Here is a 103253-nt window from a genome sequence, read left to right on the forward strand (position 1 = left end):
TTCATATAAAGCTACAAAAATATCAGGCTTTTGGCCTTAAAATTGCTATGGATGTATGTCATGTATTTGTTACAATAGTAGTAAAAACAGACACTGTCACCGTTTCAAGGATTTTCAATGAATAGCCTGTATTTTGCTTAAATTCAAAGTACATTTGTGGGAGACAGAAAGTGTCGAGTTATTTTCAAATAAGGAATACATTGAACAATGTAACATTACACATCTTTGACATGATTGAGTAGTATTTTAGGGAGAAAAAAACATCACAATTATCTTCTACAGTATGTATGCCACTTGGTCTGTGGTACTGTATATCCGCTGTCATTTTACTTTATTTTTAATAGCTCTGGATTCTACTCTTCAGACAAAGAGGAGCCCTCTGGAGCCAGGCCTGGGGCTGGGGCTCAATGGCAAACGTCTAGTGGTCGGGCCGGCACCCATGGGGCCTGGCCAGTCACAGCCTTTGGGTGAGCGGACGGGTCCTAACTGTTTGCTCTTATGCACCAAACAGCAGTTCACAGTACCCTCCCTTTTTTGGATTCTCCAGAGGGAGTACTGGAGAGTGCTCCCCCTGTGGCCACTCACATTGGCAGCCACTGTGAGACCTGGAGAGGCGTGATTGAGAGGATTGGACCCTTTGATCTGAACTCAAGCAGTGCTTTGTTCTTGGACTTCTGTGCTTGTCACAGATTGTCCATTACAAACACCATCCTCAAGCATAAGGGTGTCCATATGTGCACTTGGCACCACGGCACCCTGGGCCGCAATTCGACGATTGACTGTATTCGTGTCATCAGACTTGCAGTCATATGTCTTGGACACTCGGGAGAAGAGAGAGGCGGAACTGTCAACCGATCACCACCTGGTGGTGAGTTGTCTCAGTTGGTGAGGCACGGCGCTAGGCAGACCCAAACGCATTGTGAAGGTCTGCCTGGCATGTCTGCCAACAGGAGTTTCAACTCCTACCTCCGGGATAGCTATGAATGACCATGTTCCGTGGGGCAGCGGACATTAACTCAGTGTGGGCCATGTTCCGTTCCTCCGTTGTAGAGGCGGCCAATTGGAGCTGCGGCCGTATGGTGGTTGATGCATGCTGTGGTGGTAATTCCAGAGCCCGTTGGTAGGCATGAGCGGTGAGGGATGCCTTCAAGCTGAAGGAGGAGGCCTATTGGACTCCGTAGAGTGGCTTGGCTCTCCCTTAGGGTGAGAAGTGTAGTTCTTCGCATTGGGAGGAGCCAGATTAGGTGGCTCGGGCATCTTGTTAGGATGCTTCCTAGCCACCTCGATGGGGGGCTAGGACCGCTAGGAGTCCTTGGGGAAGACCCAGGACACGTTGAAGAGACTACGTCTCTCAACTGGCCTAAGCACGCCTAGGGACACACAGGGAGGAGCTGGACGAAGTAGCCAGTGCGAGGGAAGTCTGGGTTTCTCTGCAGAGCAACCCGACCCCGGATTAGTGAAAGATAGATGAATGTTTGGGATTAAGGGATTCTTATGGGTTAAATGTAGTCATGCATGCATTTAGTCTTTTTCTTATTTACTATTTCTCACTGGCATTGGCATGAGGCCTTGCATTATGACGAGCATTTAGGATGGTGTCAGCTGTGCATTATGAATTCATAACAGTGGTGCTCAAAGATCACAATGATGAATAAGTCAACGTGGGGGGCTACAATTTCCACCTTACACCTCATGTGTCATTTAGCCACTTGTTGCCAAGCTGCTGTTGAGTCACACAAACACACCCACCCACAAACACACAATTACCCATGTGGGTCAAGCGAACATGACACTGTTTGACTTGACACTGTGGTGACAATGGTGACATGGATTGATTTCTACGTGGCGTGTCAGCACAATGCTTGGTTTCCTTCTGCAGTCTGCTCTTATATTTGCTCATGTCGGTGTAGCACAGTGGGTGATAACAATCATGGTGTCGAAAGTTGTACTTAACCAAGTTGTGTTCAGTGTCTGTCGGTATTGAATGTACTTTAATGTAAGCTGGATTTTATGTGTAACATAAGTTTGTCCACTACTGCCAACAACAAAAAACCCACACTATTTACCAGCCAAGCAGGTTTGGTGTTGTATAAAGTATCCTTGAGTAAAAGCCTTTAAGGGTCCCTAACATGATTCCTCAACTTAATGTATGTTATATATTGTTTGTAATTATGTTCGACTTTGTTCGATTTTACGGTAAATTTGCAAAGATTGCATTTATAGTTCATGACGCCACCCATGACGAAGTAGCTCTCGTTCAATTCCGGAAGTGACATCACTCAGTACTATCACTCAGCTACACAAACATGGCGGCGTACGAGATGGAGGATTACAGTAATTATAGCGAAGAATTGAGCGATGTGTCAATAGTTTAAGGAGAAAAAGACACTCTCAGTTAAACATATCCTTCTTGAATGCATTGAGTTTGCTCACATCCGTGTCAATTTTTATAATGTACCTGATCTGAAAACCTTGTTCAGCGATCATGCATCATAGAGTTTCTTAAAGAAATAAATCTTTTTATTAGGTTTTAGATAATGGAAACAGGCCCCTTGGCAGGCCATTTTATTCAGTATATAGTCTTACAGACGAGACTTTAAACCGCCAACCCGTATAAAGAAAAGCCACACCATTTGAACATTAAAGAACCTACCGTACTTCTGTTCGAAAAGAGTAGGGAATTTTGCCCGGTAAAGTAGGTCACAGTTTCTATCCTACAAGCTCTACTCCCTAATTAAATTGATAAATTACACTCCAGAGAAACAGGTTTTGTCATTAATAACTTCACATATTAAGGTCCAGACACTTACATGACACTTTGTGTTGATAGTGTCGTTAAACTTTAATCAATCAATCAATCAATCAAGTAGAAAAAGAAACATTTTGAGATGAAATAGAAACTTGCAGAATATGGATTTAAGCCCTACGAAACAGAGATTAAGATTGGCTGCCTTCAAATCAGAGTGGTAAGTGTAAATTACTCTGGAGTTGCTTATCCTTCAATTATTGTTTGAAATCAGCTTCTTAATGAGCATAAAGGGGTTTTTATAGCCTGTTTTATTGTATATTTCACCGCCATCGCCCCCCTCCCCCAATTAAACCTATACATTTTGCTGTGTTTAATGCTTTGCAGCCTTGTCGCTATTGTGGAATTGTGTTTAGAAGACATTATGTAAACAAGACACGACTTACTCTCTTGTGCCAACTTCGACATAGTGGTTGTTCTTCGTTGTCTTCTTTTTTTCCCTCATGTACCAGCAGATTAGCATCACTTTTCAAAATGCATTTATACTGCACTTTCAAACCAAATACTTCTTGTATAGGTGTTCCTTCGAAGCAGTCATCAGTGAAATGATCACTGCAAAGAACAGAACTCGAGGACATCCATCTGTCTCTCATTCTCTGCATTTGCTTCGTCCATTCTTGTCTTAACCTTTCCTCTTTTGGAAAAAAAAAAACAAACTTTCAGCATCACTCGGATACTATGGACATCCAGCAGCAACACTATCTTTTGGCCTGACTACTATTTTGATGAAAAATATACTGCGCCAAGTCGCCGATCTACCCCGACAAGCGTTTGTTTACACAGCTTTAGCTGAGAGTTGTCACCCAGATGACATCACTTCAGAAAATGAGGCAAGTTCGTCATGGGTGGTGCCATCAACTAAAAAATGTAATTTTTGCGAATTTACAGTTTGCTTTAAAAAAATCGAACAATGTAGAACATAATTACAAACAATATATAACACATTTAAGCAAAGTTGATGAATCGTGTCAGGGATCCTTTAAAGTAGCTCCCACCGCAGGTCACAATGTCATCTGCAAAACATCATTGTCCACCAAGTCTCCTGTCTGACCTCATCACCATGACCTGTCCATCACCACATAGCCAATAAGAGGGAGCTCAGGGCCGATCCTTGAGTCCAACCTCCACCCGGAACTGATGTGACACCTGCAGCACACCTCACTGCTGTCATGTCCTCGAGAACCCTACACACTTTTGTCACCCCAGATTTCCTAACGCCACAACTCTGAACATCACCCTTGTTCTCAAAGGTTGGCACCAATACCTCTATTCCTCAGGTATGCTATCATTCTCTAAGACATTACTGAACAATCTTGTTAAAAATGCCATGCTTGTCTCACCTAAACACTTCCATACCTCCCATCATTCCCATTATTCATCCTCTAGAGCTACTCTAACGTCTGCTTTACTGATTCTTGGAACTTCCTCAATTTACGACAGTCATAACTTCCACCCTCGTTTTCTATATTAATTCATTTCTATATTCACCTGCAGAGTCTCACTCCCACCCAGAGCCTGTTCTTGTTTCTTGTCTTCAGCAGTTTGGTTTGGTTTGGTTTGGTTTGGTTTAGTTTATTTGAACATGAAGGTTACAATGGAATACATCTCGTGAATCATTCTTTGACAGTTCCACATGTCCAAAAGGAGTAGGAAGAAGCAAAGCTTATTTAATCCTACCCCCCATCCATTCTACATCTAGTACAGTACATGTAGTTCACTTCCTGGATTCCATGTCATGTTTTCAGTGATAGTCAGGATAACACATAATAGATAACGGTGAGATAACCCTCCCCCCCAAAAAAAGAGAGAACATTCATAATAATGATAATAATGATGACAATACTAAATAAATAAATAAATAAATAAGAACAAAGCTTTTTTTTTTTTCCCCTTTCCTTTTTTTTTTTTTAAACACAACAAAGAAAATTATAATAAATAAATAAATAAATAAATAAAAATAAATAAAAAATAAAATTTAATTAAATAAATAAAAAATAAAATAAAATAAAATAAAATAAAATAGAAAATAAAAAAATAAATAAAATAAAATAACAAACCTGACAGAACAATCAGGACTCTTCTGCCTTGTATTTAGCAAACATCAACTGCTTGTATTGTTTTTTGAATTTGCTCATCTCTGTACATTGTTTGAGTTCTTTACTCAATCCGTTCCATAATTTAATTCCACACACGGAAATGCTGTGGGTTTTCAGCGTTGTTCTCGCATATAAATGTTTTAGGTTTAATTTTCCTCTAAGATCATATTTCTCCTCTCTGATTGAGAAATACTTGATTAGATTTTTGGGTAACGAGTTATTATTAACTTTATACATTATTCTAGCGGTTTGAAAGTGTACTAAATCTGCGAATTTTAATATCTGTGATTTTAAAAATAAAGGGTTTGTATGTTCTCTATACTTGGCATTATGAATTATCCTCACAGATCTTTTTTGCAGTACAGTGAGTGAGTGAAGATTGCTTTTGTAATTATTTCCCCATATCTCCACACAATACGTTAGATATGGTAATACTAAGGAACAGTACAGAGTGTGGAGTGATTTTTGATCAAGAAGATATTTTGCTTTATTCAATATAGAGATATTTCTCGCCACCTTTTGTTGTATATATTTAATATGAGATTTCCAACTCATTTGGTCCTCTGTTCTTCCACTTTGGCATAACAAGAGTCCGTGTACATAATATCACAGTCTATGCTGGGCGGTGATGCCCTCCCATGTCAATACAATCGTCCGTCGCGGTTTCTAGGTTCAAACATCACACCCTCACTCTATCGCGGTTTTTCAAATATAATTAATTTATAAATGATCACTGTTTTGTGATTGAATATGGCCTATTATTAGTCGAAAGGTATGCATATTTAAGCAAAATGTACGTATTCTTGGCATAAATTAAGAATTTTCAAGGATAAAAATGGCTAAATTGAGTCAAATACAAATACAGTTTAAGGCATTAAAAGACATTGATGAACTGTAGTCTAAACTGGTCTCTCGGTGTCACTAGTAACAAACCAGACTTGATGCTGGAACAACAGGCTTTTATTGTAGTTTTGAATGATCTCACAGTGGGTCATCATCACCGCCCACCAACAACAACTGTTGTGGCTGTACTCCAGTTCCAGCTGAATGCCTGATGTCACTTGGTCTTAACATTTGGTATTATTTATGTCTTAAATGGCTTCTTTTCTCTGATTATAGCTGCTATATTGGATAACATGAGTGTAAAGGTGACTATAGGGGTGTTATTTTGTCTAGAGGGCTCTTATAATATGAAAACTGTATGTAGAGGGTTGTGAAAATATTTGATACGGACTAAGGAATCTTACTTTGTGGACCACTATGTGGTCAGGTCTGGAACCAATTAACCACAACAAATGAGGGATTACTGTACTTTACAATCGCCAGTTTTATTCAGGTAACATCTCCTGCACAAAATGTCCAACTGTGCGCTACTTTCTCTTTGTAAATGACTGTTACCTTCTGCCAGCAGGAGGTGCCGTTGTGTTTCTGAGAATTGAAGCTGAAGAGACCGGATGCTGAGCCATAGTGGGTAGAGATGACTGATATGTGCCTGAATCTTCATCCGTCCATCTTTGTTGTTTGCTAGAAACCATTATCTACTCTATAATTAATATTATCTTCATCAAAAAATGGACCACCACCACTGGCCAGCATATGCTGCCAATGATTTGAGAACAGATTGTGGGAACAAAAAGCCTATATTCTTTAAAATTACAAGTTAAGCTGAATAAAATTTGTCTTTAATGTCTGTCACTCACTCACGGCAGGCACATGCCCGTCATATGTGTACATACTGTACACATACACGCAGGCTCGGGGAAGCTCAGGTCAACCTCGGTTCAACTTGTGGCTCTTCAATGCAACATGCCAGGGGCAGAGCCAGACATTTTTCATTGAGGCGGCCAAGGTTAAAAAAAAAAAAAAACGTCACCATTAGTCACATAGGGGTGGCAATAAGTTGATACCTGAAATGTCTCGATGGCCAGTGGGGTGGCCAGATAAGTGACCAATGGTGGCCACTGTGGCCACCAACCTGCATAATGCTCAGATCTCAGATGCATAATGCACTAGTGCCCTCTATGGGACTTGCAATAATAGCATGCACTATCCACTACTGTACATTAGTGGTTCCCAAACCCCTTCAGACATTTGACCTGAAGTCATGTACGCCCTACTGCTGTACACTTAAAAACAGAAATCCTTCTAATCTTAATGAACCTGAAATATTGAACAGACTAATTGGTAATTTTTTAAGTAATTCAAGGGTCAAAATGTATTTTGTATGGTCAAATTTTGATAGTTTCATATGAGCGCTGCTAAATAGATAAGTAATTGTCCCACATATCTTTTATTCCAATCTGATGTTGCCATCCTTCCGTATGACTGGGTTGAATTTGAGCTTCACTTTGTTTGTCCGCTCGCGATCGCTGTGATTTAAGTCTGCATATTAATTTGATACCAAATTGAAGGGGAAGGTTTAACAAACATGATAAGCATGATCAGAAGTACAAATACACATCCAACCAGTGATTCAGTCTCGTTCTGGGGGGAATCCGAGGGTTGCCAACTCCCTGAAAAATAAAATTTGATGTGTGTTTTGGAGTAATGCAAATATATGGGAAACTAATTGTTCTATAATTTAATTTTTTGTGCAAAACAGTAAAATTAACTGGAAAAAATATAGATCTTTCTTAAATACATATTTCCAGATTAACAGAATAAAATCAATATAATTCCTAGACAGTATAAATTCAATGTCCAGCTTGACACACCACGTGTTTCTGTTAATTAAACTACAGGACAAGACATAATTATTATAAGACAGCAGAGTTGTTTAAAAAAAAGAGAGTGGGCAGTCATTACAACTACTGTTAAATTAGCTGTGAACGTGATAGTGACTTCCGCTTTTCCCTGTCTGACAAAAACGCCATTGCTTTTTTGTTTAAAGACAAACTGTCACTGTGGTAAAAAGTAACATTTGGAGCGCAAAAACCAGAAGCTCTACGAAGATAACTTAAATAAAGATGCCAGAAAAGTCAAACGGCAGTACTTTGATAGATCAGACAGGCTGGCATCAATTGGCTTAGCCTGTGGCAAGCTGTTGACAATGAAATGTATTGACATTTTACGGACTATTTTTACTCTCACGGTAATACAGGACAAAGTGTGTCCCTTTTTAACTCAGTACAGTATGCGTACTTTTGCTTCTAAATATGGGATTCTGTTGTTCAAGGGCCGGCTGGCAACCCTAAGTACCGCAAAGTGCAGGATGTATCATGTTTGTGTTTCCTAATAGCCAAGTACGGATGGGGTCAAATTATGGTAAATTACGGGATGTATATTTTCCTAAATTATTGATCGTAAATCCAACAAAGAGTGAAATTATCGTACAAATATGTTAATTATCGTACGTCTGGCAACGCTGCTTGTCGCTTTTCAATGCAACCGGCATAAACGCTCAGATGCATAATACACTAGTGCCCTCTATGGGACTTGAACTGCAATAGCATGGAGTATCCACTACATAACAGAAAGATACTCAGATGTACACAGTAGATGTATAATGGATGAAGTATGTATGTAAATAGAAAAATATATATAGGCAGATATATCCGCTAATTTGACCACATCGCCATGTCTTCCATCACGCTAGTCAGCTACAGTGCAACCAACCACTTCTATGTTGGTCTATTTTTATTTTCGTTGCAATTGGTAAACACTGCATGGCTTCCTGTTCAGACTCGCTTTTCATTTGTCCAGCGGTACGTCTGTCATCCACTTCCGTCAGTTTGCTCCCTTTTGATTGGACTAAGCGCCTCACTTTTTCCCTCTCCTTCGCGGCAGTGGGTCGGAGCGGCGGTAGCCCGGGTCGGTCTAGCACGCCTAGCACGTTCCTTGCGAGAGTCGTAGCGTTTTCAAATCGGGTACGGTCTTTTTTTAAAGAAATACACACAGGTAACCTCCTCCTTCACTCTACCGCGGCTGCCTGAACGTCATTTAAAACACAACTATAAAAACCCAGCAGACTCCTCAAAAGATGGCGGTGGTTAGCGGGATGTCGGGGTCGGCTGTAGCCCGACTGGAGGGCCGAGAATTCGAGTATTTGATGAAGAAAAGGTCGGTGACCATAGGCCGGAACTCCTCACAGGGCTCCGTGGACGTCAGCATGGGACACTCCAGCTTCATTTCCAGGCGGCACCTTGAGATTTTCACGGCGGGCGAAGATGGCACCGGCACAGGGGAATTCTACCTCCGATGCCTGGGAAAAAACGGGGTGTTTGTGGATGGGGTGTTCCAGAGAAGAGGGGCTCCACCTCTGCAGCTTCCACGAATGTAGGATTGTTTTCATTATTATTATTGCTGTTGTTCTTATTAAATGGCTGTACTTGACGCATTGTGGCAATGTTGTGTTGTTGTTTTGCTGTCCGGCAGCGGCGTTGCACGTGTTGTTGACGATAACGTCACGCCGAAGCTCCATGCTAAATACGGCAGTGGCAACATGTTTACGCCTGTAGCCAAGCAAAGAAGTTACCTACATTTAATTCCACGGCGTCACCTAAATGATTTTGCAGTTGTGTTTTGTTCGGCCTGTATATTTTCGGCAAACACGTATCATCGAGACGTTGCACGTACGTTGGAATTAGCATTGCGTTTACCCCTCAATGCATGTTCGTGGGACACATTTTTACGTGAAGCTGGTGGTCTTTCTCTTTAATTGCTGTGTTTTTTGCATGCACGCCGAGTTAAAGCTTGGCGTCAACAGTTTAAATACTTGCATTTCTTTGGAATTTTATTTCAAATCTTTGTGTTTTGTTTGGTAAAGCACCTAAGCTACATGCTTAGCAAATAAGCTAAAAAAAAATCGATTTTAAAAATGTGACAGGCTACATTGTGTAACTTTACAAAATGGCCTTAAAAAAATAGGCTACTTTGAGGCCAACCAAGTTTAGTGTGGCACAGTTGTGTTACAGTAGTTCAAAACACTCTCCTGATACAGTATTATGTTCTAATTCTACAATAAGGTAAGTTATAATTTCACTAGGTATAAATCAAGAAGCTCTTGCACAATTATGTGAAATATTGGGAGTCTAAACGTCAGTCAATTTCAATATGAATATGGGAAGGAGGCCCTACATATTTTTTAAAGTCGTAACTTATACCAAAGTTATACCTAAAAAAACAACGCGGTCACTCATACTGTGTGCAAAACACATGCAGGATACATAAAATACAAGAATGAAATCAATGAAATGAGAACAGTTTCTTCTATCCCTGTGGTTGTCTTACACACCTGGAAATAGGAGGAGGACCTGTCAATAATGAGACCACTCTGCTGCTTAGTTGTCACTGTCCGTTTCATAGGAGCAGATATTTTCACATGTTCAAAGACACCATCTTTATCCTTGACGGTCATAGCGTTTGAGCGGCTTGGCTCGGGCATGCAGGTAGTGTTGATCGGCGTTTCTCCACAGTCTGAGCATTTTAATGGGGTCGCATTTCACGTTCCTTTTCTTTATCGCAATGCTATCAAAAAGTGATATCTTTCCTCAGTGTAGCAACGCACGACTATTAGGGGTGTCACAGTCTCGCAAGATTAAACAGGAAACTTGACAAGAGAAAGATATCTCGTGGGCATTAGGCCTGGGACGATAGTAAATAAATTGATTAATCACACAATAAATGAAAATGAACCGGAAAGCTTTGCCGGTCTTAATATATTGCCATGTGCATGTGTGTCTGTTTTCCTCGGGGGTTCACTCTGTGCATTGGTTTCAGTACATTGGTGCATCTGTTCCATAGAACAGCGGCCTGAACGGAGTGAGCGCTTTTGTCAGTCATACAGTCTCTTTGTCTCGGTGGGTGGAGGCGGGGCCTCTAGCATATGCACAGAGTGCAGAAGAGTGTAACGGGGCGTCATTGCTCAGGTGGTAGAGTGGTCGTCTCCCAACCTCAAGGTTGCGGGCTTGATCCTCCATCCTCCCGTGATCGTGTTGACGTGTCCTTGGGCAAGATACTGAACCCCCAGTTGCTAGGTAAATGTGCTAGCAGTGTCAAAGCGCTTTGAGTGCCTTGGAGGTGGAAGAGTGCTACACGAGTGAAAGACCATTTACTACTATATTTACAATATGTTGTCATTTTTTAAAATATGTTTTCAGTGTACTTGTCTTAAAAGTAATGTTAAAAGCTCGTCTCGTAGACCCAATCTGGTGTATCATCTTGTCTCGTGAACTGAGTGTCTCGTGACACCCCTAACGTATCCTTCCGCGCACAGTTCTTTCTTTTATTTATTTCTTATTTTAGTTTATAGGAGTGCATCGTTGCACGAAAGATAACCACAAAACATGAGGACCACTTGCATATCCATGTACTTTAAAATGCCTTCTTCTGCTTGTTTGTTTGCAGCTGTTGCTTCCGATTCCCCAGCACAAGTATAAAAATCACGTTCACGGCACTTTCCGCGGACAAAAAGGAGCAGAGGAATGTGCCCGAATCACCGGTCAAGTCTGTGCAACTTCAGATTTCACCGCTTACCATCAACATTCCGGACAATATTGCACATCTTATGAGCCCGCTGCCTTCTCCCACAGGTACCATCAGGTGAGTTTAAGTGTTGGCACCATCAATCTAGTGACTTCGTTACGATATCTGAATTTGGAGGGGCATAAAATGATATATTTCAATATTTTCATAGTGCGGCAAATTCCTGCCCTTCAAGTCCGAGGGGGGCAGGACTGTCCAGCTATCGAAGCAGTCGAGTTCTGCCCTCAGACCTTATAGCAGACAACTCCCAGTCTGAAAACGACAAGGAAGCCTCTGGCGAAGACAGCCCAAAGGTGAGTGAAGGTGATCTACGTCAGACGACACCTGATCAAACAAGACACTGATGTTGGTGTAATGTCTGTGTGAGCCTGATGCTCTTATTTCCACAACAGACTCAGACAAATGTTAATGTGCTGAGAATGTCCTTGGTTACTCATTGAAGTCTAAAAATTGCCCAACACTGACTTCAGGGTAGACTTTGGAATACAGAACTCGATTGAACTCGATTGATTGTGAGCCGGTGTGCGCACAAACCAACGGCAAAAATATTCACTTTCCTCTTTCCTATATCATCATATTTTCTTCTCTACAGGATGACTCCAAACCGCCATATTCATACGCTCAGTTGATAGTCCAAGCCATTACCATGGCCCCAGATAAACAGCTGACACTGAACGGAATATACACCCACATCACCAAGAATTACCCCTACTACAGAACGGCTGATAAAGGCTGGCAGGTTAGTGTCGTGCTCACTTTATTGACAAGTGTTTGTTTGTTCATCTGGTGACGTAAGGTAATGCAAGTTTATTCACAAATTTCTGTACTGTATGAGCAGAGCAAAAATGGCAAAAATAACACTGCTAGATAACACTGCTATGGCAGGTCTCTGGCAAGGTTTGCCAGAGTCCTCCGTGGCGTCACACCGGCTGCTCCAAGCGCGTGCCCGAATACAGTGCATCTTGCTGGGCCACAACAGGTGGCTCCCTCCGCTCTATACTGTGGTTCTCCTGATAGTAGTGGTGTGGTAGTAGTATTGTCATGATATTTGATGAGGACAAATCAACAGATACAGTTGGTCAAATCCAAATTCATTCGAGCCCTTCACACCTCCATGTGTGCACAAATTACAGTTAAATCTAAAAAAAGTAGATACAAAAGTTATCGGTTATCTGTGTCATATTGGTCTTGAGAAGCAGAATGTAATCAAATGGAGTAAACAAAATTGCACTTCAGTACATAGTGAACATTGGGTATTATTCCTTAACAGGAACACAAATGAATGAAGCTATGGGTTGATGCCTGCTGTTGCGTGGCGTCACGCGGGACCAAATAATGCCAGGACTGCTTCACGGATGTGGGAACAATGCACGTCACGTGTACTGTTGGCGTGCACTAGACGTAAACAATGCTTGACAAGGTCGTGCGGGAACGTGGTCAGTTCGTGCCAATGCGTACAGTTTTTGGTCAGGAATTGCGGCAAGTGTGTAATTTTTGCGTAAACAGAATGCAAACAGTGTACAAACTACTCTTCACGCTTTTAAGGCATGCCATAAATACATAAACGGCACGCATTGACACGGCAAATTGCGGGACAATGCGGAGGCAAAATGTAGGCAAATGCCGCTTTACTAGCCATGAGCTGGTATGAGATTCTGACGATATAACTTTGGGCAAAAATATCAGTTTGACTGTTTCACTGTATTGTAATTACAGCTCTAAAATGAAATATGCTTATTGAAAAGAGAAAAAAAGCCAAGTCAAAACAGTCATTTTTAAACCATATAATATAACACGATGAAAGTGGAAAATGTGTAAGTGAAATAAAATAACAAAAAAATAACTGAACTGCTTTTAAATAAATAATTCTCAATGCAGTCTACTGTGGCTAATCCTGCAACTCAAGTCACAACACAAGGCATATTTTCTTGGGCAGAAAAATGCAAATAAATGTAATCAAGTGGCTTAAGAAGGTCACAACATAAATAATTTAAAAAAACATGTTATTATTTCAGAGTGGCAGGTCCACAAACCTCCGTTTCCAGGTCATGTGATTGTTGTCAGCAAATGAGATGTTGCTTGTTCAGTGGAGAGTAAAGACTTTATACCACTTATTCTCCACTCCTGTCTCGTTCTGAATCACATCTCCACATTTGGTGACCCGCCACGTGAGTAATATGCCGACCGGCAATTGCGCTCAATGCTAACGAGGCAGCTAACGACGTTTGGCAACACATCGAAGAGAGAAGGAAAACAAACACGGATGTACATGTCAATATACCAAGGCCGGCAAAATGATCAAGTTTGTTTTTATTTATCGTGCGGTTAATTGATTTATTATTGATTATTTATTATTGTGACAGGCCTAAATACTGCTGCAAAGCTTAAATACAATTAGCATAGATTTGAGGCGGATGTTGGCCATTCCCTGATGGCTGTGTGCATGCCATCTCTGCCGGCCGGACATGTGTTGTCCCATTTATGCTCACTTGACCCAAGCAACTACATTTTGAATACTTTCTATTTGATATGACCTTCAAAGATAGCATTCCACAAACATTGAACTCCATCCATCCATCCATCTTCTTCTGCTTGTGCGAGGTTGGGTTGCGGGGGAAGCAGCCTAAGCAAGGAAGCCCAGACTTCTCTCTCCCCAGCTACCGTAATTAACGTAATATTATATCGGAATCTAATAATCGTAGTATAATATTACAGGGACTATAGAGTTCGCTGGTGTATATAAGTTGCACCCACTAAATTTGAAAGAGGAAAAAAGATTTGTACATATATAGGCCGCACCTGTGTATAAGCTGCAGGTGTCACGTAACATGGGATATTTAGTACACAGAAAGGTTTTTTAATTGTTTAATTAAATAAATGCTTTTACCAAACAGCACTTGCAACACGGCTAGTTAAACAATAGTCTACCTCCTCCTGGGAACTAAATACACATGTTTTCTTCCCTCTCTGAACCGAAGAGCTCCACAATTCCGTTGCTGCACACCCTGCCGCTTTTGTTGTCGTTCCTGGCGCCACTGGCGACAGTGGAACTCTCGACACCGCTCCACGCTGCCAAGATCCCCAGGAAAAAGCATCACATGCACATCTCCACGTGTTCTCCGGGATGAGGGTGTGCGCACGAAGCGCAAAATGACTGCTCCGAAGCACACGAGATGTTGAGAGACCAGAACACGACCACATATTAGCCGCATCTGTATGAGCCACAGGGCTCAAAGCGGGAGGAAAAAAGTAGCAGCTCATACACCAAAAATGACGGTACTTCGTCCAGCTCCTCCCAGCAGATCCCAAGGCCTTCATAGGCCAGTTGAGAGAGACATGGGCTACGTTCACACCGCAGGGTATGATGCCCAATTCGTATTTTTTCTTCAAATCGAAATTTTTAATGTGGTCGTTCACATGACCTAAAAATGTGACATGTTAATGTGAGCGCAAAGCATCCGGGAAGTGACGTGCATGCGCAAAAGCGCGACGTCACACGCATTTACGCAATTAAACACAGTGTTTACTTGCATTGTGTACTCTCCTTAATGCCTTTGTGGCAGTTTCAAGGATTTTGTGCAACGGGAGTCAATATTTTCTGAACCAAATGATTCTATGTAGGAGATAAAGAGGAAAGAGGGCAAGAATTTTGGCTATGGCAGTTAGTGTAGAACTTGCTGCAAGGTCTGTTCCAAGGAGCGTGTGGGTGGCAGGCAACGCTTCACTGCCACTTTTTAAAACTACTTTTCGTATGACAAGAAATTTTGCCTACATTGGTGAGTACCTTTTATCCAAGTATTGCACAGTAAACCATACCTTTCGATGACGTACAGTATAGGTCAGTATAAGCGACCTGATTGTTCACACTGCTGCAAATCGAATACATATCGGATTTATATCTACATATGAACGACGCCTGAGTTGCATTTGAAAAAATCAGCATTGGACTGTTCACAATAACATGAAAAAATCAGATACAGGTCACATATGAGCAAAACAATCAGAATTGACCTGCAGTGTGAATGTAGCGTTCACACTGCAGGTCAATTGCAATTAGTCTCCAGTCCCTCCAACGTGTCCTGGGTCTTCCACAAAGGAGGCATCCTGACGCAGATGCCCGAGCCCCCTCATCTGGCTCCTCTCAATGCGAGGAGGAGCATCGGTTCTACTCAGAGTTTCTCTCGAATGACAGTGCTTCTCACACCCAGACACCCTACGGCCGCCTGTACCCGCAATCTTATCCTTTTGGTCACTACATTGAACTCTGTGTTTAAAGTGCATTTGACAAAAACAAGGTGCATCACAGCAGTACACTAAGTCCCCAACTAACGAACAGAATTGGTTCCAGACGACCGTTCTTATGTCGAATCGTTCTTAAGTAGGGGAAAAGGTAATATTACAATGATATAGATACTACATGTACGTGTATACATATACAGTATATGTGTATGTATGTAAATATGAGTTTGGATGCAGTAGTAATATTAAACGAGGATAATTAATGAAAAAACAATAATAATGATATAATAATACGTAATGATAAATGTTATTTACCTTTGAAGAGGAGTGGTCGAGCATACGTCGTCGTGGTGGAGGAGGAGGAGATATTGAAAAAAAGGACAAGTCGTCGTTAGACTCTTCTAAAAGAGGTAGTGTTCTGTGGGTGGTGTAGAATTAAGCAGGCCTATTAACTCTTCATAAACTTTAATCACACGCTCTGTCCGGGTTGTACAATTTAGCTTTATACTGTATCTTCCCCAGTGTCTAACTCTTCCTGTGTTGGTCTCATTAGCTCTAAGGCTACATTAGCAGTGTCACAGTGCCCTCTACTGGTCAAGCATGTACAGTAGCAGTATAAATACTGATTGAGCGACTGAAAGGCAAAATAAAATAAAATATAGACCAGTCGGCCTGTGTTCGTAGCCGCGAGTGTTCGCTAGTCGTAAGTTCGTAAGTATTTCAAATTCATTAAAAATATGTTTCACCACAGCACTACTTCAAGCAAGAATAAAAATGCATCAAATACGTTTCATCACCCTACTATGTGAAGTCAAATGAACATTGTCTGGTAGATGTAACACAGCACATATAAACTCACTTGGCTAACAAAACAGCATCTTATTGATACCAGATATGCCTATTTGATCGGTGTCATTACCTGTTTTTTTAGTTGGTCGCCAGATCCCACCTTGTTTACAGCAGCCATCATCCAGTCCTTTATCATCTGTGCATCGGCTTCGCTCGTAGTTGTTTGTCAGAGTTTTTTTTATGTGCGTGTATCCGAACTGCGTGAAAGTTTTGGTGTTTCTTCTGAAAGTGCCTCCGCAGGTATTCCTTCGAAACAGCATTTAATTGGTTACCAAGTGAACACATCACCTTGCCGCCAGTGGAATATCCCTGCACAACAGTCTACTGTTAGAATTTTTTAGGGTTGGGGCATATCAGTATAGCGTTATGTTGCGTCATTGCCTCTCACGGTACAGTATCAATACATGCTGTCAATACTCTAGCTATCCGATTTTGCAGACTTTAATGTCAAGAGTTACATTTGTGGTACTGAAGTCTAAACCTGTTGTTTATGTTGTCTATATATGAAATGGACCTGGAAAAAAAAACTAGAACTGAATAATCATCAAACTGTCAAACTTAAAATACCTTGAGATGAGATCATTTTTTGTATTAAATTAGTTACATAGATGTTGATGGGTTTCTTTCCATGTTACTATCACACAATAGTAGTTGCAAAAATATCAGTGATTCCCTTAGGGGTGACACAAACACATGCACACATGCATGGGTGCAGCATAGCCAACGGTAATGCAGTAGCTCCTCTATTGTTATGTTTATATTGGTTTTCATGTTCATGCCATCTTGTTGTTCAGCGTTTTCCTGATAAGAAAACTGCAGAAGTGACGACTGTCATCTGGCAGTTTTAACTTCTGAGAAGGCAAGGTCAAGCACGTAGTGTATCGTAGCAACCTTTCTCATAGGAAATAAAGACAAATAACCTGTTCCGGGGTCCTGCGCTTTTAATAAGTTAAGAGCCTGTCAGTCAACCTGGATGCTTTTGCAGACTTATTTGTTAATCATATAAATGTTGAGTAAATGCATGACTCATTCAGATCCTTGTGTCTAGAACTCAATCCGCCACAACCTGTCCCTGAACCGGTACTTCATCAAAGTAGCACGCTCTCAGGAGGAGCCGGGCAAAGGCTCCTTCTGGAGGATAGACCCTGCTTCTGAAGGGAAGCTCATAGAACAAGCCTTCAGGAAACGCAGGCCTCGGGGAGTGCCCTGCTTCAGAACCCCCGTAGGACCCCTCTCCTCCAGGTACTAACACTAGATTGTATCAATGTTGTACTGAATCAACTCGTGTCCGCCACAAGAACGAATAACCCTCTATTTCCAGGAGTGCTCCTGCGTCTCCCAACCACACGGGGGCGCTGTCTGCTCACTCCAGTGGTGTGCAAACCCCTGACAGCCTCTCAAGAGAGGGGTCCCCAGTTCCCATGGAGCCGGAGCCAACTCCTCCACCGGCCCCCCCCTCTGTTGCCACACTACAGCCCAAACTTGCTGTCATCCAAGAGGCTCGCTTTGCACAGAACTCCCCTGGTAAATTCACCATACATTACATTAGGCATTACAGTAGATCCTTGCTTTTCTTGCTTTGTAATTTTAATGTCTGTCTATTTCTTCAGTCGCATTCACGCATTCAGTACACTGTCAGATACAGTAGCGTACAGCAACGGTGCTCTTTAAAAGTACATTTCAAAAGCTTTTCAGAGCTGATAAATAGAAGAATAGAAAAATAACCTGTGTATTCGACCCCAGCAGATGGCATTTTGAGTTGAGTTATGTTACGTCGTAAGCCAAAGCTGCCCAGTCATGTCCTTAATGTATGCATTTATGTGGTCCTATGACACTACAGATATTTTTGGGGGGTCCAGACCAGAGTAAGAAAACCACAAGTATGAAGGCTGCATTTTTTATTATTCTAGGTGTTCCTCGTCTATGAACGAGTTTGGTTCCTTCGACTGATGTAAGTTGAGTTTTAGTGTAAGTCGAAACCTCCTAACTAAATTTCAGTGATCCCTTGTTTATCGGGGTAAATTGGTTTCAGACTGTGATGAGTGGAAAAAGTAGGATTCCTTCTTTATAAATGGAATATTTTCTCAGAGCATAGAAAACCTGTTTTACGACCTTGTAAATATGCTTTTTAACATTATTAGAGCACTCTAGACATGAACTAACACCCCTATAGTCACCTATACATTTGTATTACTTAATATAGCAGATAAAGTCAGAGGAAATGAGACATTTAATAAATCCCATGCTCGTGTGTGTGGCAGGAAATGTGTGGAAGGAAGGGGTTCAGATTGAGTTTTAGCTGGATTATGGTACGTAACCCATGTTGTTATTGTGCTTGTGAGCTCATTGAAGCCTGTTGTTCCTGTGATCAAGGAGCACTTGTCTCAATTACTGACACCTAGTGACCAACGTAGAATACTACACTCACAATTTTTTTCTTAATGCCTTGTATTTGGAGTTTAAATAGTTTATTTCCTCATTTTCATGCTTGAAAATGCATAATTTAGGCAAAACAAATGTACAATTTGCTTAAATGTGCATTTTTTTTTTACTAAGAATTAGAGATGCTCCGATCAGGTTTTTATGCTGCTGATACCGATACCGATCATCCATGAGTGAAATCGGCCGATACCGCTACCGATCACATAGACTAAGTGTACATTTATAAATGAAAAACATTTTAAAAAACATTGATTTTCACAGCTTATTTCAACTCAAACAAAGCAAATATGTTTGTTTTACAGAACATTATCAATCATAAAATTTAGAAAAAAAACATACTTGAGTACTTTTCAAAATCACTGGTGAAACTTAGCAGATCAGACGCCTTCTTTAAGGAGACTTCGGATGCAAGAGCAGTTGGTGGCGCTCCAGCAGGACCCCAAGCAGTCGGCAAGCCCGGTGTCCTCCACCGGCGACGACGGCTGGCCGGCCATCCAGTCCGATGAATCCAACCACTGTTCGGGCTATCACGGGCACGTGTCCTGCGTTTTGGCTAATTAGCCACCGCCCAGCCACCGATCACAAAACTCACCACACCCTGCCATGCCCGCCCCCCAAATGCCAAACGAAAGAGTTCTGAGGCGTGTTTTGCAGTGTGCAAAACTTCTATCACTCTCACCACGACAGGAAGTCACATGATAGACATGTTGCTTTGGTTTTGTGAAGGGAAAGCGGGAGATGGTCACAATAGGCTGGCAATGGAGGCGGAGCTGATCGGCGAAGGGGATTGGCATTTAAAAGCAAATATCGGGATATGCCAATGCTTTTTCACGGAAATCTGCCAATACTGATCGGTGGCCGATCAATCAGAGCACCCCTAGATATATATAGATTAGAGTAGATTTGATATATTATATAAAATATATAGATTATAATAGATATAATAGATTATATTCAACCACAAAACAGCATGATGTATTAATTAATATACAGTTATCCCTCGTTTATTGGTTCCAGACCCGAGCGCGATAATTGAATTTCTGTGATTATAGTATTCAATGTTAATGAAATATTTTTGTAGTTGGAGCATAGAAAACCTGTTTATGACTTTGTAAATCCAGGTTTTGACATAAATAGAGCCCTGTAGACAGGAAATAACATACCGATAGTCACCTTTCCACTCCTATTATTCATTGTTTGCATCATATTGCGCAACTCTTATGCTGCAGGGATCGAGATAGCCACTTGCTAGTGAGCCAAGGAGCTAACCAGTTAGCCTCAAAATTATTTCTTCTAAACTTAAGAACACAAAAACCTGCCACTTCCACACTGACTGGGAGGATAACTTTTTTCCACTCTATCATATCAGACATGGCATGGCTGACTTCAAGCTGACTTCACGACCCAAAGCTCATGACCATAGAACAGAGATCCACCGGTAAATTGAGAGCTTTGCCTTCCAGCTCAGATCTCTCTTCACCACAACGGTCTCACACACTGTAGAGAAACCTTTCACCTGCTCAGTTTGTGGTAAAGGATTTTTTCAGAAGTCACATTACTGCAGACGCTGTGCCGATCCGCCTTTCGACCTAACACTCCAACCTTCCCTCACTTGTGAACAAGACTCCGAGATACTTGAACTCCTCCACCTGGGGCAGGACCTCATTCCCCGGTGGGTGCAATCCACCCTTTTCCGACTGACAACCATGGCCTCAGATTTGGAGGTGCTGAGTCTGTTCCCAGAAGCTTCACCGCCCCAGTAAACGCTGAAGGTCACAGCCTGATGAGCCTGATTGTCTGCAAATAGCAGAAGCGTCATGCTAAGGCCCCCAAACTCGACTCCCTCGATGCCTTGGCTGTGTGTAGAAATTCTGTCCATGAAAATTCTGAACAGAATCGGTGACAAAGGGCACCATTCCACACATGGACAGCATTTTTACACATCAATTACTGTGCCTATCTTCGATACAGCGTAGCATCCAAAATGACCCACATCATTGTCCAACCATGTACCCCAACAGGTTCCCCACTCGCTAACCAGCCCGTATTGATCGCCGTGCAACGCCAGATGCCTCAGACGACGATGAAGCCCGTGACTTACGCCATGGCAACGCCGGCCATTGTGACGACAACAGTTAGCCCCACGCCCAGCATGCAGACGGTGCACGTTGTCCACCAGATCCCGGCCGTCACCATGACGGCTGCGACATTGAAGCCTGACCCTCAGGAGAACGGAGGAGACCACCAAGAGATCAAAGGTGTCAACACGCATTTGAACATTGTCGTTTGTTGTGTTGTGTTTGGGAGCTGACGGTAGCGTCTCTACTGTGAATAGTGAAAGTGGATCCGGTGACATCCATCACAACCTCGTCTATAGGCGGAGTCAGTCGCATCATCCAGAGCTCTCAGTCCACCCCCCTGACGACAGTAACCATCATGCAACAGGCTCCACTCGGCCAGCACCAGCTTCCTATAAAGGCCATCACACAGAATGGGACTCACCTGGTCCCCATCAATTCCACTGCTGGCACAGGTGACCCCCAAACACACGACACAAAAAAGACAAAGAAAGAAATTGTAGTTGAGAAGCAACGTCCGTGTGGGGAAGTATTTTGATTCGTATCACGATTTGTGGTTGCCGATATGATTCAAGGACGATATTGGTTCATTCAGAACGATACGATCTGGAAGCATTCAGTAACTTTAAATGGAATCAGTGTGACTGTGAAATAAATACCTGCATACTGGACAATGCAGGTGAAGTTTCCTAGATTCCCGTCGTTTCTTTGTAAGGGAATCAAGTATAAATTCATTATGGATATAAACAAACAAGTAAACAACAATGAATGCCAAATGCATTCACATTTTATTGGAATAAAGTGCAACCAACCCTTCAGGTTGAATTAACAATCAATCAATTAACAGGTTGAATTAAATCAAGTCTGTGATTAATTCTGTCTGATAAAACATAACTTGAACTTGAATTTGATACCTCATTCACTTCTCTGCCCAAGTATTGAAGAAGTTATAGTACATTTCATAGCGGGAAATAGTGCCTTTGTTCCCTTTGCTGTAACACTCAGTCAGCCGGTGGTGTCCAAGGTGTAGTGCGTCAGTGAAGTCACTCTTTACAGGACAAAAACTCACAAACATGTCCTCTTTGCAGAGCCAAACTGTTCCAGGAGTAACGTTCAACGTCTTTATCATTAAAAGTGTTTCAATCCAATGCTTTATTTTCTAGTATTGATGCAGTCGTGTTACCTTTTAAACCCTGTTAGGTCGATATATGTTGTCCTGAATGGCAACTTGCTGAACACACATTGATGTAGTTGCATCATCGGAATATAAATCGATACAGCCGCACCCTCCCAAACAACACATGACAAAACGGCGGCCCCAAACACCGGCAAAAGTTGGCAACAATACTTGGAAACTCCTCCCGTACAGAGCATGAATGGAAGCAGAGCATGCTGATGCCACTGTGTGTGTGTGCCACTCAGGCTGGGTGTTTACGCCGTGTTTTACGGCTTTAGCGTAAGCAAGCGTTTTTTGATGCCCGCTGATGTCGTGCAAATAAAGTCGTCATGAAAAAATATCTTACATTAATAATGTAATTGGAATTACTTGCAGTACAGCTTTTGTAGCACTGTGTGCAGAGGCTGACATCCCATTGGACAGGTTAGCCAAGCTACATCCATTCCTTAAGTAGTGATGTATCGCATAGCAACTGTAAGGATTTTTGCAATTCATTCACAAACCCAAGAAGCAAACACTCTATGCTGGTAAGAGAAGTGCAAAAGGTACAAAATGGAATTCTAAAAAAAGAAAGCGGAATTTTGAGGGGGGAAAAAACAAAAAAATGGATCTAATAGGGCCCTACTTTCACATGTTTGAGAACACCATCTTCATCCTTGAGCAGCCAGTGCTGCTCCACATTTCTTTCACTTTCCTTTTCTTTTCTTGATGCACTGCAGTCAGAAGAGTAGTCCTTAGGTTTGGTGAAAGGAAAGGAAAAAAGTTAACTAAAAAGAACAGAAGTGACGTCCTTCCTCAGTGCAGCAACGCGTGACTCCATTATATGTTTCCTTCCACCGCTTGTCTTTTTGTACACTTTTAATCATTTATGAGTTGTAACCATGAAGCGTCCAAGCAGGGGGACTGCCTGTATGAATATGGATGATAAAAGTGAATATAAGAGGACTACGGGAGTACCTGACTTTGAACTTTCCACTGTATTATACTAACTGGATGCGAAGGACCCTCAGGCCCCAAACTAGGCCTAACTTTTTTTTTATTCTCCCACGCAGCTGTTGCAAACCCCCTCCACCTCCTGGCCACCCACGCTTCGGCTTCTGCGTCCCTCCCCACCAAGAGGCAAAACGGTGAGCTGCAGGAGCCGCCGGCAACCAAGAGGGCGAAGACGCAGGAGGGCGACGAGGGGGAGGCTCTGGCTGCCAACGGTAACGGTGGCTGCTCTGGAGATGGAGTTGGAGAAGAGGTAGTTAGTGAAGTGGTAGGGAACAAGTAGCGCCCTCCTCGTCTCTCCATCTGCATCCTGAGCCTCGCCCTCCCTGTACACGTTGAAACACCCCCCCCCCCCCCCCCCCCGCTCTCCACAGTCTGACCTCTTCACCTTCACTGGTTTTCATCTACTCTAAGGTGCCAAAAAAGAGAAGAGATTACTGGAGAATGTTCCCTTTCCACATGGAATGAAAAACCTAACACTTCCCCCCCCCTTGAAGCACAGGAAAAGAACTATTCAAATCCAAAATTCCAGATGACTTCTTTTGGACTGAAGCCTCAGCCCTGGTAGCATCTCAGCACTTATAAGTTTGTGTCGGAATGGAACACGAAAGTCACCCACGGAGGGAAGCGTGTGGACATGTGGACATTCCCGTCATCGGCAGCTAGCCTAACCTTGACCCACTTGTTGTGCAAATGCGTCTTTGGATCTTTGCTCCATTTCTCCAAGAACAGTGATTCATTGGTCAAGTCTTGATGAACACTAAAAAGAAACAAAAAAATCACTTTAATTTTTTTTTGTATGTAAACTTTGTTTGGTGAAATGAATGTAGTCTTCTGTTGTTTTTTTGTTTTTTAAAGGAAAACGGGAATTGAGTGGATTCTCTTCTACTCGTTCATGCAAATGACATTTGTTTTTCCACCACTGTACATGTAAAGACTTTTGTCATATTTTACAATAAGAAGATAAAAACAGAGTATATTCCTGTGCGTATTTGACCGTATGCTTCATTGAGATTGCATGTTAAACAGATCTAGAGATACAATGTACCTGAGCTGATTATATATGAAATATGGAACTGAAGAACATTAAGACTGATTCTATGCTTCTTGATTCTGACCAGTGCTGCACTTAACCGTCTTTTAAGTTGGTTTTTGTTTGTTTTTTTTATAATCTGCCCTATTTTCCCCAAATGTTTACCTTTGTTGAGGTCATGGCAGTATCTTTGCTCAATGCTACTCTGTTATAAAAGAGTTGAATCAGATTGTATTCTCTGTTACATGAGGAAAGATAACTTCTAGGTGTTCTGCTTCAGTTGCTGCAGTTTTAAATATACAGAAAATACAGTCATGGAAAAAAAAATATTTGACCAACCTTGTTTCTTCAGTTTATTTTCTAAACGTACACTTGTTTGGACAAATATAACAGAAATAAGAGTTGACTTTTTTTTGGCAGCGTAATGCCATAGCTAAGAACTGAAGTGATTTTGGTTATTAAGAAAATCATGGAAATGGCTCCATGTTAGCTCTTGAATTAAACTCCTATGAGCTGTTTTTTATATTATATATATTTATATATATATATATAATGTAAATGTATGTATGAGTGTGTGTGTTTCTTGTTTTTTTTCTTGACTTTTTTTTTTTTGGTCCTGTTGAAAGAAGTTCGCGTCACACTGTCGTATTAGTAAATACTGTAGTTGCATTCAGCCGGGACGGATCACTGGGTGAAAACTATGTAATACACAAGGCACACCTACGTGTGGCGCTGTAAAACAAACACACAGCCTGAACCACGTGATAAAATATAGAAGAAGAAAACGCACGCGCATAAATCGTGTCTTACTCTGCTTTGCCGGCTTGTCTACATTAAGGTTGAAGTGAAATTACTTCTGCGAGCCATTTTGGAGTATAACGCAGCAAAATACCAGGAGAAGGTCGACTCAGGTGAGTCGCGCCAGCCGAATTTGTTGACTTGTCGGCTTGACACTTCTGGTCACGTGACGGCGACGTCATCGTTTTACGCAAGAAGTGGTTTGCTTGTCTCCATGGCAACGACGAAAGGCTGAAAGGATAACACTTCAGCCGTTTTGACCTGAAAACGTTTGCGCGTGGACAGCCCCTTAGCTGTACCAGGCATTTAAATGAAGAAACAACGGTGGTCTAATAAGTTAGATATTTACACCACGGGTGTCCAAAGTGTGGCCCGGGGGCCATTTGTAGTCCGTGGCAGATTTTTTTTTATCATCCCTTGGCACATTTTAATATAATTAAACAAGAAAACTAACAAAAACACCAAGAAAAATGGAAAAAGAGCAGCAATTTTACAATAGTAAAGTAAAAATATCACAATAAAGTCAGAATACTGATATAAAAAAGCCACAAAAATTCCAAGCATAACGTCGTAATGTTATGAGGAAAAAAAATGTAACATTCACATGATTTTTGCAATATTAGTAACAACGAATAAAGTAGCCATTTTGAAAATTAGATTGAGAAAAAGTTGTGATTTTACGAGATTAAAGTCAGTGTTATGACAAAAAGTACAACAGTCGAAATGTCTGGAAAATTGAACAACAGCAAAAATAGAAAAACGAGCAGTGGAGGAAAACGTAATACATCACTTTGTCACCGATAACAAGGCTGACAAGCAGGCTGTGTTTTCTTTATGTATAACGTGTTAGCATATCTACATGTGTTGCTTTACAATATGTCAAATATCAAAGTGGCCGCCGTATCCTTTGATTCTCCCTGATGCGGCCCTCGCTGGGAAAAGTTTGAATTACATGAACACACACAAAGTGTTTGCCCCTTCCTGATTTATCCATTATCCACAAATGGGGAAAACATGGAACAGTGGTGAACCTTCCCAGGAGTGGCCGGCCAACCAAAATGGCCCCAAGAGCACAGCAACGACTCATCCAAGAGGTCACAAAAGACCCCACAACAACATCCAAAGAACTGCAGGCCTCACTTGCCTCAGTTAAGGTCAGTGTTCATGACTCCACCATAAGAAAGACACTGGGCAAAAACAGCCTGCATGGCAGAGTTCCAAGACCAAAACCACTGCTGAACTAAAACAACATTAAGGCTCGTCTGTATTTTGCCCGAAACACATCTTGATGATCCCCAAGACCTTTGGGAAAATACTCTGGTCTGACGAGACAAAAGTTGAACTTTTTGGAAGGTGTGTGCCCCATTACATCTGGTGTAGAAGTAACGCAGCATTTCAGAAAAAGAACATATGAACAGTAAAATATGGTGGTGGTAGTGTGATGGTCTGGGCCTGTTTTGCTGCTTCAGGACCTGGAAGACTTGCTAAATGGAACCATAATTTCTGCTGTCAACCAAAAAAGTCCTGAATGAGAATGTCCGGCCATCTGTTCATGATCTCAAGCTGAAAGCAACTTGGGTTCTGCAGCAGGACAATGATCCAAAACACACCAGCAAGTCCACCTCTGAATGGCTGAAGAAAAACAAAATGAAGACTTTGGAGTGGCCTAGTCAAAGTCCTGACCTGAATCCTATTGAGATGCTGTGGCATGACCTTAAAAAGGCGCTTCATGCTGGAAAACCCTCCAATGTGGCTGAATGACAACAATTCTGCAAAGATGAGTGGGCCAAAATTCCTCCACAGCGCTGTAAGAGACTCATTGCAAGTTATCACAAACGCTTGATTGCAGTTGTTGCTGCTAAGGGGGGCCCAACCACTTATTAGGTTTAGGGGGCAATCACTTTTTCACACAGGGACATGTAGGTTTGGATTTTTTTTCTCCCTTAATAATAAAATGTTTCATTTAAAAAACGCATTTTGTGTTCAGTTGTGTTGTCATTCACTAATATTTACATTTGTTTGATGATGTGAAACATTTAAGTGTGACAAAGAAGAAAAAGTGTGCATAAAAAGAAGAAATCGGGAAGGGGGCAAACACTTCTCACATCACTGTATACTGTGGATTTTTGACAGAAGCTCCAGTGTCCATTTTTTAATTGAAACAATGCAATATAAAGCCATTATTTTCCCAAAGGAACTTTATTTGTAATCCTTGATAGACATACAATATAATTAATTGCCCCTCATATTATTTTATTTCTTTAATATGAACATTCTAGTGGATTGCAATTTATACATGTACCCCTACTGATGCGAGGTAGAAAATATATTCCATAGGTTCAGAACAAACATGTATTTTTCTTCCCTAGGTTTGCATTACTGTACAGGTGAATACATGCAGATCAGTCGTGACAGAATTCTCCCGGTTACCCATAAGAACCCAGCACGCGTGTTAGCAACTCTTAAAAAGCGCCCTACAGCTTTCTGCTCGTCTTGAACTCATCAAGTCCCGGATAGGAAACATATTGGAGTGGGTGTCATGTGACTCTCGCCGGATATGTTGGGGAAGTGCGGCAAAGAGTTGGCCAGGTAAGCACATGTGAGCTCATTGCTCATTTCCAAAAGCTAACCTTTTACCTTTTAAAGCTCATTTTAAAGCCAGTTAATCACTCGTTAATAGGCTGTCAAATATAACAAGATCAGCATCATATAACTTTAAACACAAATGGTTCTGGGTTCTTATGGGTTAACAGAACACATCATTTTATCATCATCAGTGCAAGCTGGGGAGACATGCTTGGAGCAACTGCTGAGTATCTTAAGTGACAAGTGATCTGTTTCGTGGCCCTTAGCGTGATATCGTGTATTTTTCAAATATACATAATTACACCCATTTGCCTTTGTAATGCAGCATGGTGGATGTGTGATCAGTGTGGATGAGAAGTAAAACTATACAGTGCTAGCAGGCTGCTCATTAGGCTCACGCTCCCACATTTGGCTATTTTCTGTGAATAAGCCTCAACGGTCTAGCAGAACCTGCCCAGAACAGCAGATTTGATGCACTATGTACAAAACACATATACATCATCAGTGGACATCACGTAACTTTACATCAGGCAAGCGTCCGCTCGGCCAGTGCGTGCTCCTCGTGTATTGTCATTGTTTTGAAGTCACACTTTGCATTTCTTTGGAAAAGAAATCGGAATTAGACGTAGCCATTTACGTCTTTGCTTAACGTTTTAGTAAAGCTCCTTCATATCAATAATATTGAAAGGTAAGGTGGTGTGTGTTTACACAGCCACCTGACCCGCTGTGAGCGAATGTGTGGTGAAGCGAGGTGTCACTACGCCTGTAAAGTAGTTATTAGGCGTAACGATGTTAATAACAATAATAATCTCATGTCAACGCAGCGTTGTTGGTGCTTCTTGGAGGTTTTTTCAGAAGGCTTTATAGTCGGGATAGGCGTGTCCCTTTACGTGCATTCTTAGCTGCCAACTGCAGTTTGTGTCCGTTTCCCTCGTCTCTCGCCTCCAAACAGGCTGGAAGAGGGTTCACTCTGTGCATCGGTTTCAGCACCTTGTTGCGTTTGTTCCATAGAACAATGGCATGAATGGAGTGAGCCTTGGTGGGTGGAGGCGGGGCCGCTTGCAGTGCGGAGTGCAGAAAAGTGTAACGTAGTAGAAAGTAAATGAGCAGATTGCAATATATTGTTATATACTTTTTACATTTTTGTTAAAATATCTTCTTGTCTCGTCTGGTGACACCCCTAAGGTATAACATGTCTTACATTCCAATAGCAGTGTTTCCCCTACCATAATGTGGGGGCACCCCCCCCCCAAGAAGGTCAGGTTAATTCCATTTTAGTTTCTCTTTACAGTTGCACCAGATCAGAACAGTGGAGCCAAGTTCCAAAACCCCGCGAAAATCCACGAATAATGGGCACACCTATAAAAAGTCCCAAATAATGCTTGTTGTTGATACTCTAACCCAGCGGTTCTCAACTGGTTTCGCTGCGGGACCCACCAACACCCCTCAATGACAAGCGTTTTCCAACTCAAACTTCTCCAATATGTTATATGCAAAAGCAAGTGTTTGCAACACAACATGAACTCCAGCAGTCTCTCTCTCTCTCTTTATGGCCCGCTCTTCTCCAGCGGATATCTGCAGCTGTGTGTCGCGTCAGGATGTCAGTGTTAAGCGTCCTTCATGGAAAGGTGCATTCATGGAAATCAAATATAGATTTTTCTGCCCAGGCCTGCAAGCCACTTTTGGGTCACACCCCACCAGTGGAGGATCAATGCTCTAACCAGCGGTCCTCATGAGGCCGTCTGCGGGCCACATCCAACCCACCAAAGCTTTTTATTGGCTCGTCAATCATCGCCCAAATAATGTAAACCAGGGGTGTCCAAACTTTTTCCAACAAGGGCCGCATACTGAAAAATGCAAGGATGCGGGGGCCCCTTTTACATTTTTTACACCAACCCATGCAGATATGCAAAGGTGTTTATATTTGGAGAAAAAAACAGCCTGCATCAAGCATATTATTGGTATCAAGGAGTTTTTCCTCCTTACCTTACGCTTTTTGCTCGTCTTTTTTTTACAAACATTCCAACTTTAGAATATTATGTCTTTATTGTCATAATGTTGCAATATTATAACATTATTATTGTGATATTAACAACCTACATTTCCTAAAATTGCAGCTTTATTCTTGGTTTTTCATAATATGAAAAAAAAAATTGAATTTTTAGTCTTTAATATTTCAACTTAATGAATTTTTTTCTCTTAATATTCTGACTTTATTCTCCAAATAGTTATATTCTTGAGAATAGTTTATTCTTGAGAAAAGTACTTATTAAAAATACTTAATAATTTTTGCTGTTTTTCTTTAGTTTTCTTGTTGAATTGTAATTTTAGAATGTGCCAGGGCCAATTGAAAAAAAAAAAAAAGCACTTTGGACACCCCTTGATGTAAAAACCATTTGGTTTAACTAGACCGGTGCTCTTTCATGCAGTACACCCTCAGCTCTGCAGGGGGCAACAGCGAGGCGTCCACGTTCAGAAGATGGCTCCTGTTTAAACAAATATGCCGCTATCATCTCTAAAAAGACACTGAAAATTGGACTTTTAAGTCTATGGCTCTAGAGCTCTACGGTACGCTATTCCAAGCAGACTTATTTGTAGCAACATCCTGGTGACTTCAATTCAATGACATTACAGGGAAGGTGCAAGATGGGCCGAGCGTTTGGTGAGAGTATTTAATGTTGTCCTATTGTGTATTACGAGTCACGGATTAAATATTGAAGACAGGAGGGGGAAAAAGAGACAAAGCCACACTATTCTTTCCCCTGACAAACACGTTTGTGTTTAGTGGGTCTGTATACGTCAACAATTCAGCGGTGAACACGCAAATACACACATACATACAGTCCACAACGCACAATCCTAAAGGTGTGTGTTTTTTTTTTTCCACGAGCACCATTGCTCAACCTTTTCATTTGGTTTGCTTTGGATTCAGTAAGCGATGGTAAACGAGGTGATGTGTGGCGGAAGGGTTCTCTTAGCAATATTTACCTCACTGTACCCCCCTCGTGTTCCTCTCTTTGTTACAATGTGACCAAACTGGCAAGGAGAAAAGACGGTGAGCTTGGGGTGTCCCACTCGCTGCACCCCCGACCCCCCTCAGTCCACGTACATGGGCGAGATGGGAGAGGCGGGGATCTGATCCAGGATGCGGCACACGTAACTGGCAACATCCACAAAACGCTCCTCATACATGAGAATGAACGGATGTTTCTGCGTGAGACACCAACGTAAGACGAGAATAAAGACAGCACTTGCCTGTACACATTGAAAATGTCTCCATCTGCATGCACGCAGTATTCCTACATTCATCACAATGCAGTACATATGGGAAAACCTTTCAGCCAACTAAACAACGAATCAAAGCCATTTTGCGGTTATTAAAAAGTCGATTGAGACCCCTGCCATATGCTTGATTGACCCCCATTTATTCCACTACCATAGCAAACAAGCATTCAAGCGAAATATGCTGATCAAAAGTTTATGCACAGCGTTAAAAGGGCAAAATCTTGGTAAAAATGTGGATTGAATGTGATTTAGTGTCAGGTATTCACACTGTCATGATCTCTTGATGGCAAAGGCAAAAAAGCTTTCTCTCTTTGAACGCGGTGGGATTGTTGAGCTGCATCAGCAAGGCCTCTCACAGCGCTCCGTCGCTGCTGAGGCTGGACGCAGTAAGACAGTCATTGGAAACTTCTTCAAACATCCTGAGGGTTATGGAACAACAAAGTCAAGTAGTAGACCCCAAAACATTTGGGCCGAAGGATCCGATTGGCCATCCTGTAAGACACGGGACCATCCTCAGGCTAAATGAAAGTTGTAACTGGTGCAGAGTGCAGTCCAATAACCATCAGACGCCATCTGCAGGGGCTACAAAATTGGCCGTTTGGAATTTGCAGGAGAGCACCAAAATTGGGACATTGAAAGGTGGAAGAAAGTTTTATTCTTTGATTAAAAAAGAAAAAGTAATCGTAATTGTCCCGACGGCTTCCACCGTTACTGGCATGACAAGGGGATCCCACCTGAGATGTTTCCCACACGGCACAGTGGAGGGGGTCCATCATGATCATTCAATGGAACAATGGAGCCTCAGGTTGTGCAGGGGCGTCAAACAGCAGTTGGCTATGTGGAGATGTTGCAGAGGGCATCCCTCATGACTGAAGGCCCTCGTCTGTGTGGTAATGACTGGCTTTTTCAACAGGACAACGCTGCACTTCACAATGCCCGCTTGACAAAGGACTTCTTCCAGAGAAATAAACGCACTCTTTTGGACCATCCTGCGTGTTCCCCTGATCTAAATCCAACTGACAACATTTGGGGATGGATGGCAACACTGGCATCAAGCATGCCCAAGCCCATTTTAACAAGATTGGTAAATGGCTTTTAGCTTGTATCGCGCTTTTCCACCTCCAAGGCACCCAAAGCGCTTTGACACTGTTAGCACATTTACCTACTGATGACGCAGCATCAGGAGCAACTGGGGATTCAGTATCCCAAGCCCAAGGATCACGGAAGGACGGAGAATCGAACATGCAACCGTCAGGTTGGGAGACGACCACTCTACCACCTGAGCCATGCCACTGCATGGCGCATTACTGACCCCTTTTCTCAATGTTTTACTTCTATTTCAGGGGGTTTGGGGTTTTTTGGAGCTATGGTCTTAAACTTTTGATCAGCTGATGACCTATTTCACATTAATGCTTGTTTGCAATGAACTCAGAAATGATTTTGTGTTGCTCCCATTTCTTCTTTTTGCATTTTGAAGCTCTACGTCACATCCAACAGTGCAAAATGTAAATTCTTTCAATTGTTCAACCGTCCTTAAAATTTTGATCGAGTGTAAGTTTCTTACTGATATATAATAATATAAATATAAATATAATACTGATTAACATTAACAAACAGGAATATTCTTATTGCTTAACAAGTCTGGAGTAACGCGTGCATGGAAACGTACTGACTGTGTCCTGAGATTTTAGAAGTTCAGCAGAACCTTGGTTAGAGTCATTAATTCATTCCAGACCGTCCGACTCTAACTGAAATTTTGACCACAGGAAATAATGTAAATCCAATTCATCCATTCCAGAAAGCCACAAATGTTAACAAAATTGTAGTTTTACATGCAGAAAACAATTGGAAATGCATATAAATGATGAATGAAAGGCATCAATGAACATTTAAGTTAACTTTGACCTTCACTGAAGACGTGATTCTTGACATGACTGTTCCCAAAGACACGATGTGGTAGCAAGATCAACCACCACCAACCTTCCCTTTTTTTCTTGAATTCAATAGTGTTTCTCACAATGCTGGCACTTTCAACTTTCTTTGGCTACATTTTGGCTTATTGAGGTGATAACCACGATGAAACAAGAAATAATCCATGTCATAACAGAAAGGTGGTGGTAGTTGATCGCGCTGCCACGTCGTGTCTTTGGGAACAATCAATAAAGGTAAAAGTAACCTTGAATGTTCATTTGTCCCTTTCGTTCATCATTTATATGCATTTCCATTCCAAACTGTAATTACAAAACTGTAAAAACATGTTTTATGTTAACATTTTTGGCTTTGTGGAACAGGTTAACTGGATTTACATGATTTCTTATTTGAAAAATGTATTCAGCTAACGATTCGCTTAGCGTCGAACTTTATGGAATGAATAATGATGCTAACCAAGGCTCCGCTGTACGTACCAAACCCTTATTATGGCGTACCGTTACACTCCTAGTACCTAATAAAGTGACCTATATAAGTGTCTACTGCCACGGAAACAAAGAAGTCAAGAACTTACCAGCAGCTCCTTGTACTTTGGCCTTTTGGATTCGTCCTTTGTAAGGCTGGGAGAGAAAAGTGCAAGATTAAAATCCACAACAGACAAGTAAACTGTTGAATTATGCTTGACTGTGCGGTGGTGTTAGAAAGCTGCCACAGCACGGAGTGGAAGGGAATGTCACAACAAAAAAAAAAAAGGTGTATTTTACAGCGCGGATGAACTGTACGTCTTGGCGGATGCAGGGCGGGAGAGTGACCAATGATACGACCCTCCTTCCATGCTGCTTACCATAAGTTAACAAAATTGATGAACTTAGGGGAGAACTGCCTCTCCTCCGAGTTGTTGAGCTGAGGAGGTTCTCCTTTCACCACTTGTGTCAGCTGATCAAAAACGCTGTTCCATTTGGGGTACGGGAACCTTCCAGTGGCCAGCTCATACTGGAAGCACAGCACAAACCAGACGGCTTCGGACAGCTGCTACAAATCCTAATAGCACTTTAGTGTAGTAGAAAAGTAGAAAAGTAGGAAAGGGCATGGATGATGAGATTCCTACCACGGTGATTCCCAAGCTCCACACATCAGAGCGGACATCATAGCCTTGTCTTGAGGCACTGGGGTCTATCCTTTCAGGCTGAAAAAGACAAGCTGCTGGTTTACAGGGGGATTGGACCGATAATGGACATTTTCATGTTCAAAATGCATCGGTAGGGGAAAGAGCGTACTTACTGCCATGTAGGGCCTACAGCCGGCATCTCTGGTCTTTGCTATGGAGTCCACAAGCTGGCCGCTGATCCCAAAATCACACAACTTGATGTTACCCTTTCGGTCCATCAGAATGTTGGAAGGTTTGATGTCTGGGACGGTAAAGAGCAAGAACAGCGGGAGTTCAAGCTCAGATCAGTAATTCGTGGAGGTGTTTACAACTGATCATCTGCTCTCTAGCTCGTGTGAAAGAGTGATGGCACTTGTTGAAAGACACGTCCATGTGGATTCATTTGGAGTCTTTCTGCTGCGTTTTATTATGAAACGCTGTGAAGTGGAACTGTGGAGGAGATGTGTGCACACGTTCGTCAGCCCAATCCAAATACAGTCACCCCTCACTCCTTTGTGGTTCAAACATTGCGCCCTCACTCTATCGCTTTTTTCCAAAAATTCATTAACAAATGATTGGTGTTCGGTGGTTGACTGTGGCCTATTAGTCCAAAAATATGCATATTTAAGCAAATCCTACGCATTCTTGGCCTAAATTAAAGCATTATCAAACATAAAAATGGTGAAATGACCTAGAATGCAAATACAGTATGAGGCATTGAAAGTGTCACTAGTAACACACAAGCACCAGACTTGATCGCCGGAACAACAGGCTTTTACTGCAGGTGTGAATGATCTCACATAATAATAATAATAATAATAATAATAATAATAAGCAAGCTTAGAACGGGCCCTCGCACCCCACGCAACTCAGGGATCAAGTAAGTTGGAGGGCGTGCGCATTCCATTTCCTTTTGGCACTGAGACGAAGGCAGGAAGTGACCTATGTATAGCTTCAAGGTGCAGCCTTCATCATATGTTCCAATTGTGACCAAGATCTGATCTTGTAGTTCTTAACGTTTATAGTTTATTGGCAAATGATCTGATTGATCAGCAAAGTTTGTTGCCACACTCGCCCACATTTTATGGGACAGCCTAAAATCCTTCGCAATAGAACATCGGCCATCTGTCCAGGATCCACGATTTCATTTGCGCTCATTTGGTCAAAGTGTCTAAGACTAGCTGGTTGAAATACAACCCGTTTTTTCCTCTAAAATTGCCACCAGAGACGTCTGAAATTGAGAACATGGCTTCTTGAGGCTTTTTCGAGCGCCCTGTCACGATTGACGTCTCCACCGAATCTGGTGACGTCCTGTGAAACTGGTGGCATGGGATAATTTTTTCAAAATGTAAAAAGGCAGCGCTACTGAATGCATTTTGTTGTTCGTGTTCGGGACCACCGAAATATCACATTTTTCTCCAGACATGACACGTTTGCAAATTTTGGGGAGTTTTCATGAACGTTAAGGCCCTCAAAAATGTGAGGAAAGTGCCAGCATAATAATAATAATAATAATAATAGTAATAATAATAATAATAATAACAACAATAAACATAATAATAATAATAATAATAATAATAATAATAATAATAATAATAATAACAACAACAATAATAGTAATAAGCCGTTTTATGAAGGCCTTTGCACACCGGTGATCGGACGACTACAACACCAACAACCATCACAACATCAACAACACAGGCTACTGTTGTGGCCATAATCCAGCTAAAACTCCAACTCTGAACCACCGACGTCACTTCCTGTCCACATGTCCGGAACACATTTATTGCAACACACATGAGCACGACTCTTATTAATGTCTTAAATGTCTTATTTTCTCTGATTATATCATGAGCACGACTCTTATTAATGTCTTAAATGTCTTATTTTCTCTGATTATATCTACTCTATTGGGTGATACAATTGTAAAGGAACTATAGGGGTGTTACTTCACGTCTACAGGGCTCTAATAATGTTCAAAACCATATGTAGAAGGTACTATGAAAATGTTTGATTGACAAATAAGGACCCCTACTTTGTGGAAATTAACTTATCACGGTCAGGTCTGGAACCAATGAACCGTGATAAACGAACTGCCAGACCGAAGCTGTAAGCTTAGGTGGCGCAGTTTGTCTATTTTGAAAAAGTCACAGTTTCCCAACAATGAACGGCCTCAGCTGACCAATCATGTTTCAGCTCACCTCTGTGAATGATTTTCAAGTTTTCTTTTAAGTGGTTCAGTGCTTTGACGGTCTGTTGAAGAAGAAGACACAAGTCAACAGTGCGGTTCTGATCGCTGAGATGGCACGAAATTGAAGGAAATGAAGGGCGAGTGTACTCACTGCTAAAGTGATTTTGCCTAATATTTCCTCTGGAATGACATCATCTAATGCACAATATACATATTTATAAAATTTGTCTAATGAGGTAGACATAAGCTCCATACAGATCCAACAGTCCCCCTGGAACACAAATACAAAAGGTCACAGCTGGATCCAACCTAAAGCAGGCAATGCTTGCCCATTGGTGACGTTCTAACAACATTACCACATGTGGTATTGGGCGTACCTCTCTGAAGAGAGCCCCGTAGAACTGAACAATGTACGGACAATCGCTACTCCTCATCACCACGTCGAGATCCATCAGCAGCTGCTTTTGCTCCTTTTCATCCACAGTGGAGCGAATTCTCTAAGGGCGGAAGAGAGACATCATTTCTTATCAGGTATAAACTAAGGACCAAATGCACTCAATCCAAATGCATGCACTGTAAAATCATCCATCTTCCGCTTAGCCAAGGCCGGGTTGCGGGGGCGGCAGCCTCAGCAGAGACTTCCCGCTCCCCAGGTACTTTATCCTGCCCCCCCGGCAGATCCCGAGTTGTTCCCAGGGCAGTTGAGAGACATAGTCTAGCCAACGTGTCCCGCCTCTTCCTCGAGGCCTCCTGTGTGAGCCAAATGAGCTTGACACTTCCTGTACGTACGTCGTTTAATATTTCTGTCGCATAACCCAATTGAACGGTTGCATTTCTTTTTGCAATGTAGCGAGCAGCACCGCCTGTGAGCGTGCACCATTTTGCACTGTTTTGGTTATATTCGCCGACCAAACGCCGAAGTAAGCTTTGACTGTCGGGACGAAGGCTTCGCTGTGAGAAAAAAAATGTCCATGTTGCTCGTCTGCGTTCATGCACTCACCTGTTTCTGTTTAAAACCGAAATATTCCCAGACTGGGGCTGTCGGCTGTGGCATTCGCCTCAGAAACCATGGTTTCTGTGCCTTCATTCACGTTAGCGTATGCTGCCTCACGAAGCCCCGCCTCCACAAAAGCTCAAAGGTGAGGGTAGGAACGTCAGTCGACCGCTAAATTGAGATCTTTGCTCCCTCTTCACCACAACGGAGCATCACTGCAGACTTGCAGTATATTTCACATACCGGTACTCTATTTGCTGTATATCGTGGTTGTCCAATCAATACGGTGGGAAAGATAATATTTAATCTCCTGCTGATTTTATAAGTTTACGCCCTTACAAAGTCCATTTTTATGATAGGTTTTAACAAAAACAGAATGTAAATATTTTCAATGCTAATTTTAATTGCAGGAAATGCAACTTGCAAATTCATTGCTAAAATAAACCTAGCATAACAATGGACTCTTCTTGTCTTTGGAAGGGGGTAAACTTCCACTTAATTTCCCCCACTGCATCCACCAGGTTAAGAAGTCACCTTGACTGCCATGATCTGGCCTGTGGGTTTGTGGACCATCTTGTTGACCGAGCCGTACGCCCCACGGCCAATCTCCCCGAGGTCCCTCAAATCCTCCGCCGTGAAGTCGCAGTGCTGCTCAGGCGAAATCTTGAGCTTCCCCGACGACTCGATGCTGTGCGTCCTCAGCCGCTCTCTTGACGATCGTGACAGCGGGACATAAAAAGATAGGATGGAGCCATGAGATCGTGTGCATGCTTGCGGATGCGCAATATTTGAAATGTGTGTTTGAGCCTGTGTGTTTGCGTTTAGCTGGCTGTAATGCGATCACTCCACTACAGTTACATTTGGGGTGAACCTGTGATTAGCAGCGTATGTGGCACAAACATCCGTATAACACCGAAATAAAGTGCAAAGTGCAAAAAAAAAAAAAAAGACTTTAAGGATGAATCCAACATGGCAGTTGTTACTCACATGTGAGGGTTCTGGAAGGAGGGCGCCGTTGGATTGAGCGGGAGGCGAGACGCTGGCTTCACCGGGGGGTTGGCGAAATTCAATTTCAACGCTTTACGTTTACCTGGTGGAACAAACATGCACATGCCACATCATGCACTGCAAAACATGGCGACGAGTGTGAGGGAACGCAACATAATACGATTCTCACTTTAATAACGTCAGTCTAAATCTGACATGGGCAAACATAAACTAAAAATGTGCAATTTGGGGAGAAATTGCGTGCAAATGCTGGCATTGACACCGAAATGCAATGCTGTCGCTAGCATGCTAACACCTAGCATGACAGTGCTGAGGGTCTATAGAAGTTAATATCTGAGAAAATGTTTACCATTCCAACATTAGCATGTTAACAATGCTAGCATGCTAACAGCAAGCATGAAAACACTGTCTACCTAAGTTTATATCTTTCAAAATAAAAAAAAGCTAACATGCTGTTAACATGCTAACACCGAGCATTATAGCGCGTCGTCTTTTTGTAAGTTTATACCTACGAAAATGGCTTAAATGCGAACATGCTAACAGTATGCATCCTAACACCTAACATGAAAACACTAAGTAAGTAAATAATTTTAAAAAGTTAACATGCTAATGGTAGCATGCTAGCAATGCTAAACCAAGCTGTCACTACGCGATACGTACTGGAAACGCCATCAGTTCTGCACATGCGCGAGACCTCCTCCTTCCACAAATATTTACGACAGCACTTGTGCTACACCACGTGCCGTGGTAGTTATTTTTTAAACGTATGAACATAAATGGTCAATAACCATACTTCACGTAAGGGGGGGTACTTTATGAGTGACTCTTATTAAAAGACTTTGCTAGCACGCGGACGTTATGTTGCACATGCGTAGCATAAATCGTGTTGGCTGATGTTTACCATCTGAAACTGCCGTAAAACAGGTTGACGGATGACGTAGATTGCACATGCATGGTCGTGACACAAGCAACCAAAGCACTATCAACCTTTCCATGTCATTCGGTGGTGGCATGGTTCCAGCCGACAGTAGCCTGTTTTGTTTTTGCAATACAAAGATTGTTGATCGATCACCTCCTTGTCGTCCTTACAACATCCGGGTAGACGTTACAATACCATCCTCATCTAAAATAATAAACCAGGATGGTCATGCTAGTATATTCTTCCACGGCACACTGCTCAGGAACTAGTTGTCATGCGACTCTCGTGTTCACAGAACCAAAATTAAGTTTTAAATTCATTATTGGAGCGCTTACGCAACCACAAGACGGCGTAGCACAGAGAAAACAGGGTAAACCGAGGACAGCACGTGCATAGACGTTGATTCACGCAGTTAGCAGCGCTAGCCAACAGCCGGCCCACATCAGGCATGTTGAGCTGCTGTCGTTAAAGGTCGGGCGGCGCTATACATAAAGTGGTTCTACTCGAAAGTAAATAATGACCCCCCCCACCCTGCTTTTTAAAATGTAATCTTAATTTTATCTGCAAAACAAGCTGCGAGCCACACTTTGGACACCCCTGGTTTAGCTGAATGGACAGCACGTGGTGGTGGTACCTCGGTTAACGTCCGCCCCGGTTAGTGCATTTTTCTGTTAACAACCAAAATGTTTGCCACAATTTTTGCCTTGGCTTGCGTTGGCCTGCTTGTTTATCACTGTATATCTGTATATCTTGTATGTAAAACATATGACTTCCCACATCAAAGCCCAGCAAGGTAAAGGGGAATACCTGGTTCATTTTGACACCTCCAGCAGCTGTTGATATCTGTAGGGGTTTAGACAAAACATTTGATACTGCACATGTGCCACAAGACAGGAATGCAAGTCCACATGACTTAATATGATAGGACAGTGTAGCTGTTTATCATAGTGATGCAAGACGGTAAAGCTCCATGAGTGGAAATGGCATTCAGCAGAAAACATGAACACATCCCTAATATTAGGCAGGAATAAAATATCCAATAATGTGTCAGGAATGTTCAACTGATCATGCGGATGCTTAAAAACATGGAATGTGCAATAGCAACAATACAGTGACTCCCCGGTTCAACTGTAATTGACCAGCATTTAAAGAGCATTAGTACAACTTTATCATTTCAGGTCGTGCTTGAAAATAGTGGAAGACATACTTTGAATGCAGGCCTAGCTTGTTCACTGCTGCTGTCAGCAGGACGACAGCACGTCAGTGTGGTTGGTTCTATATTTATTATTAGATGCACCTTTACGTTTTCATATTTCGTCGGTCTTGTGTGAATGCTGATCAAAACTGGGAAAATGCAAAACCCCGCAGTGACACACAGGCCTGACGATGAGGCTAAACGCGGCTACTTGCATCATTGCTAGCACTGAAGTTGCTTCTGTATCTGGGTCAAGCTAGCTAAACGAAGCTGTAAGGCGCAAGCGGAAACTGTGAAATGCATACTTCAATATAAAAGCAGGCAGGGTAACCTACGCCTCGTGTCAATACCCTCATTAAGTTATGGTTAACAAAATTGGTTTGGCATTGACATTCGCTAAATGCTGACGTAATAATTCCTGGACGGTATGACGTGGCATTCTATTAATGTCGGGAACAACCGCACATGCAGAATGTGGGATTTTATTTTGAAAGTTCTCACTAAACAATCCTATGTAAGCTATAAAATTTACACGACTTCCTACTTTCTGGGCGCTACAATGCTACATTTTCCCTAAAAGTCAAGTGTTGTGGTGTAAAAAGCGATCCAGTGCTGTCATGGAGTACCTTGCATACTGCTGCTGTGTGTCTGCTGGTGGAGGTGGTGCGACGTGGATCCTACAATGCTGAAGCTGTTGCTAGAGCTGGACGAGTTGCTATCAGGACTGGGAGTCGCCATTGTTGTGTTGACTTCCGGCAGCAGCGCTCAGGCTGCAATGCAGATACTGGAACTTGGTACTCTCACCGCCTCCACACCGGACAAGACGGGGCACTGGCGGGACAAGGCGGGACACTGCGCCACTTCAACGTCGCACACGACGCTACCTTCACGTGATAGAGGACGAACCAGAAGCACATTGGAAACGTTTACAATCTTTACCAACACAAAATAAACAATGCGAAACATACCACATTAAAATATTTATATATTTTTTATTTTATTTATACATTTAAATAGTCATAAGTACATTAAATTGCTAGACAGATTGTCTTTATTAAGTATTCTGCTAACCCCGTGACATATAACAAACAATCTTTGCAGGGATGTGCAACCGCACTGCATCAAACTCATTTTGCAACCCTCGTGGAGCTAAATATATTCTAAATCTATAAATAATAAAAACAAAATAAAAGATACAAATATTAAAATAACGTTAAAATAAGTAAATACAGTAAAATATACAAAAATATATACAGTATATTATATATAATACAGTGTACAAATATTAAACTAAATTACAAAGAATATTTATATAGTATCTTTATTATATATATATATATATATATATATATATATATATATATTATAAAGATACGTTTTAGATCCCTCTTCTACAATATTTGACCTTAGCCCTTGTGCAGTATATTTTGCTTCATCACAATGATTGTTCACAAGCACAGATGCAACTATATTTATTGTCATATTTCACACTGTCAGTTTGAATTGAGCTGATTGTGTCACCATAAATAGCTCATAAACACACGTCACAGCAGGGAACCTGGTACTTCCAACATACAGTACACTCCAGGGGTTAGGGACAAACTGGTATACAGTACATTCATAATTTATCAGACAGTGGAAGTGCAATGTTTTTCTAATACAGTATTTATTTGACATTATGCTTTCAGTGCAGAATAATAATGTAAGTGCAAAGTGTAACAAAGCTATTTCTGAAAACATCCATCATCCTTGTCATCAAACCTGAAGCAACTGATCCCCAGCACTTCAACCAGGGGCGTCCAAGGAGCGGCCCGTGGCTTATTGTAGGGGGAATATTTACAATGGATGATTTCAAATCATCATGAGTCTGGATTAAAAAGAAGAGAATATGGAGCAAATACTTTAAAGGCGGGATATGCAGCATGGCTATTTGATTTTTTTCTTTTCATATAAGGCAACCAGTAAACATTTCCTCCAAAATATGAGCTAAATGTTGAGAAATCTTCAGCGGCAATCAAGGAAATAAAACTTCTACATCTGGAATCCTTCCGGTCCCTTTCAAGACCATCCTGTCTTCATAGACAGAGACGGTGCCAAAGGCGTTGTTGCCAGGTGGGGTCTCGATGACCGCCTCCAGTGTCAAGTGGTGCACTCCGGTGCTTTCATCCAAGTAATATCCACCGTCGTGATCGTGTCCTGCAATGAAACAAACCACGCTGCTGTGGCGCTGGATGATGGACAGGAGCTCGTCGAAGTTCCAGGCCAAGCAGATGGGGGTTGTGGAGCACGGGTGGACTGGGAGGTGACCTGAAAAGTTCAAACAGAAGTGGAAAATACGTTTTTGATCCCCTGCTGGTTTTGTAAGTCGACCCTCCTTACAAAGATACAGACGTGGATGATATAAAACCCACAATGGTTACTGAAATAACTCCATAATAATTAAAAAACATATATTGTAGCGTCACTGGGAGCACTTCCTGCTTCCGGGAGACAAATCCAGAGCTTTTTGCAAAGCCTCATCAGCTAAAGTTCAGTTCGACCCACAACCTAAAGTAGGCCTGTGAACATTCTCAGGGCTTTGGACTGGACTTTTGCCATCCATTCAATGCCCCAAAACACAGCATCTTGCGGGAATTGACACAATGGGAATGAAATGCTGTCATAAAAAATAAGGGTGTCATAAAAAATATCTTACATTAATAACACAGTTGGAATTGCATTGGTGAAAAAGGTAAAAAAAAAAAGAAATTAGAAAAAATTCAAACAAAAATTTGGGGAAAAAAATCTAACAGATTCCATAGGGCCCTAAACGAACACGTCTCTATCATTTAGCTTGGATTGGATTAAAATAAAAAATGCAAAACAGGTGTTACTTACTGACAATACACACTTTCTCCTGTTTCTTGTCAGCCGAGGACAGAACACAATTGAGCCAGTCCAGCTGGGTCATACTGAAGCCGCCATTGAACTTTGCGAACCTCTGCTTCAGGCTGTCAAATTCCACTGAGACAAGTAAAGAAAATGCTTGCATTGTTTGTTTTGCTGAGTACATTTGTGAAACATACTAAATAAAACTTGATCTATTGATACTGACAAGAGTTCAAATACAGAGACACCACAAGTATATCTACTAGTGGTTCTGACTATTGATTAATGATTGACAACACATTCCTGAGCACCAAAGGTCGGTACCGTAATGGCACTTCGGCATTGAAATTAGGCAAAATGGGGTATCGCTACCAAGTATGTCAAGTCTTCAATTTTGGGGAATCGGCGATCGGCTGATCCTTACATACAGTATGAGTAGGCCTGTCACGATAACAAATTTTGCTGCTCGATAATTGTGCTACAAATTATCGTCGAGAATTAATATTATCGACATTTTTTTAACCTTTTTGGTGTAATTCACATTTGAACCACTAGATGGTACTCAGGCATAATGTACCTGTGTGAGCCACATTAGCTGCCTGTATAGACCCTGTCTCTGTTAAAAAAATACACTCTAATAAAAACAATAAATACATAAATAGTCATGTAGTGTATTGCTAAACTAATATAAGGGATCATATTTGAGCTGGACCACCATCTGTAGTAGGGGAGTAAAATGCCATGTTGCTGACTGTCCTTCAACACGTCTTCTTTCGCTCGCTTATACAGTTCAGGAATTGCCTTTTGTGACATGTATATGTACGTTCTCCCAGGCAAGTCGCACTGTCCGTCAAACATTTGAACATTTCCCGAAATGTTGACTTTTCAACTGTACTGGAAGCTTGCATTTCGTTTCGTTTTATATTTACTCCGCCGATCAAAACGCCTCAGTAAGCACTGACTGTCGGGACGAAGGCTCTGCTGCACATCCACACTGGAGCTGTGGCATTCGGCTTAGAAACTATCGTTTTGCGCCTTCATTCATATTCACGTTTGCTTGCTAACTTGCTAACCGTACTGGGAAAAGAGGCTGAATGGCTGACAAGAGGTTCACTCTCTCTGTTCAATCCACTATGGAACCAACGCGCACAGACACTTCGGTTCATTTTCATTTATGTGTGATTAATTAATTTAGCCACGAGACAGAGAAACTTGTCATTCTTCAATCTCGCGAGATCCTATGACACCCCAATGTCTACGTATACTGTATACAGTATATACAGTGTGTTTGTGTCTCTGGAGCTGTTCATTGAACGCTTGCACTATGTAAACAGGATAGACAATATACGTTGTATACAAGTACAGTACATGTGGTTTACCTGGGGGGCAGTTGAGGTCCTCGTTGTTGTTGTGTAGTTTTATTAAAGTTAAAGCACTGTGGTACCGCGAACTGTCCTCCTCTACGCCCAGCAAGCTAACGTCGTACGCGTCCAACACAACAAACGTGAATCCGGGGAAGGGACTGAAGCTGTAGGCATAGATGTCTCCACCCGCCCGGGTTCCACTGGAGCTCCTGTCGGCAAGGACAGCGCTGTTTAGCCGAGAATGCAACAGCTCGCTTCTTGTGAAGTTATAAAGCTCATGGTTTCCCCACACATGGTGCACCTCCATGGAGTCGAGGTTAAACTCTTCCAGGACCCGATCTAGTGCCGCACTCGAGGCGCCGTAATCCTTGTTAAAGCCGTCGATGATGTCTCCCAGCTGGAGAATGAAGTTCGGGCGGGTGGCCGACTGAGACCAAGTCTCCCGGGCTTCTCTGAGCAGCTGAAGGCTGTTCCGGTAGAACCGCCTTCTTGTCTGCGTAAAATTCAAGCCGTCGTCGATGTCAGCGTACTGGATGTCAGCTATCACACCGAATGTAAACAGCGGCTCTCTCTCACAACAGTCGTCCATTCTCTTCTTCTTTGCTTTAATGACGGACGATGTCGCTTCTTCTTTGCTTTAATGGATGAGGTTCTTCTTATTATGATGTGCTTTAATGGCGGACGGTGATGTGGTGGTTCTTCTTCTTGGTTTTAAATGGCGGACTTTGAGATCAGACTATCCACCTGTTTTCAAACTGTACCTGGCATACGTCAGCTTGCTTCATTGCATACATATCACTTTTCCTCTATGGTCGCCAAAAGGCTTTGCAATGTCTACAGCTGTTTCCGGTTTGTACCTTCAAAATAGTTCACATAGCGAAAACACAAGATTGAAAAAATTACGACTTTTTTGGGTATTTCAACCCATATAATGCATTAAGGGGCAAAAACGACCCAAAAACATTTCTATATGTTTTTCATTGTAACAATAATTGTAATAACTTTTAAAATAATGGTCTTTCCATATTCCATTTCCGTTGATGCAACCGGAAGTGCAATACAGGCGTCCTAAGTGGCCAACAAGCATAGCATGGACAAGAGGCGACAGTATGGAAACTGATACTCAGCTCCAAATTCACATTAATATAATCAGTTTAACGGATAAAATAGCAACAAAAATATTGCTTCCCAGACTTCTCTCGCCGAAACCGGCAAGTGCGCGCCCTTTATTGCTTCCGTATACGCCCACCTACGCCCACGTGACCAGTGCCCCTCTCCACTCCTGCATACAAATATATAGCCAGTGCTACGCACCAACCTGCAACCCGTCTCCTACAGTACCCTTCAGTTAACCTCACATACTTCAAAGTTAGTGAAGCACTTGCAAAACGGAATGGCTTCAGACCAATTTATTGGGCTGATAAGATTATTCAAACAGTGTATGACAATTGTAATTTATAAAGGAAAAAATACATCAACTTACGCTGCTGCAGTGTTGTAATTGTGCCAACATCTTTTCAATGTTTCAATCTCCTTTTTAAAAAATACTTTTCAATGACATATTTAAAATATGTTTTACTTTTTAACATAATAAGCTATTTGCTACACTTAGAATCAAAATACACACAAATGTGACCAGAATACTTGATGCTCTGGGGCTGTAGAAAAACTTGGATTGCATGGAGGAAATGAAACATATTTTTCAAATTGCAGATAGAAAGAAAATGCTAAATAACATATCAATCAAATTCTCAATTTTTCTGACAAAAACACGTTAGTATCAAAATGTCCGACATAGATTCAAAATGTCTGATGTAGCTGTACAGTGAGGGAAGGGATTGGACGGCTGTATGTGTATGTTAAATACCCTTTACAGTTCTGTAAAAAAAAAAAAAAAAAAAAAAACGCAGAGCCACTCTGCATACTTTACAAAGTTCCCTATTTTTGTATACAATCAATAATCATTTCCATCACATCATGAGAGACACGCTTTGGTTGTTCAGTGGTCCCCCAAATGCTTTGCGTTGCTCTCCTTCTTCACCTCAGACACTTGTGTTCCTCAGATGGATCCTATTTTAGTAACCATTCATTCACTGGAAGAGAAGAAAAGACAAAAGTAGTATATAGCTTGAGTTTTAACATTATTTCAATTATAAAAATCGGAAACAAATCAAATAAGAAATAAAAAAAACAACAAGCATACTAGAGAGCTTTATGCCACTCTTTTTTTTTTAAACTACTTTCACTTTTATTTCTCAGCCAATTCAGACATGGATTTTAGATTATGGCTCATTAATGTTATGTTGCTGTTTCTAAATTTCAGGTCAGTGAATGCATCTCATGCATGACTGGGGCTTCCATCAGTTCACTTCAATAACGATACTGTGCACCTACTTACGCATATTCCAGAAATGATGATCAATATTTATCTTATTCTTCTGTGATGTTCCACTGCTATGTGTTGCTCCTCAGCCACCATTATTTCAAGTTAGTCCATCCCCTTCTGCTATGTAGCCAAGATGGCAATTATTGAGGGTCACCATTTTGCCTTACTTCTCAGTGTGAACGCACTTATCCACTCAAATATAGACGTAGCCTGGGTGTGAGTGACATATGACTGGTGGAAAACAAGGAAGTGTGCAGTGCGCTAGTCCGCATTTTGACTCCTCATTATGTGCTGCCGTTGCCATAGGTTACAAGAGACACCCATTATTGCTAGTGACGGCCAACTGAAGCTTCATGACACACTGCAGATTTCAAATGTGTTGGAAAGTTGGTTCATAGGTCTTAAAATGCACAGCAGAGAAACCAGCAGCTAAAATGGTAAATAGTGAGCATCCCAGTGTTTGCGGTGGTCCCCAAGGATTTTACAAATAACATGTGAAAGAAAAACAAACATTTGTGTAAATGAATAAACATGCTATTGAAAGTCCTTTCTCAGTTGGAGGAGTTTATAGTATTGGGGGCAGGGGTGTTCGTTCACAAATGAGGGAAGGATGGCGCGCAACATTGACAAAACAGTGCTGTGCTGGATTGTCGAAAACTCTAAACTGACCAATCTACACTTGACCACGGGGAAGGCGGACATGCATGGATTTTTGTCTCACATCTGGAAGATGTGGAAGAAAAATTAATGGACGGGTAGAAGCTATGGAAACCAATCCATCCATCCATCCATCCATCCACCTTCTTCCGCTTATCCAAAGCCAGGTCACGTGGGGCAGCAGCCTATACGGCAGGGGTGTCAAACTCGTGCCATGGAGGGCCGAGACACTGCAAACGGTTTTCTTTCCAGCCAGTCTATTGAGAATCATTTTGAGTTGCTACAATGACATTTTGGCAAAATGGACCAGTGTGCTGCATCATTTTTTCACTTTCATTTTTGGGGTGTCTTTGATTTCCCCCCTTTATAGGGTGATCATTTTCATTTCTATCAAATTATGTGGCATCATTTTGTTACTAATACATCACCTACTTTTTTCAGGAAAGATATTCAAGATCATTTTTCCCCCAGTTTAGATCTGATGTGTTTTCGAAGTGTTCCTTTAATTTTTTTGAGCAGTGTAGTTGAATGTGATAACAATGTGTAATGGACAGTGAACTCATTTTTGGTTTCCATTTATGGTGACCACTGACTGAGATAAGGGCCTGGACTTTAGCCTTACCTGGAGCAGGATAGCTGCACAAAATAAATCTCCATATGTCATAAAATATCCCAGCATCCACTATCCCACTTTTGTGCAACTGGATCAGGGACAAATTGAGCCAGGATAACCAAGATATCCCGGCTTAATCCCTTAACCTAGTTTAGTGCAACGGGCCCCAGGTTTGCACACATCTCAGGAGGGATTTCAGTCAGGGATTCCAATCTTCTATGCCGCTGCCCCAGCTGACTTCGGGCAAGAGGCGGGGAACACCCTGGACTGGTCACCAGCCAATGGCAGGTCACATATAGACAAACAACCATTCACACTCACATTCATACCTATGGACAATTTAGAGTCACCAATTAACCTAACATGCATGTTTTTGGAATGTGGGAGGAAACCGGAGTACCCGGAGAAAACTCACACATGCACTGGGAGAACATGCAAACTCCACACAGAGATGCCCAATGGAGATTCTCCTGACTGTGTGGCCAACATGCTAACCACTAGGCCCCATCTCCACTGCAGTGTTGACCTAAATTCCGTTCCAGGGTAATTAAAATCAGATCTGCACTTTACCTCTGTACTGAAGCTTATGAACCCTGTTGTTGGGGCAGTCTTTGCCCTGCATGTTGAAGTTGATATTGGTGCGGATGCAGCGGTTGATCAGAGGCTGAATTGGGCGGACATTGTCACTCATGCTCAGGAAGATCTGAGATGGCTGGTTTTGACTCAAAAGGCGCAAAGAGTGCATCTGAGAAGGAGAAGTGGTCGGGAAAAAGTCAGGCTAGTTAGGATTTAATAATCCTAGTCTGGTCTGCAGAATAGTTAAGGTATCAGTGCTGTGCCAGTCTGCACTCTTATCTGCATTTGTGATCTTGACAGACTAGATAAGCTCACCTGCATGCGTGTGACATAAACTGGTTTGTTCATCAGTATCCATGTGGCAGTCTCAAAGCATGGAGGGATGGTCATTGAACCATCATACGTGATAAAACTACTCGTCTCTGGATAGATCTCCTCGATGTTTAGGCCTGTCAGAAGATACGCATCATCTGCAGCGAAAGAAGCAGTCAGAAGACAAAAACAGGATGGTCAACGGTCAGGTAGATGAAAATCAACTTTCACATAGCTTATTTCAACAAGAGAAGATCCCCACTAATCGCGGGGGTTACATTCCGAGGCTCCCGTGCATAGCGAACAGCAGCAAATAATGGACACACCCATAAAAATGCCTTTTTGACACCAATCATATGCTTCACACACACGTGTTACACATTTTAAGTGGTAAAACGTATCTGTACTTACCACTAATAAATGACAATGAAAGATGATTGACAGGACAGATGCCTTTAGCCTGGTCATCAGGCTACCGCGACAACTGCACTTCCGTCTCCTGTCGCACCACTAGCACTACCACTAGCGGTGGTACGCAGCTGCCGGGTCCTCCTCGCCAGCAGTCTGAGATGATGCAGACATTCTTCCAAAGCCACGTCTACACAAGCCACACTTGTTGCCTGTTGTAATTCCAATCACGACTTACTATCATATACTGTATTAACTTGTTCACCTCGCTGCAAGTTTTGAGAACGGATTGTGACATAGCTAATTCTGCTGCAGCCACATAAGACACAGCCATCTTGAACCTAAGTCATGTCGTTACGCGCATGTATGCTGTACATTTTATGCTTTATTATCAAGTATTTCTAAATTACAGTGGTGCTTTGGTTAATGTCATTAATCCGACTCAAACCAAAACGGACTCTAACCAAAGCAAATTTTCCCATAGAACATAATGTAAATCCAATTAATCTGTTCCAGACACCCAAAAATGTTAACACAAAACACAGTTTGTTGTGGATGTAAAATGAGACAGGCAGAAACACAGAGTGTCACCCTCGATGCACCGCCGAGTTAATAGACTGTTACATGGGAACCGGAGTACAATTTGTGTGCACCACATCCAATGACGGAGCCGTCTTCTCTTAAGCCGTTAAATTCAGAGGTCTTGCACCCTTGTCTCTGTACGGTCCATCGCATTTCTCTTCTGCTCGTGTTAGTTACTTTGTGTATCTCTCTACAACTCTGATATAAACAAACGCTGTTGTCCTTCAATGGCGCCCATGGCCCACAATGCATTGCACGATCACATGCAAGTATCACAAGATGTCTTCGCCGCGTGATCCAAGCTGGCGGCGTAAACAAACCGGACGATGTTTTCGACACTAAACAAGCGGGTGAACACAAGCCAAGGCAAAATTTTACTAAAAACTTTGAATGTTAATCAAAAAACACATTAAGCGGAGCGGATGTTAACCGAGGTACCACTGTATGTTGACTTGGGGTGAGTGAGATGGGTTTTCTGTGAAAAAAATGCCTATTTTCAGAGGAAAAAAACAAAGAACAGGTCGGTTTTCCCCCCAAACGAAAAGCATTTTTTTTTTTTGCTAAGAAATCCACAAATGTGCGGTGCCTCGAATGTTGAATCGCAAACAGGTGGGGATCCACTGTATACAGTTCGTATTTGGATAATGACAGTGTTGCCTTTACACAGCACCACAGTGTATTTTGAACCAAAATAATGAAAATGCAGAGTTTAAAATACAGTGTTCCCTCATTCCCTCATAGTTGAATCTCGGATTCAGGAGGAGCAGTGTTCCCTACAGGAACCCTGTGGGGAGTAAGTATGGTGTACTGGACCACCTATTTCAGGCGGTTCCTCCTTGTATGACAGGTGTCAGTCCGCATTGCCGGCAATAAGTCAGACTCGTTTCCACTGCCCTTTGTCACTGATTCTGTTCATTAGTTTTGTGGACAAAATGTCTTGGAACAGCCAGGGTGTTGAGGGGATCCGGCTTGGTGGCTGCAGGACTGGGTGTCAGCTTTTTGCAGATGATGTGGTGCTGCTGGCTTCATCGGCCTGTGATCTTCAACCCTCACTGGATTGGTTTGCAGCCGAGTGTGTTGATTTCTATTTCTGATTTCTATTTTAAGCGGAGGTTTGGGTATTTTTCTTAAACTTTTGATCAGCTGATGAACAGCCTACAGCCATCCCTCACTTATTGCGATGAATTGGTTGATGACCCGACCGCAATAAGTGAATTTCCGCAAAGTATGATTCCTTCATTCTAAATTTAATATTTTCATAGTTTGTCAACTAAATCTGGTCTGAAATATCACATATAATTTACTAAAATGTGACGAAAACAAGAAGCATTTTCGTCCAAAAGACTAAGACTAAAAATAAAAAAAGCAACACTGCAAGTAACGTCTTGTAAGTCTTGACGGAGGCACACATAGTCTGACATTCTTTTTTAAATTTATTGCCGACCCGAGTACACCAACAGCAGTCCAACAATTTTGCCGTAGCGCTGTCCATAACAGCAACACACACTTCCTCATTATCAACCAATTGTGGTCATTTTGAACGTCAACATTGTTATATTCATAAGGCATAACGACTGAGTGCCCATTCTTTAATTTCTTTTAAAGGGATAGTTAGGATTTTTTTACATGAGGTTGTATGACATCCCCATCAACAGTGTAGTCCAGAGGGTCTCTTTTCACTACGCTAGTCTCTTCTGACGCCATCATGCGCCTTTCAAAGTTCTGTGTCGTAGTTGAGCAGGTGCCATGCAGTTCTTCGCCGAAGTGCAAGGGCCAGTGTCTTGTGGTGAGTCAACTCAGTGAGAACCATGATGCTGGTGAACTACTTTGCTTATTAGATTCCTTTGTCGCTAATGACCATTGGTAACTAGCACGACATGGAGAGTGGTACTGGAACTGGAACTAATCAGTGTGTTACAACACTTTTATTGCAAATGTTGATCCAAAATTGCCGGAGAAGGCTTAAGAAAAGGCTAAAGAAACATGACTAATTGCCAGGTGGCAACAGGTGTGGCTCGTCAGGAAAAACAGGACGACAGAAAAGGAGCGTGACAATACGCTGAAGGAAACTATATATTTAGCGTTACCTTCAATTTAGAGGTCACATGGGATTTGTGGCTCCAAATTGGTTTTAATTAGGTGGAAATGGCTCTTTGATGCTCAAGATTGACGACCCCTGGTGTAGCCGATCAACAGAGACTTACCCCCCACTTGGTGCCCTAAGTCCGGTTCTGGTCGGATTTCAGTTTTCCTGGTGTACTGATCTGTACTAAAAGAATCTCGATAGGCCATTGGTCAATGACTTGTGAAGCCACGCGGCCGCCATATTACCACTCACAAGAAACACTTCTCGGACAATGACTTATGTCAGAACTTGTGAGTTGTTAAGTCTGTTGTTAGTTTGTTACCCGCTCACACTAAATGCAAGGTTAGTCTTCAGACTAACCTCGCACAACAGGTGTGCTTGAACTTAGTCATAAGGACTCGGGTATGATCATTTTTAAAAATTCTGTCGATATCATACCATACCTGAGTCATAACGGCTTTACATAGGGGGCCGTGGGGGATATGTAAACAAACAACCGCGACTAGACTACTAAATAATTAGCGGTTGCTTGTGAATATAAAAAAAATGTTTTTTTTTTGTTGTTTACCCGAATTTCAAATGAATCCCCATATGGAGATAATGTTTATCTATTATTACTTATTATATTACATATTATTCCTGTGGTTTTTGTTCAAATATATTTCTATATCAGAAAAGAGGTTATTTCTATTTCATAACACAAACAAAAAAAATCAGAAAAATGTTAAATGATTTTAAAACTTGTCCAAAGTTACTCTCTTTGATGATTCATATTTTGTACAGACGAGAGCATAGTGAATTGTATGAAAGTAAGAAAAAAAAGTAAAGGATCATGACCATGGATTTTAGTGGAAAAAAGGGATGGGATATGCAGTTAAAATTAAAATCTCTTTCTAGAGCAGTAAAACTATGCGTTGCTATAGGGGAGTGCTGAGCCAGGGTGCACAGTAGAATTTTGTCCCAAAGGCAATGAGAATTGGAAGGGGATAAAGTACATTTAATATAGCCAAAAGATAGAGAATAACGTATCAAATGGTTTTTAAGGGACGAAGGTTGCGTTACTTGAAGGAATGGGAGGATCTCCCCGCTTTTTAATTTAAAATATAGATGTTCTGCGAGCCTCTTCATCTGCTTTGTACACTATGTACGCCGTGCCAATGTAGTCTGCTACGGACGAAATGTGAGTGGTAAGATGGCCTCTCTGTGGCTTCAGCTGCTTGCACGGGCGTGTGCCACGTATGAGCTATCCAGATTCTTTAAGTACAGATAAGTGGTGTAACCCCAATGACTACCTGGAACTACGTTCTTCATCACCGAAATCCGACCAGAACTGGACTTAGTGGACCAAGTGGGGGGTATGTCGCTTTTGGTGCCTTACACTGCTGATGGGGACGTCAACTTCATGTCAAAAAATCCAAACTATCCCTTTAAAATACCATGAAATATACAGCCATGCATTGGGCCTAGTAACCAAGCGCCACACAAACAGCCGCCGTATTCCAGAGCTTCTCCAGGTGCCTGCAAGGCTGACGAGCCAGTTATATCACAAACAGGCAGGTGGTGTTTTGCACATTCCGTGTGTTCTGTACTTCTGCTGGTTTTGCTGTGATAATTTTGACAATTTGTTGCACTATTTCATATTGGTGAATCGATTACTTAGTTATCATTTTATTTATATGACTGAAGTGTTTAAATGACTATTCTGTTCAACTTGAGCGTGGGGGGCCTACAATGCATCGTCAGACTGTGCCCGCTGCGGGCACCAGGCACTCGGCATCAAGCACCGCCCCCAGGTCTTCCACTGACCATTGAGTTAATTTCTCCAGTCCAACTCCCATGTCAACAAACCCTTCTAGCTCTAGAAATTCTATGTCACTTCACCGTTGTACTGCTTGAGAATAGCCACTTTCAATTATAACAATGGTACATAAAAAATGGAGTCAAAAAAAGAACAATAAGCACTTACTTTTATATGTGACCCTTGTGATGGTGTCTCTGTTAAGCAATCGATTCAGGAAAGTGTTGGACATTTCAGCTATCTGGACAAACAAAACAAAAGTCATTGTGAGATGGCACTGTTTTTCTTTTTAAAATACATTTAATATAGAAAACACAGCAGTGAAGACTCAAATGCAAAATGAATGTGTATCGATAAACTCAAAATCCTTGGAGTGATGTTTTGGAGTAACTTTCTTCAGCTGGATTTGCATCGCAGGCTTACATGCCCAATTCCAATTTAGTACCTATATCCCATTTACACGTGCATGTAGAGTGAACTCCAGTCGTCGCTTTTTTATCTCGGTTAATTGGTTCCAGACCGTGATAAGTGAATTTCCGCGATTCAATATTATCAAATGGAATATATTCATAGTTATGGCATAGAAAACCCATTTACTATCTTTTTTGAAACATTATTACAGCCCTCAAGACATGAAATAACACCCATATAGTCACCTTTACATTTGTATTACCCAATATAGTAGATCCAATCAAAGAAAATAAGACATATAAGACAAAAATAAGATAAGACTCACATGTTAGCAGTTCCTTTTTTTTTTGACGCCGTACTTTGGCGGCTTTAAAATGGCTTTGCACCCATATTACCCAATATAGTAGACAAAATAAATGTACAGACAAAGTAAATGAGCCATTTAAAATGCAAATAAAACTCCTGCTTGAGCAGTGAGTAAATGTGTTCCCTAGGGAACCAGTGCCTGTCTCACCCAACAATTACTGACACCTAGTGGCCAGTGATTTATACTACATACTTTACTACATTCACAATTAGAATGCTTTTTCTGCCTTGTATTTGTATTTTGGTTCATTTGGGGATTTTTATGTTTGAAAATACTTAATTTAGGCCAAGAATGAGTACAATTTGTTTAAATATGCATATTTTTAAAACTAATAATAGGCCGTATTCAACCACGAAACAGCGATCATTTATAAATGAATTGTTTTTGGAGGGAGTGATGTTCAAAGCAAGATGTAACGAGGGACGGGGACGACCGTACATCTGAAATGACTGGGTTTACATCCACTGAGCACCTGCAACAACCCGCATGCGCTATAAAGAACTATAAGTGCCAACATGTGTCACATAACCTCGGCATTGTGTTCTGTACACATCTAACGTACCGAACGTTCTGTTTTGCGGCATCAAACCGCAGTTTTAATGCAATTTTGCCAAGTTTGTGGATTACTTCAAGTCTTCTTTCAAGTTTTATTCTATCGTGCAAGGTGGTGGTTACTTACAGTATAAAATAAGTAAAGCGCAATCACATTAATTAAATGGCACTTATGTCTTTATTACATGCGCCAATGCGCTTGCGAGTGAGCGAGCGTGTGATGGGTTTTGACTGTGTGTATTATTTTGAGTAATCCTACTCAGTTCTATTATGGAATGTGGCAGTTCTAATAAGTATAATAAGTTAATAATTTTATTATTTCAACTTTGTACTTATGATACACTGTGTTCACAATTATGAGGCAGTCAGCCAGTATTTTGACCATATTGTCATTTTTATGCATATTTTCCAACCCCAAGCTGAATAAGCTTAAATGCATATTGGGTTTAAGCACACCAGGTGATGTACATGTGTGTACTGAGGGAGGATATGACCTTAGGAGATCAAACCCTTTATTAGGTGTGCACAAATATTAGGCAGCTTCTTTTCCTCTGGCATAGGGATGCAGCACTCTTGAAATTGGCAAGATATTAGGACGTGACCACAGAACCATTAAACGTTTTGTTGCAAGTGCACAAAAGGGTCGCAAGAAGCGTGTCGAGAGAAAAACATGCAAATGAACTGCCAAATATTTGAGAAAAATCAAACGTGAAGCTCTCAGGAACCCATTATCCTCCAGTGCTGTCACATTCCAGAACTGTAATCTACCTGGGGTGTCCAGAAGTACGGTGCATGGTGTTCAGTGCTCAGAGACATGGCCAAGGTAAGAAAGGCTGAAACCCGACCACCACTGAACAAGGCACACAAGTTGAAAGGCTATGACCAGGCCAAGAAATATCTGAAGACAGATTTTTCCAAAGTTTTATGGACTGATGAAATGAGGTGACTCTTGATGAACCCGTGGGATGGGACCCTGGCTGCATCAGCAATGGGCAGAGAGCTCCACTCCAACTCAGACGCCAGCAAGGAGGAGGGGGGGTACTGGTAAGAGCTGCAATTATTAAAAGATGAGCTTGTTGGGCCTTTTCAGGTTGAAGATGGACTCGGACTCAAACTCAACTCCCAAACCAACTGCCACTTTTTCCACACAGTGGTACAGGAAAAAGTGTGCAGCCTTCAAGAACACCATGATTTTTATGCATCCAAGTACTCCACTGCGTGGCGAGTTAGTAAATGTCTTTAAAAAATAATGACATGACCTAAACCCTATTGAGTACTTGTGGGCCTTTAAATGTAAGATTTACAGTGAAGAAAAAAGATGCACCTGTCTGAACAGAGTCTGGGGGGCTTTGGTTGCTGCTGCACGAAAAGTTGACGGTCAAATGATCAAGAAACTGACAGACTCCATGGATGGAAGGCTTTTTCGTATTATTGAAAAGAAGGGTGGCTATATTGGTCACTGATTTATTTTTGGAAATGCCAGAAATATTTATTTATAAAGTTTGTGTTGTTTGTTTATCATTCTGACTTTAAAAAAATGAAAATAGTGAGATGGGAATATTTTTGTTTTTCTTTGAGTTGCCTCATAATTGTGCAGAGATATTCTCAACAAAAGCCAAAACCTCACTTTCACTTCCTTAAATGTTTAAGTTTGAGGCTTATTAACATTTTGATTGACTAAGACCACTGTTTCTGTTAAATAATAAAAGTAATTATCAATAAATTGCCTCATAATTGTGGACACAGTGTAGTGTTGATGTGGCATCATAAAAAAGGTGATATTGTCTTTAACTACAATCTAGACTTTCACCTGAGACTCACTTTCATGAATATTGACACAATGACAAGTCCATTCGGGCTTTTGGCGGCTTCAGTATAATTTGTATACAGTTCGTGATTGTAGTGAATTAGCTGAACCTGGAATAGAGAGAGAAAGAAAGAGAGATTATTTTCAATATCATGAAACCACTTGTTCAGTGCAACAATTTAATTGGTGAAAGCCACCCATCCATCCATCCATCTTCGTATCAGAGGTCGGGTCGCAGGGGCAGCAGCCTCTCTCTGGCTACTTCATCCAGCTCCCCCGGCGGATCCCGAGGCGTTCCCAGGCCAGCTGAGTGATATAGTCTCTCCAACGTGTCCTGGGTACTCCCCGAGGCCACTTACCGGTCGGACGTGCATCCTAACCAGAGGCCCAAACCACTTCACCTGGTTCCTCTCAATGCGGAGGAGCAGCTGTTCTACTTTGAGTTTCTCCCGGATGACAGGCTTCTCATCTTATCTCTAAGGGAGAGCCCAGCCACCCTACGGAGAAAACTCATTTCGGCCACTTGCACCTGCGATCGTGTCCTTTCGGTCACTATCCAAAGCTTAGGACAATAGGTGAGGGTAGGAACGTAGATCGACCGGTAAATTGAGAGCTTTGTCTTTTGGCTGAGCTCCCTCTCACAACAGACCGATGTAGAGCTCGCATCACTGTTGAAAGCCTTCAATTGCATTATTTGCCTAAACAGCCATCCAAGTCAAGTTCCTTTGAACAACATCAAATTAAAAGCACTAAATGAATACAGACCCACCATCCACCAGTATGAGCCTGGAGTTTGTTTTTCAGAGAGGTGCACCGCACAAATATGCACATTAGCACTGAGTAAGGTCATCAAATCTTACCTTTATGCATGAAATAGTTAAATGGTGCGTTCAAGGACTGCCGAACAAAGTGGGACAAGTCACCGCTCGCATTAAACATGCAAAAACTGTGGGATTTCTAACTGTATATTATTTTTGAAATAAAATAATGGCCCATATTTCCAAAATTGATATCCCTTACATAAAATGTGATGTAGTTATTTACAGCCCTGCCTTACACCACGCTTGGGGATGTGATGTACTCTTTTACGCATTTCAAAATAGTGTAAAAATGGCACTTTTATACAATTGGCTTTGTTATTTTATAATGTAAGTTTAATGTCTACATCAACAAATGTAACCATTCAATCGTACTGAATCAAATCATTTGTACACTGCATCGAATGGTATCGAAACATTGTTTTTAAAATATATTGTTTGTTAATCCCATCTTAACACGTGTATCGAGATGTGTATCAAATCCTTTACCACAAAGAGATTTACATCCCTACTTATCATCGAGAAAAACATCTTTCTATCTGTGATTAATCAAGTTAACAGTAGACAAAATGCGATTAAACACTTTAATCGATTGACAGCCCTAGTATGTATACATTTGAGGCTGTATGTGACCAGGCGATATGAGCTGCATATAACATATCTTGCTTGAGTACCATGCAGATGTCAGTGTGCAGTGGTTATGCTCACAGTATAAAATCCATCTTTAAAAAAAAGTAAAACCCTTCCACTCGGTAAATTTGAAATGCTTCGAAGAAGACCGAGTTGACTTGTTTAACAGTGAACTCACATAACATTTATTGTCATGTTGCAAATGGATCTTCAGGGACCTCGTGGTAAGCATTTTTGCTTCGGCCCAGCCTTTAAAAAAAACTAAATTAATGTAACATCATATGCTGCTGCTGCTGAACAAACTCCATGGGGTGTCGGCTTTTTTGGCATGTACTTTTTGCATTTGTTTGAGTTTTAGCAGTTTTCAGTAGAAGTGTTTTCAACTCACTCACAGAAAGCATATGCAATGGAGGAAATCATTATTTGATCCCCTGCTGATTTTGTAAGTTTACCCCTGACAAAGATATGAACAGTCCATCATTTTTATGCTTTTTGGCTTATTGTGACAGAGAGAGGCAGAAAAAACCCCACATCCAAAAACATTACATTTGTTTGAAGTATTTGATGCACTAACAACCAGCTAGCATAATGACACCAACAGACCCCCTGTGTCTGAAACACACAAATGAGTCTTGTCCCTTTAGGAAAGTACTCCTAATTGTAACTCGTTGTATGGATAAAAGACAACTGTCCCTTCCATTCAGACCTCTCCACCACCACGGGCAAGCTCAGGAACACGATTGTTGGCCTGTACAAGACTGGAATGGACTATCAGAACATCAGCATGGAGCTTTTTACAAATGATTACAAGAGAGGAGCTGGTTAATGATGTCAAGGGAGATGGGAGCACAGTCACCAACAAAAGCATTAGTACCACACTCATGAAGCGCCTGCTCAAGAAGACACATGTGCAGACCCGTCTGAAGTTTGCCAATGAACAAGGCTTGGGAGAATGTGATGTGATCACACGAGACCAAAATTGAGCTCTTTGGCATCAAGTGGACTCGGCGTGTTTGGAGGCAGAGAAATGGTGAATATACTGTCAAATACAGAGGTGGAAACTTTCTGCTTTGGGGCTGTTTCTCAGGAAGACTTCCCTGCAATGAGGGGCTGATGAATCGGGTCCATGCTTCAGCCAGAATATGTAGCCTTTGTGTTTTTTCTGGATTGCTATTCTGTCCTTCTCTGTTACAGTAAACTTTTCATAGACTCAAATGCTTAATTTTCCCCACTGTGCAGAATTGCACTCACCTCTCCAGAGAAGGCCTGTCCATTAAGAAGGTGTTCAGAACCCAGACTGTCCTCACTACCAAAGTGTAGCCGGATCTCCTCCAGACGATGGCTGTACATCATCGGTCCACCGGATATATTAACCAGGTGCTCCTTGTCCAACCGCACAGAAACATGGCGGCCTGTGTTATACATTGTACCCCTCACCTGAAGAATTAATCATAAGGAAAAACAAGAAATAGCCAAATGATTCTTTCACTGGATACACATGGCACACAAGTCAAATGTTCATGGACTGGATTAAGGCTACCTTTACAAAAATTAACCAAAAAGGTCATTTTCATATGTGCCCGTTATTTATTCCTGCATTCATTCATTCAATAATTAATAGTGTTGTGGATGATGTAATTTTGTATTTATTCATGTTATTTATTAGACTCCTGCAATCATTTTTTGCGATTTCACCGCTTAAACCCTGAGTATGACAGCCATGCGAGAAATATCCAAAATAACGACGATTTTGTGTGCATCTACAGCAAGGGTGTCCAAACGGCGCCACGAGTGCCATTTACGGCCCGCGGCCGTTTTTTTATTGTCCGCGGCACATTCTAAAAATGTAATTTAACAAGAACACTTTTAAAAAATGGCAAGAATGACAAAATCAGCAGTAATGTTCTAAAGTCAAAATATTAAGAGAGAAAAGTTGTAATTTAGAAAAGTTGTAATTTAACCAGGAAAAAGTCAGACATTTACAAGAACTACATCGTAGTATGAGGGAAAATAATTTTCGCATCATATAGTTGAAATATTAAGCAAGAAAAAGACATTTTTAAAAAAGTTTTTTTTAAATCTAATATTATGAGAAACAAACAAAACAAAATGAAAGTTCAAATTTTTGGAAAATTACTTTGAGGAAAAAGTTATAATATGGGAATGAAGTCACAATATTACAAGAATAAAATGAAAAAAAAAGTTGAAATAGTTGGAAAATTTAAACAAAAAAACAACTGTAATTTTATGAGAATAAAGACAAAATATTAAAACAAAAAATGCATATTCTAGTGAGAAAAAAGTTGGAATTTTACAAAAATAAAAATAATGTAATTTTAGTTGATAGAGTTAAAATATTATTAGAATATTTTGTGTAAGTTGTACTATCATGAAGAACAAACAAAACAAAGTAAAACATTTTGGAAAATTAGGTTGGGGGAAAAGTTATAATATGGGAATAAAGTCACAATATTATGAAAAGAAAATTTACTAAGAAAGCTGAAATATTTGGAAAATAAAAAAAAACAGCAAAAAATTAGAAAAAAAGAGGGAAGTTGATACTAATAACCTATATCACAAAGGTGAGGTGCAGTATTTTGTTTAAATACTGTATATATAACTTGTTAGCATATCTACATGTGTTGCTTCACAAAATATCAAAGTGGCAAAGTTGCATCCTTTCATTTTTCATTATGTGGCCCTCACTGGAAAAATGTTTGGACACCCCTGGTCTCCAAGGACTACGTAGGTTACAGGTGTCAAACTAAAGGCCAGATTCAGCCCGCAAAAGCTATAGAAATAATGCATGTCAAACAGACACTTCATATTATGTTGTTTTTTAAAAATATTTCATATATTTATATTCCATCCATTTCCTATGCCGCTTATCCTTATTAGGGTTGCGGGGGTATGCTAACAGTGGCCAGAATACTACAAATAACTTGTTTTTCAATATTTTAACTAATAATAGTCCATAATCAAGCACAAAACAGCATTTTGCGCTTGATTTATTAATAGTAGTCATTTAACAGTCATTTATTAATTAATTTTCGAAAACCTGCACTATAGTGAGGGACGACTGTATACTCAAATTTCTGCTTGGCACCTTGACTTCTGATTTCAATGTAAGCAAGTAAAGAAATCATGTAAGTAAATAAACAAATGTGTAATGATAACATCATGAGGCTTTGACTTTCTATTTCCTCCTATTATGCAAGGTAGCGGTTATCGTACAGTCCCCAAGGACTGGATTTGGGTCGTATCTTGGTCAGTGAAGTATCCGTGTATGAAGTGTCTTGCCAAAGGACACAACAGCAGTGACTGGAGGAACTGGGAACCCTGGTCACTGGAGGACCGCTCTACCTCCTGAGCCTCGCCGCCTTGAGTAGGACTCTGAGCACTCACACTAGCCAAACTTTAACTAAGCAGACTGTAGTTGTCGAATGCGCCAAAGCAAGACACGGATTGCCTAGTATGAATGATGTTGTTCCATCACATTTATTCCATGTGTTACAGAAACCAAAAAAAACAGGAGTGAGTGTCAACAAAGGCGCATAATCAATTCCAAGTCTGTCCTACCTTCTGTCCACCTGTGTTCAATTTCATGGACGTGAGATAAGGGTCAAAAATCATGTGGCTGGTCTCAATGTTGACTGGCGATTGCCTCTTGCCCACTGAGCACAAGTTCCAGGCTGAGTTTACCAGGCCCCAGAAAGATGGCACTGCAACAAAACACAAAATAGTTTTGTCATTAATGAGATTGACATACACAATAGCCATTCACTTTTATTAAAAACGTTGTTTTCAAATATTTCCCAGTCATCATCCCATTTATTTATTTATTTTTTCATTAGCTGAAAAATGTTTGTGGTCTTACCTTTTATTTGCATATGATGGACCCTATCCTTCCCCAGCAGAAGCTCTGATACTTTGTTGTAAAAGTCTGATCACCTTCTGGTGAGCTTCCACATATAAGCCTCCATCTTGGCAGTCAAATTCATCCATTCACTCAGCAGAGCCTAAAAATATCTATTTTACTTGCTGCTCTCCAACTGGTGCTGCTGCTGTCAAAAAATGCCAGCTTTTCCTCTCTTTTGAAAGACAACAGTGACAAGCACCTTCCCGCTCGTGGACAACCCGCCCTTCAGGATGATACGGCAGCACCTCTGCGACATTTCACTGTATTTTATTGTCTAACTAGCAAGATAATGATGTCACACTGGCATTAAAGACATTACACGGGTTGTAGAAAGTCATGGTGTATAATAAATGTTTCTGCAACATGATATTATTGGCGACATGCTGACAGACAGAAACTGGCACCCGCCATGATCCAACTCAGATGGTAGGCAGGGCTTGCACACTAAGCCGAGAAGAGACGCATGTGGCAGCCTCATCTTAGGTTTCTGCCCTGTATTTGTTCAGGAAATGTGCAAATTCAGCCATTTTTACTGAAGAAAATGTCCAAAATGATTGGAATCATACAGAAAATACATTTATAACACAGTTCAATGGATAGATCATATCATTTATCTTTGCATCACCTTCCTCCACCTGAAAAAGACAAAAATGGGAAAATGCAACGGAGTATAAAGGGGCATACCCTGTGCTCAAATGGCAAAGGATTGTGGGATTTGTTTGGGTTTGGCATGACGTGGAACAGTGGCTGTAATTGTTTACATTTGTGGTGCGAGGAGGAAGCAAATGTCATGATAGACATTGTTAAAGGCTTCAATATCATGGATCACACGCAGCAACAGTAATATTTTTACACCTGTATGTGAGAAATAATGCTTTTGATCGACATATGACGCAAAGGCAGTGAGCATTTTGTCGTCAGGGTCCAGCTTTGTCTGTTTTGTCATGAATATTTCTTGAATTCAATAGTGTTTCTCACCTCGAAAGAGAGGTGACCCAAAATAGAGCCAAAGAAAGTTGCAAGTGGCAGCATTTTGATATAAAGAAGGTGAGAAACGCTATTGATTTGAAGAAATAACAGGAAGGTGGTGTCCGTGTGGTGTCTCGCTGCCACATCGTGTCTTTGGGAACAGTAGTCCACATCATGAACCAACACATACACATTGTACATATGGACTATGTACAGTTCTTTACCACAGTACTTTACGTTAATGGTGTAGTTGACCATTTTCTTTCTTTCAGTTGCAACCCAGGTGGTGTCAGGCCAAAGTGAGAGCAAAACTGAAATATACAAATAATATTCAAAGCGGCCATTTTTCCAGAGACAACTGATTGGTCAGTGGGCGGGGCTTTTTACAGGTTGTGATTTCTTATTGGTCAGTGGGCGGTACTATTATTGGTTCTGGTCTTGTATTGCCCGAACCTAACCTACTCGCGAGCAGGTTAGCTCCAGTATATAAGTTACCGTTGCAACATATCCTGCTAAGAAGTGCAACAGCTTCGTAGTACGACATAGTCGGACTGGATACGGATAAGGAGAAATCTTGCTTAGTAGTACAGCCCCCAGGTGCAGTGCAGGATGTACCCTCTTTGTGTTTGTTAACAGCCATGTATTGAAGGGGTCAAAGTAGGGGTGATTGTGCGATTTTGTTGATGGTACACTGTACAGACGGTAAAATTAGCGAGCAAATGCATTAATTACCGTACGCCTCGCAATACTGTGCTCAAACTCTCACTTTTGAAATTTTACAGTGTCCATCCATCCATCCATCCATACCGTTTATCTTCATTAGGGTCACAGGTGAACTGGAGCCTATCCCAGATGAGAGGTGGGGGTACACCTGGACTGCTCACCAGCCAAATATGATATAAAATATAAAATATAAAAAATGACAAGGGAGTCAAAATTTAAAGCTGAGGTGCACTCAAAACTTGCTTCTTTTTTTCAGTGTTGAATCACCTCCACAACATTAAAAACCATGTAAGAGCTATAACTGTACAATGTTCACTTTATGAACAGTGGCAAATGTAACCTTGCACTCACAAAACATTCATGTCAGTGATGACAATCATGATGATTGGACATGATTTTTATATCAATACATAATTTTATTCACATGGGATAATTTGGCCCCATAACTGTAACCTAGCTACTTGCTTTGTAGCTGGTGTGTGTTAGATGCAGAACAGAAGGCGTTAAAGGTGCTTCCCACACTAACTAACATGCGGGATGGCAGAGGACACAAACGGTAAAGACTGTTACCGCCCCTCTATGGACATATACACAAATGAATAGCAACATAACATCTCAGCTACCAGCAGTACACTAAACACAATGAAATAGCATGCTAACAATATAATGTATTGGTGGCAGTGCTGACGAGGCTAACTTAGTTCAGCCGAGCTGGGCGGCAGCTGGATGCTTAAGGCACACAACACATACAATATCACGGCACAAACAGCGTCTAGCATAGAATGAATGAGAAATAACCAGGTTACTCGCGTTTATAGACGCACATTGTTAGTTTAACATCAAAAACAAGGTCCGTGTTACTCTCAAATTGCCCTGGTGCATTCATGTGCCCATCTAGCGTCGTAATTGCTAGCAACGTTTAATCATATGTTAGCTTAAAGGAACCAAAGACAACGGGCACTAATAAAACAGTCTTTTGTACAATTTTAAAGTGTTTTTTAAAATATATTTTCATTTCCAGTTTCCTTCTAAGTGTGATTTAAACAAGAATAGCAACCAAAAAATAGATGCAGCTCACAGGTAAGTGGCACTGCTTGAGTTATCTTTAGAACAGGCTGGCGGGCGACGCGCTGCTGTAGATGTGTTCAGGTCAGAAGTTCTAAAAGTGCGGCAGTCTCTGTGGGGAGCTACACTGTGCCGCTGTCTGTCGTCCCAACAGAGAGCAGTGGCTTTGTCATGATGCGTATGCATTAAATATGCTAGAAAAAATTACACAGTACACATATAGCTGAATAATAAACAATAAATATAGCAACTTCTGATCGATCCATGTCAATTTCAGACTTAAAATAACGTACCGATCTAAGCCCCACACATTTCCGGTTAAACCACGCCCACTTCTGGTATATGCCTCACCCATTCCGAGTACAGATACGGATGCAGATCTTTTAGATGGGTGAACAGATACAGATACAGATACAGATACAGATACAGATACAGATACAGATACAGATACAGATAGTGGTGTGCTCGCTCATCCCTAGTCAGTATTATCAGTGTAGCAGAAATTGTGTGCGTATTTTGCAAACAGGACATCAATAATGAGTTCCATTTCATCTACGACTAGCAATTTCAGACTAGAAGATCCTTGTAAGATCTCTGCAGGTTCGGAGACCGTGTCAGAGACAAAGAAGAATTCACACCTTCGCACCCATGGAGAATTTCGAGCCTCCGATTAACAAGCATATTTTTGGAATGTGGGAGGAAGCCAGAGTACCCGGAGAAATCCCACACACACAACGTGCAAACGTCACACAGAGATGTTCCAACGGAAATTCAAACCCATATCTCCTGGCTGTGGGGCCAACATGGTAACCACTAGGCCACCATGCGGCCATTTTCGAGATGTCTTAAACAAAAAACGTCATGTACATGACACCGCCTCCTACCCGTCTCTAGCTAGATGAGCCCACTCCGTGTATACGCCTACAACTTGGCAGTGGACAGCTTTGTATTAAAGCAGGCTTCTCTACACATCTTAAAATAAAGTTCTGCCAACTACACATCAGTCAGCTACAGAACCGGGAGGTGTAAGTTTGATCATTTCTTTTTCTTCAGCAAATAGGCCAACCTAGCATGATGTTGCTGTTAAAATGCAAGAGTAATGTTAGCACTGTAGCTAATTTAATGTAAGCAACATGATCACCACCCTTCTAAGTTGCTTCCCAGTCGCCTGCAGTTGACATAGGCTGTCCATATTTGCTACTAGACTTTCCTCCCTCTTCTATATGTTATGTTTCTATTTTATTTCCTTGCATCAGAGCAGGCTTTGTAATGTTGGCGGTAATATATATAATAAGTATAATAAGTATATTTATTGTGTTTATTGAATACTTGGGTACTTATGCAGCTGGGACATTTAGATGAAGCAGAAATAACAAATCTATCGTTTTCTTCATCCATCCATCCATTTTCTATACCATTTGTCCTCACTAGGGTCGCAAGGGTATGCTGGAGACTATCCCAGCTGACTTCGGGCGAGAGGCGGGGTACACCCTGGAATGGTCAGCTGTCAATCGCAGGGCATCTATTGCTTTATTTTGTGAGGCAATTCTTTCTGGATTTCACATTTTCAAGTACATTTTTGAGTTCCAGCAATATTTTAACTCTGGTTTGGTATACTTTGTGCTTGTTGTTGGTCACTGCAAACTTGATGATCTCAACAGGCTCGGCAGCCACCTTCCTCTGCGTTTGTTGGCTTTTTTCCAATGATGGACTCTCTGAGTAACCTTTCCCGAAATCCATATTTGAACAATTTTCACATGTGAGAACAGCGTATTTTTGCACTTACCAGTGAGACAAAAATGTTTAGCGTAAACAATGTATTGCTAAGAAGCGTTAAAGTGAAATAGGCTGTTCATCAGCTGATCAAACTTTAAGACTGTCGCTCAAAAAAACCCGAAACCCCCCAACAATAGAAATAAAATGCTCAAAAAGGAGTCAGTAATGAGAAGCTGTGCCATTCTTGTTAATCAGCTGAAAAATGGGAGAGAGTAATAAAATCCACTTTGTGTCAAAAAGGTATTTATGACATGTCTTGATTGATTTATGACCCCCTGTCATAAAAGTTTATGACATGCCCCTCCCCCCCACCCCTCACCCCCCAACATCAAAGCGTTTTCACACCTATGTGACGAAGATCAAAGCGTTTTCACACCTACGTGACATGTTTATGACAGGGCAATAAAACAATAAAAGTTTATGACGGGCCAATAAAACAATAAAACATCAAAGCGTTTTCACACCTATGTGTCAGGGATCAAAGCATCAGGAAGCAATAAAAGTTTATGGCATACCAATAAAACAATAAAAGTTTATGGCATACCAATAAAGCAATAAAACAATAAAACAATAAAACATCAAAGCATCAGGAAGCGGACATGCGGAAGTCATAAACGGACATCTGGAAGCCATAAAACATCAAAGCGTTTTCACACCTATGTGTCAGGGGTCAAAGCATCAGGAAGCGGACATGCGGAAGTCATAAAACAAACAAACAATCATAAAATCATTCCCACGTGACTGTGTTTTCTTCCGGCTGCGTGTGGGGGAAGCCCCCATTCCCATACCCCTCCTTTCCTAACGACCCCCCCTCCACCCCCACCACCCCCAAGACATCCTCCGGCCTTATCTGGGTGTGTCTCAGCATGTGTGACTGGGGCCCCCAATACCGCCCCCGCCGGCCTGTCTGTGTGTCAGGTTGTGTCTCAAACATGTAGTTTTCTCATTGAAACAATACAAGTAATACTGCTAAAACAGTCAAAACATTGCATCCTGAGCTCACACGTCCCCATTCAAACCATTTCAATCAGCCAATTGCAAAGACAGTCAAAACACTGAAAAGACTTTTTTTCCACATTCTCATTGAAACAATAGAAATAATACTGCTAAAACAGTCAAAACATTACAACCTTAGCTCACACGTTCCCATTCAAACCATTTAAATCCGCCATTTGCAAAGACAGTCAAAACACTGATCAAAACAACAGTCAAAACACTGATCAAAACAACAGTCAAAACACTGAAAACACTTTTTTTCCACATTCTCATTGAAACAATAGAAATAATACTGCTAAAACAGTCAAAACATTACAACCTTAGATGCCAGTCTTTGTACTACAGCTATTTTGTTAAAAATTATATTTTCTTAAAAAATATCATGATTACCTGTCAGCCGTCCATCCACCAGCCTTGTTTCTTCAATAGCAAAGTACAAATGACCCATCTAGGCCACTCCCTCCTACATCTAGAACACTCCCCCCAACCGGCCGATAAAGGTCATGGGCTGAGGAGGTGGGGGTAAAGGAAGGAGGCGTGACTTTGTTATTTACTTTAGAACGTGAGTAATATCTTAAAGGGCGTTGATGGGCGTGGCGAACGTGTTGGGGGTGTGGAAATGTGTGAGATGTCTTATATAACGAGGGGTGTTTGAGTCAAACTATGAGTGATTGTTCGAAAAAAAATGGCGGTGTTCAGGAAAAAGAGTCTGCATCTTGACGGGGGACGCCTGGTGGTTTGTGAGTTTAGAGGCATGGGAGTAGTTCCCTTTGTGGATCTATACAGTCATGAATATATGGAACCAGAGGTTACGCAGCTGAGAATCTATTCTACTGAATTTGAGTAATAAAATCCACTTTGTGTCAAAAAGGTATTTATGGCATGTCTTGATTGATTTATGGCACCCTGTCATAAAAGTTTATGACATGGCAATAAAACAATAAAAGTTTATGATATGGCAATAAAACAATAAAGCAATAAAACAATAAAACATCAAAGCGTTTTCACACCTATGTGTCAGGGATCAATAAAAGTTTATGGCATACCAATAAAACAATAAAAGTTTATGGCATACCAATAAAGCAATAAAACAATAAAATAATAAAACATCAAAGCATCAGGAAGCGGACATGCGGAAGTCATAAACGGACATCTGGAAGCCATAAAACATCAAAGCGTTTTCACACCTATGTGTCAGGGGTCAAAGCATCAGGAAGCGGACATGCGGAAGTCATAAAACAAACAAACAATCATAAAATCATTCCCACGTGACTGTGTTTTCTTCCGGCTGCGTGTGGGGGAAGCCCCCATTCCCATACCCCTCCTTTCCTAACGACCCCCCCTCCACCCCCACCACCCCCAAGACATCCTCCGGCCTTATCTGGGTGTGTCTCAGCATGTGTGACTGGGGCCCCCAATACCGCCCCCGCCGGCCTGTCTGTGTGTCAGGTTGTGTCTCAAACATGTAGTTTTCTCATTGAAACAATACAAGTAATACTGCTAAAACAGTCAAAACATTGCATCCTGAGCTCACACGTCCCCATTCAAACCATTTCAATCAGCCAATTGCAAAGACAGTCAAAACACTGAAAAGACTTTTTTTCCACATTCTCATTGAAACAATAGAAATAATACTGCTAAAACAGTCAAAACATTACAACCTTAGCTCACACGTTCCCATTCAAACCATTTAAATCCGCCATTTGCAAAGACAGTCAAAACACTGATCAAAACAACAGTCAAAACACTGATCAAAACAACAGTCAAAACACTGAAAACACTTTTTTTCCACATTCTCATTGAAACAATAGAAATAATACTGCTAAAACAGTCAAAACATTACAACCTTAGATGCCAGTCTTTGTACTACAGCTATTTTGTTAAAAATTATATTTTCTTAAAAAATATCATGATTACCTGTCAGCCGTCCATCCACCAGCCTTGTTTCTTCAATAGCAAAGTACAAATGACCCATCTAGGCCACTCCCTCCTACATCTAGAACACTCCCCCCAACCGGCCGATAAAGGTCATGGGCTGAGGAGGTGGGGGTAAAGGAAGGAGGCGTGACTTTGTTATTTACTTTAGAACGTGAGTAATATCTTAAAGGGCGTTGATGGGCGTGGCGAACGTGTTGGGGGTGTGGAAATGTGTGAGATGTCTTATATAACGAGGGGTGTTTGAGTCAAACTATGAGTGATTGTTCGAAAAAAAATGGCGGTGTTCAGGAAAAAGAGTCTGCATCTTGACGGGGGACGCCTGGTGGTTTGTGAGTTTAGAGGCATGGGAGTAGTTCCCTTTGTGGATCTATACAGTCATGAATATATGGAACCAGAGGTTACGCAGCTGAGAATCTATTCTACTGAATTTGAGTAATAAAATCCACTTTGTGTCAAAAAGGTATTTATGGCATGTCTTGATTGATTTATGGCACCCTGTCATAAAAGTTTATGACATGGCAATAAAACAATAAAAGTTTATGATATGGCAATAAAACAATAAAGCAATAAAACAATAAAACATCAAAGCGTTTTCACACCTATGTGTCAGGGATCAATAAAAGTTTATGGCATACCAATAAAACAATAAAAGTTTATGGCATACCAATAAAGCAATAAAACAATAAAATAATAAAACATCAAAGCATCAGGAAGCGGACATGCGGAAGTCATAAACGGACATCTGGAAGCCATAAAACATCAAAGCGTTTTCACACCTATGTGTCAGGGGTCAAAGCATCAGGAAGCGGACATGCGGAAGTCATAAAACAAACAAACAATCATAAAATCATTCCCACGTGACTGTGTTTTCTTCCGGCTGCGTGTGGGGGAAGCCCCCATTCCCATACCCCTCCTTTCCTAACGACCCCCCCTCCACCCCCACCACCCCCAAGACATCCTCCGGCCTTATCTGGTTGTGTCTCAGCATGTGTGACTGGGGCCCCCAATACCGCCCCCGCCGGCCTGTCTGTGTGTCAGGTTGTGTCTCAAACATGTAGTTTTCTCATTGAAACAATACAAGTAATACTGCTAAAACAGTCAAAACATTGCATCCTGAGCTCACACGTCCCCATTCAAACCATTTCAATCAGCCAATTGCAAAGACAGTCAAAACACTGAAAAGACTTTTTTTCCACATTCTCATTGAAACAATAGAAATAATACTGCTAAAACAGTCAAAACATTACAACCTTAGCTCACACGTCCCCATTCAAACCATTTAAATCCGCCATTTGCAAAGACAGTCAAAACACTGATCAAAACAACAGTCAAAACACTGAAAACACTTTTTTTTACCATAGTCTCATTGAAACAATAGAAATAATACTGCTAAAACATTCAACACATTGCATCCTTAGATACCAGTCTTTCTACTATAGCTATTTTGTTAAAAATTATATTTTCGTAAAAAATATCATGATTACCTGTCAGCCGTCCATCCACCAGCCTTGTTTCTTCAATAGCAAAGTACAAATGACCCATCTAGGCCACTCCCTCCTACATCTAGAACACTCCCCCCAACCGGCCGATAAAGGTCATGGGCTGAGGAGGTGGGGGTAAAGGAAGGAGGCGTGACTTTGTTATTTACTTTAGAACGTGAGTAATATCTTAAAGGGCGTTGATGGGCGTGGCGAACGTGTTGGGGGTGTGGAAATGTGTGAGATGTCTTATATAACGAGGGGTGTTTGAGTCAAACTATGAGTGATTGTTCGAAAAAAAATGGCGGTGTTCAGGAAAAAGAGTGTGCATCTTGACGGGGGACGCCTGGTGGTTTGTGAGTTTAGAGGCATGGGAGTAGTCCCCTTTGTGGATCTATACAGTCATGAATATATGGAACCAGAGGTTACGCAGCTGAGAATCTATTCTACTGAATTTGAAAAACTGAAGAGCTCCATTCAAGATTTCATCGTTTACATGCAACATGTGCACGACCAAGGGGATGTAGGACTTACGAGAATGTTGCCAAGTGTAGCGGTGAGAATGGATTCGCTACTGCGTGAAGAGGGTGGATCTTTTCTCGTCGATTGTTCGAGATCACACATCTGGCTGCTGGTCAGATATGCCACCTCTGCTGCTAATACTGCCAGACCAAGGACAGTTCTGGAGAAAGAGCGGGATTTCCCAATTCACCTTGCGTTCAAGGCGGTAGACTTCCCAAAGCTGCCTGATCTCTTGAAAGAAATTAGTTTGTTTTTCACTCAAGACAGTGTGAAGCGGAGGCATGCCCTGCTGGGGAAGAGGTTAACCACTCGAGCTGAAGACAGTGTTGGAAGACAGAAGATGACTAGTGATAAGAGGCGAATAAATCCGATCACCGTTTTTGACAGAGAACTGGAGGTTGATGGTTTGGTCGGAAGAGGGCCTGTTTGTGAATTAGAGACTGATTCCGTGTGATTCTATCACACATGCTGGGCTCCACCTTCTACAAAGACCTACCAGAGCCCAGCCTACCAGTACCGCCTCCCACAACCATCGTCTCTTTGGGCGAGAGGCCTACAATATCCTGCAGACTGTGTACGGATTTTATCAAGCCTAGAATTAACATCCCTGCGTGCTTTTCTCTATGTAAATGTTGATCATTCAGTTTTATATCAAGGTTTAATGCTTATTAAGTAAATAAAATATACATTTGAATGTGGTGTTGTGTATTTTTTTTTTGCCTCTCCCACCTCCCTGATCGTGTGTGCGTGCGTGCGTGCGTGCGTGCGTGTGAAAGTGTTACTTTTATTTATTTATTTCCAAACACAGAAGAATGTACTATATTCTATTTATTTATTTATTTCAAACGCAGTACCAGTATACAGCAAGTACCCAAATACAAGAATGTACTATATTCTATTTATTTATTTATTTTGAAACGCATCAGGCTTTGCCCCCTTTACCTAGTCTTTGTGAAGCTTTGATCAACAGGGCTCCTCTTGGAACTTCTTCTCCTGGCTTGTTTGTCATGAATGAACACCCTGACTCGGGTCCATTTGGTGTGACTTCTCTCGGGAGTCCATCCTGGCCGCATCTCCATTTGGTCTGCTTTCTTATGTTAAAATGTTTTGCATCTCAGCATGATGTATTGGACTTGTAGAGCTTTCCTCACACAGCCATGCTATCCCTGCAGCGTCTTATCTTTTAATCAGCACTCTAGTGTTATGAAGGACTAAAGGAAGGTAGACTTGCAACCATTTGGGCTCTGTTAATAAAAATAAAAAGTCTAGAACATACTGTATAAAGGTGATCTAGAACGATAGATAGTGACTTTGTTAGGTATGTGTCCTTCTGAAAGCCTTTCCTACAAAGGAGTGTCTTGATTGAAAAGTGTGAATGTTGGTCATTAGCAAACCTGATTGTCCTGATGCATACATTTGACATTACAGGGCCAATTCCTCCCCCTAAAGTGGATGCAAATACTGTACATACTGTATGTTGGCTAACAGAAAGACACACATATACTGTTTACATATGACCAATATTATATTTATTATCACTATGTATATATTGTTAGAGGTTGTTATTATTGTTATTCATTGTCTAGTTGTGCAGATATGATGTTTTGTATGAGTTCTATTTATTATTTTCATTGTGTCCTTTTTAATCACAGTTAATTAGTACATACTGTATGTGTACTATTCATTTTGACTTCTCTTTTACTTCTTTCTTCATTTTTTCTTTTTATTACAGTTACAACACGGCGTTCAAGGGGTTGGTAATGACACAATATATGCATGCTACCCGTGCATTCTGTATGAAATCCTACAGAAGTACTGATTTTTTTATTTATTTAATTTCCAAACACATCGCCGGTATACTGTAAGCATTCAAATACTAAAGCAGAGACATTATTTGATTAAAAAACAAACCAACAAACATGCCCTGACTTGTCTCCAGGACATGGGGGGCCTCAGGAGGCAGGCTATGCTTCCTCAATCTCCACCCCCTTTCGACAGATACCCGAAAAACCATCCGCTGTACCCACTACATTCTACTGTCATCTGGAACTTGATTGAGAGAAGGAGACTCTTTTTCCCCCAACCCTTATTTAATTCAACATGGCGCAGCAGAGGTCTTCAGGTAATATTCACCCTTTACTGATTACCACAAACCCATCATCCATCATTGGAGAACATTCCTATAATAAGAAATTCCTATGTAAAACACTATTGTCTAAACATTGACTAATATCTGTTTTTAAAGAGTGCTCATTAGATATAGAATATCATGTGTAGATATATATGTACTGTATGATATAGATTTCCTTTTCATCTCTGACATTATCTTAAAATATGCTTGATACTACTGTGTTGCCGGGCAAATTCGTAAGACCACTGGTAAACAACAGATGCATTACCCATAGCAAAACATACTTTCTCATCAATACAGTTAATCTTGTTGTTTGTTTTATTTCTAATGTCATTATTTTCTTTATAATCATACAGGAATCATCAAGGATCCACACAATAAGACGGCTGAATGCACCAACCTCGACAATGTCCCTACAACTTGGGGTTATGCCGACAATGAATCGACCTACGTGCCCGTTTATCGGCACGACGACGTAACCCCGTCTGAAGACGTTGGAAGGGCGACAAGATTCACTGCAAACATCATCACCCTCTTCCAAACCTTACTGAAAAAATGTTTGAATCAGGTAGCGTGGGAAATAGCACGATCTGAATGCAACGGCTGCATCATAGAACATCCAAGCCAGTTGCAGCATTCCTGTCTCAATGAACGAGGAAGAGTCATTTACATCAACCACTACAGCAGGGTAGTTGAGAGCGTTTTCCGTCCTACCCTGACAACCGCACTTCAGCAGCTGTCATGTGTAGAACCAGGATGCGTTGTTATAAGTACAGAGAGACTTCTTGGTGCTGTCGAAGTAATAATACACGACCTGATGGAGAAAGCATGCTTTGGTCGCACTCAGGACGACGATGAGGAGCAAGGAAACGAGCCCTCACCTAGAAAAATATCCATGGCTTTCTTGACATGGTTACACTAAAAACCATGTGTCTTCTTTTGTTTTTATTAACTTTTATATCTCTTTTATACAAAAATGTACATTTTTATATGTAGGATTACCTCACTTATGTACTTCAAATGACAAATTTATTCCTTTGTTTTATCCTGTCACGGTTAGGTACTGCAATGGGGGGCGCTACTGCTCCAACAGCCTGTTTCCCGCCCCCACTTCCTGCTCAGCCATGGCTGCTAATTGTCCATAGTTTTTCCGAGACTGCGTACACGCGTGCGTTCCTGTGCTTTCCCCTTTGTTTCTTTTTTTCCTGGCTCAAACAACAATTGTTAAGTATATAGATTTTTTCTGCGTGTTTGCGTGTGTACAGTTTTCGCTGGTTGGTGTTCTTATATTTTTGGGTGAAAAAGCATCATTTACATCCAAGGATGGAGACCACCTTTAATCGTCAATAAAAGAGTTCTTTAAAAACTATGCCTCTATTTCCTCATTCGCTTTTCAATAAGCACAATCTTCCAACTACACGTCTTCATTGCATTATGAACACGAACATTTGTAGAGTGACGACGAGCGTCGGACAGTACAGTGACATAAAAGGCTTTGCAGAAGTATGAAAGAAAGTGTGAAAACTAACGTTTGCCTTCCTTACTGTGTTACCAGTGCTAACCAGGCTACATAGAAAACCAATACAAATAAGTAATTACATTTCTCAATCAAAAACTATCACATACAACTGCAGAATGAACTTGATCGGTACGTGAAATCATTTGCTGCTCAAATCTGAACGGAAGGAATGAGAAGTGCTGTGTGCCACCCGTGACAAGTTGTGCACAATGTCGGTTAGCCCGACCGTACCAACGCACTGTTCTTAAAATTTAACACTTTAAAACTGAGGACTTGAAATTAAAAACGTTGTCAGTAATATACAAAATTTAAAAAGAACCAGCCCCACAGTAACATCCAACAATGGGCTGCCAATAGAAATGAGAAATATAGCTTAAGGTGAACACAAAGTATGAAAGTACAGTGTACACGTACAACCCTTAAGAGTCAATGTGTCACACGGAGAGGTACGGATCTATGGAATAATTTAGATGAAGACTTAAAAGGTGCAATTACTTTACAACTATTGAAAAGACATTATAAACATTTAAATATTATAAATAAAGGTACATCAGTGGTATTATTGTGTCACACAAGGTTTTGTGTTGTTTTTGCATGCAAATATTTTAAGTACAATTGTTCCCTCTTATTTCGCTGTTGAGAAAAAAATATTGTAGTAGTATTGTTCCCTCTTATTTCGCCGTTGAGAAAAAAATATTGTAGTAGTAGAGGGTAGTTTGGATAGGAGTTGTAGCAGGTCAGTGAATTTCAATAATTGTGATGCACTGAAAGCAGGACTCACACATCCTAAAAAGCAGTACATAATAAAAAAGTGCACATTACATTTTAATAATGGGTCAGAAAACAGTGACAAGGTTTTTAAACTTTTCTTTTTTTATGCAATCCAAGTTGCCAACAGTTGATGTATTCATCTCTGTGGATAAGGTGACACATAGCACTTCTCATTCTTTACGTTCAGATTTGAGCAGCAAATGATTTCACGTACCGATCAAGTTCATTCTGCAGTTGTATGTGATAGTTTTTGATTGAGAAATGTAATTACTTATTTGTATTGGTTTTCTATGTAGCCTGGTTAGCACTGGTAACACAGTAAGGAAGGCAAACGTTAGTTTTCACACTTTCTTTCATACTTCTGCAAAGCCTTTTATGTCACTGTACTGTCCGACGCTCGTCGTCACTCTACAAATGTTCGTGTTCATAATGCAATGAAGACGTGTAGTTGGAAGATTGTGCTTATTGAAAAGCGAATGAGGAAATAGAGGCATAGTTTTTAAAGAACTCTTTTATTGACGATTAAAGGTGGTCTCCATCCTTGGATGTAAATGATGCTTTTTCACCCAAAAATATAAGAACACCAACCAGCGAAAACTGTACACACGCAAACACGCAGAAAAAATCTATATACTTAACAATTGTTGTTTGAGCCAGGAAAAAAAGAAACAAAGGGGAAAGCACAGGAACGCACGCGTGTACGCAGTCTCGGAAAAACTATGGACAATTAGCAGCCATGGCTGAGCAGGAAGTGGGGGCGGGAAACAGGCTGTTGGAGCAGTAGCGCCCCCCATTGCAGTACCTAACCGTGACAGGATAAAACAAAGGAATAAATTTGTCATTTGAAGTACATAAGTGAGGTAATCCTACATATAAAAATGTACATTTTTGTATAAAAGAGATATAAAAGTTAATAAAAACAAAAGAAGACACATGGTTTTTAGTGTAACCATGTCAAGAAAGCCATGGATATTTTTCTAGGTGAGGGCTCGTTTCCTTGCTCCTCATCGTCGTCCTGAGTGCGACCAAAGCATGCTTTCTCCATCAGGTCGTGTATTATTACTTCGACAGCACCAAGAAGTCTCTCTGTACTTATAACAACGCATCCTGGTTCTACACATGACAGCTGCTGAAGTGCGGTTGTCAGGGTAGGACGGAAAACGCTCTCAACTACCCTGCTGTAGTGGTTGATGTAAATGACTCTTCCTCGTTCATTGAGACAGGAATGCTGCAACTGGCTTGGATGTTCTATGATGCAGCCGTTGCATTCAGATCGTGCTATTTCCCACGCTACCTGATTCAAACATTTTTTCAGTAAGGTTTGGAAGAGGGTGATGATGTTTGCAGTGAATCTTGTCGCCCTTCCAACGTCTTCAGACGGGGTTACGTCGTCGTGCCGATAAACGGGCACGTAGGTCGATTCATTGTCGGCATAACCCCAAGTTGTAGGGACATTGTCGAGGTTGGTGCATTCAGCCGTCTTATTGTGTGGATCCTTGATGATTCCTGTATGATTATAAAGAAAATAATGACATTAGAAATAAAACAAACAACAAGATTAACTGTATTGATGAGAAAGTATGTTTTGCTATGGGTAATGCATCTGTTGTTTACCAGTGGTCTTACGAATTTGCCCGGCAACACAGTAGTATCAAGCATATTTTAAGATAATGTCAGAGATGAAAAGGAAATCTATATCATACAGTACATATATATCTACACATGATATTCTATATCTAATGAGCACTCTTTAAAAACAGATATTAGTCAATGTTTAGACAATAGTGTTTTACATAGGAATTTCTTATTATAGGAATGTTCTCCAATGATGGATGATGGGTTTGTGGTAATCAGTAAAGGGTGAATATTACCTGAAGACCTCTGCTGCGCCATGTTGAATTAAATAAGGGTTGGGGGAAAAAGAGTCTCCTTCTCTCAATCAAGTTCCAGATGACAGTAGAATGTAGTGGGTACAGCGGATGGTTTTTCGGGTATCTGTCGAAAGGGGGTGGAGATTGAGGAAGCATAGCCTGCCTCCTGAGGCCCCCCATGTCCTGGAGACAAGTCAGGGCATGTTTGTTGGTTTGTTTTTTTAATCAAATAATGTCTCTGCTTTAGTATTTGAATGCTTACAGTATACCGGCGATGTGTTTGGAAATTAAATAAATAAAAAAATCAGTACTTCTGTAGGATTTCATACAGAATGCACGGGTAGCATGCATATATTGTGTCATTACCAACCCCTTGAACGCCGTGTTGTAACTGTAATAAAAAGAAAAAATGAAGAAAGAAGTAAAAGAGAAGTCAAAATGAATAGTACACATACAGTATGTACTAATTAACTGTGATTAAAAAGGACACAATGAAAATAATAAATAGAACTCATACAAAACATCATATCTGCACAACTAGACAATGAATAACAATAATAACAACCTCTAACAATATATACATAGTGATAATAAATATAATATTGGTCATATGTAAACAGTATATGTGTGTCTTTCTGTTAGCCAACATACAGTATGTACAGTATTTGCATCCACTTTAGGGGGAGGAATTGGCCCTGTAATGTCAAATGTATGCATCAGGACAATCAGGTTTGCTAATGACCAACATTCACACTTTTCAATCAAGACACTCCTTTGTAGGAAAGGCTTTCAGAAGGACACATACCTAACAAAGTCACTATCTATCGTTCTAGATCACCTTTATACAGTATGTTCTAGACTTTTTATTTTTATTAACAGAGCCCAAATGGTTGCAAGTCTACCTTCCTTTAGTCCTTCATAACACTAGAGTGCTGATTAAAAGATAAGACGCTGCAGGGATAGCATGGCTGTGTGAGGAAAGCTCTACAAGTCCAATACATCATGCTGAGATGCAAAACATTTTAACATAAGAAAGCAGACCAAATGGAGATGCGGCCAGGATGGACTCCCGAGAGAAGTCACACCAAATGGACCCGAGTCAGGGTGTTCATTCATGACAAACAAGCCAGGAGAAGAAGTTCCAAGAGGAGCCCTGTTGATCAAAGCTTCACAAAGACTAGGTAAAGGGGGCAAAGCCTGATGCGTTTCAAAATAAATAAATAAATAGAATATAGTACATTCTTGTATTTGGGTACTTGCTGTATACTGGTACTGCGTTTGAAATAAATAAATAAATAGAATATAGTACATTCTTCTGTGTTTGGAAATAAATAAATAAAAGTAACACTTTCACACGCACGCACGCACGCACGCACGCACACACGATCAGGGAGGTGGGAGAGGCAAAAAAAAAATACACAACACCACATTCAAATGTATATTTTATTTACTTAATAAGCATTAAACCTTGATATAAAACTGAATGATCAACATTTACATAGAGAAAAGCACGCAGGGATGTTAATTCTAGGCTTGATAAAATCCGTACACAGTCTGCAGGATATTGTAGGCCTCTCGCCCAAAGAGACGATGGTTGTGGGAGGCGGTACTGGTAGGCTGGGCTCTGGTAGGTCTTTGTAGAAGGTGGAGCCCAGCATGTGTGATAGAATCACACGGAATCAGTCTCTAATTCACAAACAGGCCCTCTTCCGACCAAACCATCAACCTCCAGTTCTCTGTCAAAAACGGTGATCGGATTTATTCGCCTCTTATCACTAGTCATCTTCTGTCTTCCAACACTGTCTTCAGCTCGAGTGGTTAACCTCTTCCCCAGCAGGGCATGCCTCCGCTTCACACTGTCTTGAGTGAAAAACAAACTAATTTCTTTCAAGAGATCAGGCAGCTTTGGGAAGTCTACCGCCTTGAACGCAAGGTGAATTGGGAAATCCCGCTCTTTCTCCAGAACTGTCCTTGGTCTGGCAGTATTAGCAGCAGAGGTGGCATATCTGACCAGCAGCCAGATGTGTGATCTCGAACAATCGACGAGAAAAGATCCACCCTCTTCACGCAGTAGCGAATCCATTCTCACCGCTACACTTGGCAACATTCTCGTAAGTCCTACATCCCCTTGGTCGTGCACATGTTGCATGTAAACGATGAAATCTTGAATGGAGCTCTTCAGTTTTTCAAATTCAGTAGAATAGATTCTCAGCTGCGTAACCTCTGGTTCCATATATTCATGACTGTATAGATCCACAAAGGGGACTACTCCCATGCCTCTAAACTCACAAACCACCAGGCGTCCCCCGTCAAGATGCACACTCTTTTTCCTGAACACCGCCATTTTTTTTCGAACAATCACTCATAGTTTGACTCAAACACCCCTCGTTATATAAGACATCTCACACATTTCCACACCCCCAACACGTTCGCCACGCCCATCAACGCCCTTTAAGATATTACTCACGTTCTAAAGTAAATAACAAAGTCACGCCTCCTTCCTTTACCCCCACCTCCTCAGCCCATGACCTTTATCGGCCGGTTGGGGGGAGTGTTCTAGATGTAGGAGGGAGTGGCCTAGATGGGTCATTTGTACTTTGCTATTGAAGAAACAAGGCTGGTGGATGGACGGCTGACAGGTAATCATGATATTTTTTACGAAAATATAATTTTTAACAAAATAGCTATAGTAGAAAGACTGGTATCTAAGGATGCAATGTGTTGAATGTTTTAGCAGTATTATTTCTATTGTTTCAATGAGACTATGGTAAAAAAAAGTGTTTTCAGTGTTTTGACTGTTGTTTTGATCAGTGTTTTGACTGTCTTTGCAAATGGCGGATTTAAATGGTTTGAATGGGGACGTGTGAGCTAAGGTTGTAATGTTTTGACTGTTTTAGCAGTATTATTTCTATTGTTTCAATGAGAATGTGGAAAAAAAGTCTTTTCAGTGTTTTGACTGTCTTTGCAATTGGCTGATTGAAATGGTTTGAATGGGGACGTGTGAGCTCAGGATGCAATGTTTTGACTGTTTTAGCAGTATTACTTGTATTGTTTCAATGAGAAAACTACATGTTTGAGACACAACCTGACACACAGACAGGCCGGCGGGGGCGGTATTGGGGGCCCCAGTCACACATGCTGAGACACACCCAGATAAGGCCGGAGGATGTCTTGGGGGTGGTGGGGGTGGAGGGGGGGTCGTTAGGAAAGGAGGGGTATGGGAATGGGGGCTTCCCCCACACGCAGCCGGAAGAAAACACAGTCACGTGGGAATGATTTTATGATTGTTTGTTTGTTTTATGACTTCCGCATGTCCGCTTCCTGATGCTTTGACCCCTGACACATAGGTGTGAAAACGCTTTGATGTTTTATGGCTTCCAGATGTCCGTTTATGACTTCCGCATGTCCGCTTCCTGATGCTTTGATGTTTTATTATTTTATTGTTTTATTGCTTTATTGGTATGCCATAAACTTTTATTGTTTTATTGGTATGCCATAAACTTTTATTGATCCCTGACACATAGGTGTGAAAACGCTTTGATGTTTTATTGTTTTATTGCTTTATTGTTTTATTGCCATATCATAAACTTTTATTGTTTTATTGCCATGTCATAAACTTTTATGACAGGGTGCCATAAATCAATCAAGACATGCCATAAATACCTTTTTGACACAAAGTGGATTTTATTACTCAAATTCAGTAGAATAGATTCTCAGCTGCGTAACCTCTGGTTCCATATATTCATGACTGTATAGATCCACAAAGGGAACTACTCCCATGCCTCTAAACTCACAAACCACCAGGCGTCCCCCGTCAAGATGCAGACTCTTTTTCCTGAACACCGCCATTTTTTTTCGAACAATCACTCATAGTTTGACTCAAACACCCCTCGTTATATAAGACATCTCACACATTTCCACACCCCCAACACGTTCGCCACGCCCATCAACGCCCTTTAAGATATTACTCACGTTCTAAAGTAAATAACAAAGTCACGCCTCCTTCCTTTACCCCCACCTCCTCAGCCCATGACCTTTATCGGCCGGTTGGGGGGAGTGTTCTAGATGTAGGAGGGAGTGGCCTAGATGGGTCATTTGTACTTTGCTATTGAAGAAACAAGGCTGGTGGATGGACGGCTGACAGGTAATCATGATATTTTTTAAGAAAATATAATTTTTAACAAAATAGCTGTAGTACAAAGACTGGCATCTAAGGTTGTAATGTTTTGACTGTTTTAGCAGTATTATTTCTATTGTTTCAATGAGAATGTGGAAAAAAAGTGTTTTCAGTGTTTTGACTGTTGTTTTGATCAGTGTTTTGACTGTTGTTTTGATCAGTGTTTTGACTGTCTTTGCAAATGGCGGATTTAAATGGTTTGAATGGGAACGTGTGAGCTAAGGTTGTAATGTTTTGACTGTTTTAGCAGTATTATTTCTATTGTTTCAATGAGAATGTGGAAAAAAAGTCTTTTCAGTGTTTTGACTGTCTTTGCAATTGGCTGATTGAAATGGTTTGAATGGGGACGTGTGAGCTCAGGATGCAATGTTTTGACTGTTTTAGCAGTATTACTTGTATTGTTTCAATGAGAAAACTACATGTTTGAGACACAACCTGACACACAGACAGGCCGGCGGGGGCGGTATTGGGGGCCCCAGTCACACATGCTGAGACACACCCAGATAAGGCCGGAGGATGTCTTGGGGGTGGTGGGGGTGGAGGGGGGGTCGTTAGGAAAGGAGGGGTATGGGAATGGGGGCTTCCCCCACACGCAGCCGGAAGAAAACACAGTCACGTGGGAATGATTTTATGATTGTTTGTTTGTTTTATGACTTCCGCATGTCCGCTTCCTGATGCTTTGACCCCTGACACATAGGTGTGAAAACGCTTTGATGTTTTATGGCTTCCAGATGTCCGTTTATGACTTCCGCATGTCCGCTTCCTGATGCTTTGATGTTTTATTATTTTATTGTTTTATTGCTTTATTGGTATGCCATAAACTTTTATTGTTTTATTGGTATGCCATAAACTTTTATTGATCCCTGACACATAGGTGTGAAAACGCTTTGATGTTTTATTGTTTTATTGCTTTATTGTTTTATTGCCATATCATAAACTTTTATTGTTTTATTGCCATGTCATAAACTTTTATGACAGGGTGCCATAAATCAATCAAGACATGCCATAAATACCTTTTTGACACAAAGTGGATTTTATTACTCAAATTCAGTAGAATAGATTCTCAGCTGCGTAACCTCTGGTTCCATATATTCATGACTGTATAGATCCACAAAGGGAACTACTCCCATGCCTCTAAACTCACAAACCACCAGGCGTCCCCCGTCAAGATGCAGACTCTTTTTCCTGAACACCGCCATTTTTTTTCGAACAATCACTCATAGTTTGACTCAAACACCCCTCGTTATATAAGACATCTCACACATTTCCACACCCCCAACACGTTCGCCACGCCCATCAACGCCCTTTAAGATATTACTCACGTTCTAAAGTAAATAACAAAGTCACGCCTCCTTCCTTTACCCCCACCTCCTCAGCCCATGACCTTTATCGGCCGGTTGGGGGGAGTGTTCTAGATGTAGGAGGGAGTGGCCTAGATGGGTCATTTGTACTTTGCTATTGAAGAAACAAGGCTGGTGGATGGACGGCTGACAGGTAATCATGATATTTTTTAAGAAAATATAATTTTTAACAAAATAGCTGTAGTACAAAGACTGGCATCTAAGGTTGTAATGTTTTGACTGTTTTAGCAGTATTATTTCTATTGTTTCAATGAGAATGTGGAAAAAAAGTGTTTTCAGTGTTTTGACTGTTGTTTTGATCAGTGTTTTGACTGTTGTTTTGATCAGTGTTTTGACTGTCTTTGCAAATGGCGGATTTAAATGGTTTGAATGGGAACGTGTGAGCTAAGGTTGTAATGTTTTGACTGTTTTAGCAGTATTATTTCTATTGTTTCAATGAGAATGTGGAAAAAAAGTCTTTTCAGTGTTTTGACTGTCTTTGCAATTGGCTGATTGAAATGGTTTGAATGGGGACGTGTGAGCTCAGGATGCAATGTTTTGACTGTTTTAGCAGTATTACTTGTATTGTTTCAATGAGAAAACTACATGTTTGAGACACAACCTGACACACAGACAGGCCGGCGGGGGCGGTATTGGGGGCCCCAGTCACACATGCTGAGACACACCCAGATAAGGCCGGAGGATGTCTTGGGGGTGGTGGGGGTGGAGGGGGGGTCGTTAGGAAAGGAGGGGTATGGGAATGGGGGCTTCCCCCACACGCAGCCGGAAGAAAACACAGTCACGTGGGAATGATTTTATGATTGTTTGTTTGTTTTATGACTTCCGCATGTCCGCTTCCTGATGCTTTGACCCCTGACACATAGGTGTGAAAACGCTTTGATGTTTTATGGCTTCCAGATGTCCGTTTATGACTTCCGCATGTCCGCTTCCTGATGCTTTGATGTTTTATTGTTTTATTGTTTTATTGCTTTATTGGTATGCCATAAACTTTTATTGTTTTATTGGTATGCCATAAACTTTTATTGCTTCCTGATGCTTTGATCCCTGACACATAGGTGTGAAAACGCTTTGATGTTTTATTGTTTTATTGGCCCGTCATAAACTTTTATTGTTTTATTGCCCTGTCATAAACATGTCACGTAGGTGTGAAAACGCTTTGATCTTCGTCACATAGGTGTGAAAACGCTTTGATGTTGGGGGGTGAGGGGTGGGGGGGAGGGGCATGTCATAAACTTTTATGACAGGGGGTCATAAATCAATCAAGACATGTCATAAATACCTTTTTGACACAAAGTGGATTTTATTACTCTCTAATGGGTTTGGGCATGCTTGATGCCAGTGTTTCCAGGAGGCTAGTGGGAATGTTGCTCCAGGTGGTGAAGATGGCTTCATGGAGGGCATCCCTGTCTGGAACTGATGTCCATTTTTGTAAACTTCCCTTGCCATCCATCCCTAAATGTTCTCAATTGGACTTAGATCAGGGGAACACGCAGGATGGTCCAAAAGAGTGATGTTATTCCTCTGGAAGAAGTCCTTTATCAGACATTGTGAAGTGCAGCGTTGTCCTGTTGAAAAGCCAGTAATTACCACACAGACGAGGGCCTTCAGTGATGAGGGATGCCCTCTACAACATCTCCACATAGCCGGCTGCCGTTTGACACCCCTGCATAACCCGAAGCTCCATTGTTCCATTGAAAGATCATGATGGCGCCCCCTCCACTGTGCCATGTGGGAAAAAATCTCAGGTGGTCTCTTCTTGTCATGCCAGTAACGTTGGAAGCCATCAGGAACATCAGCGTTCCATTTTTTCCCATCATAGAATAAAACTTTCTTCCACCTTTCAATGTCCCATGTGCTGTGCTCTTTTGATCAGCTGATGAACAGCCTATTTCACTTTAATGCTTGTTTACAATAAATTGTTTACCATGAAAAAAATGTATCCCACTCCCATTTCTTCCTTTTGCATTTTTAAGCTCTACTTAGAACACATGTGTCAAACTCGTGCCCTGGAGGGCCGAGACGCTGGCCCTCCAGGGCAAGAGTTTTCTCTCCAACCAGTTTCTGCAGCAGGTGATTTAATTGATGAGCTCCTTCCCTCAAACTGATGGTGTTGATCATTAAAATCACCTGCTTTAGTGACTGGCTGGAAAGAAAACCTGCACTGTCTTGGCCCTCCATGGCACGAGTTTGACACCCCTGACTTAGAACCTCCTTAGGATCCAACAGTGCAGAATGTAAATTCTTGCAATTTTTCAACTGGTTGTAACATTTTGGTCAAGAGTGTATTTGAATCTTACCTGGAACGAAGCTCCCCTGAACCACCTCCTTGTATGCCCACCAGCCTTCATGAATTTTTGGTGGATTTGGCTGAGCTGTGAGGTAAGAAGAAAAAAAACTGTTCACTTTAAACAATTGTTGTCATTTCAAACATAATAATTAGTTTCCTGATGACCAAGGCAAGTAGGATCATCCAGAGAACATTCCTTCTATAATCACAGAATTTGAAGTTTCATCATTTCTAGGTTAACGTTTTAAAATTCCAAAACACAACACTTAAAACGTGAGGCTCAACACTGAGCCTCCCAATGGATAATTACTGCATGGGTGATTATGTTTCAGCTGGCAACAGGTTTTTTAAGTCATTTGGTAAACAACTATGTGATTACTTGTGTTAGAGTCACATTTTTGGCTTGCATCAAGCATAAGAAAACATTAAGGAGGTTGATGAAACTAGTAAAAATTGGGTTAAGAACTGTCCATTAATAAAAAGTGGAAGGACAGCGGGAAAACACACAGCGTCTCCTGTCATCAACATAAGATCTAAGTGAAAAATTAATGCAGCCCTGGACAGAAATAAATACTGCAGAAGCTTGTGGAAACGATGCCACAGCGAATGTGTGCCATAATCAAAGGTAAAGGCGGTCAAAGCCTGTGTGTGTGTGTGTGTGTGTGTGTGTGTGTGTGTGTGTGTGTGTGTGTGTGTGTGTGTGTGTGTGTGAGACCTTATTTGTGGCTAGGCATTGTATAAGATAGAATAGGTGGAAGATTGTGATTCATACAATGTCCACACGAACATGGATGTTTTCAAAAGGTACATTTTCCCCACTGCAGCATTAAAAATGTTTGTAAAAAAGCTAGGGAAAAAAACCTGCTACATTACGGGTTAGACTGATGCAAGCCGAGTGTAGGTACACCTAAATTAACTCCTAAGTACGGTAGGCATGGGCCGGTTACCGGTTTCAAGGTGTACCAGGGTATGAAAAAGGTCATACCGTTTGCGTGGTATAAGCGAGTGGAAATACTTTATAATGTCCTGCGTTATTCCTGCTGGAACTGTGCTGAAACCACGGGCACGAGCTGTGTTGCCAAAAGTCGACAACCTAACCGCCGCGGCATAGCTAGCAGTGTCATTAGCTGCCTCAATATCATCAAGCGGCGCCAATTTGGCAAGACGTGTGCCTTCGTAGCGTGTGGATTTAGCGTGTTTTTCACATGGCATTGCAGCTATAGAACTAATGTGTAAGCACATAACAATATTTAGGTACATTTTCAACATGTTAATGTGAATATCATAACCGAGTAAGTCGCAAATGTCATCGTTTAATGGCTTGTAGTGTAATCAAACATACTGACAGCTTAAAACGTATAGTAAATGGCAAAACACATTAATTAACATTATGAAGTGAAAACAAGATTTACTCCATTTACGGTTTCCTTGTTATACGCATGCGCAGCAGTGCTAGAACTCGATGAAGGCACTCGTGTCGTTGCTGTCATAGGTGTCAGTCGATGTATTACCAGCGTCAAGGGTCACAAAATGTGGAGATGTGATTCCAAACGAGACCGAAGCCGAGGATTAGTGGTGTAAACAACAAGCAATAACCACTTAGCAACAATCACATGACCGGGAAACGGAAGTGAAACCCTGATGAGTCCCTGATGAGGTTGTGTGTTCTTCGTAGGACTCTAGTGAGGGGAGGGCTGCCCCAACAATGTTCTGTGAGGTCTTGATCACCCGCTGGAGTGCCTTCCTATCACGTGTTGTACAGTTACCGTACCAAACAGTGATGGAGGCTGTAAGGACACTTTCGATAGTGCATCTGTAGAAGCAACTAAGGATTGTGGTGGACATGCCAAATTTCCTCAGTCTTCTCAGGAAGTACAGTCTCCTTTGGGACTTCTTGATAATTTGTTGGGTGTTGTGAGACCAGGTGAGGTCCTCACTGATGTATGTGCAGAGGAACTTGAAGGTTTTCACCCTCTCCACCTCAGTCTCATCAATAAACAGGGGTCTATGCGGCTCCTTTTCCCTTGTTCTTGGGTCAATGATCATCTCTTTGGTCTTCTTTGTATTGAGAAAGAGATTGTTATCACGACACCAAGCTATGAGGTCCGCCACCTCTCTTCTGTATGATGTTTCAACACCACCAGTGATCAGGCCATTGACTGTAGTGTCATCTGCAAATTTAATGATGCTGGTGTTGTTCTGGGAGGCCACGCAATCGTAGGTGAAGAGCGTGTAGAGGAGCGGACTCAGCACACACCCGTGGGGTCCCAGTGCTCACAATTCTTGAGCTTGATGTGCGATTGTGGACTCTGACTGACTGGGGCCTGCCTGTTAGAAAGTTAAACACACACAGTTACAGCGGAGAGGTGACAGTATTGAATGCAGAGCTATCGTCTATAAATAGCATTCTGACATATGTGTCCTGGCCCTGTAGGTGAGAAAGAGCTGTGTGGATGGCAGTGTTGACTGCATCATCAATGGACCGGGTCTGGCGATATGCAAACTGTAGAGCAGGGGTCGGGAACCTATGGCTCGCGAGCCAGATGTGGCTCTTTTGATGATTGCATCTGGCTCGCAGATAAAACATAAAATATTATCGCTTGTTTTAATCCATCCGTCGATTTTTCCACTACTCATGTCTTATTCAGGGCTGGAGTTGACTGCAGGCGCAATTGTCCATTATTTTAATTGGATGATAATGGCCTACGTTCGCTATTAACAGGTAAACGCCCCCTTTTGAATCAGTCTGCTCGGTCATTAGCTCAAAGCTAACCCTTCGACGAAGATGGCGAAAAGATAAAAAGATGACGAGTATCGTACATTTCAGGATGAATGGACTGAAGAATTCGCCTTTGTGGAGAGAGCAGGCTCTGCGATGTGCCTAATTTGCAGTGACAAAATTGCATCGATGAAACGGTCGAATGTAAAGCGGCACTTCGACACACGCCGTGCTATCTTTGCATCAAAATACACGTGGGAGACGGCAGGAAGAAAGCGTGACAAGAGCTACTGAGCAGGGTGCAAGCTAGCCAGCAGCAACACCGCGTATGGACCCGGCAAGGTGATAATTCCGCTAGTTTTGCTGGATCTTTAGCAAAAGTGAGGAACGGAAAACCATTCACAGATGGCGAGCATGCTAAAACGTTCATGCTGGATGTAGCCGATGAACTTTTTGACGATCTTCCGAACAAAGACAAGATAATCAAATAGATACAAGACACGCCTCTGTCTTTTATGCCAGTCATTTTCACATCATTAAAACATCAAGTCCAACCTACGATCACGTTTAACGGACGAAAGCCTCAACGCCTGCATGAAGCTTAACCTCACCAAGTACCAACCAGACTACAAAGCCATCAGCAAATCCATGCAGCACCAGAAGTCGCATTAATGGGTATTATAACAACATTATTCAAAAGAAAAAGTTCAAAGGCTTATTATACTCACATTTAGTTAAATTCAGTCTTAAAATATATTATATGGCTCTCACTGAAATAAATTTCAGAATATTTTGATTTTATGGCTCTCTGAGTCAAAAAGGTTCCCGACCCCTGCTGTAGAGGGTCCACAGTGGCCGGGATGCTCTTTTTGATGTGGGTCATGACTATTCTTTCAAAGCACTTCATAACAATAGGAGTGAGTGCTATAGGGCGATAGTCATTCAAGCATGTCACGTTGCTCTTCTTGGGTACGTACATAATCCAACAAATCCAAAATATTTGTTGACAAGTTGTGAACTGCTGTCACCACGTGATGAAATAATAACAAATTATTTATGTTGTGACATTTTTGGAGTGGTGGCCTAGTGGTTAGCATGTTGGTCACAGAGTCAGGAGATCTGAGTTCGAATCTCTGTTGGGCATCTCTGTGTGGAGTTTGCATGTTCTCCCCGTGTGTGTGTGGGTTTTCTCCGGGTACTCCGGTTTCCTCCCACATTCCAAAAACAGGCATGTCAGGTTAATTGGCGACTCTAAATTGTCCATAGGTATGAGAGTGAATGGTTGTTTGTCTATATGTGCCCTGCAATTGGCTGGCAATCCGGTCCAGGGTGTACCCCACCTCTCGCCTGAAGTCAGCTGGGATAGGCTCCAGCATACCCGCGATCCTAGTGAGGATAAGCAGCATAGAAGATGGATGACAGAGACAGTGATTGCATTTATTTGCATTGTTTTTTTTGTTAGAAAATATTTATGGTCTTGTGACATGAGTCGCAAGATTAGCCACCATAGACTGCATTAAGAACTGTATTTTATTATTTATTTACCAAAAAAAATGTTTTTGTTATTAGAAACATACAGTGGTGTGAAAAAGTCTTTGCCTCCTTCCTGATTTCTAATTGTTTTGCATGTTTGTCACACTTAAATGTTCCAGATCATCACACAAATTTAAATAGTAGTCAATGACAACACAACTGAACACAAAATGCACTTTAAAAGAAACGTTTCTTTATAAAGGGAGAAAAAAACCCCAACATGGTCCAGTGTGGAAAAGTGACTGACCCCCCCCAGTAAAACATAACTTTATTGAGATTAATTGAGATCTATCAGTCTGGAAAAGCTTATAAAGCCATTTTTAAAGCTTTGGGACTCCAGCAGACCACAGTGAGAGCCATTATCCACAAATGGCAAAAACATGGAACAGTGCTGAACCTTCCCAGGAGTCGCCGGCCAACCAAAATGACCCCAAGAGCGCAGCAACACTCATCCAAGAGGTCACAAAAGATCCCACAACAACATCCACACACCTGCAGGCCTCACTTGCCTCAGTTAAGGTCAGTGTTCATGACTCCACCATAAGAAAGACACTGGGCAAAAACAGCCTGCATGGCAGAGTTCAAAGACCAAAACCACCGCTGAACAAAAAGAACATTAAGGCTCGTCTCAATTTTGCCAGAAACATCTTGATGATCCCCAAGACCTTTGGGAAAATACTATGTTGTCTGACGAGACAAAAGTTAAACTTTCTAGAAGGTGTGTGTCCCATTTCAACTTCCATATTTCAGAAAAAGAACATCATAGCATCAGTAAAATATGGTGGTGGTAGTGTGATGGTCTGGAGCTGTTGTGCTGCTTCAGGACCTGGAAGGCTGTGATAAATGGAACCATGAATTCTGCTGTCTGCCAAAAAATCCTGAAGGACAATGTCCGGCCATCTGTTGGTGACCTCAAACTGAAACCAACCTGGGTTCTGCAGCAGGACAATGATCCAAAACACAACAGCAAGTCCACCTCTGAATGGCTGAAGAAAAACAAAATGAAGACTTTGGAATGGCCTAGTCAAAGTCCTGACCTGAATCCTATTGAGATGCTGTGGCATGACCTTAAAAAGGCACTTCATGCTGGAAAACCCTCCAATGTGGCTGAATGACAACAATTCTGCAAAGATGAGTGGGCCAAAATTCCTCCACAGCGCTGTAAGAGACTCATTGCAAGTTATCACAAACGCTTGATTGCAGCTGCTAAGGGGGGCCCAACCAGTTATTAGGTTTAGGGGGCAATCACTTTTTCACACCACTATATACAGTATATTCCACTTCTAGCATGTTCTATTATGTTGAGATATTTCAAAATAACACATTTTAGAGCTGTAATTATACAGTGAAACCGTCAAACTGTGATATTTTTGCCCAAGGTTATCACGTACCAGCCCATGCCTGCTCCTAAGTCACTCACACTGCACACCCAACACATGAAAGACATAACATACAGTAATAAAGCACTGAATACAAGACTCAAATGAGTACGTGATGTGAACTCTGTGAGCAAGGACAACTCTCGTCAGCTATTTAGCTTGTTAGCTTCCTTAGTAATTCTAGCGAGAAGGTGAGTGTTATTGCAGCTGGAACCAATCGGAGCTTGACAACAGTCCTTTTATTGCAAAGGTTTCAGTGGTCCACCCTCTGAACAAGTCGTATACAGACAAGAAAAAATGTACCATCTGGCCAATCACATCTTTAACGGTGAGGATTTTTTTTCGCCAAAGCTGAAACAGGAGAAATGAAACAAAATGGGTACCTGGAGAGCAGCGAAGCGTACAGGTTTATTCAAGGGTCAATAACGCGCACTGTGTACGAAAAATGTGTACATGTTGGCAAGTCTGCTCTTTCTCTTCCTGTTGTGGGATACATCTGCAGCAGATTATCAGATTAGCAGCTGGAGATTCAGCTTTCCTGACAGGGCCCTGACAGTGTTTGGGGATTTAGGGCACTTGTCTGTTGTGTACAGCACACACACACACACACACACACAACTTTCACAAAATATCGACACGCTGTCATTTCAACATCACCTATCATTTAGGTTTTTTTACTGCAACTCCTGTTTTTCATTCTAGTTTGTATTTTATACCCCATTCTGCCATTAGCCTCAGGCACGAGGCTGACATAACTATAAGTAGGAGAGGTGTAACAGTACATGTAACCGTACTTTTCGGTATGGAACATTCAGTCCAGGAGAGAGGATGATAGATTCCCCAAATGGTAAACACAATCGTGTGTCGACTTGCAAACAAATCCAGTGCAGCCCCTGTGGTGAACTAGATCTTGAAAACCCTCTTCCATCATTTGGCCTTGGCCTTCCCGTACGTAAACAAGCAAAGACAAATCGATAAGATGAAAGCAGTGTGCCGTCATTGTTCAGCAGAGGTGGGGAGATACAGTGTAAAGCTAAATTGTACAACCCAGACAGAGCGTGTGATTTAAGTTTATGAAGAGTTAATAGGCCTGCTTAATTCTACACCACCCACAGAACACTACCTCTTTTAGAAGAGTCTAACGACGACGACTTGTCCTTTTCAATATCTCCTCCTCCAATTCCTCCACAACGACGTATGCTTGGCGACTCCTCTTCAAAGGTAAATAATATTTATCATTACGTATTATATCATTTTTATTATTGTTTTTTTTAATTAATTATCCTCATTTAATATTACTACTACATCCAAACTCATATTTACATACTGTACATACGGATATATGTATATGTATACACGTACATGTAGTACCTATATCATTGTAATATTACCTTTTCCCCTACTTAAGAACGATTCGACATAAGAACGGTCTTCTGGAACCAATTGTGTTCGTTAGTTGGGGACTTAGTGTATTTGTTATTCATCGAAGCAGTTACCAGTGTAAAACCATTAAAGCTGTTTACACAAAATTGAAATTTCTTCCCTGACTGTACCCAAAATGAACTGAACCGTGACCATAAACCCAAAGTTCGCACCCCACAGTTTACCAAAATATGAACAGTCCATCGTTGATGGTAGGTGTAGCGTAAAAAGGTCACACGCTTCTTGTAGTTGGCCACCAGGGTTTAACACATCTCATATTCAACATCCATTTGACGCCATCCAAAGAGCTCCATGTTGGTCACATGTGGCCACATCACATTCTCCCAAGCCTTGTGCGAGTCATGCCAGACTTCACATTGTGCATGCGGCTTCTTCTTGTGGGCACTGCAGGATCTCAGTGTGGCATTTATGCTTTTCTTGGTGACTGAGCTCCGAACTCCTTTGACATCATTAACCAGCTCCTCCCTTGTGATTCTGGGCTGGGCCCTCACCTTTCTCACAACCATCCTTACCCCACCGAGTGAAATCTTGCACGGAGCTCTTGTACTGTATTTCTTCCATTTACCAATGATTACACCAATAGTGGTCTTTCTTTCACCAAGTTGACGGTCTTGTAGTCCATTACAGTCTTGTGCAGGTCTACCATCATGTCCCTGAGGTAGCTCTTGGGGGCGGAGGTTTGAATGGGAGAGACTGTTTCTGTGACAGGTGTCTTTTATCCACATCAAGACTACTTTCATGGACACATCATGCTCTCATATGTGATCATGTCATGATAGAGAGTAACATGAAGAATGACTCACCTGATATGCACGTAATACAGTTGGCTTGGAGAATGAATAGTAATTCCCAAAACATGTCCATCCTGTATCTTCATTCCACGTTCATTCAGGAACGAAAAATGGTAAATAGGCAAAAATATAAACAAGTGAAGACGTAAAGGTAAGGGGTTTCTTTCAGACGGTGTGTCCTCCCAGGCTGGTTGGTGCTGTCAGCCTCCCACCAGATATTTTCCGCATCATACAAAGTAGGTCATCAGAGCAGGTGAATAAACGTGATGTTCCTCCAGCATGAACGACGGAACACGGGAGGAATAATTCCAAACGACAAATAAGAGATGTGCTGCCGATAGGATTCTGTTTTTACATCCATCCAGATGACGCCAAGTGATCACAGCAGCTTCACGACGACGACTCAAGACGTCCCAGTTTCGTCAAATCTTGTGTGTGAAGACAAATAATGAGAATTATTGGTGTCATCAATGATGGGATGGCATTGGAGGTCTTTAACTTGCCTTGGCCAGGTTTTAAAATCTACGATGAAGCGTCTTCTCTCAATGCAGGAGACCAACGTCAAGTACGAATCACCAATGCGTACATTTCCTGTTACAGCTGTCAAAATAAAAGCCACTTTTAAAAAAACATTTATTGCGATGAGTTAAATATGGTGTAAAAAGCCCGTTAGTGCGTTTTTTAAACGTAACATGGGTGTAACATTTAAAAGATTTATGAGGTCTCAGTCCAACAATAGCAAACGTTACGTTGGCCTACTACAATGTGATAGAATATGTTTTTAAAGAAGACAACATCCTGTCCACAAATACACCGCAGTCTTATTAGCAACCACTCTGCTTTGCACGACATCATTTATTCTTTAACACCTTTGCAGTGAACTGCACCACATTTAGAACGTTCAAAAGATGGTTCATCATTCCTGGAGAGCAGGGGCGTCCAAAATGCGGCCTGGGGCCCTCTAGATGTTATAAAAATAAAATGAATGATTTATCAATGAGATGTTATTGTTAGATATTACGGTCGTGGTTAAAAGTTTTGAGAGTTACTTAAATTCTGTGTCTCAGTAACTGCTTTTTTCTTTTTAAGAAACATATTTTGTCTGTTTAATCCTGGAAAAAAACATTTTTGTGGTGACCACAACAGTGAAAAATGAAGCAGCAAAGTCACTGAAGCACAAAATTTACAGGTTCTCTGACATGATTAATCAACTTTGCTTAAATAAGTTATATATTGTTTGTAATTTTGTTCTGCATTGTTTGAGTTTTGAAAGCAAACAGTAAATTAGCAAAATTACATATACTGTAGTTCATGGCGCCACCCATGACGAACTAGCTCTTGCTGTTTGGTGTCATTTCCGGAAGTGACATCATCGGGGTGACACCTCTGAGCTAAAGCAGAGCGACATTGACGGTCGACTTGGTTCAGTATATTTTTCATCAAAATAGTAGTCATGCCAAAATGTGTTTCTGCTGGATGTTTATATTATTCCGAGTGATACTGTAAGTTTGTTTTCTTTTCCAAAGGAAGGTTTAAGACAACAAAACCTGTTTAAAGACAACAACGGACAAAAAAAAGTGCAGAGAACAAGAGACAGATGGACGCCCACCTCACGTTCTTTTTTTTTTTTTTTGCAGTGATCATTTCGCTGATGACTGCTTTGAAGAAACACCTTTACAAGAAGCCAAAGGTAAGTCACGTGATGATAACCATACCTCCTGCCCAGTTTGATAATCTGGCACCGGAGTTCTATGGCGGTCAGCTAGTTGGCAATTCCTTTCGGCTGTCCGGGAAAGCGCCGCCCTGGTCTCCCGCCAAACCCGCTGGGCCAGTCTGAGATGGAGGTGAACAGATGGCACAGGAACGTACGCCTCCTGTGGCAGAAAATGAGGGTTGATCCAAAAAACGATCTTAAAGGGAGACATAGTACCTGTAGCCGTGCACACAAGAGAATTATGGGCGTACTCCACCCATGGAGGGGGGAAGACCAGGAAGAAGGTTGCCGGTGGCAGATGCACTGAAGGGCGGCCTCTAGGTCCTGGTTGGCCCACTCTGTCTGGCTGTTGGACTGAGGGTGATACCCCGATGAAAGACTGGCCGATGCACCCAGAGCTTTACAAAAGGCTTTTCATACATGAGAAGAAAAGTGGTCCCTTGTCGGCCCCCCAAGTCCACAGGAATGCCATGTACCTGGAAGACGTGTCTTAACAAGCAGTGTCAAGGGAAGACGGCATTTTAGGTAGTCCAATAAATTGGGTCATTTTCGAGAAGCGGTCGATGGCAGTGGGACTGACAGTGTTGCCTTGAGACGGAGGGAGACCTGTGACAAAATTCGGCGCGATGTGTGACCATGGGGGAGGGAACAGGTAGTGGCTGCAACAGTCCGGCAGGTGCTTGGTGTAAAGTCTTTCTCCTGGCACAGACACAGCAGGCCGCCACAAACTCCTTGATATCGGCCGCCATGGAGGGCCACCAGAACCTCTGTGATCATGAGATGGGTGCACCTGACTCCTGGGTGACAGGCCACTTTCAATGAATGACCCCGTTCTATGACCTCTGACCTGAATTCTGCCAGAACAAAGAGTTTGCCCTCCGGGCAGCCTTCTGGTGATTCTACTCTGGCCGCTGCTTCGGCCACACTTCTTTCCTCTTCCCACTGGAGCGCCCCCAGTCCAAGGCTCCTACACTAGCCGATAGAGCTTTAATGGCTTCCATTATTTCTCTCAGGGTCTTATCATGGCTGCCAACTAATTGGCCTTGATGGGAGAGAGGCGATCATAAGTGCTCCAACGCTGCGGGGTCCATCGTGGCCAGATTGTTCTGTCACGAATTGGCGTGAATTATAATTTGGACCCCAAATGCAGAGAGGAAGGTAAGGTAACAAAAGGTTTACAAATAAAACGTGCCCTCCACGGAGGAAAAAGACAGTCACAAAAAGCCAAAACCAATATGGTACAAAAAACAAAAGACCAGGCTAACCGCTGGAAAACAGAGAAACAAAGGATCACTGAGAGCAAAAGGCTGCAGGAAAAAACTACATGCTGACGGCGGACAACAGAAAACGCTGCTAACACTAGCAAGGATATCAAAGTAGTAGAATAGTCCAAAAAAACAAAAAGCAGCTGGAGTAGCCAAGCAAAACGGGTAATAACACCCACTACACGTAGGATATCCCAAAGTAGGACATGAGCAATGAAACAGGAGGCAGGAATGGCGCAGGTTGTAGCAAAATGCAGAGAAACAATCTGGCGCTGACTTGCTGCCTTCCACCATCTTAAGAAGGTGATGAGGATAATTGGCTGCAGGTGTGCGAGTCCCGCCAGCTCCACCTCTGCAGCATGCACTACGATGAGAAGGCATTCAGAGCGACGACAGATCATGACAACGTTCATGCTTGTTGGAAAGCTCAGGCGTTGAAAAACAATTAATCTGATGATAAACGCTGCGAAAAAAGCCAGCCGCAGAGTGGTTAGCAGGTTGGCCTCGCAATCAGGCCACCTCGGTTCAAATCACATTTTGTGCGTTCTCCCTGTGGGTGTTCTCTGTGTACTCTGGCTTCCTCACACGTTCCAAAAAATATTGTGTGAATGGTTGTTTGCTTATGAGGAATGTCTCTGTCAAAGAATAATATTCCTAACTCTAGCATATGTAATAATATTTTACATTTTAGATGACATTTTACTTAAATACTAGCTATGTGATTGACAACATTTGGCCTCATTCAGCAATATCTTCCTAAGAATCTTCTTAGATTTTATTGTAAGCTGTTCTTAAAGGAAAACTGCACTTTTTTTTGGAATTTTGCCCATCATCCACAATCCTTATGTGAGACTTGAACACACATCTTTCTCTTTTTTGTGCATTCTAAAGATATTAAAACAGATAAAGAGACAGCTAAGAATGCATGTAATGAGAAACACCTATTCCTTCTATAAAACCTCCAAAAACCGCCAACAACGCTCAATTTACATAATGTGACGTGCATATTAAGCAAGCTACAGCGACATTGTAATTATTATTATTATTATTATTGTTGTTAACATTGTTACGCCAAAGAACTACGTTAATTGTGTAGTGACACCTTGCCACAACTCGCTACTAGCCAGCTCATGACTAGCTTCACCACACACTCGCTCACAACGCGTCAGGCTACCAAAAGGTAACGCTACATACTGTAGCTGCCGCCACTGCCACTTTTTGTTTTTTGGCTTGGAAAAGTTAATGGCAAGTGTAGCATTCTTTCTATGTTGCTCTGTGAAATCAATGCACCCATGAAGGAAGTTCAAGCAATGCTTAAAATGACCACAATACAGCAAAATAGTGTAAGTATTCCATGTTATCATGAATGTACCTGTTACTACATGCTCACAGCATGGATAGAAAACCATAAAACCTTGTTGGAGGTTATTGGAGGTGTTTTGCAGGCAGAATAGGTGTGTCCCATTACATTCATTGCATGCATATCTGCCTGTTTTTAGCTGTTTTTAATATCTTGAGAACACACAGAAGACAGAAAGACATATAAGGATTGTGGGTGATGGGCAAAATTCCCTAAAAACAGTGCCGTTTTCCTTTAAGTATGGCTGTTTTTGCAGTGCAGAGTAATCATTTTGTGGTAATTTGTCATTCAAGGAGATGTCTGAATTGAACCGTTACAAACACTAAAAAAAAGTTTCAAAATCAGGTGGAGAGCTCACGACGTACCTGTTGGAGACGTCTGCCTGAGCATATATATTGGTGCCTGGACAGCGATGCATTTGTGGCGAAGCAGAAGTGTTTTGCAGTCAGTGTGGGATGAGACAGGATACAGTTCAAAAAGATATACATTCAAAAAGAATGAACCGAATTCATGACGCATCGCTTCAGATCTCAAGTAACGTCATGGAACGAGTCAGTGACCATTTGAAAGAGGAGTTTTCTCAGCTTTGAAAGGCTCGACATGCTCCAACACTGGCTCTTCACTTCACTGCAAGCAGAGCCCCATGACTTCATTTTTCAGCAAGCTAGAGCACCACCCCATTTGCAGCTGATGGTTCGGGCTTTTGTAAATAGAAAAAGTGGCTGGTGGTGTGCTGATACCCATCTGGCAGGAATTCTCTTATTGCATTGATGTTGGCTTGCTGCAGGTGGTGGCTGCATGAACACTTGGAAGACAGAAAATAAAACTTGATTGTGAGTAGAATACTTGTGACTTGGCTGGAATTTTCTATTGCTTTTCCTTAATAAAATACTGTGTCATGAAATCCATTCATTCTTTTTGAATAACACTGTATATTATATAGTGGGTTTTTTTGTTTGTCACACTTAAATGTTTCAGATCATCAAACTAATCTAAATATTAGTCAATGACAGCACAACTAAACACAAAATGCAGTTTTTAAATGAAACTTCCAAACCTACATGTTCCTGTGTGAAAAAGTGAACCTAATAACTGGTTGGGCCCCCCTTAGCAGCAACAACTGCAATCAAGCGTTTGTGATAACTTGCAATGAGTCTCTTACAGCGCTGTGGAGGAATTTTGGCCCACTCATCTTTGCAGAATTGTTGTCATTCAGCCACATTGGAGGGTTTTCCAGCATGAAGCGCCTTTTTAAGGTCATGCCACAGCATCTCAATAGGATTCAGGTCAGGACTTTGACTAGGCCACTCCAAAGTCTTCATTTTGTTTTTCTTCAGCCATTCAGAGGTGGACTTGCTGGTGTGTTTTGGATCATTGTCCTGCTGCAGAACCCAAGTTGGTTTCAGCTTGAGGTCACCAACAGATGGCCGGACATTCTCCTTCAGAATATTTTGGTAGACAGCAGAATTCATGGTCCCATTTATCACAGCAAGTCTTCCAGGTCCTGAAGCCGCACAACAACCCCAGACCATCACACTACCACCACCATATTTTACTGTTGGTATGATGTTCTTTTTCTGAAATATGGAAGATGTAATGGGACACACACACCTTCCAAAAAGTTCAATGTTTGCCTCGTCAGACCACAGAGTATTTTCCAAAAGGTCTTTGAGATCATCAAGATGTTTTCTGGCAAATTTGAGAAGGGCCTTATGCTCTTTTTGTTCAGCAGTGGTTTTGGTCTTGGAACTCTGCCATACAGGCCGTTTTTTCCCAGTGTCTTTCTTATGGTGGAGTGAGGCCTGCAGTCCTTTGGATGTTGTTGTGGGGTCTTTTGTGACCTCTTGGATGGGTTGTCGTTGTGCTTGGGGTCATTTTAGTTGGCCGGCCACTCCTGAGAAGGTTCACCACTGTTCCCTGTTTTCGCCATTTGTGGATAATGGTGTGGTCCACTGGAGTCCCAAAGCTTAAGAAATGGCTTTATAACCTTTTCCAGACTGATAGATCTTAATTTGAGACTCTAAATTGTCCATCGGTATGAATGTGAGTGTGAAAGGTTGTTTGTCTATATGTGCCATGCGATTGGCAATCGGGGATAGGCTCCAGCATGCGTTGTGGTCCTGGTTGTTTATCCACTTAAGTGTGCACTTTTTTTTACCATATTCTATCTTTGGGCCGACTTCCTTCTGAAGCATCAGCTGTGTTTATCACTTTAGGCACGGATGCACAACGTGAAACAGGAGCTGAGCTCATTCATAAACGTGATGTACTGCTATGTAAATATTTAGCATGTTAGAAATAAACTGTGTATCAGTGTATAATATATACGGCTTGTGGATGTCAAAAGAACTTTAGTGGGAAGTAAGTAGAGCCACCTGGCGCGGTCCACCAGAGCGTCACGCAGGCCTGCCCGCCTGACAAGAATCCTCTACGGGCTGTGGAGGCGCATGCCAAAGCAAGTGATCGCCCCACCTTAGTAGGTCGCCTTCTGGGGCTAAATTTCACCACGTGTAGTGGGCTAGCAAGTGGAATCTCTGGTTTCATTCATTATTTATTGGCTTCTGGAGCCGGTGATTCGCCTTGCAGCACTTGTCAACCCCATGCTCTGGCCGCTTCTATCGCACGCTGGAACCAAAAAAAATTTAAAAACTCGAGTCAGTCATGCTGATTTCGACCAACCAATGGGGGTTTTCCTATGGGGTAAATATTGATCGTCCCAAAATTGGTATTTTTTAAAATTTCATGCCTATTTGGAGCTCAAACAGCAACTTACAATTTTGAATTTTATTTTTTTAAAAGTCTTGTGCAGTTTCGGTGGATGCATCCCATGTATGACTTGCCCTTGGTTTCAGCACCGGTCTACCATCTCTGAGGCAAAAAACTCAGACGTGGGAGGAATTCGGGGAAGTCATGGAGAACAGCCACAGCTTTGGCTTCGAAGAGCTTTGAAGAGATCCTGGACCACCATCCACCGTCTCAGGAGGGGGAAGCAGCACACAGTCAACCTCGTGTATGGTGGGGACGGTGTGCTGCTGACCTCGACGCCAGATGTTGTGGGCCTCTGGAACGAATGCTTCGAAGACCTCCTCAGGCGGTTTGCTCCTTTTATGAGCGGTGTTAGAGCATAAAGGTGTGTTTTCAGTGCCGTTTTAAAACACTTCACAGAAGCAGCAGCACTAATTTGGAGAGTGAGAGAGTTCCATAATTTAGGGCCCGCGACTGCAAATGCTCTGTCTCCTCTGGTTTTTAATCCAGACCTGGGACAATGTAAGAGAGACTGGTCACATGACCTTAGTGCTCTAACATGGGTGGGCAAAGACAGTAATTCTGAAAAATTAAAAATAGAGGGAGCCAACCCATTTAGGCCTTTAAAAACAAGCAATAAAATCTTTAAATGAAACCTAAAGTCAGTGGAATAAAGCAAGCATGAGGGGAATGTGCTCATAATATTTTATCCCCGTGAGCAGGTGAGCAGCTGTGATTTGGACCAGTGGAAGTCTGCAAATAGCCGACTGTTCGAGTCCAAAATAAAGAGAGTTGTTATAGTTCAAGTGTGAGGAAATACTATATATGCAAGACCCTTTCAAATTGTTTTCTGGTCACATATGGCGCCAGCCATGACAATGTAGCTCACAGCTCAGCCTCATTTCCAGAAGTGACGTCATCGGGATAATACCTCTCAGCTAAAGCAGAGTAGATTGTCGACTTGGTTCAGTATATTTTGAATCACAGCATTCGTCATGCCAAAAAGTCGTGTTGCTGCTGGATGTTCAAAGGGATACTGTAAGTTTGCTTTCTTTTCCAAAAGAGGAAGGTTTAAAACAGCGCAGACGAGAGACAGATGGACGCCCTCCTCGAGTTCTGTTCTTTGCAGTGTTCATTTCACTGACGACTGCGTTGAAGGAGCACCTTATACATGTTATATAAACATCTTTTCACAGTGATTTGATTACTGTGAACATTGATCCTCAACGTGCAGCCACATATACAATCAAACAGGCTATAAAGACCACTTTACGCTCATTAAGAAGCTGATTTCAAACACTAATTGAAGGATAAGCAACTCCAGTGTAATTTACACTTACCATTCTGTGTTTTGAAGGCGACCAAATCTTCATCCCATGTTTTAAGGCTTCAGTCCATTTTCTGCAAATTCTCTATTTCATCTCCAAATGTTTCTTCCTCATCGAAAGCAATATTTACATATCGCTCAAATATTCGCTATAATGACTGTAAACATCCTCTGCCTCACACCGCTGCGTTTGTGACTGTGACCTGAGTGATAGTACCCCGACGGCGTCACAATGAAGGTAAAATTAACCTTAAATTTTCATTTATAGCTTTCATTGGTCATTTATATACATTTAGAATTGTTTTGTGCATGTAAAACTATCATTGTAAAACTAAAAAACGTGTTTTGTGAGAACATTTTTGAGAGTCAACCGCTGATGGCATCATAGATGGGCGACATAACGCAGCTGACTTCCGGTTCTGGTTGCCATTTTGTTTAGCTAATAGGATGCTAACAGGTAAGGACATTTTGTGATTTAAAAATACATGAATAAAACAGTTGGACTCACAGAGTGTATTAACAAGATGTGTGCCACATTGTACGCTAACCGGAGAATGCACGCAAACCGAGGCAAAATTGTGACGTAAATTTTCGACGTAAACGCACTACGTTCAATGATAGAAAATGTGCTTTTTATAAATAGAACCCAGAGGTAGCAAGTACAATAAAACAGACTGGACCCTAAAATTGAACTTTGGGACACCTCATACTGTAGCCAAGGAGGGCATGCTTGGAAGTAAATGGTCCAAAATATACAGAGAAAGACTGCTCAGTCAGGTATGACTGAAACCAATGAAGCACAGTGCCTTTAAGTCCGGCATTAAGTGGGACAGAAGGATATTGTGGTCAACTGTGTCAAAACCTTCCATCAAATCTATAAACACCAGCATGGCTGAGCCACCAGAGTCTGCTATTAAACACAAATCCTTCATTCATTTACTTTCTATGCCGCTTGTCCTCACGAGGATCGTGGGGGTATGCTGGAACCTATCCC

The 103253-nt window shown here is 41.5% G+C and overlaps 4 protein-coding genes across 7 annotated transcripts; 1 reads left to right on the plus strand and 3 right to left on the minus strand.

Moving 5' to 3' along the window:
• Window positions 1-8683: 8683 nt before the first annotated feature.
• foxk2a (forkhead box K2a) lies at window positions 8684-25051 on the plus strand. The gene is made up of 9 exons (XM_054754340.1): window positions 8684-9177; window positions 11248-11442; window positions 11537-11678; window positions 11978-12124; window positions 17522-17715; window positions 17795-17997; window positions 20937-21173; window positions 21251-21448; window positions 23223-25051. Exons 1-9 carry the CDS (start codon window positions 8882-8884, stop codon window positions 23441-23443), a joined length of 1833 nt encoding a protein of 610 aa, XP_054610315.1. The 5' UTR covers window positions 8684-8881; the 3' UTR covers window positions 23444-25051.
• Window positions 25052-26717: 1666 nt separating this feature from the next.
• map2k4b (mitogen-activated protein kinase kinase 4b) lies at window positions 26718-41078 on the minus strand. Of its 2 annotated transcripts, XM_054754360.1 has the most exons (12): window positions 40872-41006; window positions 39858-39893; window positions 38111-38213; window positions 37658-37832; window positions 36507-36626; window positions 36281-36400; window positions 36140-36191; window positions 34073-34200; window positions 33900-33977; window positions 33636-33784; window positions 33366-33411; window positions 26718-30787 (listed from the first exon to the last, which is right to left on the minus strand). In XM_054754360.1, exons 1-12 carry the CDS (start codon window positions 40981-40983, stop codon window positions 30674-30676), a joined length of 1233 nt encoding a protein of 410 aa, XP_054610335.1. In that variant the 5' UTR covers window positions 40984-41006; the 3' UTR covers window positions 26718-30673. The 2 variants fall into 2 exon arrangements, with proteins under 2 accessions (XP_054610335.1, XP_054610328.1); XM_054754353.1 differs by lacking the exon at window positions 39858-39893 and having other exon boundaries at window positions 26719-30787; window positions 40872-41078.
• A 189-nt stretch (window positions 41079-41267) lies between these two features.
• Window positions 41268-45742, minus strand: adprm (ADP-ribose/CDP-alcohol diphosphatase, manganese-dependent). 3 transcript variants are annotated; one of them, XM_054754392.1, is made up of 3 exons: window positions 44493-45742; window positions 43136-43248; window positions 41268-42552 (listed from the first exon to the last, which is right to left on the minus strand). In XM_054754392.1, the coding sequence occupies exons 1-3, from the start codon at window positions 45064-45066 to the stop codon at window positions 42385-42387; spliced, it is 855 nt and encodes a 284-aa protein (XP_054610367.1). In that variant the 5' UTR covers window positions 45067-45742; the 3' UTR covers window positions 41268-42384. The 3 variants fall into 3 exon arrangements, with proteins under 3 accessions (XP_054610367.1, XP_054610347.1, XP_054610356.1); XM_054754372.1 differs by having other exon boundaries at window positions 43123-43248; XM_054754381.1 differs by lacking the exon at window positions 43136-43248.
• Window positions 45743-46360: 618 nt separating this feature from the next.
• Window positions 46361-94415, minus strand: ca10a (carbonic anhydrase Xa). Its single transcript, XM_054754406.1, has 9 exons — window positions 93861-94415; window positions 85994-86068; window positions 62060-62202; window positions 59732-59917; window positions 57047-57142; window positions 54064-54136; window positions 49025-49179; window positions 48704-48878; window positions 46361-46570 (listed from the first exon to the last, which is right to left on the minus strand). Exons 1-9 carry the CDS (start codon window positions 93919-93921, stop codon window positions 46548-46550), a joined length of 987 nt encoding a protein of 328 aa, XP_054610381.1. The 5' UTR covers window positions 93922-94415; the 3' UTR covers window positions 46361-46547.
• Window positions 94416-103253: the final 8838 nt, after the last annotated feature.

The sequence above is a fragment of the Dunckerocampus dactyliophorus genome, chromosome 2 (assembly GCF_027744805.1).
Source record: "Dunckerocampus dactyliophorus isolate RoL2022-P2 chromosome 2, RoL_Ddac_1.1, whole genome shotgun sequence".
In the NCBI taxonomy this organism is placed as follows: Eukaryota; Metazoa; Chordata; class Actinopteri; order Syngnathiformes; family Syngnathidae; genus Dunckerocampus; species Dunckerocampus dactyliophorus.

Excerpts from the sequence above, each read along its gene's own strand:
- adprm (XM_054754372.1), bottom strand. The coding sequence starts at position 45,066 with ATGGACGACTGTTGTGAGAGAGAGCCGCTGTTTACATTCGGTGTGATA. Across the intron at positions 43,249-44,492 it reads GGACCTCAACTGCCCCCCAG|TGGAATTTGACAGCCTGAAG; the intron begins GTAAACCACATG and ends TACTTGTCTCAG. Across the intron at positions 42,553-43,122 it reads GGAGAAAGTGTGTATTGTCA|GTCACCTCCCAGTCCACCCG; the intron begins GTAAGTAACACC and ends TGAACTTTTCAG.
- foxk2a (XM_054754340.1), top strand. The coding sequence starts at position 8,882 with ATGGCGGTGGTTAGCGGGATGTCGGGGTCGGCTGTAGCCCGACTGGAG. Across the intron at positions 17,716-17,794 it reads GTAGGACCCCTCTCCTCCAG|GAGTGCTCCTGCGTCTCCCA; the intron begins GTACTAACACTA and ends CTCTATTTCCAG. Across the intron at positions 21,449-23,222 it reads CAATTCCACTGCTGGCACAG|CTGTTGCAAACCCCCTCCAC; the intron begins GTGACCCCCAAA and ends TCTCCCACGCAG.
- map2k4b (XM_054754360.1), bottom strand. The coding sequence starts at position 40,983 with ATGGCGACTCCCAGTCCTGATAGCAACTCGTCCAGCTCTAGCAACAGC. Across the intron at positions 37,833-38,110 it reads TCCTTCCAGAACCCTCACAT|AGAGCGGCTGAGGACGCACA; the intron begins GTGAGTAACAAC and ends ACGATCGTCAAG. Across the intron at positions 34,201-36,139 it reads CTTGAAAATCATTCACAGAG|ACATCAAACCTTCCAACATT; the intron begins GTGAGCTGAAAC and ends TTACCGTCCCAG.
- ca10a (XM_054754406.1), bottom strand. The coding sequence starts at position 93,921 with ATGGACATGTTTTGGGAATTACTATTCATTCTCCAAGCCAACTGTATT. Across the intron at positions 86,069-93,860 it reads CTGTATTACGTGCATATCAG|CTCAGCCAAATCCACCAAAA; the intron begins GTGAGTCATTCT and ends CTTACCTCACAG. Across the intron at positions 49,180-54,063 it reads CACAAGGGTCACATATAAAA|ATGATGCGTATCTTCTGACA; the intron begins GTAAGTGCTTAT and ends CTTTCGCTGCAG.